At 45.5% G+C, this 141,257-nt stretch overlaps 5 protein-coding genes and 1 non-coding gene across 41 annotated transcripts; 5 read left to right on the top strand and 1 right to left on the bottom strand.

Moving 5' to 3' along the window:
• The first annotated feature begins 37,007 nt into the window (after positions 1–37,007).
• FAM136A (family with sequence similarity 136 member A) lies at positions 37,008–41,213 on the top strand. The gene is made up of 3 exons (XM_026017851.2): positions 37,008–37,178; positions 37,712–37,852; positions 39,719–41,213. The coding sequence occupies exons 1-3, from the start codon at positions 37,092–37,094 to the stop codon at positions 39,905–39,907; spliced, it is 417 nt and encodes a 138-aa protein (XP_025873636.1). The 5' UTR covers positions 37,008–37,091; the 3' UTR covers positions 39,908–41,213.
• Positions 41,214–42,020: 807 nt separating this feature from the next.
• Positions 42,021–49,962, top strand: SNRPG (small nuclear ribonucleoprotein polypeptide G). Its single transcript, XM_026017853.2, has 4 exons — positions 42,021–42,150; positions 46,268–46,290; positions 47,148–47,272; positions 49,727–49,962. Exons 1-4 carry the CDS (start codon positions 42,119–42,121, stop codon positions 49,775–49,777), a joined length of 231 nt encoding a protein of 76 aa, XP_025873638.1. The 5' UTR covers positions 42,021–42,118; the 3' UTR covers positions 49,778–49,962.
• A 289-nt stretch (positions 49,963–50,251) lies between these two features.
• PCYOX1 (prenylcysteine oxidase 1) lies at positions 50,252–68,896 on the bottom strand. The gene is made up of 6 exons (XM_072746133.1): positions 68,712–68,896; positions 67,646–67,852; positions 65,967–66,141; positions 54,613–54,824; positions 54,203–54,355; positions 50,252–53,603 (listed from the first exon to the last, which is right to left on the bottom strand). Exons 1-6 carry the CDS (start codon positions 68,821–68,823, stop codon positions 52,945–52,947), a joined length of 1,518 nt encoding a protein of 505 aa, XP_072602234.1. The 5' UTR covers positions 68,824–68,896; the 3' UTR covers positions 50,252–52,944.
• Positions 68,897–75,362: 6,466 nt separating this feature from the next.
• TRNAG-CCC (transfer RNA glycine (anticodon CCC)) lies at positions 75,363–75,433 on the top strand. Its single transcript has one exon. It is a non-coding gene; the product is annotated as a tRNA-Gly (tRNA).
• Positions 75,434–75,703: 270 nt separating this feature from the next.
• On the top strand, positions 75,704–107,206 carry TIA1 (TIA1 cytotoxic granule associated RNA binding protein). Of its 18 annotated transcripts, none has more exons than XM_072746121.1 (14): positions 75,736–76,020; positions 77,470–77,574; positions 85,916–86,012; positions 90,257–90,355; positions 91,057–91,111; positions 91,284–91,316; positions 92,545–92,632; positions 95,983–96,058; positions 101,020–101,128; positions 101,511–101,606; positions 101,720–101,804; positions 102,476–102,599; positions 103,414–103,559; positions 104,522–107,206. In XM_072746121.1, exons 2-14 carry the CDS (start codon positions 77,522–77,524, stop codon positions 104,646–104,648), a joined length of 1,188 nt encoding a protein of 395 aa, XP_072602222.1. In that variant the 5' UTR covers positions 75,736–76,020; positions 77,470–77,521; the 3' UTR covers positions 104,649–107,206. The 18 variants fall into 18 exon arrangements, 15 of the variants coding, with proteins under 15 accessions (XP_072602229.1, XP_072602224.1, XP_072602222.1 ...); XR_011999335.1 differs by lacking the exon at positions 77,470–77,574 and adding an exon at positions 95,218–95,283 and having other exon boundaries at positions 75,738–76,020; positions 104,522–106,654; XM_072746120.1 differs by having other exon boundaries at positions 75,845–76,020; positions 85,916–86,018; positions 103,417–103,559.
• A 6,595-nt stretch (positions 107,207–113,801) lies between these two features.
• Positions 113,802–141,057, top strand: CUNH2orf42 (chromosome unknown C2orf42 homolog). 19 transcript variants are annotated; one of them, XM_072746109.1, is made up of 11 exons: positions 114,226–114,294; positions 115,729–115,822; positions 124,061–124,339; positions 124,737–125,571; positions 126,291–126,401; positions 128,831–128,935; positions 131,131–131,235; positions 133,711–133,818; positions 135,253–135,353; positions 136,733–136,895; positions 140,376–141,057. In XM_072746109.1, exons 4-11 carry the CDS (start codon positions 124,749–124,751, stop codon positions 140,582–140,584), a joined length of 1,725 nt encoding a protein of 574 aa, XP_072602210.1. In that variant the 5' UTR covers positions 114,226–114,294; positions 115,729–115,822; positions 124,061–124,339; positions 124,737–124,748; the 3' UTR covers positions 140,585–141,057. The 19 variants fall into 19 exon arrangements, with proteins under 19 accessions (XP_025873574.1, XP_072602215.1, XP_072602210.1 ...); XM_072746112.1 differs by having other exon boundaries at positions 114,245–114,294; positions 115,729–115,826; XM_072746110.1 differs by lacking the exon at positions 114,226–114,294 and adding an exon at positions 114,388–114,521.
• Positions 141,058–141,257: the final 200 nt, after the last annotated feature.

The following is a 141,257-nucleotide window of genomic DNA, read 5'->3' as shown; positions in this document are numbered from 1 at the left end:
AAGAAAAAGAAATAAAAAGTATCCAGACTGAAAGGAAAAAGTAGAACTATCTCTATTCACAGATGATATGATCTTGTATATAAAAAAATCCTCGGGATTTTATCCTCGGGATAAAATCTTTTTTAAAAAATCCTAAGAGGGAACCCTGGGTGGCGCAGCGGTTTAGCGCCTGCCTTTGGCCCAGGGCACGATCCTGGAGACCGGGGATCGAATCCCATGTCAGGCTCCCGGTGCATGGAGCCTGCTTCTCCCTCTTCCCTCTGCCTGTGTCTCTGCCTCTCTCTCTCTCTCTCTCTCTCTCTCTCTCTCTCTCTGTGACTATCATAAATAAATTTTAAAAAATTAAAAAAATAAAAAATAAATAAATAAATAAATAAAAGAAAATAAATAAATAAAAAATAAAAAGGGGGATCCCCGGGGGGCTCAGCGGTTTGGCGCCGCCTTCGGCTCAAAGCATGATCCTGGAGTCTGGAGTCCCGGGATCGAGTCCCACATCGGGCTCCCGGCATGGAGCCTGCTTCTCCCTCTGCCTCTGTCTCTCTGTCTCTCTGTCTCTCTCTCTGTCTATAATAAATAAATAAATCTTTTTTATAAATAAATAAATATTAAGAAAAATAAGAAGTCTTTGGTGAGGATGTGGAGAAGTCGGAACTCTGTTGCGTTGCCAGTGGAGGTGTGAAGTGAGCGAACCGCTGCGGGAACCGGCGCGGTCGTCCCTCAAAGACGTCCACATGGGGTCACCGAGAGGCCCACAGCTCCAGGCCGGGGTACACACTCGAGACACCCGAAGGCACTTGTCCACGCAGAAACCTTCACACGGCTGTGTCGAGCGGCCTGCTCACAATCACCACAAGGCAGCAACAGCCCAAGCGTCCAGAGGCTGATGAACGTGTGAACCATGCAGCGGAGCATTATTCGACTGCAGAAAGGGATGGAGCATTGACACACGCCACCGCACGGGGGGACCTTGAAGACGGCCACGGGAAGGGCGCCAGTCGGGGAAGACCACGGGCTACGCGCTCCCACGACCCCATTCCTATGGAGTCCAGGATGAGGAAATCTGTGGGAGTGGAGAGCACGCGGTCGCTGCGGCCTGAGGTGGGACGGGAGGTCGGGACGGCCGGTGCGGCAGGCACAGGGTTTCCTTTCGAGGTGACCAACGTTCTAAAGTGGACCTTGGTGACTTGGTGACGGCCGCACACCTCGCGTGGAGCGCTGAAGGCCAGTGAACTGCACGCTTTAAACGGGGGAACTGTGAGTCCGTGAGTCACATCTCCATCAAGCCGTTTTGAAGAAAATGAAAGTCTGTTCCCGCCCCACGCTTCCAGACGCCCGCACAAAGCCGCGCTGTCTCCAGGTCAGTGCCTGCCACGCTTACCAGGGCGCCAGCCCACTCCCCGACTTTAGGAAACTGATCCTTCCTGGAGACTTCTGGGCCCTTCTGACAGTTTGAGATAATTGGCCGTTTACGCACAGGGCAAACCAGCGCCTGGATAATGACTAAAGCCACAGTCCTGGATCACAGGGCCTGGAGTTTGGAAAAACACATGGACCAACCCAGCAGCCAGGTTGCCGTGAAAGGAGGCCTCAGCTCCTGATAACTCTCAAGTGCGCTCCTGGCTGCCTCCACCCTTCTCCAGCTCCTCCTTTCCCATTTTGGCAAGTTTCCCTCCCGCCTCCCACCCCAACAAACTCTTGACTGAGGAAAAGCAAGAACATTCCTGCCATCCCCTTTCCAACCGAACTCAACCCTCAACCGCCTCCAGGCCCCAGCTCACAGGCTCGCCCGTAAAGGCCACCGAACTCTCTGATCTGAGTTAAAAGCTTTGTGCTGTGTGTGCTAACAGGCTGGGGTTTTGCCTTTTCCTCTAGCTTGGGTCACCTAGGTTCCAAGCGGGCCAGCCCCGGGAGAAAGCCTCCCAATCAATGCCCTCGGCTGAGGCCTCAGTGTCCTGCCTCTGGAGTGATCCGGAGGACTAGGAAGCCGACCAGAGGAAAAACATGTTGCAACACAATTATTGCATTATTTCCCTATAACCGAGGTCTCCGGGGCGGGGGGGGGGGGAGGATGAAAGGTTCTCATACTTAATGAATAAATGCCTTGTAGCCCTCTTGGCTTTTCTTTAAAGAACTCTGAACCCATCGCAAATGCTCTCTCAGTCCTCCGTCTCGCCATCCCCTCAGCAAGGAGGGAGCTGGAGAAAGGAAACCCATTTCACAGATCCGGAAATGAAGGCAGCAAGAAGCCTGCTAACTCTGCCGATCCCCAAACAGTTCTCAGGCTACAACCTGCACCCTCAAGTTCATTTCTCACGTCTCTTCAAATGTTCCTCCTAGATGCCCACCACTTGCTTTTCCAGGTTGTGCCCACTTCCCCCGTGATGTCACTACCAAAGCCCACGCCACGCGGATCCTCGCTTTTCTGGAACACACCGAATCCCGAGGCTAGTCATAGTATGTCCTATTCTCTAGTCTTTTTCCTGAGGACGGAGCGCCCCCAGCAGAGGGGTGCCCTGCCACAGATGGCATTTGGGGGTGTTTTTGTTTGTTTCTTCATCTGCTTTTTCATAATGAGTGAATTCCCTGCTTCTTCAAAGCATTGGCCATGACAGGAGGTAAAATAGCCTAGAATATTTTTTTTTAGAATATTTTTATATAAAAGAAACAAACACATAAGATTTTTAAGACGTAACAAAGGAAGAACATCTGTTGAGCTAAAACAAACTGGACTAAAACCCAATTCAATGGAAATGGAAAAGAAGGACACTTGGGTGGCTCAGTAGTTGAGTCTGCCTTCGGCCCAGGGCATGATCCCAGGGATCGAGTCCCACATCGGGCTCCCTGCACGGAGCCTGCTCCTCCCTCTGCCTGTGTCTCTGTCTCTCTCTCTCTCTCTGTCTATCATGAATAAATAAATAAATAAAAATCTTTAAATAAATAAATAAATAAAAATAAAAATGATTGCGGGAGGAACCGATGGCAGAAATCCTCAAACCTCACCTCAGTCTGTGCCTCAGAATTGCTGGGCGCCCCGGGCCACTCCCAGGTGCTGGAATTTGTCGAGACAAGGCTGTGGCTCCGGTGTGTTGCAGGCCCCCCGGGGGTTCTGACGCCCACCAGGCTGACCCCCGCCCTAAGGAGGAAGCCTAACGCATCTGACCACGCGAGGCCGCGCCCGGCCGGCTTCCAGGTCCAGAGTGTGTCACAGGTCCTGCTCTCAGAATCTGCCTTAACACAGTAGGAGTGGAAACCAGACACACAAACTCCACTTGGGGCGACACGAAGCGCCAACTGCAGCCCACGTGCTAACAGAGCACCTGGGAGAAGAGACCCGTTGGGGCGTCTGGGGGCCCAGGGCCTGACCCCGGGTCCCGGGATCGAGTCCTCGTCGGGTCCCCACAGGGAGCCTGCTCCTGCCTCTGCCTGGGTCTCTGCCTCTCTCTCTGGGTCTCTCCTAAATAAATAAATAAAATCTTAAAAAAAAAAAAAAAAAAAAAGAAGAGAATTGGCAAGAGAGGAGAACGTAATTACCTGAAGAGAGACCACCAAAGAGAAGCAGGACATTTCTAAGCAGAACTCCAAAAACGCTCAGAAGCCGGAGGCACCCCGAGTCACCCCGAGTCACAGAGGGGAGGATACGCAAGGGGGCTCCAACAGGAAGATTGACTGAGGGCCACAGACGGACCCCTGGAACCTGCCCTGACCCCTTCCTGGGGGGGACCAGGCCGCAGCCTTCTCCCCTCCGGGAAGTGCAGTCCCCGGGTGGACTCCGAGCCCGCACCCCGGGAAGGAGCAGACGAAACGCCGACCCCACCTGGGCCTAACCCGAGGTCTCATCTGTCCTTGGGCCTGCCCAGGGACAGCGGCTGAGCCCCAACGTCTCCCTTGGGGTGCAGGTTGTGGGGATCCCGTGCCCTTCGATAGAAGCGTCGTCCGGGGGAGGGACAGGGGTCCGCACAACCCGGCCCTCAAGCGCCAGGGGCAGCAGGACGAGCCTGTCCTGGCCCGACGGGAGGCAGGAGGCGGCGGGCAGGTCCCACAACCCACAGGTCCCGACCTGAGCAGATCCCAGGTGGGAGCGGAGCCTGCGAAGACACCCAGCGCCCATATGGTGGCTCCTTAACTGCTCCTGCACCCCGCGGGGTCGGTGGGGCTCCCCTGGGCCACGGCCCAAAGCCCAGAGGCCCCACCGCCACCCACAGGCCTCCGGGATTCCTTGGCCGGCCCGCTGCGGCCTCCCGTGTCGGGGCCCCGTGGCTCCCACCTGCTCAGGCCGGCGGGTGTGCTGCCCCGAGGGGAGGGGGCGTGAGGGGAGCTGGAGCAAGGTTCTGGGGGGCCCCTGTGCGGGCCGCGGGCCTCCTCCCTCGGTGCTCCCAGCACCCGCTGCTCCCGGGCCCAGCACGGCCTCCCGGCGGCCTGGCCAAGGCTCCGGGCCCCTGGGTGGAGCCCCTGGTGCTCCCCGGCAGCCCTGGGCCCAGGCTCGCGGCCCCGGAGGAGGAGGAGGAGCACCTGCAGCCCCACGCCTGCTCGCTCAGGCTCAGGAGACAGGAGGCAGCAGGGGCCAGGAGGGGGCAGGGGGCAGGAGGGAGCAGCAGGGGCCAGGAGGGGGCAGGGGGCAGGAGGGGCCAGGAGGGGGCAGCAGGGGGCAGCAGGGGGCAGGAGGGGGCAGGGGGCAGGAGGGGCCAGGAGGGGGCAGCAGGGGGCAGCAGGGGGCAGGAGGGGGCAGGGGGCAGGAGGCAAGCTTGGGCACCAAGGGAACTCGAGGCTCCCTCGACAAAGCGGCCTTCCCATTCCCTCCCTCTCCCTCTCTCTCTCCTTACAGTTCAGACTTTTCTAAGTTTTTCAACAAATATAACTTGCGGGAGGCTGTTCATCTATTTTGTATTACGGTGAAATCCGCATGGCGCTAATCTAGCATTTTAACCTTTCGCGTCACGCGTCTCGGGGCACGAATGTCGCGGCCGGCGGTGCGCAGCCTCACGGCTAAGCAGCTCCAACACAGCTGCGACCCGAAGGGAGACCTCACTGTTACGGGGCGCTCGCTGCCCAGGCACCCCCCCACCAGCCCCTGATGTGTGGGGCATTTGTCCATTGTCTACGTCTGTGATTTGGCCTATCCTGCATTTAGATTTTGTGTAAATGGAATCCTACGGCATTTGTCCCCCGGTGTCCAGCCGCTGTCACCGCATGTTTCCTAGGCTCACGGAGCAGCCTGCACCGGCGCGTCGCGGCTTTTCAGGGTTCCAAAGTATTCCGCTTGGTGAGCGTACCTCATTGCATTTATCCACTCATCCGTCGGCTTTCTTCTGACAAGCAGGGCTTTTGCAATCCGAAAAAGAAATAATAATACCGTTTGGGATGCTGTTTGCTTTGTTTTATTTGGGTCGCCAAATCCCTTCTGTCGAGGAAGTGGGAGGAAGCTCATGTTCCAGCTCTTTCTCCAGCCACTGACCAAAGGCAAACACCGTATTTCCTCAACTCTAAGGCTCATGGTTTTTGTTTGCTTCTCGGTTTCAATTTTTTTTTTTTTTTAATGTTTCTAAAACGCGAATGCATCCTGCAACCTACTGACTCCTACAGCGGCTTCTCCTTCCCGTAAAGCGATTACCGGGGATTACCGGGCGTCCTCAGCTTGAAGCCACCATCAACAGCAAGAAGCGGCCTCATGCCGCGAACTGCGAGGAAAGCGTAAGAACAGCAGCTGATCTGCGACACGACGCTCTGCTCCCCTGAAAAACAAAGATTTAAATTTAAATTATATGTATAGCCTGGAGGGACCCCCGGGTGGCTCAGCGGTTTGGCACCTGCCTTCGGCCCAGGGCGTGATCCTGGAGTCCCGGGATCGAGTCCCGCGTCAGGCCCCCCCCCATGGAGCCTGCTTCTCCCCCTGCCTGTGTCTCTGCCTCTCTCTGTGTGTCTCATGAATAAATAAATAAAATCCTAAAAAATATATAATATATGTATAGCCCGGAAAAGCACCCACCCAGCTCTTGATCTCCGCCACTTACAGAAAGAGCAGTTCTTGTGAAGACTAACGGAACGTGGATGTTTATCCAGGTCACCCTTGCGCTTACGTTCAAAAGGAAAATTAAGTGAAAACAGTCAATGAAGATTCTCCCAAACTCTCCTCACGTTCAGCCTAACCCTTGAGCGTCACTTGCCGGCTCTGAGTCCTCGGTGTCCGCGTTGTCCCGTCCGTGTTCTCCTCTGTGGGCCCTACGCCGTCGGCGACACAGCGGCCCTCACAAGAGACTTTCGCCATCTTCCAGGCCGCTGCCACCCATTCTGCAAGGTTCAAGGCTGCCCTTTCCAGAAGTTCACGGGTTTTCAGACAACAAGCAAAGCTTCCCATTCCTCCCTTTAAATGATTTGCTGCCTGAAAAGTCAAAGAGTAGAAGCCGTCTAGTCGCCCCCGGAAATAGCAACGGGGCGAAGGTGTGCGTGCCCGAGCCGCTGCGTCACGATTGCCACCTGCTCAAAAGCCATCGAAAGGCATCATCTTGCAAGAAAACCCACAATTTCAGAGTTCACTTAAAAAATTGTTTTAATTTCAGGACGCATGGACTGTGACGATCAATCCCTGAGGACGTAGCACGGAACACCGTGCGTGTGCGCCCCTGCAGAAAGGGACGGTGTGAGGGGACACAGAGGGACGGCGGTTCGTCCTGTGGGCACATTGGCCGCGAAGTAATCGGGGAAATGGGGACCCCAGAGCTTCGGGAAGGCCTTTCAGAGACCAGCCAAGCCGTCCTCACTCTACACCTGAGCACCCGGGGGCCCTAGAGGTGCACGACTCGGCGAACGGAAGCCAGGCCTCCCGGCCCACGCGTGTCCATGGAGGCGCAGCACGCACAGCCCCGCAGCCGAGCGAAATCACATCACATCTTGCCAGGAGAACCGTGAGAGCCTCCGTGCCGTTCGCTGTCTGGGACTAAGGTCCAGACGCAGATGAAAATGCAAATTCCTGGGTCCTTAGAAACGCAAGGAGGTTGTGTCCACTGACAGGCGGTGGAGCTTTGCCCCCGGGAGAGTCCGCTTGACTGTCCGCCTGTAAATCCTTCCAGAACTCCCTGAGCTGTGCCCGCTGCAGTCCTTTCCGTTCCCCCCTGAGCCAGTGGCAGCACCTTTCGGAGTCCCTCATTCATGAATGATTTCAGTGAGATCTCCGACGTGCTCACTTTTTTTAAAAATATTTTATTTATTTACTCATGAGAGAGAGAGAGAGAGGCAGAGACGCAGGCAGAGGGAGAAGCAGGCTCCATGCAGGGAGCCCGATGTGGGACTCGATCCAGGGTCCCCAGGATCACACCCTGGGCCAAAGGTGACGCTAAACCACTGAGCCACCCGGGCTGCCCCGACGTGCTCACTTTACGCGTGTATGAGAGGCATGATTTTACCTTTGAAAAATCACCCAGTAACTATCTCCGAGACAGTGTCAGTCAGTGACTCAGCCAGTGAAAACGAGGTGCACCGGGGGGGGGGGGGGGGGGGGCGCAGCTCGCTGGTCGGACATCAGCCTTGGCCCAGGCCATCACCTCGGGGTCCTGGGATGCAGCCCCGTCGGGGGGTGGGGGCAGGGGGGTCGGCCTCCACGCCGGGGGAGCTGCTTCTCCCCTCTGCCTCTCCTCTCTGCTCTTATTCTCTCTCACTCTCAAATAAAATCTTTTTGCAAAAAAAATTTTTAATAAATAAAAATTATGTTGACAGAGTTCTTTGCTTGAATGATAATAAAACTGCTTAAGAAATAACATCAGGGTGCTTCTCCCTATGCCTGTGTCTCTGCCTCTCCCTCTCTCTCTCTCTATGTCTATCATGAATAAATAAATAAAATCTTTTAAAAAAAATGGGGACCCCTGGGTGCTCAGCAGTTCAGCGCCTGCCTTTGGCCCGGGGTGTGATCCTGGAGACCCGGGATCGAGTCCCACGTCGGGCTCCCTGCATGGAGCCTGCTTCTCCCTCTGCCTGTGTCTCTGCCTCTCTCTCTATGTCTCTCATGAATAAATAAATAAAATCTTTAAAAAAAAAAAAAAAGAATGTCATGGAAAGAAAACAGGAGACAACAGTGAAAAATACAATCTGATTCAATTATATCAAAAATATAAAGAAAACTGGGATGCCTGGAGGGCTCAGCGGTTGACCATCTGCCTCCGGCTCAGGTCGTGACCCCGGGTCCCGGGATCGAGTCCCACATTGGGCTCCCCGCAGGGAGCCTGCTTCTCCCTCGGCCTGGGTCTCAGCCTCTCTCTCTGTCTCTCATGAATAAATAAATACAATCTTAAATATATATATATAAAGCAAATCAAATGGAAAAAAACAAGACAAAATATGAATAGGAACTGCCAATACTCATTACTCAAGTCCTGGGAGCGTGCGGGGTGGGGGTCCTTCCTGCTTCTCTCATCAGTCTGCACCTGGCACATTTTTGCAGCGACCATAAACTGCTCTCACAGTCACGCACACAATCTTTGAAGAGGAAAAACGAAAACATGCTCCGTACTCCGAGCAAGACCGACGACACTGAGAAACAGGTAGGGCAGGGATTAGGAAACAAACAGCACCTGCGAGGCAATAAATGACCCAATGTCTCCACAGGGGAGACGGGACTGGCACTTCGCCAAAAACCTAAAGGACCTCTTGGCATTTCATGGATATTTTATTTTTTCCTTTTTACAATGGAAATACGCAGTGGCGCAGTGTTTGCTCCTAAGAAAACAACTTCGAGACTAACCGGTGAAAAATAAATAAAGATTTAAATTTAAATTATATGTATAGCCTGGAAAAACGCGTACCCAGCTCTTAATCTCCGCCAAGATGCTCATTAGGCGGTGCGGCGGATGCTTATTACCCGTCCCTCTCAGAGATAGCACCGGGCCTGTTCTCTTTCATTGGGAGACCTACCGGAACCGCATTCTGGACCCTTCCAGAATTACCTAAACCGGAAAACCTTCCAAAACTTTGGGCTTCACACACGTCAGTCACTGGCATGAAAGGACACATGCCACGTAGAGACGAAGCATAAAGGCCCAAATAAGGTAATGAATTTGCTTACGCCCGTTTTTATATCTTCCTTTATAACAACAGTTTATTTGTAGGTTTGTCAGATGCTTTTCTTAGGCCAAAGCTTAGCCCCCCCCGCCCCCGTGCTTCCCCATTCCTGGGCCTGGTTCCCTCCCGGCTGCCACCACATCAAGAGGGAAGCAGAGAAGGTAACGGTGAAGGGGCCCCGTGAGATCACAGGTGGCTCCGTCCTCCGTGGCCCCAAGGCCCCTGCCCCGGGGAGCAGAGAAGCATCTGCAGGGGCATCGCCGGGGCCCGTTGCTGGACCATGGGAGTGACTCCCCGCACTCTTGCCTGAGTAAAACTTGATCCACAGAGAGTGGGTTTATGTCTTTTTTTTTTTTTTTTTTTTTTTATGATAGTCACACAGAGAGAGAGAGAGAGGCAGAGACACAGGCAGAGGGAGAAGCAGGCTCCATGCAGGGAGCCCAACGTGGGACTCGATCCAGGGTCTCCAGGATCGCGCCCTGGGCCAAAGGCAGGCGCTAAACCACTGCACCACCCAGGGATCCCTATGTCATTTTCTTAAAAAAAAAAAAATCTGTCTTGGGCACCTGGGTGGCTCAGTGGCTGAGCACCTGCCTTGGGGTCAGGGCGTGACCCGGGGTCCCGGGATCGAGTCCCCACTGGGAGTCTCTTCTCCCTCTGCCTGTGTCTCTGCCTCTCTGTGTGTCTCTTGTGGATAAATAAAGTCTTTTAAAAAAATAAATGATAAAGTTATGGTGACGTCATTCTGGATGGCCTCCTTCCCGAGCTGTGACTTTTTCAGGGGTAGCAGCCAGGCCTGGCTCATCTCCGCGGGCGGCCGGGTGCCCTGGAGAAGGAGGGCGTGAGGGAGGAAGGCGGGGAGGAAGGTTCAGTAGGGCCGCGGCCTCCCATCATCTTCACTTCTGTCCACTTCTCTAAGTAATTTTAAGTCATGATAGACCAGGGGTGGACTCAGACCTTCTCTCTGCTCCGGTTACCCGACCCCAGGACACTCGAGCAAAGGAACTTGACGAAAGCACAGAACATTTGGGGGCGCCTGGCTGGCTCAGTCAGTTGAACACAGGTCACGGCTCGGGGTCCTCAGGGGGAGCCCCCGCGTCGGGCTCCGCGCTCAGCAGGGCCTCCGCTCGTCCCGCTCCCTCTGTTCCTCCCGGCCCTGCTCGCTCTCTCGCTCTCTCGCTCTCTCCCCTCAAATGAACAAATAAACAAAACCTTTAGAGTACAGGATATTTGTGGGATTCCTCCAGCGGCGCCCAAGGCAGGGCTGCAGAACTGAGGTGGGCCACTGAGGGGCCTCACAGCGTCAGCTCCCACCGCTGTCACTGCGCTCCTGGGAATCGCTGGCAGGTTGGCTTTGTTTCATTAAACAGGTTGCTCAGAAAATGGCTAAATAAATAAATAAACAAACAAACAGGTTGCTCTGTCCAAAGAGACTATTTCACAGAAAATAGTCTAATGACGTTTTCAGTGAACCTTCTACGACTTGCTCGAGCAGCCCCACTTGCCTTCCCTCTTGGGAGGATGCTGTAGTGGGAACAGTCCGGTCAGGTTGTAATCCTCTATAGAAATGTCAGCTGATCAGTTTTTCTTTTTTTACTTATTTGTGTACTTTTTTTCTTTTATACTGTAGACAAAGCTGGAGCCCACGTGCGATATAGAATAGTAGCTTTAAGTCATTATCTTCAAGGTCCCACAGACCTTGGGTTCAAATCCAGACTTTACCTTAATTGTCATGTGACCCCAAGCTATTTAATTTCTATGAGCTTTAATTTCTCCTTCTGTAAAACGGCCTGGCGAGCGGTAGTGAGCATCCGATATAACGCGCGTCAAGTTCCCCGCAGGGCACCTGCTCAAAAATATCAGCTGCCATTAATAAAACCGCAAATATCAGCCATTGCTGATCAGGTTATTACATGCAGGGAAGCCAAACCCTCTTGAGGAAGATAAAATGTCTAATCCCTCCACCCGGACGAGCCGGGGTCTGGGGTGTTGTGCAAAACTGAAGCTCTGGGGGTCCCCCGGAGAATCCACTGCCAGGGAGTCCCTCTGGGAGACTCAGTAGCAACCCAAAGACGTGGACAGAGAGGAAGAGACTCTGAGTCTGGGACAGCTGAGGAGATACCGCGGTAACCAGATGAACTCAAGGGGTTTCAAGTGGAAAGTAGAAGCCGGAGGTTAGGGAACCCGGAGACCCCAGCTCTGTTTTCCTGGGCGCTAAAGTCCTCGGGTTACCTGCGGCCAGGAATCCATAAAGGCACCACCAGGGCCTCGCTCACGCCCCCATCCTTCTCCAACCCAGTGTCGTGGTGATAAACGTTTCACAACCACCTTGGGTGGGACGGCCGAGGGCATATAATTTTACTGATACAAGGGATGTCCAGGACATGATTTACCAATAATAGTAAAATATACAATGCTCTTTAGTGTAAAACAAAACAGAAACAAAACAAATATTTTATTGTAAATACCAAAGCCTTTTACTGATTTTTTTTTGCCAACCTCTCGTATGGATGGACAACCTAAGGTTGCAACTGGCCAAGGCGTATAGTTGGGACGTGACGGTGGACGGGTATTTCGTTCATAGTAACAAGTGACCTGCTCGTGATAATACCGGAGGAACACGTCCTCGCGCTTCTGCGACGGCCGATGCGACAGCCACAAATGTGATACGCTCGTCAATTCAATCTCCACTATTCGTGCTTTCTCCATCACTTCGAGTTCCAGAGTCATCGTACTTGTATCTTCCCGGAGAATGTTCTTTCCTCAGCATCCACATGGCCAGCTCCCTCACTTCCTTTGTGTCTTTACCCAGAAGTGGCTTTTTTAATATGGCCTTCACCCCCCCCGGAGATGGCGACACCCCACACCCGCGCCCACACAATCCTCCCCCTCCGCCTTGTTGTTCTTCGCAGCAGGTACTTGGCTTTCTTACCCTCTGTGCACTTCTCTCGCATTATTCGTTATTCTGACTCCCTCACTATAATATAAGCTCCCCAAGGATAAGGGTTTTGTCTGCTTTGTTCACTGTTGAAACCCCAGTGCCTTGAATGGTGCCTGGTACATAATAATAATGGGCCTCGGTAAATATTTGCTGAGCGAGTGAAGCAGTGCACGAGCGCCCGCATCTAATCGATCTCATGAGTCACTGGCCCCACTGGTTCTGCCTCCCTTAGCATCCTGCTCCCCCCCGGCCCATCTCCCAGCGCCCGCCGCCCCCGCAGGCCCCTCTCCAGGGCACGACCCGTGCGGCCATCAGCCCCCACGCTAGCCTCGGGGGGCCACTGTCCTACCGCAGCCCCACCCCAAAAGCTGATCGAGACGGGGGTACAACGCCTGGCCTCTCCGCGAGTGGAGGACACCTGTCGGCCCAAATGCTCTCTGGGGCTTCGGGTGGGGTTGGCCATGGCTTTGTCATGCCTGCGGCGGGGAGGAAAACTTTTCCCTTCTTCCCTCCTAAGGTCTTTGGCTGGTTGAATAATTAAATGACATAAGGCAGATTAGCAGGAGAAAAAAAAAGTTAATTTCCAACGCACAGGAACCGCGACGATATGAGGCTCAGGCAGGCGGCGGGCGAGGAGAGGGCACTGGGCCCTGGAACTTCAAAGGGGCGGAAGGCGATTCACAGGGAGATGGGAAGAGCAAATGTTTGGTAAATAAATGTTTGCCATACCAGTCAGATAAGTCCTGATACGGAAAGTTATCTCTGGTATTAGCTCCCTTCCTGGTACGGGCCCTCCATCTGAATTCCTTTAGGCAGTTAAGGGAGAAGTAAAGAAAATAAAATTAAAATTAAAAAAAACAACTCTCCCTGAGTCTGCTGGGCCTCGATGACCCTCAGCTCGAAACATCCACGTCCCGCCACGGCGTCTTTGGGGTTCCACGTCTGCGCCCCCTCACCTGCATTGCAGTCTGGCTCCTCTCTGCCTGCCCCGGCTTCTCTCCCCGCTTCCTCAGGAAAGAACAAATGTCCTGCCCACCGAACTCCACCCCAGAGCTCGCAACGACGAGCTTTCGCCATTAACTGCCTCTCTGGTCTCCCCGGCGTTAGTCCTCCCCTCCAGCTGCCCTCCAGTGCGGCCAAAGAGATCCTTTTGAAACCAAGCTTAAAAAAAAAAAAAAAAAGAAAGAAAAAGAAACCAACCTTAACGCCCTGTTTAAAACCTTCCCCGGCTTCCCGGTGCTCTTAACACACAGAAACCAGACCTTTGACCAGAGGCCTAGCGTGGCCCAGCCCCTGCCTCCCTCGCCTGCCTCAGGCCCGGAGCAGCCGCTTTCCGACGGAGCCCGGCACTTCTGGGTTTGCTCATGGGATCACCCCCGCCCAGACCAAGGGTTCTCAACTCCACTGCACATTACGTCCCCGGGGAACTTTTGCCCGTCTTTAGATCTCCACGCCCAGGCCAACCAGTCCCTGGAAGGGGCATCCAGGCATCAGGATTTTTCAAACCTCCCGGATGACTTCAAAAAGCAGCCAAGGGTGAGAACCGCTGGCATGGAACCTTGCTGCTCAGCATGAGATTCGTGGGCCAGCAGCTCTGGAGCCACGGGGAGCTGGTTAGAAATGCAGGGTCGTGGGGCCCATTGCACAGCCAAGGTGCCCAACAGGCCGGGCCGCCGGTCTGGAGCCCATCCCGCGGCGCTCACCGCCCTTCACCTGCCACCTCACGCCCCTCCCCGCCTCCTCAGTGCTCTTCCCTAGGTGCCCACCCTGACTCAGCCCAAGCCCCGGGTGCTTCCCTGGCACCTGCACCCCTCCGGGCCTTCTCTCACCACAGAGCTGCAATCATCATGCAGTGATTCTAGTGAGCGAGTTCCCGGGGGGGGACTAAGACAGGAGCCACTCGCCCCGTCCATTACTATGCCCCCCGCACCAAGAAAGACGCCCGACACATAGCAAGTAAGTAAATGTTTAAGTGTTGAAGTGACTTCCAAGGGCCCGGAGACCCCGCGTGAATTGCCACCGCGGGAGGAGCAGGTGAGCAGGTGGCAGGGAGGACAGCTTACCTGTCTACGAAGGGAGGGCTGCTGAGAGTGCGTGCAGCCCCCGAGACCGAGAATCTCGATGATAAACAGGTTGGTGCCAGAGTCTGAAGGACACAGGAACCGAAAAGGATCAACGTCACCTGGGAGGGGGAATAGAACCGGGCAAAAGAAGGGGCGCGTGGGTGCCCGTGAAGCACCCGCCTTCGGCTCAGGTCCAGGTCTCGGTCCTGGGATGGAGGCCCCCTGGCTCAGTGGGGAGCCTGCTTCTCCCGCTCCCTCTGCCCTGCCCTCCCCCTGTTCACACTTGCCCTCATGCTTGCTTGCTCGCTCTCAAATGAATAAATAAAAGCTAAAAAAAAAAAAAAAAAACTAGGTACAAGAGGCAAGAGATGGAATCTAGAACAATGGAGGGTCAAGGATGTTCAGTGACCAAAAGAAGCTGCAGCCCAGACAGGCACTAGTAGATGTTAGACACACGGGACACTCGGGAGATTTCTGGATCTCAGACTTTGGTTCTCAGACACACACACGCACACGCACACGCACACGCACATGCACACGCACACGCACACGCACCCCCCCCCCCTGCACTGACGGTGCAGCATCCTCCTCTCTCTCAGGACAGAGAGCTTGGGCTTTAGCGCAACCTCAGCGCGACTGCAGAAATGTACTCTGCTGGGACAGGGCGGACCCTGTGTCCTCGTGGGGACCGTCACAGGACGTGCCACTGGTCTCAGGCGTGGACGGGGGACCGAGCCCCCATCTTCGGTGCCAACCAAGTGGAGAGTACAGGGAGTGCGCCGACAGGGTCCGCTGGGCTGCCAGAGGCGGCCTTGGGACGGTGACAAGGGGGCTCCTACGGACTTCCCGCCTCCGTGGGGGTTAGTTTGGGAAAGCTGAGGGCGTGGAAGCACGGAAGCTGCACCATGAGGGCCTCCCGAGGCCGTGCACTGGTCCCATCACCTCACTCGAACGTCCGGGCAAGAGGCTGCAATCCCGCAGCACACTGGCCACGGACTTCATCCCCCTCCGATCACTCGTAGCCTAAAGATCCACTCGTGGTTCATCCACTCACTCCGCCAGTACTGGCTCGGGGTCGTTTACGCGTCCTCTCCTAGACCCTGGTGGTGCAGCGGTGAGATAGAGGCTGTTATTGCCCAGTGTCCCAGCTCAGCGTCCACGGGACGTAGTGTTCAGACATCACCGAGAAGGGTCACCAACCACCAGCCACCAGCCACGTGTATGTAATATGGTTGTTTTTATTTATGCAGCTATGATCATACGTACGAATTACCAGCTGCACAAATAGGCGTTTACGCCCCCTATTATTGTACGTTACAATATGCATGTCCTTGGTTATTTTAAGTTTTTAGGAATGTCACTTACAACACACAATTTACCAAACAATGGACATTTTATGTAGCCGTCCTCTGAGTACGACACACTGTGTCCATCCCAATGTATCAATATCTGCATAACACTCCCAGAGCATTGTGGTGCACGCGACTTCACTTGCATTTCCAGATTTGGGCTTGGGGTCACAGGAGGAGGAAGAAGAAAGGAACATTTTTAGGGTGCCCGGGTTATTCTTACTTCTGCCTACAGACTTTACAACACAGCACGGTTCCTGCGATCTTCGAAGACCACACCTCTGTAGGCGACACATTCCAACCCCTGACCTGCGTCTGGAGTTTCTGGAAGGACTGCCACACCCACGACGCTGGAAGAGGCAGGTGTGGCCTCCACCTCAGGTGGACGAGCTTGATCGGATCAGGTTTGAGCCCAGGATCGGATCAGGTTTGAGCCAGGATCGGGCGGCCCCGCTGCTGGCTAGAAAGCTACCATACTTTTGTCCCCACAAACACTGACCTGGGGGCCCCGACATCCTAGGAAACGGCTGGCGGGTACTTGGGGAGGAGAGACGCTAGATCAGAGTGCGGGCGGCCCGCGGCCACGCGAGCTCGAGGAGCAGAAGCGCTGTCGGGATGGACGGGAGGACGGAGGGAGGGGCGGGCGGGGTGACGGGGTGACGGGGAGCGGCCTTTGCTCGTGCGGCTCCTACCTGCCCAGCTGTGTCCCGCCTTGGGTTCTGGGAGACCCCCGTGTCCCCGCCGCCCCCAAATAAATGCCACTTCTCACTTGACCTAGCGCGGCTCCTGCAGGCCCGCGCACGGCAGGTGCCACTGTCTCCCGAAGCTGAAAATCCAAGAGCCCGGTTCTTCTGTGCCTGCCCTGAGGAGGCCTCGTCCCTCTGCCCGGGGAGGGGGGGGGGGCTGAAGGATGGCGACTGTTTGCAAGAATGAAAAATTAGAAACAGCCTATGAGTCCATGAAAGAGGAAATAGCGGAGTCACCAACCAAGCCGTGCGTTGCCTAGGCCGCGGGGATCAGCAGGGAAGCACCATGGTAATACCCAAGGTGCGCTGTTGGGTCAAAAATACAAGTTGGGGAAAGAAATGTGCAGTCCGACGTCACTTACATTTACATGTTTTTAAAGATTTTACTTGTTTATTTGAGAGAAAGAGAGCACAAGTGCGGGGAAGGGGCCAGAGGGCAAGGGAGAAGCAGACCCCACTGAGCAGGGAGCCAGACCTGGGGCTCAACCAGGACCCCGGGATCATGACCTGACCCAAAGGCAGCCGCTCAGCCCACTGAGTCACCCAGGCGCCCCTGCCACTTACATTTTTAAATAAGCCACGGACCCAAAACAATCTGATTCTCATCGGTCTGTTTCTGCGTGTGCACATCCATGCATAGAAAAGGCCCGAAAGGAGCAATGGCCGAAGGGGACGTAGCTTCCTCTCGCCATGAAGTATAATCGGGTTCGAGAACACAATAACATGTTAACTGTGTGATTTTACATTAATAAAATTAAGGTTTTGGGATCCCTGGGTGGCGCAGCGGTTTGGCGCCTGCCTTTGGCCCAGGGCGCGATCCTGGAGTCCGGGATCGAGTCCCACGTCGGGCTCCCGGTGCATGGAGCCTGCTTCTCCCTCTCCCTGTGTCTCTGCCTCTCTCTCTCTCTCTCTCTGTGTGTGACTATCATAAATTAATAAAAAATTTTTAAAAATAAATTAAAAAAATAAAATTAAGGTTTTAAAAATACACACGCATGTACATACACATAAAAGAAAATCTGGAAAACACACAACGAACAAAGAAGCAAATAAAATGCTCTCTAACCCCCTACCAGCCCACTGGAGCTCTTGTGGAAAGCGTCGGGGGGTCTGCTCCGGGCCCCTCCGCCCACAGGGGAGTCCGGCACCATTGACTCCAGACCTCCTAATTCAAATGGGACCCCAGACTCTGCCAAAGGCCACGGTGCCCACCCACCGTTCGTGATTCGAATGCATGACACGAAACAAAATTCTCAATTTTCTCATGACTGCTTTAATGCTTTTTTTTTTAAGCGGTGAAGATCAAGATCGCCCGAATCGGTGCTCTCCCCTCCCTTTCTTTGTCTGGGTGCATGTTTTGTTTTGCTTTGTAGTGTCGGGGGTTTTCGAGTCCCTGCCTCTTGGTATCCTAAACCCACACACAGTGGGCCTGTTGACTGATCTGCTGGTCCCTCCCCACCCCCGGGACGGCCGCGTTTGGGAGACACACCCAGCCCGCCTGCCCCCACCCTGCCCCACGTCCAGCCCTCCTGCTCCAGCCTCGCCATTGTGTCCCAGGCAAGTTGCAGAACAATGAATTCTTAGCAGATGATGATGTCGCCCTGTGTCCCCGTTCCGAGCCAACCCCAGCTATGCCTGGCATCCGGGAGTCAGCGTTTTGTAGGCTTCTGTGACATTTGAGAGCTCACATCCCACTTCCTCCAGCATTTGGAGAAGAGAAGGGAAGACTGAGGGTGGCTCTTGTCACCACCAATGAGCTCATCCTTCTCGGAGATGCAATAAGAAAGCTGAATTTCACCCTGTGAATCAGGAAGCTTGAGCTCAGGAAAAAGCACACATTCCCCAGCTGCCTGGCCCCCCGCTGACCTTTTACTAAGAGGAGCTCCTGACTGGGCCTCATCCTACAGGCCTCATCCTAGAGGCCTCATCCTACAGGCCTCATCCTAGAGGCCTCATCCTACAGGCCTCATCCTACAGGCCTCATCCTAGAGGCCTCATCCTACAGGCCTCATCCTACAGGCCTCATCCTAGAGGCCTCATCCTAGAGGCCTCATCCAACAGGCCTCATCCTACAGGCCTCATCCTAGAGGCCTCATCCAACAAGCCTCATCCTACAGGCCTCATCCTACAAGCCTCATCCTAGAGGCCTCATCCTACAGGCCTCATCCTACAGGCCTCATCCTAGAGGCCTCATCCAACAGGCCTCATCTTACAGGTCTCATCCTAGAGGCCTCATCCTACAGGCCTCATCCTATAGGCCTCATCCTACAGGCCTCATCCTAGAGGCCTCATCCAACAGGCCTCATCCTACAGGCCTCATCCTACAGGCCTCATCCTAGAGGCCTCATCCAACAGGCCTCATCCTAGAGGCCTCATCCAACAGGCCTCATCCTACAGGCCTCATCCTACAGGCCTCATCCTAAAAGCCTCATCCTACAGGCCTCATCTTACAGGCTTCATCCTAGAGCCAGGTAAATGATTGAACAAAGAAAGTTTTTTTTTTTTTTAACAAAGAAAGTTTTAGTGAAACACACCCTCACGCCATCCACCTGAGCCCTTTGGTTTCTGTGCCCACCCCACCCCCGCCCCACGGCTTCCTTGGCCCGGGCCCTACAGTCCCCGGACGCCTTCCAAGCCTCAGTGCGAGGCAGCCTAGCCACGGCCAGTCAACCCCGGTTCTGGCTCCGGCTCCACAACTCTGTTCCGAGGGCAGATGGGCCGGTGTGACCAGCGCAAAGCCGCGGCTCCCCAGCCACCTGCTGGGTAAATGGGGCGCGGCTCCGGCTCTCCTGGCACTTGCTCCCCTGAAGCCCCTGCGCCGCCTCCAGTGCACGCCGTGACCTGGCTCTCGGGCCTCCCGCGGGCTGCTCAGAGCCCAGGCCTGGGGGCCCTTGGCCTGTCGGATGGGCTCACGGGCGCACGCCCCCGTCGCTGCCTCCAGGTGCTCCCACCACGGGCCAGTCCGCCGCTGCTCCCCCTGAATCATTGCCCTCCCTCTGTTCAAGCATCTCTCTGACTTCCCATTTGTTTTGCTCCGTGGGAATCTTGAAGGCTTCCGCACCAGTGTCGGCAGGTTCCTGTCCCCCGGCCCGCAGCCACGGCCCCCCAACCCCGCAGGGGGCTGATTCACCCTGCAAGCCTCCAGCCTTTCCTGAGGCCGTCGAAGCACTACGCACGACTGGGGCGCGGGCCGGGCCGGGGGCTTGCACCCCGCGTGCAGCAGCCTGGCTGCAGCTCTCTAATAAGCGGTCCGGGCCGTCGTAAAGCGCGGCCTTGGTACACGTGGGCTCTAAGGTGTCCTTCGGTTCCCCTGTGGACTGGCGGTCATTGCCCTGATCTCCTCTTTAACGGTACTGAAATCCCTAATGTTTTAATAACTTTAGAAAATTCCAATATCTCAGGCAATGAAAAGAAGGTTCTTGGGTTCTTTCTCTGCAATGGATTCCACGGGTTGAAAGCTCCTGGAGGGAAAAGCAAAACTACGGAGACAATGAAAAGATCAGGGGTTGCCCAGAGCGCGAGAGGGGGCAGAGACGAGTGAGCAGAACCCAGAGAACTTCCGGGGCAGCGCAGACGCTCTGCATGGTCACATAATGGAGCATCTGCATTATCGTACACCTGCCCAACCCATGGAATGTCCAACACGGAGACTGAACTTAATGTAAACGCAGGACGTTGGGTGATGAAGATGAGTCCGGGGAGGAGCATCTTGGTAACGAATGTACTACTCTGGCGAGTGGTGTTGATAATGGGGGAGCCACACTTGAGAAAGGGCAGGGATATATGGGAAATCTCTACATTCCTCTCGATTTTATTATAAACCTAAAACTGCACTAAAAAAAAAAATTAAGTCTAAAAAAAAAAAGAAAGAAAGAAAAGAAAAGCTCTGTTGTCCTTCTTGCTTAGCTAAAGAGCTTCCAGGAGGCTCTTCAGAAGTACTCAGACTTCTAGGATTCTAGGAGCCTGACCTCAGAGGCATTCCGCTTCGTTCTCCATAAGGTCTTCATTTTGCTTCTTTTATTTATTTTATTTATTTTTTATTGGAGTTCAATTTGCCAACATGTAGCATAACACCCAGTGCTCATCCCATCAAGTGCCCCCTCAGTGCCCGTCACCCAGTCACCCCCACCCCCCGCCCACCTCCCCATTTTGCTTCTTTTAATACTCTTCTTTGATGCCCTCCACCCTTTTTCTTCATCTAGACCTGCTTTCCTCCTTTCTTTCTCTTTTCCTTTTCCTGTCCTTGTTTGTCATGAACACTTTTTTGTCCTCAAAGAGGCTGAGATGACGTCCCAGCCTGTATACTAGATTAGGATGGACCCTAAATCCAGTAACACGTATCCACGTGAGAAGAGGAGAGAACACGCAGAGACACGCCGAAGAGAAGGCCACGTGAAGGTGGAGGCAGGCATCGGAGTGATGCAGCCGTGAGCCGAGGATACCCAGGACTGCCAGCAGCTGCCAGAAGGTGGGAGACAGATATCAGATTCCTGCTCGGGGCTTCCAGATGGAAGCAACTCTGTCATCACCTTGATTTCTCACTTCTAGCCTCCCTATTAAAGAACACATTTCTGTTGTTTTAAGCCAAAAAAAAAAAAAAAAATCAAAGTCAGCAGTGATTGCTTATACTAATGGTTGCACAACTCTGTGAACACACTAAAAGAAACTGAAGTGTATACTTCAAATGGGTGAATTATATGGTATGTGAATTATATCTCAATAAACCTGGGTTGTTGGTTTTGTTTTTTTTTTTTTTTTTTTTTAGTTTCTGGGGTAGAATTAATCTGGATGTGGACTGACGCTTGAATTTATTTAAAGTGATTGGGTTGTGTCTTTATCACCTTGCATATAGTGGGCGTTAAATTCTTCAGAACGTGTTGTCCTCTGTGGTTCCCGATTTTTTTTTAATGCATCCTCAACCTGCCAGTGGCCTTGTTTCCTCCCACTTTCAGGACCAGCTTCAGAGGCTTCTATACACATTCCTCATACATAGACTCATGCTTCTTGGGCTTCTGCCTACATTGATCCCAGTTCTGGGGCTTTCCCACCACACCCACCACCCGCCAGGGCCAGACAGAGAGACAGAGACAATAGAAAGAGGAGGAGGAAACTGTTCAAACAAAGAGAAAGTATAGGAAATAACATAGCACATACCCAGTGAGGAACATTTAGGTTGTTCTCACTTTTCCCCTCTACGGAGAAATGCAATGGCCGTTCCTGAGCACTGGTGTGCGGGTTTCTCTAGGGGATAGACTAGAGTGGAAATGCTGGGTTGTAAGACATATATATATATATATATATTCAACTCCCCTAGACATTAATAAATTATTCTTCAAAACAGTTAAAATAACTTAGATTCCTACCAGCAGTCTGTAAGAGTTCCCATCTACCCATACACTCACCAGCCCTCAGTAGATGAGATTTCTTTTTTTTTTTCAATATAATGATTATAAAATGTTACTTTATTTTAGGGGTGCCTGGATGACTCAGTCAGGCACAGTTGATCTCAGGGTCATGAGTTCAAGCCCCACATTGGGGATAAAGCCTACTTTAAAAAATTTTTTTTTAATTTTTTTTAATTTTATTTATTTATTCATGATAGACACAGAGAGAGAGAGGCAGAGACACAGGCAGAGGGAGAAGCAGGCTCCATGCAGGGAGCCCGACGTGGGATTCGATCCCGGGTCTCCAGGATCGCGCCCTGGGCCAAAGGCAGGCGCCAAACCGCTGAGCCACCGGGGCTGCCCTAAAAAAAATTTTTTTAATGAAATAAAATATTAGGTTGTTCTAGTGGGTATTTCTCTGATTACCAGTGGAGTCGAGCATCTGTCCATACGTTTGTGGATATTCAGATTCTTTCTCTATGAATCATCCATTCATATCCATTGCCAATTTTCCGCTAGATTATTTGTCTTTTACTTCTTGATTTGCAAATCTATATATTTCCGGGGTGCTAATAATTTGTCAGTTGTATGCATTGCTAACATCTTCACTCAGTCTATAGCTTGTCTTTTAACTTTGGTTATGAAATGTTTTAGTATTTGCCAGGTTTTAATCTTAATATTGTCAAATTGGTTCATGGGAGTTTTTGGATTTATTTGAGAAATCTATCTCTACTTTACAAAAATATTCTTCTGTGTTTTTTAAGTTTTACGCTTTTCTACCTTTGGTCTTTAATCTATATGGGATTTATCTTGTATGTGCTATGAGAGAGGGATTTTAATTTTATTTTTTTTCTCTGTAGAAAGCCATTATGGAGAGTCTCAGCCTATTTATTGAATAGTCCGTTATTCTCCATAATTCATAACGCCTCACCATTAAATTCAACTTCTCATGTACAAATGGGGACCTCACAAATGTATCCCTCTACATAACTTGCAATTTTAATATTTTTAAGAGAGAGAAAGAGTGAGTGGTGAGGGGGAGGTGGCAGAGGGAGAAGGAGAGAGAGAATCTTAAGCAGGCTCCATGCTCAGTGCAGAGCCCGACGCAGGGTTCAGTCTCATGACCCTGAGGTCATGACCTGACCTGAAATCAAGAGTCAGAGGATTAAAAAAAATAAAATAAAAAATAAATAAAAAAAGAGTCAGAAGCTTAACCAACTGAGCCACCCAGGCACTCCTGCAATTTTAATTTCTACAGTTTTATGCTAAATTTTAGCAACCTAGGACTAATATCCCCACCATATTCTTCTTCAAAATTCTTAGTTTTTCTTGATCCTTTAACTCTTTAGCATTAATTTTGTTAAATTTCTTGAAAATCCTACTCAAAGATTGACTTAAATCCCATTAAATTTATAATTTATGATTTGGTAGAAAATTGTTCTCATTCATAAATAGAGTATATCCCTCTGTATTGGTCTAGTTTCTCCCAAGAAACAGAGCCAATGGAGTGTGTGTGTGTGCACTCGAGTGGACACGCGTGTACACACATGTATATACAGAGAGCAATTCATTTTAAGGAATGAGCTCACACAGTTATGGGAGACTGGCAAGTTCAAAATCTGCAGGGCAGGCCAGCTGGAAATGCCTGCAGGAGTAAATGTTGCAGTCTTGAGTCCTGAGGAAGCCTAAAGACAGAGTTCCTTCCTCCACTGGGGACTTTAGTCTCTTCTCTTTTTATTCTTTTCTTTTTTTTTTTTTTTTTAAGTAAGTTCTACACCCGACCCTGAGATTAGGAGTTGCATGCTCTGCCAACTGAGCCACCCAGGTGCCCCCTCAGTCTCTCTTTTAAGATCTTCAACTGATTGGATGAGGCCCACCCGTATTATGGAATTATTCTGCTTTACTCAAAGTCTACCGATTTAATGTTAATCTCATCTAAAAAACACCTCCACAGCAACATCTAGACCAAACAACTAGGTACCATAATCTAGCCCAGTTGACACATAAAATTAACCATTACACTTTCTGTGTTTTAGGTCTTCTCTTATGTTCCCCATAAAGGTTTTGCGTATCTGCTTAGGCCTATTCCTGGACTTACAGTTTTTGTTCTGTTGGAAATAGCATAATTTCTTGAAACTTGAACTGGGGGCAGCCCTGGTGGTGCAGCGGTTTAGCGCTGCCTGCAGACCAGGGCGTGATCCTGGAGACCCGGGATAGAGTCCTGCATCGGGCTCCCTGCGTGGAGCCTGCTTCTCCCTCTGCCTGCGTCTCTGCCTCTCTCTCTCTCTGCGTCTCTATGAGTAAATAAATAAAATCTTTTAAAAAAAAAAAGAAAAGAAAAGAAAAGAAAAAGAAACTTGAACTGATGGACATCCCTGGGTGGCTCAGTAGTTTAGTGCCAGCCTTTGGCCCGGGATGTGATCCTGGGGTCCCGGGATCGGGTCCCCGATGGGGCTCCCTGCATGGAGCCTGCTTCTCCCTCTGCCTGTGTCTCTGCCTCTCTCTCACTCTGTGTCTCTCATGAATAAATAAATAAAATCTTAAAAAAAAATAGAAACTTGAATTGAAGCACAGCATTCCTATGACAAACTGAGCAAACCATAAATGTACAACTTGATGAATTTTCACAAACATAATACATATGTAAATCTAGCAAACAGAAAACACAGAACTTTATCAGCTCCTAGAAGCCCCCTTGTGCCCTCTCGCTGGAGCTATCCACCCTCTCCCAAGAGTAACCACTATTCATACTTCTTTTTTTTTAATTCAGGTACAAATAACATAGTGTTAGCTTCAGGTAAACGATATGATTCAACAATTCTACATGTTACTCGGTGCTTATCACAACAAATGTATTCTTAACCCCCTTCACCCCCTTCACCCATCCCCCTACTCTCCTCCCCTCTGGCAACCTTCCGCGTGTTCTCTCTATTTAAGGGATGAATGGGTAAAGAAGAGGCCGTCCTTATCCATTCATCTATCAATGGTCCAGTGTCCTGACTTCTAACACCACAATTAGTTTTACCTGGTTTGGGACTTTATCTAAATCATATAAAGTATGCTTTTTTGGTAACTGATATCTATATCTTAACATTATATCCTACTGTGATTCTTGTCCTAAAGCGGCTTGGGCCCTCAGAACAGACTGGAACACCTATTCATCACCTTCTCCTTCCAGAACACATCCCTGGGCTTCTTGAGGAAACCCTATAAAGACAAGGTTTTAGGGCTTCGGGGGAAGGGTGAGGTGGGGAATAAAGGGCCAAAAGGGTAAGAAAGAAGCTACATAATTGCTTACAAAACCTTATTTTTCCACTTCCATGTTCCTAGGGTCCCCAAGGTAGGACCTTGGAAAGTCCTTCTTGGAAAACTCAGTAACATTTGAGGGGCCCTCCAGGACTCCTAAGGCTGAGCAAGATGTTTATAAAACTAACACTGGGGGGCAGCCCTGGTGGCTCAGCGGTTTAGCACCGCCTTCAGTCCAGGGTGTGATCCTGGAGACCCGGGATCGAGTCCCACGTCTGGCTCCCTGCATGGAGCCTGCTTCTCCCTCTGCCTGTGTTTCTGCCTCTCTCTCTCTCTCTCTCTCTCTGTGTCTGTCTCAAATAAATAAATAAATAAATAAATAAATAAAATCTTAAAAAAAAAACTAACACTGGGGCACAAAGGACTCAAAGGAAGAGTCTGAACTTATAAGCAGGGGCACATCCAGGGGCATAAATGAGGGGAATCTAATAAAGAGATGAGCTACAACAATGTGAACAGGTGTAGGGGTGCTGACAACAATGACTCCGTCTTTGGGCCTCCGTCTTGTTCATGTTCCCACAATGACCTTGCTCAGGGCTCCATGTTCCAGGCCCCATAGAGGTTACTATATGCCCTGAGCAGAACGCGGGAAGGCTTGTTCTGGTCTTCCCTAAAGTGGCATACACAAGGCCCCACCTTAGCTAACCAGTAGGGACGACTGGTGCACAGAAGGCCCCACTTTAGATAACTACCCCATGACCTCAACACCGGGCCCTTTGCTCTAAAAACCTGAGCATGAAGGCCTGGACTTGGTGGAGAGGAGCCGCACCCCCTCTAGTTGCCCACCCGGTTCCCTGAATGAACTGTAAATGGTATGGAGGGGCCTGCTTCGCTTTTCAGTCTTAAAGTGTCTTCACAGCCTGGAGCATACTGTGCTGACCCTCCTCCACCTTCTACGGGAATAAAGGAAAGCAAGGATCCTGTGCTGAACCTTGCAACTAGCATCATGGGAGCTGTTTCTGTCTCTAGACCTGGGGGAGAACAGGGGGGAGTGGCTGCTGGAACCCAGAGCAACCCACAGCTCTGGGAGAGAACTTTCCGATGGGAGCCAGGGCCTTCAGTAGAGAGAGGCAGCCAGAGCCAGCCCGTGGCCCAGCCACTAACCATTCAGCACCCTGCTTCTTAAAGCAGAGGTCCACTGATTGGGATAAACAAAGTAAAAATCACTGAGTGGGGCTCTTGGGGGGCTCAGTGGTTGAGCATCTGCCTTGGCTCAGGTCGCGATCCCAGTGTCCTAGGATGGAGCCCTGCATCCAGCTCCCTGTTGAGCGGGGAATCTGCTTTTCCCTCTCCCTCTGCCCTGCACCCATTTCATGTGCTCTCTCTCTCCAATAAATAAAATCTTCAAAATGAATTAATTAAATAAATAAAAACTAAGAGGAGAACAGACAGAAAGGAAAATGTGATAATAAACGTTTCAGAGGGGCAGCCCGGGTGGCTCAGCGGCTGAGCATCTGCCTTCGGCTCAGGTCGTGACCCCGGGGTCCCGGGATCAAGTCCCACATCAGGCTCCCTGCATGGGAGCCTCTGCCTGTGTCTCTGCCTCTCTGTGTGTCTCTCATGAACAAATACATAAAATCTTTAAACACACACACACACATACACACACACACACAATAAAGCATTTTTTTAAATCACCCTCCATGGACGGAACATGAGCAAGATCACTTGGCTTTAACTAGGCAGCCAAAATGGTCTCAGGAGGAGGTTAAATGCTACGCAAACTACTTCAATGTATTTATATGTCATTTAATCTCATAAGAGAGTGAAAATATTCATTTTTCTTGCACAAAGAACAAAAAGCACAAACTCTAACAAAATTGTGTGATAATCACAGGAGGCCTGACGGGGTAGTGGTCATCCCGTGGATGGCAGGCCCCCACCCCTGCCTGTCCGCAGCGTACCCTCCGCCTCCTCTCCCCAGGCCTGAGTCACCAGCCCTCTAAGGTAGCTTATTACAAAATAATAACCACAGTCTGTGCGTGTCTCTATTTTATTGCATGTTTTTAAATACATTTAAGAAAAAATACCTGCATTGTTTTGAGAGCTTGTTTTTTGTTGACTTTAGGATTGGCATCACCTCATGTAGAGACATTTATCAACACTGATTTAACCTCATTTTTGGTTGGGATAACTGAGAGGCCAAGGAGAGGAAATGATCTGCCCAAGGTGGTGGGTCACTCTTTGTTTCAGACTCTTAGGAGGAAACGAGACTTAGAGAAGGCTCAGGGGCGTGTGAGGACCCCTCCTGGTCTCTATCCTGGCTCCCGGGGCCCCTGAGGGACTGGTGGGCCGCTGGCATCCGTGGGGAGAACCAGAAGACCTGAAGCCATTGCTGGAACTCTCAAGACGTCCAGTAGCTAAAACAGAGATCTGGTCCTTGGGCTTTGTGGGGTATTTTATTACGTTCTTGGTATGTACGAGCACCTGGAGAGTCCCTAAAGAACAGTCGGAAGTAGATGAACCTGATTCGCCCTTCGCAGCAGCAAGCCCCGGGAGCGGGGAGCGGCTGACCTTGCAGAGGCCGCAGTGACGTGTGAGCCCTGCAGCCCCAGACCCAGCCCGGCCCGGCCGGGGAGCTCACACCCGAAGCCGCCAGAACCTGCCGCCCGATCATCACTTTTCATGTAGTGACCCCTGCTGCCGGGACCTGGAGGTGCAACGTGCAAACCACCGCGCCTTCTGGGGGGGCTCGCACCCTCTGTTCTCCTCCACCCGAGGCCTCGGGAGACCCTCGCTCACCTACAGCAAAGCCCAGGGACTGGAAGCCAGTGTTGGTGCAGATTCCACTGTAGATTCGGAGGAGACCCTGCAGGAAAAACCCACGAAGCAAGGGGCGGCCCTTAGAGGAGCCTCTGCCAGAGGGGTGCTCCCGGAGTGACCCCGAACCGTGACGTTGACACTGGCAGAACGTGTGGGCTTCTTTCGGGCAGGAACTTACAGGCTTAAGACTGTTTTCACAGATTGGTTCACTGACCTATCCAAGATTGCAGTTAGAGAAAATACTTCGATTTATAAGTTCCAGGGGAAAAAGACTTTTGGGGCCAGGGCTCAGCGCCGAGGTGATGGTAGATGCAAACGTGCGTCCGGTAATCACCTGGGAGAATCGACAGAGTGAGGCCGTCAGATCGTCTAAGACGTGACTGTACTTTTTTAAAGAAAATCAACAAAATAGAAACACGGTACTAAGCACGTGTAGGGGATGCACAAACTCTGAGAATATTCGGATAGTTGCACCGGCTGCCCAACCTGCCGCACCGGCCGGGAGGGCCCAGCTACAGGCAAGAGCAGCTGCACACCCCTGCGTGGACTCGGGGGCTGTGGCCAAGGCTGAGCTTGCCCTCAAGGAGGCAGGAGCGGGATGGGTCCCCGGGTCAGGGACGTAAGCTGAAGCAAGACCCCAAACAGTTACCATCCAAGCCGCGGCAGAGACAGAGACGGGGGACCCACTGATAATTAGACTTGCTGCCCAGGGGCCGGCCCGAGACTAGTCAGCGCGACACAAGCAGAGACTTCCTCCCCCAAGCTCCCTTACCCGCAGGTACTGGGGTGCTGGGTGGCCCAGTCAGCGAAGACCTCAATTCTTGGGTCCAGCTCCGGCCTGATCTCAGGGCTGGGAGACCGAGCCCCGTGGAGGCATCGAGCGCCTCAGAGTCTGCTTGTGCTTCTGTCGCCCGCTCCCTCCCCTCCACCCCTCCCCGCTGCGTGCTCTCTCCCTAACATATAGAATCTTTAAAACATAAATATATACAAATAAATGTAGGTTATAGAAAATGGAAGGATTCTATAATCTTACATAACGTGGAATCCAAAGCCGAGAAAAGTACAAGGCAGGGGCGCCCGGGGGCTCAGTGGTTGAGCGTCTGCCTTCGGCCCAGGGCATGACCCCGGGGTCCCAGGATCGAGTCCCGCGTCGGGCTCCTGCAGGGAGCCTGCTTCTCCCTCGGCCTGTGTGTCTGCCTCTCTCTGTGTCTCTCATGAATGAATAAATAACATCTTTAAAAAAAAATAAAAGCACAAGCCAGAAAACTATAGGTCATTCTCATTTCCCTTTTTCTTTTTTTTTCTGTAGACATAATGGACACAGGACATTATATTAGTTTCAGTTGTACAATAGAATGATCCAAACCCCGCATTTTTCCAGTGCTGGTATACTTCACGAAACGATCACCACAGCGAGTCTATGAACATCCATCATCACACATTGTCACAAAACCGATTTCCTAGTGATGAACGCTTTTAAGATCTGCTCGGCAACTTTCAAATACACAACACAGTATGATATGGTCACCGTGCTGTACCCACATCTCCGTGAGGCCTTTCTCATTCATGAACAGTATCTTTAAAAAAAAAAAAAAAAGGTTTTTTTAAATTTATTTCACCAAGAGATAGAGCTAGAGAGCACCAGCGGGGGAATGGCAGAGGGAGAGGGCGAAGTAGGCTTCCTGCTGAGTACGGAGCCCGACACAGGGCTCGATCCCAGGACCCTGGGTCCTGACCTGAGCGCAAGGCAGACGCTTCACCGGCGGAGCCACCCAGGCGCCCAAGAACAGTGTCTTTTAATCCTAAATAAAACACCAGCAGGTTGGCCCCAGCAGTGCTGAAATGAACTACGTATCACGACCAAGTATGATTTTTTTAGATTTTTTTTTAATTTATTTATGATAGTCACAGAGAGAGAGAGAGGCAGAGACATAGGCAGAGGGAGAAGCAGGCTCCATGCACCGGGAGCCGGATGTGGGATTTGATCCCGGGTCTCCAAGACTGCGCCCTGGGCCAAAGGCAGGCGCCAAACCGCTGCACCACCCAGGGATCCCCCAAGTATGATTTAGCTGAGGAATGTAAAGATGCTTCTACGTTACACCTGTCATTAATGAAAAAATAAATATTAACACACTCCATTATATTCACAGGAAGAAAAGCCCGTGATCATCTTCGTAAATGTAGAAAAACAATTTTGCAAAACTCAGTGCCCATTCTTAGGAATGGATCTTGCTAATCTTGTCAATCTGGGCAGGAAGCAGAGAGGAACTGGCCCAGGCAGGGGCGGGCGGGGCGGGCTGGCCACCTGCCACCTCTCAGGCGGCCCTGCTCACTGCAGGTGGAGGGCGACGCCCCGGGCCTCGGGCCTCCGTCAGGAGCTTCCCTCCTCAGGGCGGTCGTTTCTCTTGACCTCGCTATGAGAAGCAGGACGAGGTCCTTAAGGGAAATTTGGCGGCGGACTGAAAAGTGGAAAAGCAGACGATCCCACCTATTTCCACCTTCAAAACAACCTGGCACATGTGTCGATGTATCTTAATCTGTCGGAAAATTTGCCACTTTGCAAGTTTTTTTATGAAGGCGGGTACAGGGATCTGACCAGGTCGGCGTGGCCCCGTCACCGGTCAGGACACCCCACGGGGCTGGCGGGGTGCGGCCTCCTGCTGCCCCTCTCGGCCCAGCCACACCCCGCTGGCCAGACGCCGCCGTCCTGCTTCTCTGCCTCCGCTCTGGGCCCAGCCCTCCTCGCCCCTGCCCTGTGGCCTGACCTGGGGTAGCTGCCTCCCCCTCTCACCCCTGCAGCCTGACCCTCATAGCAGCCTCCCCCCCGCACCCCTGTGGCCTGACCCTGATAGCACCCTCTCCCTCTCCCCCGCTGCGCCCCTGTGGTCTGACCCTGATACCACCCTCTCCCTCTCCCCCCCGCACCCCTGTAGCACCGTCAGGCCTCCACCACCAGGTTCCCGCACCTCTGAGTGCTCAGGGCAGGGCCAGCACCTCCCGGGTCCCCACCGCCAGTGTGGAGGGCACAGTGTCACTCGGAGCCGGGCCTGCCGGGCCCCACCACAGCCTCCAGCGACAGGTCGTCCAGTGCCCAGCAGGGCGCTCAGCCCTTCCCAGGCGCTCAGGTGCCTCGGGGGCAGCCCCCACCCCCACCCCCAGGCGAGGGCAGGATAACCTGGGCCTCCTGCTGTCCCGGTCTTCGGCCCCCGGGCACCGAGTTAGGACCAGACCTGCTCCAGGGAGGGCAGCGATCCTGCGAGCCCACCCTCCCTGCTTGTCACCAGGTGAGCCCAGAGCCGCTGGTGGATGAATCAGCCACAGGCTGCCGGCAACGCCAGTCCCGGTGCCACGCTTGCTTCACTGACTCCTCAGAACCACCCAGAAAGGCACCATTTTCAGAGAAAACAAGGAGCCCAAGGTCTTTGAAGCTGCTCTTTGGGAGCCAAAGCGGCTATCAGGGTCCCTGACATGCGCCAGGTGTGCGGTAAACGTCACTTCTCCCTCCAGAAAGTCAATGGTCCCTAATGAACGAAAAATACCAGGCAGGGCCTGCGCTCCGTGAGGGTTGGGCTGCGGTCACAGGGTTGGGCCGCTGTCACAGGGTTGGGCCGCCGTCACAGGGTTGGGCCGCCGTCACAGGCCCTCCGCCAGAGGAAACGCGGCCCCACGGTCCTCGCACTTCTGTTTCCACCTCGCTGATGTGCTCAAGACAATCAAAGTGAACAGAGGACCAAAAGCATCCCTGATAATAAGACAACAACTCTAGGGCGCGTTACAGTTCTCGCTATTAGGGCGTGTTTATGCACTCGTGTGCACGTGTACGTGGACAGGGTGACAGGATCCTGGTGATGACCTACCGTAAACCTGCTACCAGGACACCTCTACGAGGAGTATTTTGTGTCCTCCGGCGATCCCAGTAAACCTGCCGCACACCAGTTCACCTGCTTTTCCCAAGTTACAGGGGAGAGAGAATTCTGTCCAGCCTTACAGGGATTTACACAGGCAGGACAGCAGGGAAAATGAGCAGGAGGGGGTTTTCTTCAAGTTGAAGGAAAGGAGGGGAAGAAAAAAAAATCCCATGGTAGGGAGCCGACTGTTGGTACCAAGGATAGTGACGCAGGGCAGGCCCTTAGCAAGCAGGTACTAAGCGAGGCTGAGCCACGCCCTCAGGAATCAGAAGAGCAGTGTGGACCCAAGGAGGAAGGACCGTGTCCGCTCGGGAAGTGGGGTGAGCCCAGGCCGTCATCAAGGCAATCCGGGTGCAGCTAGGACCACAGACAGGCCAGCCTGTCGCGTCGAAAACAGATCCACACACCGGCCCCTGCCACGTGGAGAGCTTTCCCAGGCTAACCTCGTGTCCAAGTAGTATATCTGGGCAGCGACCTGGCCTTGGGTCTTTGTGGAGGAAGCACCTAATAGTAAAAATAATAATAATTTTAGGGGATCCCTTGGTGGCTCAGCTGTTTAGCCCCTGCCTTCAGCCCAGGGCCTGATCCTGGGGTCCCGGGATCGAGCCCCACGTCAGACTCCCTGCATGGAGCCTGCTTCTCCCTCTGCCTGTGCCTCTGCCTCTCTCTCTCTTTCTATGTCTCTCATGAATAAATAAAATCTTTTAAAAAAAAAAGCAAAATTTTAAAAAAATAATAATAACTTTAAAGTGTTGCTGAGTGAGCCGCAGTATTACACGAGCTAACCAACTGTCACTCTCTTGCTTATCAATTACGATGAAATGTTTTAACAAGAGAATTTTTATATAACAAAGAGAGATATTAATTGCAGAGAAGTTAGAAAACTCCATGTAAACACTCAGAAGAAAATTATAATCATTTATGATCCCATCACCCATATATAACAAACCTTAGCATTTTATTATATAACTCTTCAAGCTTTCATATGTAGAGATATAGATATTGATATCAATATAAATAGATACAGATATAGATAGATACAGATATAGATATATGATCATGATGTAGGCTCTTTGGTCTCTTGATATCTTCACCCAATCCAAGGGAAGGGACATCTCTTCATGTCGGTAAAAACACTCCTACAGCAGCAGGCTTTACACCTGCAGGGCTCTCCATTGCGCGGTACTTTTATTAGTTAATCAGTTTCCTATTGTTACACATTACTTGCTTCCAAATAGGAGTATCGTGGGGCACCTGGGCGGCTCAGGGGTTGAGCACCTGCCTTCAGCTCAGGGCGTGATCCCTGGGTCCCGGGATCGAGTCCCACATCGGGCTCCCCGCAGGGATCCTGCCTCTCCCTCTGCCTGTGTCTCTCATGAATAAACAAAAAAAAATCTTTAAAAAAAAAATGACTATTGTAAATGCCGTAGTAAACATACTTATTCATGTCTTTCCCAACAAGTCTGATTATTTCACTAGGTTCCTCCCTTAAACCGAATTTTGAGTATTTATGGCTTGTGATAGACATTGCCAACAGCCTTGCCCTGCGGCTCAGTCCCCCCAACCATTCACATCCTTACATCATTACCCTATTTACATCACCATCCTTGTATGGATATTCTTCTCTCCTCTCATTCTTTTTTTTTTTTTTTCTTTTTTAAGATTTATGCGGGGCTCCGTCTCATGATCCTGAGATCATGATCTGAGTGGAAACCAAGAGTCCGACGCTCAACCTACTGCTCCACCCAGGTGCCCCTTCTCTCATTCTTTTTTTTTTTTTTTTTAATTTTTTTTTTTTTTTTTTTTTATGATAGTCACAGAAAGAGAGAGACAGAGACAGAGACATAGGCAGAGGGAGCAGGCTCCATGCACCGGGAGCCCGATGTGGGATTCGATCCTGGGTCTCCAGGATCGTGCCCTGGGCCAAAGGCAGGCGCTAAACCGCTGCACCACCCAGGGATCCCCCCTTCTCTCATTCTTACCTGTGATTGGCTTTATCCTGATATCTAACAAATTTAACGGTACTATTAAAAAAACATTGATTTGTTCTATTTTTGATTTCTTAAATGTTTAGCAACGCTGAATGTTGTATCACATGTGCGTCCATCTCCTAGGGCTACTGTAACAAAACACAACAAGTCGGGTAGCTTAAAACAACAGAAATGTCTCACAGCTCTGGAGGCCAGAAGTTCAAGGTCCAGGTGACAAGCTCTGTCCACGTCCAGCTCTGCCTCTCTACTCTCGGGCCCTGTGTCCCTCCCACTGCTAAGAGATCATTAGGTGGCTTCTATCCTGCACTTCGGGAAAGGGATACTCTCAGGCTGCCCAAGGCCCCCTCTGTCTGGACCTAAACCACTCAGCCGTCATCTCTCTGGATTCCGGTCACCATCCTAGGGTTCTGCAAAGTTAGATGCGTCCCCTCAGCTCTGGGATTGCTTAACCGTCTGGGGGTTTATCAGGCCCCATCCCAGGGCTTACTCAAGTGTTTTCATTCATATTAAACTTTCAGTCTTCTACCTAACATTGATCATCAGCTGCATGCTATTTTTCCCTTTATTTGTACATAATGACATGAAAGTACTTATCATCTAAAAGCAAGATGTCAAAGTATATATATTCTATTACTTCAGTGTTTATTTTTTTAAAAAATCCACATAGGAGAAAGGACTGGAAAGAAATAAATAAAGACCATGTGGGGGAGGGTGAGGCATCTGGAGAGAGCAGAGCAACTAGGGCTAGAATGGAGTCCCTGCGCCGCCATATCAGCCTACCTTCAGCTGCTTTATGAGAAATAAATGTTCATTATGTTTAATCCAAAAACTTAAGAAAAAATGCCAACAATCGTATTTAAAATAGTAGGGTATTGGGCAGCCCCAGTGGCTCAGCAGTTTAGCGCTGCCTTCAGCCCAGGGCCTGGCCCACGTGGGGCTTCCTGCATGGAGCCTGCTTCTCCCTCTGCCTGTGTCCCTGCCTCTCTCTCTGTGTGTCTCTCGTGAATAAATAAATAAAATCTTTAAAAAATAAAGTAGTAGGGTACTATTTATGGATTTAAAGTTTTTAATTTCTCTATTTTTTATTGCGTTTGTCCGGTTTCCAAATATTTTTGATTAATGACTTCTGTAATGAAATGCATGTATTCATTCATTAGACAGACCTTTACTAATGGGTTAGTATACACCAGACACTAAGCAAAGAATTAAGGAAGAACAAGGAAAAAGATAAACATGGTCTTTGTCCTCAAAGAGGTTTTAATCTACGGGAAAAAGAAAAGGGTACACAGGACAAGTAATGAGCAGTGGCGATGGGCACTGTCATGGGTAAGTACAGGATGCTAAGAGAATATATGACGGAGCAGCAGAGACAGTGAGAAGTAGGCAGTCAGAAAAGTGTCTGAGGTCCTAAAGCAAGTTTCGACGAATTTCAAAAGACAGAGTATGTTTGCTGATCGTAATGCAGCCACTTTTCCAATTAATAGGAACAATTATTTTAAAAATATCCATATTCTGGGACGCCTGGGTGGCTCAGTGGTTTAGCAATTCCTTCGGCCCAGGGCCTGATCCTGGAGTCCTGGGACTGAGTCCCACATCGGGCCCCGCAGGGAGCCTGCTTCTCCCTCTGCCCGTGTCTCTGCCTCTTTCTCTGTGTCTCTCAGGAATAAATAAATCAAATCTTTAAAAAAAATATATCCATATACTTGGAAAGTAAGAAAAGCATTTCTAACTAATCCATGAATCAAAGAATCCATAATGGAAATTAGAAAATGTTTGAACAAAAAGCTATATTCAAAACTTGTGAGAGTAGCTAAAGCAGTATACGAGGGACACAACCTTAGAAACACATGTACCGTTGACCCCTGAACAACAGGGGTTTGAATGATATATAGGATTTTTTTCAATAAATACAGTACTAGGGCAGCCCAGGTGGCTCAGTGGCTTGGCACTGCCTTCATCCCAGGGCCTGATCCTGAAGACCCGGATCGAGTCCCATGTCGGGCTCCCTGCATGGAGCCTGTGTCTCTGCCTCTGTGTGTGTGTGGGTCTCTCATGAATAAATCAATAAAATATTGTAAAAATAAATAAAAAGTAAAGTACTATAACTGTATTTTCTCTTTTGACTTTAATATTTTCTTTTCTCTACCTTACCTTATTATAAGAATATAGTATATAATACATATACACATTCACAATATGCCAATCACCTGTTTATGTTGTCAGTAAGGCTTCGGGTCAACAGTAAGCTATTAGTTTAAGTTTAGGGGGGAGTCAAAAGTTAGACGCTCAGTGGTTGAGCGTCTGCCTTCGGCTCAGGTCCTGATGGGGTCCTGGGATCGAGGCCCACACCGGGCTCCCTACCGGGACCCTGCTTCTCCCTCTGCCTGTGTCTCTGCTTCCCTCTGTGTCTCTCCTGAATCAATAAAGACAACCTTAAACACAGACACACACAACAGTTAGATGAGGATTTTCCCCTGGGGGTGGGGGTCAGGGCCCCTAATCCTGCATTAACCCCGCATTGCCCCAGGTTCAACTGTGCCTACATCCATGAACTGCCAGAAAGCGAAAACTTAATCTGTAGTAACCGAAAGCAGATCAGCGGTTGCCTGGGTCCGGGGGTGGGGAGTGGGGAGAGAAAAGGTGGAGAGGAAGCAACGGGCAAGGTTTGCTACGGCCCCTCCAGCTGCGGACCTGAGACTTGCGCTTCCATCTGGATAATCATATTAAGTGTTTTTTTAAGAGTCTGAAGGAAGACAGGGGAGGAGAGAGGGGAGGATGGGGACGGAGCCGATGTGCCCCCTCCAGCTCAGGGGGCTCAGGTTCTGCGGGGGGGGGGGGGGGCCTGGATATGAGGGGCGGGGCCTGGACGGGAGAGGGCGGGGCCAGGTGGGGGAGGGGGTCGGGTGATGGGGGAGGGGCGGGGCCAGATAGGAGGGCGTGGCCAAGCGGGGAGGGGCGGGGCCGGGACGGAAGGGCGGGGCTGGGAGAGGGAGGGATTGGGGCCCGGCGGGGATGCGGGGGCGGGGCCTGGGCGGGAGGGCGGGGCCGGGAGAGGGAGGGCGGGGCCTGGGCGGGAGGGAGCCGGGCCGGGCAGGGAGGAGGGAGCGGGGCCGGGCGGGGGCGAGGGGGCGGGGCCTGGGCGGGAGGGCGGGGCCGGAAGCGGGAGGGAATGGGCCCCGGCAGGGGGGGCGGGGCCAGGCCGGGAGAGGGCGGGGTCAGGTGGGAGAGGTCGGGTGAGGGGCGGGGCCTTGACGGGAGAGGGCGGGGCCAGATCGGAGGGGCGGGGCCGAGCGGGAGGAGGGGCGGGGCCGGGACGGACGGGCGGGACCGGGAGAGGGAGGGAGCGAGGCCCGGCGGGGAGGAGGGGGCGGGGCCTGGGCGGGGGCGGGGCCTGGGCGGGGCCTGGGCGGGGGCGGGCCCGGCGGGGAGGAGGGGCGGGGCCGGGAGCGCGGAGGCGGGCGTGCAGTTCCTCCTCTCCGGCGGCAGGCGGCGGCGCGCAGCGGGAGGGCGGCGGGGCGGCGGCGGCGGCGGCGAGGGGCGGGCCGAGCGGGGCCCATGTGGGCGCCGGCGCCGAGGGCTGCAGCGCGGGGTCGCCATGGCGGAGCTGCAGCAGCTGCGGGTGCAGGAGGCGGTGGACTCCATGGTGAAGAGTCTGGAGAGGGAGAACATCAGGAAGATGCAGGTAGCGGGCGGGCGCAGGGCGGGGGCAGGGCGGGCGCCCCTGGAAGCCCCTGGAAGCCCCTGGAAGCCCCCGGAAGCCCCTGGGAGCCCCGCGCGCGGCCGCGCCCCAGGGCAGCCCGGGGTCAGAGCCGCAGGTGAGCAGCCCGAGGCCCGGGAGGGCGCGGCCGCGGGTGTCCTGCGGGCCCTCCCCGGGGTGCGCTTCCGTGGCACTGCTGGACTCCGGTTCGTGGGTCGGTGCCCCCTGCTGGAGGACACAGGACGAGCCTGCTGCCCCCTGACCCCGGGCCAGAGTCCCTGGCTCTGAGTGTGGCTCCACCTGCGGCGCCCCCAGCCTTCCGTGCAGCAGGCGCCGAGGGGCCCCGCAAGGCCGCGAGGCATCCCGCTGGGGCTTCCAGGGTGACTTCCCGTGGGAGGGCTTAGGCTCCTGCTGCCTGTTAGGAGAGCGCTGAGCGTGGACGCTCCCGCGATGCACTCCCCGCTCCCCCCGCCGCGGAGGCTTCCCCCCTGACCTCTGCCTCTGCCCTCCCTCCCCAGGGCCTCATGTTCCGGTGCAGCGCCAGCTGCTGCGAGGACAGCCAGGCGTCCATGCAGCAGGTGCACCAGTGCATTGAACGCTGCCATGCGCCTCTGGCTCAAGCCCAGGCCCTGGTGACCAGTGAGCTGGAGAAGTTCCAGGTGAGGAATATCCCAGGCAGAGGACCCCAGTCCTTGATGTTCTTTTGCAGGAGATGACAAGCATTTATTCAAAACCCTTGGCTTTAATGTCTTGGTGACAGTCCTGTGGACCACCAGTCTTCCCCAGGGTTTGACATTTGGGGAAAACTCCTGGAGGTGGAATGCCAAAAGTATTTCCCATAGAAAAAACGGTGTGAAAAGGAGTTGATGATCAAGAGCCTTTTTCACCCACAGACATGAAATACAGTATGTACACTATTTATAAAGCTTTCTAAAACATGGATTAATTCATTCTTAAACTAGTAAAATCCCCAGGGAAGTGGAGTAGGCTAGTCACGAGGTGCAGATTAGAGCAATATCCTGCCATCATGTTGTAGACTTACCCACACGGGGCTGCCCCTACTTGCTGTACCCAGAGGGCAGCCCCTGGGTCACTAAAGAGCAGTCATTTATAGGAAGCATTAGGATCACTGACTCATTGATGCCTTCTTCACAAGCCCCTCTGGGGCCACTAAGGCCAGAAAGTATCCACTGTATCTCTCTCTTAAGAAAAGTGTAGCCACAACTTCACGTTATTCCCTTCCTATGACTGTACCTGCCTGGAGCCTGGAGGAAGCACAGCCCACGTCTGAGCCAGTTTTTCATGGCCTGAGAGTCAGAACTCTTCAAAATTACTGATGCTATGAAGGAGTAACTCCTCCAAGATCCTGAGCCCGCAGAGGTTTGTGTTCACTTTGACAGCTAATAGGTAGGGTCTTTGACATTTGGATTCTTGAACGGCTGTATGACTTTCTCCTTCTGTTCACTTAGTCTTCCAGTTAGACTTACCCTTCCACTCTGTCAGAATTGCTCTGGCCACTCTCCCCCGTGGAGCTAAATCCAGTGGTCATTTCTCATCCTTCACCTTATTCAACCCATTTGCAACACTGAGGCAGTGCTCACTCTCCTCCTTGAAACAATTTGTTCAGTTGTGCACTGAGACTCCTCACTCCCTGGTTTCCCACCTCTCTCCTTGGCCACCCTTTCTTGGCCTCCTTTCCTGGTTTCCCCCTCTAATCAGTGAGCATTGGAGTGTCTAGGGCTGTCCTTAGACCTTTTCTCTTTTCCATCTAATTCTCCAGTCTCATAGCTATAAACATCTATAAATATCCTCTGTATGCCGACAACAACTACATTCGTTCATATCTCTAGACCAGATTCACTCGTGATCTCCAGATTCATATATCCAACTGCTTCTTCAGCATCTGCACTTAGTCTGTCTTCCTTCACTGGGAATGTAAGTTCTATGAGGGCAAGAACTTTATCTGTTTTACTCATTGATATATTCCCCAGCATTAGAAGAGTACCTGACACATAGTAGATAATAAATATCTGCTGAGTGTTTTTCTGTAGCAAAGACAGATATTAAAGAATCAAAATGTTTTTAGCTCTTAACTATAGCTGACCAGCAGTAGCCTCTTCGTTACTTCCCACTTCCTGGGAGGGGCTTCTAGATAGTTTATTCTGTCATTTAGGGCACCTGGTGGCTCAGTCGGTTAAGCATCTGCCTTCAGCTCAGGTCATGATCCCAGTATCCTGGAATCGAGCCCCGTGTCGGGCTCCCTGCTGGTGGAGAGCCTGCTTCTCTCTCTTCTCCCCCCTTGTACTCTCTCTCTCAAATAAATAAAATCTTTTAAGAAAGAAACTTAATCATTCATTTGCTTTCTTGTAATGCTTTGTCTGGACCCTCCTGGTACCACTCTCAATTTCAATCAAGATTCTATATGTCAAGCTGAAATAGGTAGCCTGGGGCCTAACACATGGTAAGCAGTTGGTAAATGGAGACCAACCTTTCAGCCTTCTCTACCCTCTTCCTTCTTGCCGCAGGACCGCCTGGCCCGGTGCACCATGCATTGCAATGACAAAGCCAAAGATTCAATAGATGCAGGAAGTAAAGAGCTTCAGGTGAAGAGGCAGCTGGAGAGTTGTGTGACCAAGTGTGTGGATGACCACATGCACCTCATCCCAACCATGACCAAGAAGATGAAGGAGTCTCTCTTGTCCATTGGGAAATAGAAGTCTTTGCAATTGGCCATCGGAACTGACAGCGGGAATCTATTTAAAAAGAAACAAGACTTTTGGTCTTTTAAGTGACGTTTATGAAGAAATTAAGGTTGGCAGCAAATTTGAGGCTTGTGTCACTTGCCTCTGGACACTGGTTCCTTTACGTTTCAATCCTAGAAAGTGAAGTGGAAAAAACTGGTGCTAAAATTTGGGTCAGAGATGGCACAGGAGAGTTTTTATTAGCCTAAATTTCATGTGCTTGTCCTGGCAGTAGGGATCTCCCTTGTACTAAGCCAGAGCCCTGCAAAGTACCAGATTCTTCTTACTACACAGGTACCAACAGGCTGGCAGGTTCCTGTAACCTGCCTGCAATCTGGTGGTGTGCGCAGAGGTGTTTCTGTTTGTTGCCAATCTCCTGTTTACCAGAAGGATCACCAAATCGTTTCCATAAGCTGTCAAACAAAATCCACAAGGTCACTAATCTAGAAGGGAAAAAAAAGGTTTCTGGGTCTTGGTTTTGCTTGTTTTTTTTTTTTTATATAGAAGGGCATGAAATGGATTTAAGATATGGAGTTGGGAGAGGTAAGAACTTTGAACAGTTCTTGTGGTTATCTGTTTCTGGCCATCAAGATGTGGGTGTGCATTTCTTGAAATACACATCCCATCTTTCAGCTAGGAGAGACCCTGCAAAAACATGACAGGTGATGTTCCATTGGATATGGGAAGCAGATCTTCCCTCTGGCCAGCTGCCATGACGGGCCCTGAGGCTATCTGCAGCAGAGCGACAGGACAATCTCACAGTGACACTCTCCTTTTTGAAGGGAAAGGGGCTTTTGATTGCACCATTTACCAGCATCCAGGAATGAACACTGAAGGAGGAGCTCTTGTCTTCTTAATTAAGAGAGTTATTAAGTACCGGCTTTGGAAAAACCTGGTTTTTATGGGATGAAAACCTAAACTCAGTATTGCTTATTTTGCCCCCAAAATAACAGAGTCCTATTCAGACAATCACTTGGTGACAGGAAGGTCAAAGGAGAAAAAGTAGGCAACTCAAGGGTGGGCTGTGATCCCTTTAAAGCAGAAGAGGGGCAACCCCCCACCCCATTACCAAATGCCACCCTTGCCCCAGGACCTTTGCAGCAAGCCGTGTTCCTGCCCCAGCTCTAGCACCTTTTCATTTTGATAAAGACCTTACTGTCTTTTTACCAACTTACTACTTGAAATGATGATATAGCCTGCGTTTGGTGTCTCGAGGCTGTGATCTATTTTCCTAGTGGTTCAGTTTTAAAAAATAAATAAGGTTTAGTTTTTTCCTCCACTACGGCGTCTCTCGTATGCGAGCGGTGAATCTATAACTTTCTTAGGATGCTTCTCTTTGTAATGTGTAAAATAAGTGTCTGAAGACGTCGTGAAGAGTAAAAACTCGCTGTGATTCAGACGCGGGACTGGTTCATTGTAAATGGGGGAAAACAGGACCAGCTAAGGCCCTGGGACTCGGAGTCCATTAATGTAAAAACAAACCGTAGGAAGGCTAAACCATCCATTTCGGGACCGTAGCTGCTTGTAAGCAGCCCGAGGCGGGAAGTTGGGCAAGTGCCACCTGTAGGATTTTGAGTGCTAGGAGAATGAGGCTCAGCCTTTCATTCGTATTTGAATAGAGCCATTCCTGGACATTAGGGAGAAACTGAATTTTGGAGAGTCATCCTCTACTCAGAATTACCGAGGCCTAAGACTTTTTATTTTTTATTTTTTTAAGATTTTATTTAACGAGAGACACAGGCAGAGGGAGGAGCAGAGCGCCCGATGCGGGTGCACCGCAGACTGATCGACGTTGGCAGGACCAAAGCCCAGCCCTCCCGAGCGCGTGCGCACTGGGCGCTTGCGAGGACGCTAACCCGCGCAGGTCGCAAAGCGAGGGATCCTCCAGCTGCGCCGACGACTTAGAGACCCAGCCTTTACGTCAGTTTCACCAATCAGGAAACGGAATTGAGGAGACGCCCGGAAGTCCCACCCCACGTAGCCCCATGCAGGCCAATCGCTGGCAACGCAACCGGAAACTCGCGGACGTTCGGCAAGTCCGGGGGCACCCTCAAAGTATCGCGGGAGGGAATGTGACCTCTGCCGGCGTTTGATTGGCGGCTGGGGCCGGTGACGTCAGGCGCCAAGCGGCGGGAGCGTGAGGAAGGCGTGTGGAGGCCTCTGCGAGCTCGCCGAGTCGGCGCCATGAGCAAGGCTCACCCTCCCGAGTTGAAAAAGTGAGTACGCGGGAGGGCCGCGTGCGGGTGGCGGCGTCCGTGCGCCGGGGCCCCGGCCGGCGAGCCCTCCCCGCTCGGGGGGCGGCAGAGCGGCTCCGCGGGGCGCGAGGACGGGGCGGGGCGGGGCGGCGGTTTCCTTGAGGTTGTTGTCGGAATCTCCCTCCGGGGCGCCCGCGGCCCAGGGCGTGACCCCGGGGTCACGGGTTCGAGGCCCGCGTCGGGCTCCCTGCGTGGAGCCTGCTCCTCCCTCCGCCCGGGTCTCTGCCTCTCTCTCCCTCTCTCTCTCTCTCTCTGTGACTATCATAAATAAATAAAAATTAAAAAAAAAAAAACTTCTTAAGAAAATAAAAATTTTAAAAATAAATTTTTTTTAATCTTGCGCAGAAGACTTGGACGTCACGTGATCTGTTACCAGCGCTGTGGGGGAACGTTCTTTTTTTTTTTTTTTTTTTTTTTTTTTTTAATCAAAGAAAAGTGTTTTTTTTTTTCCTGCATCCAGTAAAAATCCCCTCAAAACCGGAGGTTCCTACTTCCGTGGGCCCGGGTTCGGGGGCGCTGGGCCTCCCGAGTGCCTCCGTCTCGTGTCCGCCGCGCAATGCCAGGATTTCTGCACGTGGTAGCGCAGGAGAACGGGACCCGGGGTCGCTTTGTGAAACGGCCGCCCGCCCTGTGCGTGGGTCACGTCCTACCAGCCTCGTGGAGGAGTCAGACTGCAAGAAAAAGCCGTATTTAGAAATTGTGCTTTTTTTTTTTTTTTTTTTAAGTTTTTTTTTATTATTTATTTATCAGAGACACCGAGAGAGAGAGAGAGGCAGAGACCCAGGCAGAGGGAGAAGCGGGCTCCATGCAGGGAGATGCGGGACTCGATCCCAGAACCTTGGGGTCACGACCTGAGCCAAAGGCAGCTGCTCAACCGCTGAGCCCCCCCCCCCCCCCCCCACTGGCTTTAGGGGTGCCTTGGTGGTCAGTCGGTTAAGGGTCCGACTCTTGGTTTCATCCCAGATCCTGATCTGGTGAGATCAGCCCCGGTGGGCTCTGGTCTCAGCGTGGAGTCGGCTTGGTGTGTCTCCTCCTCTGCCCCTCCCCACTGCTCGCCTGCTCCCGCTATCTCTGGTTCTCGCTCTCAAGTAAATCTTTTATTTTATTTATTTTTTTTTAGAAATTTTTTTTTTTAATTTTTATTTATTTATGATAGTCATCACAGAGAGGGAGAGAGAGGGGCAGAGACACAGGCAGAGGGAGAAGCAAGCTCCATGCACCGGGAGCCCGACGTGGGATTCGATCCCGGGTCTCCAGGATTGTGCCCTGGGCCAAAGGCAGGCGCCAAACCGCTGCGCCACCCAGGGATCCCTCAAGTAAATCTTTTAAAGAAAAAAAAAAAAGTTTAGTTTTACATTGAAATGCATATTTGTATCAAAGCCATTTTTTTGTGCAAAAACTCCATGTATTTTAGCTGGGTCTGTTGAAGTGTTCATCGTGAGCCCAACGTTTAGAAAAATACAACTTATTTTGGAGTTCTGTCTAAAACTCTCTTTCATTGACGACTTGGCAAAACCTAAGAAGTATTCTCTGGGTTCTTCAGGAACTGGTGAGATGCTAACTATTTTTAGAAAAAGAACCATCCTCTACTTGTAATCTTAGATTACCCTTTTCATTTCTTAACAGGTGCTTTTGTTTCTTAACAGATATTTGAGAATTTCACAGGATGAAACTGGTTTTAATAATTTCTCTCATCTCTCGATTTCATGTATCGTGAACTCCTTTGAGACCGTCCTCCAAAATGACCTTCATTTTTTTTTCTCTTTTATTTTTTCACAGATATCTTCTACTCTTTTATACTCTTCTCCTGGTTTAGCTTAATTCATTGGTTCTTAACTGTGGGGTAGGGAGCCTGGTTCTACCAGCAGGCCGCTAGTGTGTAGAAGCTAGAGACGCTGCTGAACATTGTACAACGCACTGGACATCACTCAACAGAGTTACCTGGCCCCAGATGTTAATAGGCCAAGGTGGAGATACTGAGACCTAACCAAATTCTCCATCCTACTTCCTAAAAATCACTGCCACGGTGGTCTTGCCAATGACTGGATTCTGCTTTAATAATTTATGACTATCTGAACAGTAAAGTGTAGACTTGTTGGCACGGCGTTCAGGCTCTTCCTTCTGAAATGCAAGTGCCAAATATGACACACGCTAGTGTGGAGTATCCCATTCTAAAGCCAAAATGAACCATTTGCATTTGTTCAAACTTTCTTACTTCCTCTGTGACTTTAGATAATCTTTCTGACCCTTGGTTCCTCATCTGTAAAATAGTGATAATAACAAAATCTTACTTAGGGCTAAATAAGTTCACATGTGTTCTATTTGCTGTCTTTTATATGTATCCTACTAAAATTTATTTTATATATTCTACAACGTATTTTTGGGTTGTTTTTTTTTAAGGTTTCGTTTATTAGAGAGCATGTGAGGGGAGGAACAGAGGGAGAGGGACAAGCAGACTCTGCACTGAGTATGGAGCCCTACTTGAGGCTCCATCTCACAACCCAAGATCATGACCTAAGCCAAAACTCAGGTGCTCAAAGGAGGTGCCACCCAGGTGCCCCAGGCCTGTGTCTTAACTTACCTTTGAATTCTCTCATACATTAAAATTGCATGAAATTTCAGGGGTGCTTGAATGGCTCGGTTGGTTAGGTGTCCAACTCTTGGTGTCAGCTCAGATCATGATCTCATGGGTGGTGAGATGGAGCCCCCGGGGGTCTCCACGCTCATCAAAGAGTCTTCTTGATAGTCTCTTTCTTTGCCCCTACCCCACTTTTGCAAGTGCTCTCAAAAAAATTTTTTTTTTTTTCTCAAAAATTTTTTAAAGATTTTATTTATTTATTTGAGAGAACATGAGCAGGGAGAGGGGTAGAGGGAGAAGCAGGCTCCCTGCTAAGCAGGGAGCCCTTTGTGAGACTCAGTCCCAGGATCCTGGGATCATGACCTGAGCCAAAGGCAGACACTTGAGTCACTGAGTCACCCAGGTGCCATTGAACAAATCTTTAAAAATTGCATGAAATGTCATATTTTCTAGCCTGTAACTGGAAGGGGTAAAAACTTGTTTGCATGATTTCATGCTCCCATAACACTGCTGAGATGGGATTTCCCCATTCAGATTTTTTAAGGCTTCAAAATATGTATTTATTTTGCTATAAAATATTTATGTGTTGAGGGATATCTTGAACACCTAAGTATGATGCTTATATTAAAACAACACTCCTGGGATCCCTGGGTGGCGCAGCGGTTTAGCGCCTGCCTTTGGCCCAGGGCGCGATCCTGGAGACCCGGGATTGAATCCCACGTCGGGCTCCCGGTGCGTGGAGCCTGCTTCTCCCTCTGCCTATGTCTCTGCCTCTGTCTGTCTGTCTCTCTCTCTCTCTCTATCTCTCTGTGACTATCATAAATAAATAAAAATTAAATAAAAAATAAAACACTTCTTCTTGTCTCAAATATAAAATAAAATAGCTATTGAATTGGATATGGTTTGATTATCTTCTAATTTCCTCACAACTTTGGTTTTGATACTAACCAAAATATATAAACAAATCTTTGTTTTTAAGAAAATAATAAAACCAGAAATTAGATCAGTCTTGAACAAGAATGTTTTTGTAATTCACATCATAAAGACTTAGTTTGGGGCGGCCCCCATGGCACAGCGGTTTAGCGCCTCCTGCAGCACGGGGTGTGATCCTGGAGACTCCGGGATCGAGTCCCACGTCAGGCTTCCTGCACGGAGCCTGCTTCTCCCTCTGCCTGTTTTTCTGCCTCTCTCTCTCTCTGAATAAATAAAGCTTTAAAAAAAATTACTAAAAAAAAAAAAAAAGACTTAGTTTGATGTACATTATTAATGTACTCTAAATCTATTTCATTTTTAATCTTGCCCTTTTCTAAATTACATTGTACAAGTGCTAAATGAGGTACCGTATTCTCTCCTCTACCACCGTACAAGTTTTTTATTAAGTTTCATTATTTTTATTGTGCAATTTTAGCAAATCATATTGATTGTACCTACTTTTATGCTTACTTAGACTTAATTTTTTTAAATCAGTCATGTAATATGTACCCCCTTTTGCTTTTTCAGATTTATGGACAAGAAATTATCATGTAAGTTTCTTGGGTTTTTTGTTTTTAATTAGTTGCTTTCTACATGTGTCTTGGCAGTATATAACGTTTGGAGCAACTCCATAAGAATTTAAATCATACAGAACCTCTCATTCACATCCATTAATCAGGTTTATCAAAAACTATATGCAGACAATTTTGTTTGCCTAAATTCTGATATGTAACAGATTCCACACATACTGTAGACTTTTCATTATTTTCTATAAGCCTTCCCTCATGTAGACAAAATTAATGGGATTTTCCTATTTTGTGATATTCGAAAGTATATCACCCTTTTTTATCTTTTAAAAGCACAGGACTTTGACCAAAGCTGAAAATCTGACCTATACAGTACCTGGAATATATAGGGGTTAAGACCCAGGCTTCAGAGCAAGCATCCTTCCCTTTGAATCCAGCCCTAGCCCGCAGTACCTGTATAACCTTGAACCAGTTTCTTAAGAAGCTCTATACTTCAGTTCCCTTGTGAAAAGTTAGAATAATTCTATTTGACAGGATTTTTATAAGTTTATTTTAGTTTTTACCCTTTTTTTATTCTAATATTAATTCCAAAGTAGTTAACATACAGTGTTGTATTAGTTTCAGGTTTACAATATAGCGATTCAGCACGTCCATACAACAGCTGGTGCTCATCACAACATTGCACTCTTTACTCCCCATCCTCCCCACTTGGGTTTTTATGTTTAAATATGGAAGTAAATGTGAAATGTTTAGCTCACTGCTTGGCATATAGTAAGGATAGAGGCTTACATATCTCAAGTACCTGGGTTTTATTCCACCTGATTCTTAATAGCTGATACTTAATGCTCGGTTTTATTAAACTACTTTTTTCCTTTTTATAGTGAAATTAAATGGTGGCAGACATGTCCAAGGAATATTGCGAGGGTTCGATCCGTTCATGAATCTTGTGATAGATGAATGTGTGGAGATGGCAACTAGCGGGCAACAGAACAATATTGGAATGGTGGTAAGTAAGGATGGAAGGTTTCTCTTAGAGATTTCATATTTTGAAATAAGGATTAATTTCCCTTCTATTAAATTCTTTTCTTAAATTGAAATTAGACAGATTGGGCAGCCTGGGTGGCTCAGCGGTTTAGCGCCGCCTTCGGCCTGGGGGCATGATCCTGGAGACCCGGGATTGAGTCCCACGTCAGGCTCCCTGCATGGAGCCTGCTTCTCCCTCTGCCTGTGTCTCTGTCTCCCTCTCTGTATCTCTCATAAGTAAATTAATAAAATCTTTTTAAAAATAAAATAAAAAGACTAAAAACCCAAGCAGTACTAGCACTGAAGCACAAAAGGGACAGTATAGAATTCTGGACCTGATAGTTCCAGTTTGATTTGGAGAATTAGGCCTAAACATGGTGAGAAAAGAGGAAGATTCCTGTACAACAGAGGTATCCACCCACTAGCCTTACTTCATGTATGATGATAGAAGGCAAAGAAGTATGTGATACCTAGTATTTTAGAAAATGATAAATGTGACACCATTATATTTTGTTTTTTAATAATTCCCCAAAAGGCCTCAGATCTGAAAATCTTCGCTTTCTGAAATAACTTCCCTGCCACACTCTCCTTCTAGGGAAAGAGTGAGAAATGGACACGTAGGGAGAGATAGGAAAGAAGGCTAGTAGTTTTTCATGCTTTGGTCAGTGGGACGTGTTGTTAACCATCTGTTGCAAATAAGCCAGGAATTAAAACCCTGAGAACTAGGTAAGCCTGTTATTTAGCTTTTTTCTTTTTTCTTTTTTTTTTTCTTTTTTAAGATTTTATTTATTCACGATAGAGAGCGAGAGGCAGAGACACAAGGAGAGGGAGAGAAGTCGGGCTCCCAGGAGCCCGATGTAGGACTTGATCCCGGGTCTCCAGGATCACGCCCTGGGCCGAAGGCAGCACCAAACTGCTGAGCCACCCGGGCTGCCCTTTAGCTTTTTTCATTTCCATCCCTAATGCAGAGAAAGAGGAGAAGTCTGTAGGCTCCTTCAGTCCCCATCCTTGTTTTCAGGGCATTATTTATTCTCTTCGTGCTGCCCTTGGCCGCCTCGTCATCATACTCCTTGCTGTTCGTCTCTGCCAGGCCCCACGACACTGCCCCCCCTTTCCCTCTGTCAGCTGCAGTAAACATTGGGGTCATTTGTTTATTTAACAGGTGCTTCCTGAGCCCTCTGTGTGCCTGCCCCACTGTGCGGCACTGGGAGTATTGCCCCGCCCTCCTAGAAATGACAGTTGTGTGAGGAAGACAACAGTATACATGATAAATAAATGAATGGAGGGGAGAAAGAGAGTGGGGTTTTGTCGGTTTTTTTACTCCAGCTGCCTGCAAGCATAGCTCACTCTGCTTCGAATCGTAAGCAGATGCCTCCATTTTGAATATTTCACCTTTCCAGCTCTCCTTGACCTGCTGATTGCAGCATGACCTGCAGTCCGCAGGGGCTCCTTAGGTTCAGTCCCTTGCCTTCTAGTCTGACTTATTTTTCTGCCATCTTGAGCTCGGTTACCAGCCTTTCCACCTACGCTCGTGAGTACCCTTCCTCACTGCTCTGGGAGGCACTGTGGTCCTAGAGCTTTTTCTTTATCATTTCTTTCCCCGCCCCTAAGCTCTCCCATTCTTTTAATGCCAGAACAGTGGTTATACCCTCAACTGTGAAACTTCGGTTTATTGTTGGTTTCATGATTTCTCCCAGTACATTAATATGGTGCTTGGAGCCTTCTAAGAGTGGGTACAGACTGTTTCCTCCTTCCCATCACTATTTTCTACTACATTCAAATTAGATTCTTTCCTTATCCCCTTTTACTTTATCATCTCAATCTTGAGTTTGGTCTTCCTGTCAAAATTCTACCCCATTTTTAAGAACCAACTAAAATGCCATCTTCACAAAGCATACTTTACAGAACTTCCATCCTAGTTTGTTCCCTAAGTGATCTTACACCACTAACCTGATGTTCCAAGTATTTTTTCCATTGACTTATGGATCCCTTGGGGCAGAGATGGGTATGTTACTTGACTTTAGAAGGTGAAATGAGGGCACCCGGGTGGCTCAGCGGCTTAGCACCGCCTTCAGCCCAGAGCCTGATCCTGGGGTCCCCAGGTCGAGTCCCACATCAGGCTCCCTGCATGGAGCCTCCTTCTCCCTCTGCCTGTGTCTCTCACGAATAAATAAATAAAATCTTTTTTTAAAAAAAAAAAAAGGTGAAATGAGTCATGGGAGACTTTACATCTCAAAGGGGTACTTGTTAGTCTTAAGTCTAAAAAGTATACATTTTATTAAAAGGGGGCTACTGGCTTCTTGTCATGGTTAAGATTTAATGTCCCTGTGGATTGGAAAACTGACAAACTGATCTTTAATACTAAAAAACCATAAATTTTGTGGAAATTCTTTCATCGATGTCTGTCAAATAAATTGTGTTCTAATTTCTTTTTTAGGTAATACGAGGAAATAGCATCATCATGTTAGAAGCCTTGGAACGAGTATAAACAATGGATGTGTTCATCAGAAGAAGAAAACTGCTTCCACATGTCCCCTGTCCATAGTACCTGTTTTACTACAATATAAAAATCAAAAAAAAAAAAAAAAAAAAAAAATCAGGTCACCTGCATTTTCATATTGAACTTTTTTGTTAAATAAACTTTTATAATAGTCAAAATTGCTTTCTCAGACATTCTGAATGTAGAAAATTGAGTATTCTTATTCTAATTTTTTCTAACATAAACTGTTCCTGGTTGAGACTGATTTGGTCCAAGGCTTTTATGCACTAGTATAGGAAAATCTGATTAAATATGAAGCATGACAAAAGATACCTTTTTTCCATCTTTTAACCTGCAGACCTACAAGGTTTTTTTCTGAAACGTTAACTAATTTTCAAAGCCCGTTATAGTAGCTTTGAGGTACAGACTTTCTCCAAGTACATCTACATTCCAAGTACAGGGCAATTGAAAAAACACAGGAAGTAATAACACGGTGGTTTATTTTGAACATAAATGGGGAATTTAGAATACAAGAATAGAACTCTAGAAAAAACGTTCCAGTGTACTCTGGTTCTTTGGAGTATACAGGGTGGTAACGCTGTCCACAATACTTTACCTAGGTCACACATTTTATGGCACACAAACTCAGATGAAAGATAAATTACAAATGGTTGAATCATCAGCCTAACCTCAAGAAATCTACAAAGCAAATGCTTATGCCTGTACTTTTTGTGATCTGGTGAGAAAGCCAGAAATCTTGAACCACTTTAAAACTGCAGAGAATGAGGTATACACAGATGAACGTGCAAGGTACTTGGAAAACAACGCAATGGATGGCTTACGCGTGTCTCTAAAACATTACAGCCAGAGAATAGGGAGAGGGACCAAACCAGCGTCATCACAGTGAGGAGAGTGGATGTCAGGTCCAGTACATTTTTATTCCATTCTTCTCCGGCGGCTCTTTAAATCTTCACTGGTGTCGACTGGCGTTATTTTTTGCAACCACACGGAGTAAGTTACAGAACCGGTTTTCCTAAGTGCAGCTCCTAGACCATCACCTAGGAAATTCAGATACTGAGATATTCCATGGCATATTTCCATCTACCACTGCAAACGCACTGAAAGCACACTCTGGGGTGGGGCCCAGCAGTATTTTAAGAGCACTCCAGGGGATTCCGATGCATATCCAAGTTGGAGAACCACTGGAGTAGAACTGGTTTTCAGTCAGCTCCTGCATAATTTTTACCAGTCTCTTCTGTACAAAGATGAATAGCGTGGTCTACTGAAGTAACAGGCTCTGATAGTAATTTTCTTCCAATAAAAAAAAAAAAAATCTTTAATCCTATATCCATTAAATCTATTCTGCCCGATCATCTGTTTTGCCCTGAAGCTGTTGCAGGTGCCCTGATGGAAAACTTAAAAAAACTTAGAATAGGTAGGTCTGATATAATGGCAACATCTTAAATTGGTGTTATTGTAAGTAAATAATATATCCCATTGCAAAAGTCTGTGAGTGATAGAAATTTTCATTACCAATTTTTATTTACCAATCTTTAGCATACAGAGAACACAGTATTACATTCTCTACAACACTGTCCTCATTAAAACCACAAAAGGAAAAATGTGACTGCTTCTTAACATACTTGTGAAGAATAAAATTTTTAAAAAGCTGATCCTTTGACAAAGTGTAATTTTAATCCCTGCCTTTACATCAAACGTATTTTTGGCAGTTTTATCAGCATATTAATATTCACAACTGTAGTAATCATTTTAAGAATCTGTTTTCTTACACCATTTTGCTAAAGTAGCTACTGCAATAATCTTACGGACTTTTTCTTTTCCAACAATAGGTGTTAACTTTGTTACAGTTACTTTTAGAATTCACAAGCTTTTACTCAGTTCCGTCCTCCTAATGACTGACTGTAAGGACAGCCATTCAGGATCTCTTTATCTGATACAGAACTGGTTCTGTATTAGAATCACTTGAGCTTTAAGATATTAGAGGTTATTCCGTGTGCAGCCAAAGTTGAGAACTGCCTTAGAAACAAGATTTCAGCAATCATTTTCTCACCCCAAATGCTAGTTTTAGAAGCATTTAACAGTTTGGACATTTGCTGGATTTGATCAAGTGTGGGATTCGGAGTCTCGTACTCCAGTGTCCACTGCTCTGGAATAATCCAAGTTGCCTGTTGTCAGACGGACCGTGCTTACTGTCAAGATCACTACTAGAGTTCTTGTCGAGAGGAGTCCTCCACAAAATGAATCTGCTTTGATAATGGATTAGGTTTCCTGGGACTTTTAAGGCACTGAAACCCCTTTGGAGATGTCTTAAACCCCCACATCAGTGATTCCCAACCCAGGTTGCACCTTAGGGACTTTTTAGCTACAATGCTGAGGTCCTATCCTCAGTCCGTTAAATCAGAATCTCCGGTTGCAGGGTGGGGGAGGGGGTAGTCTATCGATCATTGTTAAAGCTCCCTAGGTGAGGATTCGATGATTGAATGCCAATCTCTTAAATCAATCGCCTATGTATTTGCTTTCATTTTACTTGGGATTTTTGTGGGACAAAGTTAATCTACTAAGGCTTCTGAATCTCACCCCTAATAAAATCAAATTAAAATCAAAATCAACAATTAAAAGAACATTCAGAAAGTCAAGGCTTCTGGCATGGGCACATCTACTTTGACAAAAAGGTATAAATTAACTAAAGCCAGGCATATGACCAGTTCCCAGAGTAGTCTTAAGCACGTGACGAAGGTCACTGACCGCTGTGAAGCACAAGTGAACTAGTCCCCCACTAAATTCTTCAAGTGCTCAGCTTTAAATGCTCTAAGGTTTTACTCAAATTCCAGCGCCCCCCCCCCCCCTCCCCGGACCTAGTAAATCAGAATCTCCAGAGGAGCTGGAGAACCCACGTGTTTAACAATCTCCAGGCGACTCCATACTGTGATGGGTACTAAGAGAGTCAGGAAATTTTGGAGAGGGCATGAATGGAGTAGTTAACACCTTCCCACTTCATCAGAAACTTGTATTTCCTCTTAACTCACTGGGTTTACTTTTGTTAAACAGACTAATTTATGGCAAAACATGATTCAAAAATCCTTCCTGCTCAGATTGTTTTCTTTTTTGCCAGAGACTCCATTTGGAACCAGGACGGGGGAAAGGTGACTGTTCTCTCATAGCTCAGTTTTGAGCTTCTCATATAAGTCCTCCTGGTCGATCATGTCCGTGCGGCCATTCCAGCGGTGATAGGCGAGCAGCGCGGCATTGTGGGCCGCAATGGCACTCATCTCCATGGCGCTCGCTGCGCACTCGATGCCGTTGAGGTAGTAAAGTCTGTCATGGAGAATGATGGAGGGGCATTTCTCTGGAGGCCTATAGTGAGGGTACGCAAGCCAGGGCTGCTTCACGGCATAATCATAGGACAAAAAGAGCTTTAGTATTTGTTCTTTAGTGAGAATTTCTTGGGAAAAGATCTTCCAAACGTATCCCCTATCTCCTAATGGTTGAGGACGGTCATTTTCTGTTACAGAGGACACAATCCCAATGCTGTTAATGAACAAATCTGAATTATCGGTGGTTAAGATTGTACTGAGATCGAATTTGTCTAAGGCTCTAGAGCTAAAAAGAGTTGAATTCAACTGCCCCTTAATTAAAGTTGTCACTATATGTTGGTAATACTGATGGAATTCCTCAATTGGAGGATCAAAGTTGAGGAAAGTTATATTGGACATTTTTCGATTCAATGGAGTGGCCACCAAGACAATGTCGTAGAAGTCTGAACGGGTCTCAGATCCACTTTGGTAGGTGACTTCATACATCTTTGCAGGATTTCCTAGAGGAAAGCACACATTTTAGTATTTCTAGCATACTATACACCTTTATATAATAAAATAAATAATTTTATTACCTTAATAAGTTGATAAGGTATAAGATAGTTAGAGAATTCTAAAGAATCAAAAGTTTTACCCTTTTAATATAACTGCCAAATTGAGGCCAGTTTTCTACTGGAAGAGAAATAATACCTTGTCAAGAAGTACAAAATATGGAATCATACTTTTAAGAATCAGACTATTTTTATTTTTATTTTTTTAAAGATTTTATTTATTCGTGAGAGACACAGAGAGAAAGAGAGAGGCAGAGACACAGGCAGAGGGAGAAGCAGGCTCCATGCGGGGAGCCCGATGGGGGACTTGATCCCGGGTCTCCAGGATCAGACCCGAGGCTGAAGGCGGTGCTAAACCGCTGAGCCCCGGGCTGCCCAAAAATGAGACTATTTTTAAATCGAGGGAGACATGCTTCTGTACTTGGCACATCTGGGAATATCTGTGTAACCCCATCATTTGGAACTGGGAGACGACAGGAGAGTGGCTTTTCTCTCTGAACAATGATTTTCCAGAGGGCAAATCAGGAACACCAAAATTTCAGGCTCACCTGTGTGCTTGGTCCTTGTTTTCTCCTCTATGTACAGAACTGAGCCAGCTATGAGGTTGCTTCGGGAGGCCCGGAGGAGCCCTGAACAAACCAGCTTATTGCCACCTTGCACTGCCCACAGGCCGGAATCCGCACAGGACATGGACACTGCGCCTGTCCGGGGCGGGAAAAGTGCATTTTAGTTGTCACTCGAGGAAAGGTCCCTGCCCGTTCTCTTCCCAACTTAGGGGAGCTCTGCTCCAAAGCTCGCCAGACATTGCCAAGCACCCCTGGGGGCAAAATCTCTGGAGGCTAAGGCCTCTCCCCACTGCAACGGCACAGACCCACCCAGGCATGACGTGAGACCCGACTGGGGTTTCAGAGCAGGTACGCGTCCCCACGTCCTGGCCCCAAGTCAGGCCTCGACTTACCCACAAAGCCGTTGATGTTCATGCTTTGCCCGTAATTGACCCGCATGACGGGCGCGACAATCTCATCGAGGAACTTCTCAGAGAAGCCTGCTTTCTGCAGCGTTTCCAGGAGTGTCCGGTTAAGCATTCCCAGGAACTCGTCCCCGCCTAGGGAGTGCAGCAGCCTCTCGACGCTGCTGAAGGCGTAGTCGTGGGACTGGTAGCGGTAGATCCTGTGGGAGAGAGTGGCCACTAGGCCCCAGCAAGACTCGGCGTGCAATCGGCAGCGCGCTCCTCGGGCTGCCCCGGCCCGGAACCCCCACCCCCAGGCCCCCCACCGCCTCTTCTGCATCAACAGGTCACCGCCTCACCTTGAAGGAGTCGCCGTGTCCTACGTCCTGTTCTCATTCCGCGTGTCCCCCCCAGCAGCGGTCAGACACGTCTAAGGTCTAACGTACCCTGCCACCAGACGAGGCCCTCCCCACCCACCCCCATCCAACCGAAGTGTAGGCTGGGGGGTCGGGTCCCTCCTAGCATCCGACACGCCACCCTCAGCTCATTTAATTTCAGACTTCAATATTTTCACTTCTGCTTCTCCCACCAAAGAAGAAAACACTGGCAGTCTTTCCAGTCTTCCCAACATCTCTTGCTACTTCATCATTTCCCAGATCTTAACTCGGGATTTATATTCAAACAACTCAGATGAATAACTGATCTACCTCTCTCCGGTTTCTTTTTTTTTTGAAACATTTATGAGTCTCCCAGAAACCCTAAAATACATCTCTAGTCCTTACTGAGTTATGCAAAAACAACTTATTGCTGCTTACTACATAAACTCCTGACCTTCGGGGAATTTCAGAGTCTAACTCAAGTCTAACTCCTCCTTTCAGAGTCTAACTCAAGTTTAACTACAAATAGAGAAACAAGTAAGAGGGCCTAAAGGCCCCGTGACAAGTACAAGTCTCCAGCACCAGCTGCCCCCCGGCCTCAACCACACACCCACCCTCCACGTGAACATGCCTGACCCGCTCACTGACCCCTGAACATGCTGCGCATGGCTCCCCCACGCTGCACCACCTCCTCTCCAGCTACAATACACTTGGAGCTTGAGCCCCACCTCCCCTGCAAAGTTGCCCAACTATTGCTTAATTTTTAGAAAATACCACCTGACATTTTCCTGAACTTCATGGACTTAAAGAAATATCCATGCAGTAATTCAATATGTAATTTTTCAAGTTGCAAGTGATAAAAAAAATTGAGAACGATATGACTCCTTTCCCTCCACGTGCTTGCCGTTGGTGACAAGTAATAAGGCACATACGCAGGTCAGTATATGAAGCAAAGAAAAAAATAATGCCAGAGACGGATCTCTATCAGTGATCCGGGGGGGGGGGGGGGGGTGTACACCAACTTTCTTCTCTCCCGGTTGTAATTTTGAGCAGGGACAGTGCCACAGCCGCTTCAGTATTACCTACTAACAGAGCAGTATCCAAAGCACTGAATACATTTTTGTGGGGAAAACATATCAGTGCCCAAACTGAGAAACTAAAATAACTCCTTCAACCATATCAAATGGTTTTTAGTCCCTCAGGAGTTTTAAAAAGCAGAGAACGAAAACACTGAGTTCTTTAGGAAATAGACTGAATATCTCATAAAATATAGACTGACCTTTGGCTAAGGGTCAGCAAGACAAAACAGTAGCCAATTAAGTGACATACAGCGTATCAGAGAAATGAGTCCGCGCCACCTCCTGCCTGCGACCCTGCCCCACTCAAGCCTCCAGCAAAGGCCTCCTAAACCTGAGACAACGGAGGCCGTATGAACAGTGAGCCCTGCAGCTGTTTTACAATACTAGTTGCGTTGGTACATATTTGCTAAAAAGCTAGATGTGTATTTCTATGAATCAAGCTGCTTTCCAGCCCTTTTTTTTTCTAATTTTTTAAAAGATTTTATTTATTTATTTGACAGAGACAAGGAGAGTGAATGAGACCACAAGCAACGAGGTGGACGGGTGGAGGAGGAGGGAAAGCAGTCTCCCCACCGGGCAGGGAGGGCTGCTGCAGAGGGGGCTCCAGCTCAGGACTGCGGATCAGACCGGATCAGGACTGGAGCCAAAGGCAAACACAACTGACTGAGCCACCCAGGTGCCTCTTTTTTTTTTTTCCTTTTTAAACTACATTTGGATAACCATTAACATTTATTCCTTAAACAAATATTTATGGAGCATGAACTGTGAGCCAGGTATTCCAGGTGCCAACAATACAGAGGTCAACACAACAGAGAAAAAAATCCCTGATGGAGCTAGTGTTCTAGTTGGGGAAACAGGTAGTAAAAAAATTAATGTGAGTAAATTATTTAGAAGTTTAGAGGATAATAAATGTTAAGGAGAAAATAAAAAAGCCTGAGAAAGCTTAGAGTTGCCAGAGTCTCAACTCTATAAATAAGATGGTCCCCAAAAACAGAATGGTCAAAGAAGGCCGCACTAAGAAGAGAACATCTGAGCAGAGACCTGAAGGAGGTGAGCGCTGCAGTATCCAGAGGAGACAATATTTCAGATAGAGGTAAGAGCAGTGCAAGAACCTGACGACAAAGCAGGCCTGGTGTGCTCAGAGAACCATGAGGCCAGTGCAGCTCACGCAGATCCAGGACAGCAGGAGGAGGCACAGTCAGATGGGGGGGCGGGCAGTGAGACATGAAACACTTCTGGAAGAGTGGAGCAAGGAACACTGGCAAAAGTCAACATCAACTTTCGCAACACTGAAAATAAGCCAAAGACTTGTCAAAATCCCAGGAGTATTTTCTCCAGAGAAATGGCTGAATCTCAGTAGGAACAATGAGCCCTGTGGCATCTTAACCTACACCTTATCCCCGTCCCCACTTGCCAGCAAGGTAGCCTTCCAAACCAGCACTTGCAACCGTAACACCTGTGAAGCCCGCAACCTGGCAGCCACCGAAGAGGGTAGGACAGGTCTGCAGATCCTCCAGTGCCCACCCCAGGGAAGTGTCATTGGACCTAGCTGGCAGCTCACTGAAAAGCTCTACCCTCGGGGCTTGTCTCTACAGACCTGATTCAGAGCTTGCTCCCTACAAACAGCCCATCCCCAGGGCATCTGTCCCAAAGTAATCACTGGCAATTTAAAATCACAGCTACTGGGGCGCCTGCGTGGCTCAGTGGTGGAGCGTCTGCCTCCAGCGCAGGGCGTGACCCCGACCCCGGGGTCCCGGGATCGAGTCCCACGTCGGGCTCCCTGCATGGAGCCTGCCTCTCCCTCTGCCTGTGTCTCTGCCTCTCTCTTTGTGTCTCTCATGAGTAAATAAATAAAATCTTTAAAAATAATAATAATAAAGTACTAGAGCAACTATGTGAACAATGTCTCCCCAAATATCAAGACTCGAACTATTTTTTTTAATTCTAGAGTTGAAAAGTATCATATCTGAAATTGAAAATTTCCTAGAGAGGCTCCATAGCAGATTTGAAATAGCAGAAAAATCAATGAACTTAAAGATACATGTAAACTGAAATTATACACTCTGAGAAACAAAGAAAATAGATAAAAATGAGCAGAGTATCAGAGAACTGTGGGACGATATAAAGCATATCCACATACACATAATGGGAATGTAGAAGGAGAGGCAGGAAAAAAGGGTGGGGTGGACAAAAAAATACTTGAAGAAATAATGGCCAAACTTCTAGAAACTTCAAATCTGGCCAAACTTACTACATTTGAAAGAAAACATTAACCTGCATGTCCAGGAAGCTAAATCTAAGCAGGATAAATTTAAAAGATTCACACCCAAATATATAATAGACTGGAAAGATAAAGAATACTGAAAGCAACAAGACAAAAGTAACTAATCCAGAAAAAGGGAACTTTAATAAGATTAACAGCAGACGACTACTCAGAAACCATAAAGGCAGAATGTAGTGGATGACATATTCAAAATGCTGAAAGAAAAGTCTATCAACCAAGTGTTCTATATCCAGCAAAACTATCCTTCAAAAATGAAGAGAGATTAAAATAATCCTACGTAAACAAAAACACAGAATCCAATACTGCTAGGCCTTCTCTACAAGAAATTAGTTTAGAGAAAGACCTTCAGGCTGAAATACACTAGACAGAAACTCAAATCATCAGGAAATGAAGAACACTGGTAAAGGTAACTGTATCAGTAAATATAAAGGTATGTATGTTTACCATTCTTTTCTCCTATCTTACTTAAAAAACAAGTGCATAACACAGTAATTAGAAAACTAATGACCGGGATGCCTGGGTGGCTCTGCGTTTTGGTGCCTGCCTTTGGCCCAGGGCGTGATCCTGCAGTCCTGGGATCAAGTCCCATGTCAGGCTCCCTGCATGGAGCCTGCTTCTCCCTCTGCCTGTGTTTCTGCCTCTCTCTGTGTGTCTCTCATGAATTTAAAAAATAAAATAAAATAAAATAAATGAATAAAAATAAAAATAAAAATAAAATAATAAAATAAAATAAAATAAAATAAAATAAAATAAAATAAAATAAAATAAAATAAAATAAAATAAGAAAACTAAGGAGAAAACATGTTACAAAGAAAACTCTCTGTAACATATAAGGATAACTTGTATGACAACAGTACAAAGGATAGTGTGGTTGGTATTAATACAACATTAACATTATTTTAAAGATTCTCTCCTCTCCCCAGCCCTCCCCTGCTCACGTGTACACACACTGTCTCTCTCAAGAAAAAAGAAAAAAAAAGAAAAAGAAAAAAGATAACCGGGCAGCCCCGGTGGCTCAGCGGTTTGGCGCCACCTTCAGCCCAGGGCGTGATCCTGGAGACCCGGGATCGAGTCCCACATCGGGCTCCCTGCATGGAGCCTGCCTCTCCCTCTGCCTGTGTCTCTGCTTCTCTCTCCTCTCTGTGTATTCTCATGAATAAATAAATAAAATCTTTAAAAAAAAAAAAAAGAAAAGAAAAAAGATAACCAAAAATATATACTAGAAGAAATAAGAGAATTAAAACTGCACACTAGAAAAACAAATAAAAAAATAAACTGCACACGAGAAAAAAATTTTTTTTAAGATTTAATTAATTTATTTATTTACTTATTTATTCATGAGAGACACAGAGAGAGAGAGGGGCAGAGACCCAGGCTGAGGGAGAAGCAGGCTCCATGCAAGGAGCCCGATGTGGGACTTGATCCTGGCTCTCCAGGATCATGCCCTGGGCTGAAGATAGATGCCCAACCACTAAGCCACTCAGGTGCACCTGAAAATACATCTTTAAAACAAAAGAAGGCAGGGGCACCTGGTTGGCTCAGTCAGTTGAGCGTCTGACTCAGATTTCAGCTCAGGTCATGATCTCATGGGTCATGGGATGGAGCCCTGAGTCAGGCTCCCTGCTCAGTAGAGAGTCTGCTTGAAGATTCTCTCTCTCTCTGCCCCCCACCCCTGCCAACTTATGCTCAAACTCTCCCACACGCACGTGTGTGCACACATGCACTCTCCCTCTCTCTGAAATAAATGAATTTTTAAAAATCAAAAGAAGGCAGCAATTAGAAGATGTGTTCTGGAGATCTAATTCACAGCACAGTGATTACAGCCAACAATAATATATTTTCAAAGTTGCTAAAAGACTAGATCCTTTTGGGCAGCCCAGGTGGCTCAGCGGTTCAGCGCCCGCCTTCAGCCCAGGGTGTGATCCTGGAGACCCGGGATTGAATCCCACGTCAGGCTCCCTGCATGGAGCCTGCTTCTCCCTCTGCCTGTGTCTCTTCCTCTCTCTGTCTCTCATGAATAAATAAAATCTTAAAAAAAAAAAAAAAAAGAAATACATTTCAGATTCAGATAGAAATCAGTTGGAAGCAAAAAGATGGAAAAAGATACGCGACACAAACGGTAACCGAACGACAGCTGGCCCCAGGAGTAGCAGAGAACGGAGCCTTGAAGACCAAAGCTGTTACCAGAGGCACAGAAGGACACGACACGACGATAAGAGGGTTGGGGTGTGGGGAAGTCCTATCAGCTCTAACCACGCGCACCTGCCCACAGGGGCCGGCAGCCCCGGGGGAGCGGGCCCTAACTCGGGGTGAAGACGGCGCCCACGCCCCACACCAACACGGGGGGCCAGTGGCCGGCTGGGGAACACGGCCCGCAGCAACGGGAAGGCACTCCCCGCCGCGAGGCTGAAACCCCAGCACCGACCCCGTCTCCTTGGCATACCGTGGCCACCTGGCCGTCGTGTCCCCCCGGGATCCTGCTCACATCCCCCACGTCCCTGGTGTCTCCTCTGTGCTCTTCTCTCTTATTCTTATAAGGCCGCCGGCCACATCCAACAGGGCCCACCCTAAAGGCCTCGCTATAACTTAATCGCCTCATTAAAAACCCCATCTCCAAATGCAGTCACTCTGAGGTACAGGGGCTCAGGGCTTCAACACGTGAAGGGGGTGGGCATCATTCGGCCCCTAATAAAGAGGAAATAAACAATCAGGAGATAGGATTACCTATGTCCTGTCAGGTCTTCCACGCCACTGTGCAGATTTTGGCCGTTACTCGCATGAAATCGAGGGCCACTGAAAGTTTACTTTTCTAATTTAAATTCTAGTTAACATATAGTGTAGTATTGGTTTCAGGACAATTTAGTGACTCATCACTTACATATGACTACCTTGGTGCTCGTCCCAGTAATTGCCCTTTTTAATACGCATCACCCACTTAGGTCATCCCCCCATTCACCTCCCACCAGCACCCCTCAGTTTGTTTTGTTAACTATAAAGCCTCTTATGGTTTGCCTCCCGCTCTCTTTTTATCTCATTCTATTTTTCCTTTCTCTCCCCTATATTCATCTGTTTTGTTTCTTAAATTCTATGAGTGGAATCATGATATTTGTCTTTTTTTATTTCTGTTAGTATAATACCTTCTAGTTCCATCCACATTGCTGCAAGTGGCTATATTTCATTTTTTTGATGTCTGAGTAACATTCCACTACATAGAGAGGTAGAGGATATATACATACACACACCCCCACATCTTTATCCATTCACCTGCCGATGGACATTGGGGCTCTCCCCATGATGTGCCTATTGCTGACAGTGCTGCTATTAGTAGGTGCAGGTGCCCCTCGGAACCAGCACTTTTGTATCCTTTGGATAAATACCTCGTAGTGCAATGGCTGGCTCGTAGGGTGCTTCTATTTTGCCACTGAAAGTTTCTGAGTGGAGAAGTAATGATGACTCATAGATTTTAAAAACACCTCTTTGGCTGCCAGGCTGAAAACAGACAGTGGTGGCACACGGGCCAAAGCAGGGAGGTGAATCAGGAGGTACATTAGCTTCCAGTTGCTACTGTAACAAATTACCACAAACTAAGGGGCTTAAACAACACAAATGTATTATCTCATGGGCCTGCAGGTTGGAAAACCAAAGTCAATCTCACTGGGTCATAGAGTCAAGGTGTCAGCAAGGCTGGTCCTTCTGGAAGCTCAAGGAAGAATTCACTTTCTTGCCTTTTTCAGTTTTTATAAATCACCTGCATTCCTTGACCTGTGGCACCTTCCTAGCATCCCCCCAACCTCTTGCTTCCATCCTCACATTTCCTACTACTCATTCTATCCTTCCACCCCCCTCCTGTAAGGACTCTTCTGATGACACTGGGCCCACCTAAATAACCAGAAGTCATCCCACTGCACCTGGGTGGCTCACTCAGGAGAGTGTCAAGGTCTTGGTTTTAGCTCAGGTCGTGATCCTGGGGTTGTGAGACTGAGACCCGAAACGGGCTGTGCACTCCGCGGAGCATCTGCTTGAGATTATCTCCCTCTGCCTACCCCACGTGCATGCAGGCGTGCACGGGCTCTCTCGCTCTCTCTCTCTCTCTCTAAAATAAATAAAATCTTAAAAAAAAAAAAAAAAAAAGATTCCCACGTGATTCCAATGTGCAGCCAGGGTTGAGAACTACTGCTTTACTGAAATGCAGGGGAATCTGTAGGTCCAGACTGCTCTTTGGCAGCCTCTGTAGTTCCCACTTCTGATTTCTGCAACACCCCAGAGTATCTCCAACACGGGGTGATATTACCAACAGAGCTGACCCTTGAATAACCCAGGTTTGAGCTGCACAGGTCCAAGTAGGTTCTGGTTTTGTTTTTGTTTTCAGATAAATACAGTGGAGTACCACAATTGTATTTTCTCTTCCTTATAATTTTCTTAATAACATTTTCTCCTCTCCCGCTTACTTTACTGTAAGAATGAGACGTAACATACAAAACATGTGGGACGCCCGGGGGCTCAGTGGTTGAGCGTCTGCCTTCAGCTCAGGGAGTGATCCTGGGGTCCTGGGATCAAGTCCTGCATTGGGCTCCCCTGCAGGGAGCCTGCTTCTCCCTCTGCCTGTCTCTCTCTCTCTCTGTCTCTCTCATGAATAAATAAATAAAATCTTTAACAAAAAAATTTTTTTAATTTAAAAATAAAAATAAACATACAAAACATGTGTTCCTTCACTGTGTATGTTCATAGTAAGTCTTCCTGTCAACAGCAGGCTATGAGCAGTTAAGTCTTGAAGGAGTCAATGTTATACTCAGATTTTCAACTATGCAGGGATTGGCACCCTAACCCCCCTTATTACTCAAGAGTCATTTATTTATTTATTTAACAGTTGGTACAGCATTAAACAGAAAGTAGACGGATGACAGCACTGGAACTGAGCCAAGATTCCCTACTGGGGGCAGGGGAGGGGGTTTGGAGAGGAGGCAGAAAGGGAGGATGGCGTCACACAGGGCAACAGCTATGTCCCTCGTCCAGCAGTGTTTAACTACTTTAACCACTGGCACAAGCTGGCTCAATACCAGCATTCTCTCCAACTTTCTCATAGGATCTGATAAAATTATCAAAATAAGAGTTTTATGTTCTTGATTTATTGAAACAGAAATGTAGGGTGTGTGGCCCTTTGAACAACATAAGGATCCGTGCTGTATAATCAAATATCAAAGACAGACCAACGGGAGGCAATAATCCCATAAAGTAGGGGAACTGTTTTCTAAAATCAAAAATGGGGGCACTTGGCTGATTCAGTCAGAAGAATATGTGACACTTGATCTCAGGGTTGTTGAGTTCAAGCCCCACACTGGGTGTAGAGATTACTAAAAATATAAACTTTAAAATAAAAAATAGTGGGATCCCTGGGTGGCGCAGCGGTTTGGCGCCTGCCTTTGGCCCAGGGCGCGATCCTGGAGACCCGGGATCGAGTCCCACGTCGGGCTCCCAGTGCATGGAGCCTGCTTCTCCCTCTGCCTGTGTCTCTGCCTCTCTCTCTCTCTCTCTGTGACTATCATAAATAAAAATTTTAAAAAAAAAAATTTAAAATAAAAAATAGTATAATCCTGGGGCACCTGACTGGCTCAGTCCATAGAGCATGTGACTCTTAATCTCTGGGGTCGAGAGTCCAAGCCCCACATTGGGCGTAGAGTTTACTGGGGAAAAAAAAAAAAAAAGAAAAAGAAAAAGAAAAAAAAAGAAGAATCTGTATCCCATCCCTACATATTTTTCACAGTTCTACAGTATCCAAAAATCACTTGAAAAGTAATTTTTTAATCTCTCACAGGGCAATTCTCTACATGTCAGGCAAGCTACTGGTAATAAAACTTACACACACGCAGGGCTGTATCTGATGCCATCTGAACCTGATTTTCCTGCTGAGCATGCAGCTACATGCCACCTACCTTCTTGACAAAGTGACTGGCTATATCTACGCAAATTCTACATATTTCTTAGTTATTGGTTTATTGCTTGTCTATTAGAATGTATATTCTTTGAGTACAGGGACATATTCTAGATTCTACATCCTCAGGATCCAGAATAGTGCCTGGCCCCTAAAAGTCAGTCAATATTTGATAAATGAAAAAATGAATGAATGACTAAAACAATCTGTACTGTAGCTGACTTTAATGTGCCCACTGGGAAAGTGTTTGAGGAACTGACCTAACAAGGATGTTTAAAAAGAGAAATCCCAAATTACCATAAGTCACAAAAACTAGACTATATTTATCCTCCTCAATCCTTACACCTGTCCTTGTCAATACGTGGTCACATATCACATAGAATTTTAACTTTTTAACAATTATTTTACTACATAGAAACTCACAGTAAATGAAATATCATTAGCACTTACAAATTCAATTTCTCCAGCATCTAAAATTGTAAACCAGCATAAAAATTAGCACATGCCAATAGCCTTTAAAAAAAAAAAAAGCCTGGGGATCCCTGGGTGGCGCAGCGGTTTGGTGCCTGCCTTTGGCCCAGGGCGCGATCCTGGAGACCCGGGATCGAATCCCACATCGGGCTCCCGGTGCATGGGGCCTGCTTTTCCCTCTGCCTATGTCTCTGCCTCTCTCTCTCTCTCTGTGACTATCATAAATAAATAAATAAAAAATTTAAAAAAAAAAAAAAAAAAAAAAAAAAAAAGCCTGCATCTTCCAAAGCTAGACTTGTTATTTTATGTTATTTTTCCCAATTACCATAGCAACACACACAGAAAAATTTGAAAATACAGAAAAACAAAGAAAAAGTGGCACCTGTATTCTAACTGGAACGGTGCTGGAATTTAGTACCTCGATTTCAATTCCTGGGGCACAGAACTGATACTCTGCCTCAGACTACTGGCTCGCTGAAACATCAGGTCACAATTCACTAAATCAAATCAAATATCTTATCTCATTTAAGTCTTATGATCCTTTCTACGAGCTCCTATACATATGACGTCATTCGCCTAAACAGCACCAGCTCGGTGCAGAGATTAAGAGTGAGAACTCGGGGGCGCCTGGGTGGTTCAGTCAGTTAAGTGTCTACCTTCAGCTCAGGTCATGATCCCGGGGTCCTGGGTTCGAGCCCCTTGTGAGACTCCCTGCTCAGCGGGGAGTCTGCTTCTCTCCCTCTCCCTCTGCTGCGCCCACTCGTGCTATCTCAAATAAATAAATAAAACCTTTAAAAAGAGAGAGAAAGAGAGAACTGTAGAGCCAGCATGCTCTAGAGTGGGAAGTCCAGCTCCACCACTTACAAGGTGAGTGTTCTTGCGCAGTTGAAACCTCTACGCCTCCACCTTCTACATCTGTAAGAAGCTACTAACAGTACCTGAGAGAGCTGTCTTAAGAAGTGAAGGAGTTAACACCTGTAGAGCATTTAAGTGTGTGTGGCAAAAACTAAATAAACCGCAAAACACATTTTCAAGAGCAAAAATTAAGTACTCTTTCAATTTTCAAGTGGATATAAATGGTCTGCGTATTTTATACAAACCATTTACCGAACAATCTGACAAACAGACCTTACAATTAGGTGGAGAACTGTTTCAAGAAACTAAAATTCCTAAAGATCATCTAACCGAAAGATCGTAGGGTAAACGGAAGGGGGAGAAATTACCTCATAAACTTGTCCAATATATCTTCTACCCACATGTGCATCCGGAGGGACTGAAATCCATAGTGCCAAATTAGTTTAATCATGTTCATTATAAACCAGCTGCTCTCCTCAAACACCAGAGTCTCTCCATTATACACCCCCATTAGGCCGCCAGAGCTCTGGACAGTAGACAGACCTGCAGAGACAGAGAAAGGGTTAGCTAAACTCAGTGGTTTCTCTGTCGAGCAAATGAAAGAAAGTGTCATCTAAGCCATGACGAGCCCTCTATAGAGTGTGTGAATTCCGGGCTTCCCCCAGTTCTGTTAAAGCTCTATCTTTAGAACAGTGTGTGACACCGTATTCATTCACTATACCGTCCTAAAGCAGATCTCTAAAAGACTGGTCAGATGGTCATGCAGATATTTCATTTTTTTTTTTTTAATTTTTATTTATTTATTTATGATAGTCACACAGAGAGAGAGAGAGGCAGAGACACAGGCAGAGGGAGAAGCAGGCTCCATGCACCGGGAGCCCGATGTGGGATTCGATCCCGGGTCTCCAGGATCGCGCCCTGGGCCAAAGACAGGCGCTAAACCACTGCGCCACCCAGGGATCCCCATGCAGATATTTCAAAATCAGACTGGCTATTTTTATTTGAAAAAGACTAAAAAAAAAAAAAAAAAAGACTAAAAAGTCCAAGGAAAACGAAAAGGTCAGAATACCAACTGAATTCAACTTAAAAGAACAAAACAGGAAAAAAATTAAAAATTAAAAATTAAAAAATTAAAAAATAAAAAAAAAGAACAAAACAGGGCAGGGCAGCCCGGGTGGCTCAGCGGTTTAGCGCTGCCTTCAGCCCAGGCCCCGATCCTGGAGACCTGGGATCGAGTCCCACATCGGGCTCCCTGCGTGGAGCCTGCTTCTTCCTCTGCCTCTGCTCTGCCTCTCTGTCTCTCTGTGTCTCCCACGAATAAATAAATAAAAAATCTTGAAAAAGAACAAAACAAAAAAACAGAAACGTCAGATGTGAATATCTGCCGCACAAACTGTTCCTGGCATCCAGTGGCCCTCATGGAGGAAAGAGGCCCAGGAAGCATCCATGAGATGTGCAGGCAGCAAAAGGAAAGGAGGCATCCCCATTCCTGTGCGAATCCTATTTTGCTCATTTCAGATAACTGGAAGGAGGCAAAAATTACACCATATTCCCTGAGCAAAGGGCCTGCAGAGGCCTGCCCGACTGCCCTGCAGCCTGCCCAGCTCCTCTGCTGGCAGGGGAGCAGTCAGGTGGCCCAGGTTCCAGGCACAAGTGCGGGTGCAGACGTGTGCACGCAGGAGCACATGTCTGCACCCATACCTGGGCCTCAGTTTCCCAGCTGTAAAACGAGCACGCAAGGTCTCTGCGAAGTCACAGCATTCTTTGCTTCTTCAACATGAACCCAGGGCTCTGAGAACTAAGAGCAGCAGCCCCAGCCTGTAATTCCAGATAACTGAAGCTACAGATAGCCGGTGTCCCGTTACCGCCAAGTGGCTCTGAGACAGCGGCTCCCAACGGAGCTGCACTAATCGCTAGCAGCAGTGGGGAAAACAGTTTTGCCACCTTCCCTGCAAAACAGACAACTAGCAGGACTTCCGGTTCCCTATCTGATGAACCTTCCACGGAGGGCCACGCAGAGAGCTGCCTGGCTCTAGACGTTACATACCCAGGTCCTTGACGAATCGCTTCATGTGCAGGTTTAAGGGGTGGATGACGGAGCCTCCGGCCTCGTACTCCTGCCCTCGCACGGTCACCGTGGCCAGGCGGCCTCCCACCTCTCCTCTTTCCAACACATCGATCTTCACGTCTTGCCCAAACTTCTGCCGCAGGTAATAGGCTGCTGAAGTGCCCCCGATCCCAGCTCCAATAATCGCTATGGGTGGGGGGAAAGGAAGTTTCTTTCCATCCTGCGCAGCTCCGTGGGGTCTTGGTTCTGAGGAACAGGTGGGGCTCGGGGCTCGGGGCTCGGGGCTCGGGGCTCGGGGCTCGGCGCTCGGGTCACCCTGCAGGGGAGCCCGCAGAGGGGGCAGCTGCGAGGAAGGGCTGGGAGGCGGCGGGCTGGGCGCTGGGCGCTGGGCGCTGCCGCGGGGCGCTGGGCACAGGCTGACCTCAGGCGGGGCAGGTCCCCAGGGCTCCCGCAGGGCTCGGCGCAGGCGCCCCCGGCCCGTCCCCCCCCCCGCGGGCCTGGGCCCTCCGCGGCATCTCACACGCAGAAGCCGCCATTTTTGCCGAGACTGGTCCCGGCTCGGCCCCACGGATGCGCTCGCGGCCCCACAGCACAGGGCTCCGGGGAGTAGGAAGAGCAAGCCCGACGCGCCCAGGCCGGACCACACTCCGGAGCGTCTGGTTTCCGCGGTGCAGGGGCCGCAGGGCAAGCGCGGGGCGAGCAGGCGGAGCTCGGCGGCGCGGGCCGGGTGATGGGGGGCGACGGGGGGCGATGGGGGGTGACGGGGGGTGACGGGGCGTGACGGGGCGTGACCGGGGTGATCGGGGGTGACGGAGGGTGACCGGGAGCGGGGCTCCGCGCAGCCCCCGCCGGGACCGCGCGCCCGTCACCCGCACAGCGAGGCGCGCCCCCCCCAAGGAGCCCCGCAGCCGCCCCGAGGCCGTGACCTAGGCGGAGGACACCGCGCGCCGCCCGGCCGGGCCTGGTGCCAGCGCGCCCCCGCGCCCCCCCCGCGCCCCTCCCGCCCCCCCCCCGCGCCCCCTCCGCGCCGCCCCCGGCCCCCTACCGATCTTCTCCGGCGGCGCCCGCAGCTCGGCGCTCCCGGGGCACCCCCAGCTGCACAGCAGCAGCCCCAGCCCCACGGGCGCCCAGACGAGCTCCCCAGCTGCGAGCCCCATGGCTCCCGGAGCGCGGCGGTCGGCCGGCGGCGCCCCACGCTCCGCCCGCGGCCGCGAGTCTGCGCGCTCCGCACGCCCCGCCCCGGCAGGCCCCGCCCCCAGGCCCGCCCCGTCCCCGGCAGGCCCCGCCCCCAGGTCCGCCCGACAGGCCCCGCCCCCGATAGGCCCCGCCCCGGGACCTCCAGGCCCCGCCCCAACAGGCCCCGCCTCGGTCCTCGCGTCAGGCCCCGCCCCCAGGCCCGCCCCGTCCCCGGCAGGCCCCGCCCCCAGGTCTGCCCGACAGGCCCCGCCCCCGATAGGCCCCGCCCCAACAGGCCCCGCCTCGGTCCTCGCGTCAGGCCCCGCCCCCAGGCCCGCCCCGTCCCCGGCAGGCCCCGCCCCCAGGCCCGCCCAGGTCCGCCCGACAGGCCCCGCCCCGGGACCTCCAGGCCCCGCCCCAACAGGCCCCGCCTCGGTCCTCGCGTCAGCCCCGCCCCCAGGCCCGCCCAGGTCCAACCCCGGGTCCAGCACCCGGCCCCTTTGCAGTCCTCCCTCAGCAGGCGCGGCCCCCGGCACCCGCACCCCACCCAACAGCCTCACACGCCCGCACCCCGCACCCCCATACCCGACCCAGCACCCCCGCACCCCACCCAACACCCACACACACCCGCACCCGGCACCCCGCCATCCCCGCACCCCCAACACCCCGCACCCAGCACCCCCTCACTCCCAACACCCCTGCACACCCGCACCCCAACAGCCCCTCACCCCACCACCGGGTACCCGCACCCCCGCACCCCAGCGCCGAGCCTGGCCCACTGGGCCCCCAAGCCGGTCCCGCCCCGAAGCGCGCTACTTAGGGACCCACCAGAGGCGGAGGCTCCCTGCCCCCCGCCCCGTGTATTCAGGTGAAGCCCCGCCCCTCTCCGGCGCCCCCCTGACCCTCCCATCTGGGGGCGGACGCACACAGCTCAGGCCCTTGCCGGGTGACCAGGGGACTGTCGGGCGGAAGATGAGTGGGTGAAGGGCGGTCGGTAAAAGCGAAAATGAGGGCGACCACTGACGGGTGACCCCAGGTGAAAAGTAGTGGCAGATACGGACAAACGCAAGGTGCCCGCATCACACCCAGAACCTTAGGCAGACATGAAAAAGAATGTGGGATCTACCTGTGGGACCCAGGAAATTTAACAAAACTCCCCTACCCCTGGACAAGCAGAGCAGGACTGATCCCATTGTGTGCTGCCCCCGCCACCTCCCCTATGACCCCCACATGACCTGCTTATGGCTTAAGGCGCTGCCCCACCCTAGTCCGGCCTCTGGGCACACCCTAATCGGACATCGGCTCATAACAATGTAACCCTGCTTTGTGCCCGCCAAACTGCAGCCGATTCTGACCAAGGTAATAGGGCAGCTCAAATGCATGCTGTAGGGTAAGATGTAATTCAATCGGCCACCTGCGTGTGGACCGACACGACTGTGCAACTATCTGCGTATCCCATGGGCCACTAAGCTGCTAGGCCTCTTAGTCTCGGGGTCCAAGTCCCTGCTCCGCTGTGTCGGGTGCACTTGGACCCAAGCTTGAGCTTGTAAATAAAACCTCGTGTGTTTGCATCGGTGTCGGCTCCTTGGTGGTTTCTCGGATTCACAATCTTGGGCACAACACTATCCTGGTATCCTTAGGTGAGAAAACCTGGCCGCTGAGTGATGAGCATCGTAAGATCCCATTCTGCAAGTACAATACCCCACTTCCACCCTCCTCCCCCCCCCCAAAGAAAGAAAACAAAACAAAACAAAAAACCCGTATGTGGACATGAAGAACAGCGTGGATGGAAAGAAAATAAGTCAGATAAAAAGAAAGAGTGAATGTGGAAAGAGGGAGTGTAAAACCCAGGGCAAAGAGCATTCACTCATTGGACAATAGTTAATGACTTCCTCCTAAGTGGCAGGCGGTGTTGTAGGTGCTTGAGAAAAACCAGTGCGAAATGTTGTGCCCAAGATTGCGAATCTGAAACCACCAAGGAGCCGACACCGATGCAAGCGCACGAGGGTTTATTAGCAAGCTCGAGCTTGGGCCCAAGTGTACCCGACACAGCGGAGCAGGGACTTGGACCCCCAGGTGGGTTACAGCTGGGTTTTTTATAGGCTGGTCTAGGGGATTTCCAGGAGGGATGGAAGAATTCTAAGATGGGACTTTCTACCACGGGAGTGGGCTCTGTTGTCTTTCTGATATGGGATTCTCTGCCGAGGGCAATTCTGAGCTCTGTTATCTTTCTGACATGGGATTACCTGCCGAGGATGTTGAGGACATTCTGCAGTTTTTCCCCTTAAAGTTCAGCTCTTATTCGCAGGGACCTAAGATGGCTGTACTTGTGCTAATGCTAAACTTCAGGTGGGATGGCCTTAATTTTTATCGGCCTCCACACAAAACAGATTTTTTTTTTAAGATGTTAATCATGAGACATAGAGAGGGGGAAAGATACAGCAGAGGGAGAAGCAGGCACCATGCAGGGAGCCGGATGCGGGACTCGATCCCAGGACCCCAGGGTCACACGCTGAGCCAAAGGCAGACACTCAACCACTGGGGCACCCAGGTGCCCTACAAAATGGATTTTTAAAAATATTTATTTTAATGAGGCAGACAGTCTAGTGGAGGGACACATGTTAATCAGAATAAACAAATGATGTGTTACGGAGAGCAGGGTAAGAGGAATGGGGAATGGCTTGCAGTTTTAAACAGGGTGGGCGGTAGGCCTCGCCGCGCGGGACAGCATCTGAGCAAAGGCTTGCAGGAAGTGAGGGAGGGGGTCAGCACCTGGGGAAAGAGCTTTCGGTGTAAAGAGAATACCTGTATGTTTGAGGAACAGCAAGGAGGCCAACAGAGCAGAGAAAGAAAGACGGAGTGAAGGTGGTATTAATGGAACAAGATGCAAACTCTACAGGAAATGAAGACTCCTAGTCAGGAACATAAAAACGTGAAGAGTGAGCCGCAGTTTTCACTACATCTAGAAATTACAAAGAAAGAACTAAACTCTGTCTTCTGTCCAAACTACATTATCCCCACAATGTAATTATCAGTGCCTTAAGCTACTCGGCCCTCAATAAAGGTTTGTTGGTTGATGAGGACTGACCGTGTGAGTGACCCTGACACGGGTGTCAGCTTTGGAAGCTTCCACTGCTGCGGCTGAAACCTGGGGAAGGAGTTCCCTGAAAGGACACTCAGGGGAGGGACAGCGAAGTGGAAGGGGGGCAGAGGCTCTCTCATTCCGCGCTCTTGCCCTTTCAAAATAACACTGCCCCTGACACCCCAGGAGGTTTCTAAAAGGATCACGGAGGAAAAATGTCATCGAACATGTGAAGAGCAATAATAAGGCGATACAGCAAACATCCGTACGGCGCAGTTCAAAAAAGCAGACTCCCCCGTAGGAGACTAAACACTAAGGTTGTCTCCTTGACCAAAGTCCAGCCAGGCTCCTCTGGGCAAACTTCTCCGCTGGGCAGGCCTTAGCCTATTAGGACGCGCACAGAACACTAACATTTTCTAGCAGCTCAAAGCGGTGTCCTCGGGAGGGCCCCAGCTACCTTTACAGGGCCTGTCTAGAAAACTCAAGGCTGCCAAGGCTGCACTGTGTGTTCCAGCAACCCCTGACCCGAGAGCCCGACTCCCAGCCTCTGCGGGGACAGGAGCCAAACTGAGAATCACCGGTTACCACCCTTTCTCTCAAATTTTGTCGTCGTTCACTTTCTGGACTCTGCAGGGCCCCTGCTCATCCCCATCCCCATCCCTACATTCCCCCTCAAGATGCCAGGTCACATCGGTACAAACTGCAGGCAACCTCGGTTTACAATGCACTCTTCCGTACTGCCATAGTGTATTATCGACTTTTTTCCCCCAGATTTTATTTATTAGTGTATTACCGATTAAAAGTAAAACTTTAGTGCAGTCTTTGCTTATCTTTGATAACACTTAAATCTATAGTTCTGGGCAGTCTCAATAGCGCAGCGGTTTGGCGCCGGCCTTTGGCCCAGGGCGCGATCCTGGAGACCCCGGATCGAATCCCACGTCGGGCTCCTGGTGCATGGAGCCTGCTTCTCCCTCTGCCTCTCTCTCTCTCTTTCTCTCTCTCTGTGACTGTCATAAATAAAAAAAAAAAAATACTGACTAAACTGGCACATTCGTTCTGTGTACTATTTTGGACCTACCAAAAAACCAATAAATTAGATCAGTATTGACTGAACCTGGAATACCTATGATGTAAGTTTGAGAAATGAAAATTGCGAAGTAATATCCAGGGACTAACCGCATTTCCCTCACATTTTATTTTTTTTATTTATGATAGTCACAGAGAGAGAGAGAGAGAGAGAGAGGGGCAGAGACAGAAGGCAGGCTCCATGCACCAGGAGCCCGATGTGGGATTCGATCCGGGGTCTCCAGGATCGCACCCTGGGCCAAAGGCCGGCGCCAAACTGCTGCGCCACCCAGGGATCCCTCCCTCGCATTTTAAAAATAAGAATCCCAAGTACTTATATACATGTGCATTTGTTTGATTATAAAATGAGATGTGAAAGCTTACTGATTGATTTGTTAACATTAATTACCTCAAGAGGGAGAGAAGGAGGGAATTATTACTCTTTTCCTTATTTATCTATATTGGCTCACTTGTGATAGTGAGCCTGTATTAGTTTTATAACTTTAAAACTTCAATATACAATGTACATGTTAACACATATATTAAAATTGCATATTTGTGTATTTATATATTTATATTTAATATAATATATAAATTAATGTAAATAATTATATGGTGTTGTGCAAATATATACTTAAAATATATAACAATTTAAAAAAAGTTTTTTTTTTTAATTTATTTATGATAGTCACACAAAGAGAGAGAGAGAGAGGGAGAAGCAGACTCCATGCACCGGGAGCCTGATGTGGGATTCAATCCTGGGTCTCCAGGATCGCACCCTGGGCCAAAGGCAGGTGCCAAACCGCTGTGCCACCCAGGGATCCCTATATAACAATTTAAAACTTATATAACAAAATAATAAAGTTTTCATATTTTATTTTTTTTCCTTTTTATTTATTTTTTTCTTTCTTTTTTTTTTTTCATAAAGATTTTAAAGCTTAAGGGATGCCTGGGTGGCTCAGCGGTTGAGCATCTGTCTTTGACCCAGGCCATCATCCTGGAGTTCTGGGATCAAGTCCCAAGTAAGGCTCCCTGCATGGAGCCTGCTTCTCCCTCTGCCTGTGTCTCTCTGCCTCTCTTTCTGTGTCTCTCATGAATAAATAAATAAAATCTTAAAAAAAAAAAAAAAGATTTTAAAGCTTAAAAGATACTTGTGTTACAATCTGTACAATGGAATTTTATTTGGCAAAAGAATGATCTATTGATACATGCTACAACTTGTATGAACCATAAAAGCATAATGCTAAGTGAAAAAAGCCAGTCACAAAGAATCACATATTGCATGATTCCATTTATATGAAATCCCCAGAATAGGCAAATCTATAGAGACAGATTAGTGTGTAGGAAGTCGGGTGGGGTGGAGAATGGAGAGTGACTGCTAATTGGTAAGAATTTCTTTTTTGGAGTGATGAGAGAGTTCTAAAATTGATCATAGTAATGGTTGCAAATCTGTGAATAAACTAAAAACCACTAAACTGTACACTTCAAAAAGCTACTTAAAAAATATATTACCCACCATTAACACTTGTCTTATTCATCCTTAAAAGACTAATATTTGATCTCTTTTGAGTAAAATCAAAGAACATGCCCCAGATTCTAAAGACAAGTCCAAACATAGAAATCTTAAGGTGAAGAAAAAAAAAAAAAAAAGAAATCTTAAGGTGGAGTCTAAAGAAACTGTCCTAAAGAGGACATCACGTTTTTGGATGTGTACATTCTCCTTTATTTAAAGATATTTCACATCGTTTATAAAATACAACACGAAATGCGTCATAATTACACCGCACCACATTTCAGAGTCCTAAATGTCCCCCCTCTTCGAGGAGGACTGAAATTTATATTTCTTCTTCTTCTTCTTCTTTTTTTTTTTTTTGAAATTTATGTATCTTTTGACTCATTTAGTTTTAGGATCCTTTGACCGGTTTGCATTAAATAACTTTCTTAAATATTTTCCAAACTAAAAAAAAAAAAAAAAAAAAAAAATCCAAACTGCATTGAGTGCACCAAGGGGGGGAAAAAATCTGAAAATATTTTCCTGGCTCTCCAAAATTTGGTTACTAACAAGACAAATTCTTCTCACTTAACGTTAATGAACAATAACTTAGTGGAATAGGAATAGCCGTTCAACTGTTTTGGGATGAGGGAAGGTAAGATCCTTTCTTACATCAATGAGAAAACAGCAGATTTTGGACTCAATAAACCATCTTTATTTTTATTTTATTTTATTATTTTTTTCCCAATAAACCATTTTTTTATTTTTTATTTTTTTTTCCAATAAACCATTTTTTAAATGAACAAACGTCATCCTCTTGCAGGCACAATCGTTTGCGTGTATTTAGTCCTAAAAGATTTGAGCGAGGTCAGTGCCCAACAGCGCCGCTGGTGTAGTGGTATCATGCAAGATTCCCATTCTTGCGACCCGGGTTCGATTCCCGGGCGGCGCACGTGCGTTTTTGCTGGTTCCCAACCATCCTTAACACGCGGTGGGTTTAGCCGTTTAGCTAAGTCTTCCCTCCTCGGGTAACATTGAGAATTTTTCAGTTCCACGAGGGTTTTTATTTCGTTATCAATCACTGTGCAAACCCCCGAATCCAGAGCGGGAAGACAAAAAAAAAAAAAAAAAAAAACCTTGAGGCAGGTCCCTAAGCAGCCAGCCCTCACGCCTGCGCAGTCTGACCCACCCGCGGGGCCGGCAGCACAGCGGCTGCGCAACCAGTGAACCCGCGGCCCGAGCGGGGTTGAAAGTGCAGGACGGTTCTGCGCCTGCGCGGCCCGGTCGCTCCGCGGGCTGCTCCTGAGCGCCGGGCTCGCCGCCATCTTGTCCTGGGGCTTCATTGTTCGCGCTGCTCGCGGCCGTTGGGCGAACTGCCGCGGAAGGAGGCGGCGGAGGAAGCCCCGGGCGGCCGAGCAGCCCCGCTCCCCGCGGCCGCAGCCGCTCCGAGGACCCGGGAGGTGGCAGAGGGTAGGGAGCTGGACCGCGAGGCGCCGGCGCGACCGCAGCAGCCATGGAGGACGAGATGCCCAAGACTCTGTGAGTCCGGGGCCGCGACCGGGGCGGGAGGGCGGGGGGCCCGGGGCGGCCTGGGGCCCGCGCGCGCCGCGCCCTTTGTTCTGCGGCCGCCGGGGGGAGGGGCGCTCCGGGGGGCGGCGGGGCCTCAGGGGCGCAGCCCGGCCTCCCGCGAGGTCCCTCCCGGCCCCCCGCGCCCTCGACCGGTCCCTCCCCCTCGGCACAGCCGCCTCCCGGCTCTCCCCGCTTCTACTTCGGCCTGCCCCGGACACTCTCCCGCCGCGGGGTGCTCCCCGGAGAAGGCTTGTCCTCGGTCCTCGGCGGCCTGAACTTGGCGCTCGCGGCCGCCGCCCGGAGAGGGAGCGGGTGCCCGTCAGGGTGCCGGTCCGGGTGCCCGTCCGCGTGCCCGTCCCGGTGCCGGTCCGGGTGTCCGTCCCGGTGCCCGTCCGCGTGCCCGTCCCACGGTGCCCGTCCGGGTGTCTGTCCCGGTGCCCGCCCGGGTGCCCGTCCCACGGTACCCGTCCGGGTGTCTGTCCCAGTGCCCGTCCCACGGTGCCCGCCCGGGTGCCCGTCCGCATGCCCGTCCCACGGTGCCCGTCCAGCTCCCTCCGCGGCCGAAGGGCCCACACGCCCGACGCCCTGAGGACAGTGAGGCTGCTTTAAACACACACACACACACAAAAACACAAAAACACAAAAACACAAAATTGGAGGTCTGTCCCGGAGGCGCATCTCTGTCCCGCCGGGGGAAGCGGACCGAGTGCGTCTATGTCTCCGCTTGCTCCCTCGGGGGTCGACCTGGCGCCCCACGGGCGGGCGGGGTTCACGGAGCAACAGGTGGTAAACACCCCCCCCCCACCGCCCCGGGCAGGGGGCTCGCGGGGAACGACCGCCGCTGCGGTGTCTCCGGGCCGCGCGCCCTTTGTCCCCCGGAGTGTTCTCGTGGCTTTTCTCTAAAGAAGAGGCCTCGAGGAGGGGTTGTGGACCCGGCCCCGCGTCCGCGCCCTGGGCGGGCGGGCGATGGGACACGCTCCACGCGTTAGAGACGCGTCTCCGCCACTTCCGAGGCGTTAGCGCCGTCGGGAGGACAACGCGACGGTTGTTGTTTTGTTTTTTGCTCCACTCTGATAAGTGTTTCCCGTTTTTAATCGGCTGTGAGAGATCGAGTCGCACTTGTTTCTCAGTAGACGAGTAAACTTGTGGCCAGTTTGTCCCACTGTCACCTTCAGTGTCTTTTCAACAGGGCGCAAGAATTAGTGGGCGTCCCTTGTTCTCTGAGAGACGGTCGTACCTACAGATCAGTGTCCCCGGAGCCCGGTTCCCCGGGCGCGGCCGACGGGAACCATTTTCTCCCCCTGCCTCTTTTTGCCAGAAGTAGCGACAGCCAGCAGCATATTGGATTAAGCGCTGATCATCTTTTATTAATGTCGTTGAATCTAAGATTCTCGTATGATTGTGAAATTTTGATTTCAGAAACTGCCAGAAATATCTGGGAACTTAACCTTTTTATTACGTTGATTTGGGAATGTCAAATAATGAAGACAACCTCAGCTCTCTCAGGCCAGTCTACAAAAGCAGGTAGTTAAATTGTACTAGCTTGGGGACAGGGGACCAACCATTGCAGGAGAAATCATGAAAGAAAGAAACTTTATTCACTTATTAAATGCTTACGATTGTCAGGTTCTGTGTTAAATGCTTTACATGCTTGTTTAATCTTCATCAGAACTGCAGTAAAGAGTCCACTTTGCAGCTGAGGAAAAGCAAAGCTTAAAAGTCTTAAGTAACTCACCCAGAGTCATAGACCTTTCTGTTCATCATCCGCAACCCTCCTGTCCCCAAGTCCTGACACTTAGAGCTGGACGTGCTTCCTGTTCTTCCCTAGGACACCCCCATCCAGCAATTCCTCCCCACTGTAGTCCCCGTTCTGACTGCCTGTGGTCTCCCTTTTGCCTCCCTCAACCAAAACCCCTCATTCTTCGGGTGAAACCAGACTTGATAAGACTCGAGTAGGTGTTAATCCCTAAGGTTTCCCAGCAGTGTTTTTACTTTTAATATAAAACGTTTGTTTTAATGACCCTGCAAGTCAGGGTCTTTCATTATGTTTCTTTTTGTAGCACAGTGTTCAGTCTGTAGTAAGTGATCAGTACATTTGTCTTAAAAGCTGGTACAGTTAATTCTAAGCAGTGAATCAGGATTTCATTCATTCTTGAGGAAAAGGTAGTCACATCTCTGTATTACCTGTCTATGGAAATGCCTTAGAGGAAATAACTTCATTTGCCACAGATGAGAGAGCAGCATGTTAAGCTAGAGATGGCCAGTGTCAGCAGTACTTTGGAGACATACTGTGAGAAGTGGTTGGATTTGGGTATATTTTGAAAATAGAGCAACATGACTTACCTATAGACTTTATGTGGGGTGTGAGAATGAAGTCAGTAATAAGTAGGTTTCCTTAAAAATGTGTAATACCAATCATCTAAAAAGTTTCAGCTATCAGAAAAGTGACAAGTGTTTGAATAATAGTAAGGTTATGCTGCTGGTGTACCATTTGCACATAATTTCCTAATTAGTAAAAAACATACACATTTCCCTGTAAATTAGAGTCAGGCAAAATGGGATAATTTTAAAACAGTTTGAAATTGTTCAAAAGTAATTCTGAGAGAGCCTCTTTGACAGTTATTTATAGATTACTTAAAATATTCCAGGCAGTGCTCTTGATACTAGATATATAGTATGAGTAAAAATGAAAATCTCTCTCTCTCTTTTTTTTTTTTTTTAAATTTATTTATTTATTTATTTATTTATGATAGGCACACAGTGAGAGAGAGAGAGAGGCAGAGACACAGGCAGAGGGAGAAGCAGGCTCCATGCACCGGGAGCCCGACGTGGGATTCGATCCCGGGTCTCCAGGATCGCGCCCTGGGCTAAAGGCAGGCGCCAAACCGCTGCGCCACCCAGGGATCCCTCTTTTTTTTTTTTTTTAAGAGTTTACTTAAGTAATCTCTGTATCCCACCTGGGGCTCAAACTCATGACCCCAAGATCAAGAGTTTGCATGCTCTTCCAACTAAGCCATCCAGGTGCCCCACTGAAAATCTCTACTCTTAAGGAATATATCATTAAATAAAAACCTATTCATGCTTTTCACAGAAACTTCATAATCAAAATTTGCATTTTTATACAGTGATTACAGCTCAAAACAAACCCAGTACAACATTCTGCTTTGTAAATTTTTACTGTCAGTTGAATTTTCTAGAGCTATACTAATAAAAATGAATATTGTAAATGTTTTAGATTCCAATTTTATAACTATTTGAATTGAGTTGTCAGCTTCAAAAATATGTATTAAACTGATATGAGATCCTATCCCTGGCAGGACTGTCGTGTTAACTTCCCAGGTAGCTTTTTATTTTGAAAAATTAACCAGGGGATCCCTGGGTGGCTCAGGGGTTTGGTACCTGCCTTTGGCCCAGGGAGTGATCCTGGAGTCCCGGGATCGAGTCCCACGTCGGGCTCCTGGCAAGGAGCCTACTTTCCCTCCTCCTGTGTCTCTGCCTCTCTTTCTCTCTATCTCTATCATAAATGAATAAATAAATCTTTAAAAAAAAATTAAAAACCAGAAAAATAACAAAAAAATACTAGAACTCAGGTACCTTTTATCTGATTTACCCAGTTGCTAATAGCCAAATTTGCCTTATTTAGGTATATTCTTTTTTGATGAACCATTTAAAAAGACATGACATTTCAGGCCTAAGTACTTTACTATATATTTCCTAAGAACAAGGCCATTCTCTTACATAACTATAATACAATTGTCATTAAGTAGCCTACATTGATACAATATTGCTAGCTAATGTACAATCTGTATTCATTTTTATCCAGTTACTCAAGGAAGACCTTTTTAGTCCGTGGAAGTCCAGTTGTTTCAACACTTACTCTTGCTGTCCTCTCTACTTTCCAGTTCTGCACAAGATTGGGGTACATAATCTCAGTGGTGATACAATACATAACATGGGATACTTTAATCCATGCTGTTAACAACAAGTCCTTGGAACAGCTTAAAAAAAAACAGCTAAAAGGAGGGGGGTATATCTTAATGTTTTTTTAAAAAAACATTTTGAAAGGGCAGCCCCGGTGGCCCAGCGGTTTAGCACTGCCTTCAGCCCCAGGGCGTGATCCTGGAGACCTGGGATCAAGTCCCACATTAGGCTCCCTGCATGGCGCCTGCTTCTCCCTCTCTGCCTGTGTCTCTGCCTCTCTCTGTCTCTCTCTCTGTCTCTGTCTCTCTCTCTCATGAATAAATAAATAAAATCTTAAAAAAAAAACAAACCGCATTTTGAAAAATAAAAACTTAAATAAATGTAAAAAAATCATATTTTTGTTTAGTGGTCCAATAGACATGATAGGGAACCTTGGCTTGCCACTGCTCCAATATCAGTTTTGTTTTTTTTTAAGATTTTATGTATTTATTCATGAGAGACACAGAGAGGCAGAGACATAGACAGAGGGAGAAGCAGGCTCCCTGCAGGGAGCCCAATGTGGGACTCGATCCTGGGATGGGGATCACCCCCTGAGCCAAAGGCAGTTGCTCAACCGTTGAGCCACCCAGGCATCCCCCAATATCAGTTTTTTAATTGGTTGGGATTTTTTTTTTTAATGTAAGGAGCAAAAAAGTTTAAGCATAAAAGGTATTTATAAAAACAAGATTTTGGACGTTCCCACATATACAGGAAATTTATGGAACCTGGCTTAGAAAATGTTCAGGAGGGGCACTTCGGTGGCTTAGTGGTTGAGCATCTGCCTTTGGCTCCTGTTGTGATCTGGGGTCCTGGGATGGAGTCCTGTATTAAGCTCCCCATAGGGAGCCTGCTTCTCCCTCTGCTTACATCTCTCCCTCTCTCTATGCCTGTCATGAATAAATAAAATCTTAAGAAAGAAAGAGAAAGAGGAAAGAGAAAGTTTAGGAAAGCGAGGCAACTGTCAGGCCCACAGTCCTTATCAAGCCACAGAAGATCCCAGAAAGGGTGCTACTACCACATCCGCTGAGGACCACAGCTTCCACTTTCACTGGACATGGGACTCCACTGCTGTTTGCCACCAAAGTGGGTTTTCTTCATTCAGTCTCTGCTTCTTTAAGCCCTATCTTTGTTGTCTTCGTTCAGGATGGGTTTCTCTAATCAGATCTAACCTAGATCATATGCCAGGGAGTCTACAAAACCATATCAAGCCTTTTCAGCTTCTGTAGAGAAGTGAGCCTCTGTCATAGAGTGAGGATTTCTCTAAAAATAGGAAGGAAGATATTTGTTTGGCAGCACCTCCCAAAAAATAATCTACTGCACCTATAACTTAAATCTGTGGTGTTAATAGGAAATACTTTGGCTTCAGAAACAACAGAATGTAACAAAGCATGGAACAGCTAAAGACACATGTATAAAGATGAGAATGAACTTTTGTATAGGGCACTTGTTTATTTTTCCACTGAAAGTATTATGAGTATAAAAGCAATCTGCATTTTTCAAATTTGGGTTCTCTGTTTTATTTATTTATTTTTTATTTTTATTTTTTTAAAAAATTTTATTTATTTATTCATGAGTGACATACACACACACACACACACACAGAGGCAGAGACATAGGCAGAGAGAGAAGCAGGCTCCATGCAAGGAGCCTGACATGGGACTCGATCCTGGCTCTCCAGGATCACACCCTGGGCTGCAGGCGGCACCAAACCGCTGCGCCACCGGGGCTGCCCGGGTTCTCTGTTTTAGATTAATATTTATTTAGCAAATAGATTTGGAAGGCAGTCACATTAAGTTGCTTCTAAAATTTTTGAGATAGCTATTAATGATTAATTTACTGGTAAAAATGCTCTAGTGGATTATTTTTATTTGTATGAGGAAGGAAAAGAGATTTTGTCATTTGATTTCTTTGATAAGAAAATGTTACATACGTTACTTGTAGTGTATTGTAATGGTGTTGAAGGTTGAGAGCAACTTTTTTGTATAACTTCCCCTGAAGAGCTGTTCTCTAAGCAAGTGTATGTAGAGTTAATTGATGGAGGCTCCTGGAGCTTACAGTATACAACAAATCACATTAAATAGACAATTGTAGAGTAATACAAACCTTAGTGCTTTTTAAAGTAGCATTAAAAAAAATACATATCTTCAAGTAGGTAATACCACTCGAAATATTTCTCAGAAAATTAGACAGTTTTGCAAAGAGTAGATAATAGAATTTCAGCTCCCTGAATACTGCCCACTTGTCACTAGATTATCTAGCTTTACCGAAGTAGATGTTAAAATTAAATTTTCAGAAGAGCCGTTTTTTTCATTTAGGCATATGCAGTCCTGAGATTATCTTTTTTAAGATTGATTGATTGATTGATGGGAGGGGCAGAGGGAGAAGCAGGCTCCCTGTGGAGGAAGGAGCCTGATGCAGGACTCCATTTTAGGACCCCAGGATCATTACCTGAGCTGAAGCCAGATACTTCACCAACTGAGCCACCCGGCGCCCCTGAGATTTTCTTATAAGCATAAGAGTTGGATGAAAATAGACCTAGAAGACTTGTAGAGTTAGTACAGAGTTCCCATGTAACCTTCACGCAGGTTCCCTTAATGTTGACATCTTACATAACCGTGGTATAGTTACCAAACTAGAAATTGATATTGTTCAATACTATTAACTACAAGGTTTATTCCAGTATCCCCAGTTTCGTTTTGTTTTGTTTTGTTTTTTGCTAATGTCCTTTTTCTATCCCAGGATCCAGTCTAAGATACTATATTGCATTTAGTCGTTATATCTCTACTCTCCTTTAACATGTGAGGAGATGCCTTTCATGACTGTGACACTCTTGAGAAGGTAGTGTTTCCTCACTGTACAGTGACTACTCCCCACCTCAACCCCGCCCCAACACTATTAATTAGAATTGAGTGACTAAGACTAATCTACACTCAAGAAGAGGGGAATTAAGCTTCACTTCATAGAGAGAGGTTTGGACATATGTTAAAATAATTCATGGGTTAAAATATTTAATTTAAAATATTTAATATTTTAGAGGAGATATTCTGAGGCTCTACACATACCCTATATCTCCTTAAAATTTTGCATCAACTAAAAGATCCATGGTGGATCTCATCAGTAGCAGTTATTATTGTGCTGTTTTTTTTTTTTTTAATTAATTTTTATTGGTGTTCAATTTACCAACATACAGAAAAACACCCAGTGCTCAGTGCTCATCCCGTCAAGTGTCCACCTCAGTGCCCGTCACCCATTCCCCTCCAACACCCGCCCTCCTCCCCCCTTCCACCACCCCTAGTTCGTTTCCCCGAGTTTGGAGTCTTTATGTTCTGTCTCCCTTCCTGGTATTTCCCAACATTTCTTCTCCCTTCCTTTATATTCCCTTTCACTATTATTTATTTTCCCCAAATGAATGAGAACATACACTGTTTGTCCTTCTCCGATTGACTTATTTCACTCAGCTATTGTGCTGGTTTAATGGTGATTTCCCTCACTCCTTTTAAATTAATTAGAATTCTCCAAGAAAAAGTTAACCCTTCTCCCCAACTCTAGGTTATAGTCAAGGATTAGTCATTGCATTTGGTTGTCATTGTCCTTCAGATTTCTCTTAAGCAAGAACAGTCTTCTCTTTAAAAAAAAAAAAAAAGGACAATTTTTTAAAGAGATCAAGTGGTCTTACATAATATTCCACATCTGAATTTATACAATTGTTTTATATGCCCAATATCCCATAAACTTAAGTTTAAATATAAGCTTGACTAGATTCAAGTTAGAGCTTTTTTTTTTCTTTTTTTTAAGATTTTATTTATTTATTCACAAGAGACACAGAGAGATAGAGGCAGAAACACAGGCAGAGGGAGAAGCAGGCTCCATGCAGGGGTCTCCAGGATCAGGCTCTGGGCTGAAGGCGGTGCTAAACCGCTGAGCCCTCCAGGCTGCCCAAGTTAGAGCTTTTCTATTTGAATATTTCATAGGTACTACTGTATAATATATATTGTACATGTAAATGTTATCCATAAAATGATTTAAAGTTTGAATCGGCCAAGGCTTGCTTGCTTTCTTTTTTTTTTTTAAGATTTATTTATTTATTTATTTATGGGGGGAGGGGCGGAGACACAGGCAGAGGGAAAAGCGGGCTCCATGCCGGGAGCCCGACATGGGACGCAATCCCAGGATTCCAGGATTGCGCCCTGGGCCAAAGGCAGGCACTAAACCGCTGAGCCACCCAGGGATCCCCCGGCTTTCTTTCTTTTCTTTTCTTTTTCTTTTTATTTTTTTAAAGATTTTAATTTATTTATTCATGAGAGACACACACAGAGAGAGGGAGAAGCGGGAGAAGCAAGCTCTACTCAGGGAGCCGGATGCGGGACTTTATCCCGGGTCCCCAGGATCACACCCTGGGCCAAAGGCGGCGCTAAACTGCTGAGCCATGGGGGCTGCCCAAAGCTTTCTTTTTTAAGGTAGAGTTTTCCATTTGCAATTTTAGTAATTTGTTCAATAACTCTGCCAACTTGCAAGTATCCATTTTCACACCATCCTTTCACCTAATGGTTTTGCATCCATTACTGATTCTTGCTTGAGTTAATCATTTCAGTAGGACTTACATATTGTTTACTAATTTAATCCTCTCTATACTTAATTGGCTAGCATTTTTCTGTAAAGAAGAGTTTTTCTCTCATCAACTAGAGCTATTCGATTATGCTACATTGGAGTTTCTCCTCAAAGCAAGATAAATGCTTAATTCTTTCCCTTTAATTACAGACATCCAGAATAAGGACATGATGTAATAGTAGCTCCAACACTAGAAAAATTGTTGGCTGTAGATGTTTCAGTTGATTTTTGAGTATCATTACCTGATCTTTAGATGTTGTTCCCTTAAGACTCAGCTCTTCTCCTTTTGCAATTTTACCCTGTTCCAGTGCCTTCAAAGTAAGCACTCACTGTGTATCTATTAAGTGGGTAAGTAGAAAGAAAGAATTGGATCCATACTTCCTGGAATTTGTGGATGTTTATTTTTCTGGGGAGAAAGTCTATACCTTTCATTACATTCTCTGAAGGATTCTTTGCAGAACAATGAGAAACTACAGTTGTTGGGAGACTACATTCTGATATCAGAAGTGATAAACCTCAGGGGCACCTCTGGGTGGCCCAGTTGGTAGAGCATCTGACTCAATCTGAGGGTCTGAGCTAAAGCCCCCACATTGGGTCTGGAGCTGCTTTTAAAAAAAAGTGATAAACCTCCAACTCTTAACAGGTCTAGAAGTAATCTCATTTCAAAGTCCCATTTTGAAAATATATTTATAAAGTCTTTTTAAAAGATTATCCCAATCACGTGGTTTTGTAATACACTATTTATGCTAATTAAGTTTGTTAGTCACCAACGCATATTATCTGTTAAAAGCCTCTCCTGGAATCCTTCTATTCTTCATGGAAAGGTTTCCCATCTCTGACCATGTGCTACACTTGATAAGTGGTATGATTTTTCAAAAGTATATTTATTGTGTAAACCAATAATACCTAAACTGGATAGTGTAAAGGGAATTGTGTGAATTAAAAATTGAGAGCATCTTAATGTTCTCAGTAATACTGTGGAAGTAGAAATAATTGCAGAACTTTCCATGATTGATTGTATAAAATATTCTATACATCTAATGATTCATTTGAGATTTTTTTTAAGCATGTCTTCCTAAGACCTGTAAGCCTACAGACTTAGAAACAACAGGTGTAATTTGCAAAATCTTGACTAAACACACACGAATCCCCTTTATTAGTGGTGTCACTGTATTTACAAGTAGTGTGTCATACATCTGCTTTGAATCCCAGAATTTCCTTTTCAGTAAGCAACTTTTAGAAACTGATGCAAAAAAAGCAAATTTAAAATGGTAAGTTGTTTTTCTTTGTGTTTCAGATATGTCGGCAACCTTTCCAGAGACGTGACGGAAGCTCTAATTCTCCAGCTCTTTAGCCAGATCGGACCTTGTAAAAACTGCAAAATGATTATGGATGTAAGGGTATTTTACTTAGTTAACTTTCTTCTTTTTTTTTTTTTTTTTTTTTTAAAGATTTTATTATTTATTTATTCATGATAGAGAGAGGGAGAGAGAGAGAGAGAGAGAGGCAGAGACACAGGCAGAGGGAGAAGCAGGCTCCACGCAGGGAGCCCGACGTGGGACTCGATCCCGGGACTCCAGGATTGCGCCCTGGGCCAAAGGCAGGCACGAAACCACTGAGCCACCCAGGGATCCCCCACTTTCTTCTTTTTTAATAGATCAGTTAAATGCATTACTTCCAGGCACTCTTTTTTTTCTTTTTTTATAAGAATAGTTTTGTTTTTTTTAAGATTCTATTTATTTATTCATGAGATACACAGAGAGAGGGAGAGAGAGGCAGAGACACAGGCAGAGGGAGAAGCAGGCTCCATGCAGGGAGCCTGATGGGGTACGTGATCCTGGGTCTCCAGGATCTCACCCTGGGCCAAAGGCAGGCGCTAAACTGCTGAGCCACCCAGGGATCCCCAGGAATACTTTTTTTGTTGTTTGTTTTTAAAGTATGCTCTAGTCCAATGTGGGGCTTAAACTCATGACCTTGAGGTCAAGAGTCACATGCTCTACCAACTGAGCCAGCTAGATGCCCCTCTTTCAGGAACTCTTAATTTATACTGGGGTGCCAGACTTAGTCAGAAGAGCATACAACTTTGGATCTTGGGATTTGAGTTTAAGCCTCACGTTGGGTATAGAGATTACTAAAAAAAAATAATCTTAAACATTGTAGCATCATTCATTAAAAAAAATAGTTTATACAGTCTGAATTACTAGTAATTTTAGTGAATTTAAATCAGTCTTAGGGCAGCCTGGGTGGCCCAGTGGTTTAGTGCAGCGTTCAGCCCAGGGCATGATCCTGGAGACCTGGAATCGGGTCCCACGTTGGGCTCGCTGCATGGAGCCTGCTTCTCTTTCTGCCTGTGTCTCTGCCTCTCTCTCTGTGTCTCAAATAAATAGATAAAATCTTTTCAAAAAATAAATAAATGTCTTAGCCACTGAATTAAACTTATTTTAGTAATAAATAAAGGAGGAAGAGAATAGAATTAATCATTTTTAGAGCAAATAAGAATTGTGTGTAGGGGGCACCTGGGTGGCTCAGTCAGTGGGTTAAGTGTCTGCCTTCTGCTCAAATAATGATCCCAGAATCCCCAGAATAGAGTTCCAAGTCACGCTCCCTGCTCAGTGAGGAATCTGCTTCTCCTTTCCCTCTGCTCCCACCGCCCCCCCCCCAATAAATAAATACAGTCTTTTTTTTTTTTTTTTTAAGAGCTATATGTAAGCTCTTCTTTTAAGGTGCATTGAAGCATCAGACTTGTTTTGTATGTGATGTCAGTTGATTGGCTCATCTGGAAATAGTTATTACAATTACATTGGGGAATGTTTTTTTTAATTTTTATTTATTTATGATAGTCACACACAGAGAGAGAGGCAGAGACACAGGCAGAGGGAGAAGCAGGCTCCGTGCACTGGGAGCCCGATGTGGGATTCGATCCCGGGTCTCCAGGATTGTGCCCTGGGCCAAAGGCAGGCGCCAAACCGTTGCGCCACCCAGGGATCCCACATTGGGGAATTGAGTCAAAAATAATATACTGTGGGGATCCCTGGGTGGCGCAGCGGTTTGGCGCCTGCCTTTGGCCCAGGGCACAATCCTGGAGACCCGGGATCGAATCCCACATCGGGCTCCCAGTGCACGGAGCCTGCTTCTCCCTCTGCCTGTGTCTCTGCCTCTCTCTCTCTCTCTCTCTATGACTATCATAAATAAATAATAAAATTAAAAAAAAAAAAAAAAAAGAAGGTGGATGGGAGGTCATGCTCACTTCTAAAAAAAATAAAATAAAAAAATAATATACTGTGGGGCACCCGGGTGGCTCAGTGGTTGAGCATCTGTCTTCAGCTCAGGTCGTGATCCCGGGGTCCTGGAATCGAATCACACATCGGGCTCCCTACAGGGAGCCTGCTTCTCCCTCTGCCTGTGTCTCAGCACTCTCTCTCTCTGGGTTTCTCATGGATGGATGGATGGATGGATGGATGGATAAAATCTTTAATAAAAATAATATACTATGAAAATGTGTGTGTGTGAGAAAGTGTTTTTAAGTGTCATGATTCGTTTTTCTTGTATTGTGGCACTTCCCATCCACCAGACCTTAACATATAGAAAAACATTGCAACATTCATCTGTAATTGCTGTTAACCTTGAATCATAGTATGTATAAAAAGACAAGTCTAAATTCCAGTCCATTCATACTGTTGGACTTATGTTCATAGTTATGAATCTTATACTCTCTGGAGTCTAAAGTTTGATAGTATGAATCCTTGGATCTTTTAATCTAAAAAGTACAGTTTTTTTCTGGGTACAAATTAAGTAAAAATAAGATTCTTTATAATTTGATTATACTGATGTGTAAGCTACTTTGTGTAACCACATTCTAATATCTGACAAAACTGACCTTTATAGTAGAATTACCGTTAAGTGTAGCATTAGTTTGAGTTTATGCAATTTTTTTTTAAAGATTTTATTTATTCATGAGAGACACAGAATGAGAAGCAGAGTCAGGCAGAAGGAGAAGCAAACTTCTCTCAGGGAGCCCAATGCAGGGCTGAATCCCTGGACTCAGGATTATGCTCTGAGCTGAAGGCAGACGCAGACGCTCAACCACTAAGCCACCCAGGTGTTCTGAATTATGCAATTTTAAAAGCATTTTTATATTCTTTAACTTTTTTAAAGATTTTTATTTATTTAGAGAGAGATTGTAAGGGGGAAGGAGAGAGCGTGGAGCCCACTGTAGGGCTTGATACCAGGACCCCAAGGTTATGGTCTTAAGTCATGCTTAATTGCCTGAGCCACCCAGGCACCCCTCTTTAATGTTTTCTTAAATAAAATAATGATTGTCTCACTATTAAATTTTGTGGTTGCCTGCTTACTCAACATTCTTAAAAATCATTGCTAGTGACTTTTTTAAATGGCTAATTATCCTTGAAATAAAACAGTAGTCTCTTTATTCTGGTATCACTCTAGTCTTTTGAATTAGTTTCCTGTTTTAATAATTCTGCTTAGGAGATTATGGAAAGAACTTGAAAATGGACTTGAAAGTCATTTTGTATTTTGCAGATAGGTGGAAAATATGGGGTGTTTTTTCTGCCTTTTTTTTTTTTTTTTTTTTTTTTTTTAATTTTATTTACTCATGACAGAGAAGCAGAGACATAGGCAGAGGGAGAAGCAGGCTCCATGCAGGGAGCCCAATGTGGGACTTGATCCAGGGACTGGAATCACGCCATGACCCAAAGGCAGATGCTCAGCCACTGAGCCCTTGGGGCGTCCCTCTTTTCTGCTTCTTTAATTTACAATAAAGCAGCCAAGCTATACTTAATCAGACCTCAACTACTTAGAACACCAGAAAAGAGGATAATTTTTATTTTTATTTGATTGATTTAAAATTTTTATATTTATTTATTTATAGATTTTATTTATTTATTCATGAGAGAGAGAGAGGGAGAGACACAGGCAGAGGGAGAAGCAGGCCCAGGCCCTATGCAGGGAGCCTGATGTGGGACTTGATCCCGGGACTCCAGGACCAGGCCCCAAGCTGAAGGCAAAAGTTGATGTCAGAAAGTCTGCACTCTACAATCTATTCTAAAAACTTTATTTACCAGAAAACCTCTTCAGTTTTCAGAGCCTGAAATAGGTTTAGGAAGGTTGGCTGATATTTTCTGCTACTTAGCAACTTAGAGGCAGCAAGAATATATGTACATGGATAGCAGTAAATGGTAACATATGATAGGGAAGGGAGAGTAAAGATTATTAAAAGCCAATACTGAGACTTGAAAGCATAAGAGTCTAGTCAAACTTAACTAACATCTGTATGACATCTGTTGCATAAAGAAATGACTATATGATGGGGAATGTGTGTAGCTTAGATATCCACCCATCCATAGTTAGGATACTTAACTCATTAATACATGATTGAATTATATATAGTAGTATAGGATAACTTGAAGAAGATAATGTTCTTTTAAAAAATAAATAAAAAATAAATAAAAAATAAAAAATAAATAAAAATAAAAACAATTCATTTTTAAGTGTTTACTTAGCTAAAGATTTGCTTATGGAATGGATCCCTTCATTCTCCTTGGCCTGATATTTGAGATATATAAAACTTCACATAATAGGAATATCCAACTTAAATTTGGCTTTTGTGTTTCTTCAACAGACAGCTGGAAATGATCCATATTGTTTTGTGGAGTTTTATGAGCATCGTCATGCAGCTGCAGCGCTAGCTGCTATGAATGGGCGGAAGATAATGGGTAAGGTAAGCTGTCATATTTAAAGAAGGTGACTTGGAAAATTTTAAGTTGTATATGGTTTTGTTTACCATTGATTGATTAATTGTGCACACAAGCAGGGGTGGTGAGGTGGTCAGAGGGAGAAAGAATCCCAAGCAGGCTCCACACTCAGTGCAGAGCCCAACATGATCTCACAACCCTGAGATTGTGACCTGAGCTGAAATTAAGAGCCAGACACTTAACCAGCTGAGCCACCCAGGCGCCCCCAATTTTGTTTACCTTTTAGAAGCATGCATTATATTCACTTTATAGAAAAAGGTCACATTTAATATTTAAAAGATGGGATAAAGCTTTTAGAGGGCATGTTTATGTTGATATTCTTCATGATGCCACACACAGTAAATACTAAAATAGTTATTGAATTACTCAAGCTTGGATGAAACATCTAGAACTTTGGATGCTAATGGGGAAGAATAAAAAGAAATGACTGTTACTTTAGATAAGAAAGGATAGTTGAATGTTAACAGAAGTATGTAAGATGTGGATTTGCCAACATTTGAGTAAGTGTAGGTTAAAAGAGAAGTATTGAAACTTTGGCCAGAACTAGTATGCTCTTGAGTGTTCGTCTCCAACATATACCTTCCTATGTGTTTATAGATGAAAATCTTGTAATACCTGATTTTGAGCTTTATTTTTGTGGAGTATAAATGTAGAAACCTTTTTTTAGGAAGTCAAAGTGAATTGGGCAACAACCCCCAGCAGTCAAAAGAAAGATACAAGCAGTAAGTATATTTTATGCTCTTTGAACATTTGTTTTTATTGTACACAGTAGTTTTATTGTAAAGCATATAAACATCATACATGTTTGCAGTAATGTTTTGATCGTTATCCTAAGATATGATTGAATGTGTTTGTGTTAATAAATTTAAGAACAAATCTAATCTTTGTCATCAGGTAGTACCGTTGTCAGCACACAGCGTTCACAAGGTAATTGTATCTTCTTAAACATAAAATGAAATCTCTTGAAAGGGTATTCACTAACCACTTGAAGTTTTTTTGTTTGATATTGGGGGGAGGTGGGAGGGAGGAGGTCATATTTCTGTTTGTCTCTCTGGCAGTATATTTCCCCCTTCTTCCCAGTGTTGACCAAATGTGGCTTGTCCACTATAGTGCTGTTTCAAGCTCTCTGACCCCCTTGGTAGCAGCTGATGCCTTAGAAATAATTTCACCAACTAAAGGTGAAATTTCACCAACCCCTGCTTCCTTGAGGTCACGATCTGTGCTTCATACCAGATCTTCCGATTGGATTGCTTGAGTTGCTCCTGAAATTGTGTTTCTCAAATGGCAACCCAGTATGTTGCTTAAGGCCTGCCAAATGGGGGTAACTTTTCCAAATATACTTTGTCAAAGTTGATATATGTGTTCCTTTTAAAGTGTTGATCCAACTATTTTGTATTTTTTTAAATGTTTCTTTTTTTGAACGTTGTCCTTTAAAAAAAAAAAAACTTCACATATGGGATCGTTATTTCTCTCCAATGCTTTTTTAATGGTCTGATATAAAGTGAAGGGATTACTGTTTTCATTCTGTTGCCTTCAGTCTTAGTTCACTTGCACATGGATTCACATAAACTGAATGGTGTAATGTCTGGGCAACCAAAACTGTTGGCTTTTGAGAAAACTGTCAAATACTTTAACATCAAACTGTTGCAATGCAAGGTATTTCTTTGATTGTTCTTCACAAAATATGGTTAAACCACGTATATCATGTAGCTAGCTTCAGCAAATTGTCTTAACTGAGGCAAATCTAGTCTACATAACTCACAATACCACTATTTTATTTTAATTTTAAAACTCTAGTGGTAAAGTGGATAAATGTAAATAATCACTATTAAAATGGTAATTAAGTATAATTTTTAACAATACTTTTTATGTATTATTAGTTTATTTTCTTAGACCAGTATAATAATTGGCTGTAAGTAGAACTATAACTGTCAGTTTCCAGTTAGATGTATCAGTCTTAAAGAGAATCTTTCCTATATTATCACCTTCATTCATTATGTGTAAAATTGATAGAATTTGTATAGATATAGGATAGTATTTTACTTATACTTTATTTAATCCATAAATTAAGATTATTTTATTGAATAGATTTTAGTGTATTTTAAATTCTAAAATATTATTTTTCTTTTCACTTCCCCCTCCTTCCCCTTATAAGATCATTTCCATGTCTTTGTTGGTGATCTCAGTCCAGAAATAACAACTGAAGATATAAAAGCTGCTTTTGCACCATTTGGAAGAATATCGTAAGTAACAGAAGACAAATTTAAACTGATTTTAATTAGAAACAGTCTTATGTAGAAGTAATATGAAAATCTATTATGAATTTTAAACCCTTAAATATAATTCGTTATGTTGTTTAGAGACTATTTAAGCCGTTACCAGCCAAAGATTGTTTTCCCATTGATAAATCTTTGGTCTTCGGTTATTTTAAAATCCTTTCTCAGGTTAGTGTTAGCTCTTAGGAGACAAATCTGCTATTGTACATATTGTTTCTTATGTAAGTGTCTTGCTTAGCTTGGTCATAATCTTTAGTAACCTTGTGGTGTGACTAAGGAATTTAGACCCTTGTGGGGCATTTCTATGATACCATGCATTTTGTTTTAATATATTTTAACAAAAAGAAACCTTAACAATTCAACATAAAAAAGCAGTTGTTAAATGTTAGTCCTCAGATATCTACCCTTTTGTTATTGTTGTTACTGTTAATAGTAATGCTTTTCAGTATTTTGTGGAGCAGTGTCTTGCTTGCATTTGTTATTATTATTTTTAAAAGATTTTATTTATTTATTCGTGAGAGACACAAAGAGAGAGGCAGAGACACAGGCAGAGGGAAAAGCAGGCTCCATGTAGGGAGCCTGATGTGGGACTCCATCCCGGGTCTCCAGGATCACGCCCTGGGCCAAAGGCAGGTGCCAAACCGCTGAGCCACCCAGGGATCCCCCTGCATTTGTTATTAATCGTACAGTTTAGGCCCATTGTAAATATCTCGCGCTAGATAGTGTTCATCATAAAAGAACTTTAATTGAAAAGCATGCCATAGTAGAGTAAGAATAAGTCGATTATAATATTTTCTTAGAAGTACTTGTTGAATTTAGAAAACAGGATATTTGGGTTTCTCGTTGCTTTTTTATTGTTGTTCCAGCTAGAAGAGTAGTAAAAAGGAAACTTTAGCTTTGGTTTGGTTTCAGGAACAGACCAACAGCAGAAAAAGAAGGTGAGGAAAGGCTGGAAAGTAAATCCCAATAATATTGGTGGTAAATTTGAGGAGTTTTCATTTGAAGAGTTGTAATTCATTGGTAGGAGGATGAAAATAAATAGTGACCAGGGAATGGTCATAAGTAAGGGGCCAACTTTAAAGTCAGTCAAAAGATTAGGGTTATAAATGGACTCTTCTTTTAGGTGACATTTTTCTTTGTGAGAACTGATTAGGAAAATAAGTAAAGTTCTAGTTTCTTGATTGTTCCTTTTGATTGGTCTTAGGGTTTTGATGATGGTTAGCTTGCTTTGAGATACCTAGACTGGAAAGTCTTAACCTTTGGCCTCTCGGAAGCTGTGTAAATCTCTGTATACAAAATTTTGTTTGTTTACATTTTGGTATGGAGTATCTTTGTAAGTTTTATCCTATTTTCAGAGTAGTCACAGGACCATAAAAGGATTAAAGAAGGATTAAAGAACCCTGATCTAGATCTTTGCTGCTTCTTCCTTAGAGAATCCTTTCAGAAATAAGTAAGACTTAAATATATTTCAAGGCTAACATATCCTGAAACTTAACTTTAAAAAGAAAAAGATTTTCTAACATTTTAACAGACTCAGTAGCTATTTTATTTAAATGCTTTGATTTTGATTACAGTAGCTTTTCTGAAAACATGGAGATTTTAGTTTGGGATTAGATAAAGAATAGTTTAATAATCAGTGAGCTTAAGTTAAATGACATTCCAATTTTAATAATGACTTTTTAATCATGGATCAGTAATTTCTTTTTGTTAAATATGTTGGTATCATAATTATAGCCTAGATTTTCTTATGATTGACCATGATTACTGTTGTATATATATTTTTGGTAAGGCTTTTTTTATAACTTACAATTTATAGATTATAATTTTCAGTTGAGGTAATGTATAATGTATAAGTTTTAGGCTACCCAAGGAGTTAGTGTTTCTAAATTTAAAAGAATCATTTTCAGTTGGTAGCATCATTTCCTGATTTTTTTTGTTAAAGGAGATAAATTAATAATTATATATTGAAAAATTCCCAGGATAGTCATATTCTCTGTAGAGATCCTACAACAGTACTTAATTTATAGATGGTATACAGTAAGTGGTGGCCTATTAAAATATTTAGTATAAAAAATGTACTTTCTTACCCTAATTTATATAGTTTTATAAGCTATTCTTTGAGCTTTAGGATAGTCTAATAAATTTTGGTATAGAAGTGAATCAGTTACCACATTAAATGCATGTGTACCATACCAATAATTAAGTATTTTTTTGTATTGAGAAGTGACTTGCATTAGTTTTCCCTTTCACCACCACCTCTTTGTCATTTTGACCCTAAACACTTAATAAATCACTCCTAAATTGATCGAAATATGCTTATGTATACTATAAAATTATATTGCATGGCTTTCTGACTTGGGTTTTTGTTGTGAAAGTGCCTGTTTTGTTCATGTGTCCTGAGAGAACAAGCATTGTGACATACCTGGCTAACTTAAAAGCAGATTGCCTGTGAAGCACAATTTGAGTCCAATTTTTTGAGGTATGGAGTTTTAGCTATCATGGCTGGGTTTTTTTACTCAATCTCAAATAATAGGGCTCTGGTTATTTTGCAGAGTATCTCTGAAGAATGGACAGAATTGCCCTGGCTAACTACAAGCTACGGTTCACAGTGGATAAATGTTGGCGTGCTTTTTTACTTTCTGACTTTTTAAAATTTGCTTTTATATCTTATAGTTTCCAATCAATCTTATATGATTGCTATTTTAAAATTCAGTATAAAATCTTTTCTTATATAGTTAAAACTAAAGTGTGTGTCTAGTGTGATTTAGCATTTCTGAAAACATCAAGTTCTCAAAATTTACCCATAGTCCAAAAGGGGGGTGTATCAATTGATCTGAGAAAACAAAATAATTTAATTAATTTAGGAAATATACAGCTTTTTATTCTCTTAGTTTCCAGTTTTCTATTTTAATTTTTTAATGATTAGGTGGTATATAGTGTCAAATAGAAACTTATAAATTGCATGGTTAAAGAAAGCCATTCATCTAATGTGCCTGTGAACCCTATAAATGGTTAAGTAATTTCATATGAATAGCTGCTTTTACCATGCTTAATATTTAAAAGTTTAAAAACTTTTTGAAGTGGGCAGCAGTTTTTGTACAATATATACATCATATATATCTAAGAAGTTATTGATTTGCATGTTTATTAAGCCTCATTTGCTAATACATGATAAATTTTATAGAATAAAAGGTGAATGTGCACTAAAGGTTCATTTTAATGAAGATGAAACATAAAAATGAGTTGTGTATGACATTCTCATTTGATATCCAGAAGAGAGTTTGCAAACCTAAACTTGTGATTATTTCTGATTTCAGAGATGCCAGAGTGGTAAAAGACATGGCAACAGGAAAATCTAAAGGATATGGCTTTGTCTCCTTTTTCAACAAATGGGTGAGCTTAATTAAAAAATACATGAATTGTGCTTTAAGAGTAAAGAATAAAGATAATCATTTTGTTTTAGTAATTATCTTTCATCTGCCATTTGGTCACTGATAATTAACACTTTGACAAGAGGATATCTTTTTTCTCCTGTTCGGTCATTTATTCAGCATTTATTTAGCACCTGATGCATGAAAAGTACTGATAAAATGTATTCAGAATATAGAAAGTAGAGATGACAAGAGGATATCTTTTTTCTCCTGTTCGGTCATTTATTCAGCATTTATTTAGCACCTGATGCATGAAAAGTACTGATAAAATGTATTCAGAATATAGAAAGTAGAGATGTTTAAATTATCAAAGGTAGATTTTGAAAATCTCATTTATGTATTTAATTCATTATCTCCCTATTTATATTCTCAAAGTTTATTTTTTTTAAAGATTTTATTTATTAGAGAGAGAGGCAGAGACACTGGCAGAGAAGCAGGCTTCATGCAAGGAGCCCGATGTGGGACTCGATCCTGGGACTCCAGGATCACGCCTGGGCTGAAGTCGGCGCTAAACCGCTGAGCCACCCAGGGATCCCCTATCAATTGGTTCCGATATAACATGTTTTACTAAATTATTTTATTTGTAGTAATTTTCCATTGGTTCTTGGGAGTTTTTAAAATATAAAAATCATATTAACTGCAAATCCATATCTTTGTGTTTGTTTTTAAAGATCTTATTTATTCATGAGAGACACAGAGAGGCAGAGACACAAGCAGAGCGAGAATCAGGCTCCATGCAGGGAATCCCTGGACCCCAGAATTACAACCCGTGCCTAAGGCAGATGCTTAACTGATTAAGCCACCCAGGCACCCCTTGAACATTTTCTGTACATATAATTGAATATAATATGTTCTTTGCTATTCCCTTATCCTGTGTCATCAGTCTTTCCCTCTCCAACGGGTCATTCCCATCAACCAAAAAACATGTTCTAGTATGTATTAATGAAAACCATGCTTGGGGTACCTGACTGGCTGAGTTGGCTCAGTTGTGAGATCAAGCCCCAGGTTGGGTATGGAGCCTACTTTAAAAAAAAACAACAACACACACACACACAGGGCAGCCGGGGGTAGGGGGTTGGGGGTGGCTTAGCGCCACCTTCAGCCCAGGGCGTGATCCTGGAGACCCAGGATTGAGTCCCACACCTGCTTCTGCCTCTGCTTGTGTCTCTGACTCTCTCTCTATCTCTGTCTCTCTCTCATGAATAAATAAATAAAATCTTTAAAAACACACACACACACTTGACCCCATATGCCTTTCCTATCTATCTCCCCATTTTACTGCTGTAATTCACAGACTTCTCAAAAGCTGTGTTTCTGTGGCCCGCACTTTTTCATCTCCAATTGACAGTCATACATACACACACCCCATAAAAGATATTTTCCCTCTTTTGTGAGTAGTCTTTTTTTTTTTTTTTTTTTAAGATTTTATTTATTTATTCATGAGAGACCCACAGAGAGGGGCAGAGATATAGATAGAGGGAGAAGCAGGCTCCCTGTGGAGAGCCTGATACTGGACTCAGTCCCAGGACACTGGGACCGCAACCTGAGCCAAAGGCAGATCCTCAACCACTGAGCCACCCAGGTGTCCATGAAGTACCCTTTTTGGTTTGTTTTATTTTATTAAAGATTTTATTTATTCATGAGAGACACACGGAGGCAGAGACACAGGCAGAGAGAGAAGCAGGCTCCATGCAGGGAGCCTGATATGGGACTCAATCCCAGACTCCAGGATCACACCCTGGGCTGAAGGCAGACGCTAAACTTCTGAGCCGCCCAGGGATCCCCTTTTGTGAGTAGTTGTATTTGTTTCCTAGGGCTGCTATATCAGTACCATAAGCTGAATGACTTAAAACAATAGAAATTTGTTCTCTTAAAGTTCTGGAGGTAGAAGTCCAAAATCAAGTTGTCATCATGGCCACGTTCTCTCCCAAGGTTCTGTGGAAGAACTCTCCCTTCACAGTTTCTGACAGTAGTCAGCAATCCTTTGTATCCTTGGCTTGTAGCTACATCATTCCAGTCTCTCCTTTTGTCTTCACATGGCCTTCACCCTATTTGTGTCCACATTGTCTTCTTAAAAGGTCGTCATACTGGATTTAGGGCTCCTTAATCCAGGATGATCTCATCTTTCTTTTGTTGTTGTTTTTAAGTTTTACTTATTTTTGATAAAGTGTGTGCACGAGTCGGGGTAGGGGCAGAGAGAATCCTCAAGGAGACTCCCTGCTAAGCATGGAGCCTGACGTTGCAGGGCTTGATCCTACAACCCACGAAATCACCACCTGAGCTGAAACCAAGAGTTGGATGCTGAACCCACTGTGCCAGCCAGGTGCCCTTGGGATGATCTCATCTTAACTAATACATCTGTTTCTAGTTTGGATCACATTCACAGTTGGGGGCAGATGGTAGTTAGGACTTTATGTCAGGGATGCCTGGGTGGCTCAGCAGTTGAGTATCTGTCTTCAGCTCAGGCTGTGACCCCGGGGTACCGGGATTGAGTTCTGTATCGGGGCCCCCCACAGGGAGCCTGCTTCTCCCTCTGCCTGTATTTTTGCGTCTCTCTCATGAATAAATAAATAAAATCTTTTTTTTTTAAATTTTTATTTATTTATGGTAGTCACACAACAGAGAGAGAGAGAGAGAGAGAGAGGCAGAGACATAGGCAGAGGGAGAAGCAGGCTCCATGCACCGGGAGCCTGACGTGGGATTCGATCCCGGGTCTCCAGGATTGCGCCCTGGGCCAAAGGCAGGCGCCAAACCACTGCGCCATCCAGGGATCCCCAATAAATAAAATTTAAAAAAAACAAAAAAAAGGACTTTAATGTCAATTTAAGGGACATAATTCATCCCACAACAGTAAATATGTCATGGAATTCAAACTGATAAGTATGGTAAACAGTGTTTGTTTCTTTTTAAGAATATGCATTTCCCGGCAGCCCCGGTGGCCCAGCGGTTTAGTGCCGCCTTCAGCCCAGGGTGTGATCCTGGAGACCTGGGATCGAGTCCCACATCGGGCTCTCTTCATGGAACCTGCTTCTCCCTCTGCCTGTGTCTCTGCCTCTCTCTCTCTGTGTGTCTGTCATGAATGGATAAATAAAATCTTAAAAAAAAAAAAAAAAAGAAGAAGAAGAGACCTCTTAAAAAATAAAAAAGGATATGCATTTCCTTTTTATGTGTCTCAAGAATGGCCTTAACCTTGAATTTGCCTGTTTTCTCATGGTAGGTTCTAAGCCCACATTTGACATACATAAATCAGAATTGCAGCCCATTTACTTTTCAGTCCACCATAAGCTGACTTTTGTTCTCATTCTGAACAAACAGGAGACTACCACCTACTCATTTCAAGTTTATCACTAGATTTCTGCTTCTTTGGCTCTGTAACAGTACACTTCTGGGATTTCTTCCTTTATCATTGGAAACAATTTTTTAGTCACCTTCTCTAGTAGTTTTTCCTTTACTCAGTTTTCAGATTTTGCTTTTTCCAGGATTCTTTTTCTCTCTAGTCTTTCCTCATAACTCTGAAATTCCTATCTCCAATTCACTTTATTTCTTTGTGCTCCATATTTAACAAGTGATTTTCATTTAGATGTCTTAGAGACATCTCAAACTTAATGTATCCTTAATGGGGTTCTTTGTTTCTTCCTCAGACCTGTTTTCCTCCTCCCTCCTGGGTTTCCAATTTCAGTAAATGCTAACTAACACTATCCTCCCTGCTGCTCAAGAAGGAACATAGGAGTTATCTTTGATTTCCTCCCCTTTTACTTACTGTGCATCACCACAATTCTTGAGTCTTCCTATAGGTGATATCCACTGCTGTGGGTATTGCTTTAGTCTCAAAGTGTCTTTTTCCTCTTATTACCCTTTTCCCTAAACCATTCCCTTTCTAGTGCTAATTATGGCCTTGTTAAAACATAAATCAAATCATGACAATCTCTAACTTAAAATCTTTTAGTTTTTTCCTCTGGCACCCATTTTAGCTCACTAGATTCCACTGAAACTGATTGTCTTGACCACGCTTTTTTCATAGGACGCCTGGGTGGCTCAGTGGTGGGGAGTCTGCCTTTGACTCAGGCCGTGATCCTGGAGACCCAGGATCGGGTCCCACATCAGGCTTCCTGCGTGGAACCTGCCTCTCCCTCTGCCTGTGTCTCTGCCTCTCTCTCTCTCTCTCTCTCTCTCTCTCTCTGTGTGTGTGTGTCTCTCTCATGAATGAATAAATAAATAAAATCTTAAAAAAAAAAAAAAAACATGCTTTTTTCAGATACATACCAAATCTTTCCTGCCGTAACGCACTTTGCAAAGCTTTTCTCTACAAGGGCTTCCTTCCCTAATGTTTTCACTCAGTTAGCTCCTATTCCTCTGTTTCAACATAAATAATATATTTCAGAGAGACCTTCTCTAATTATGCTAAATTAGATCCCAAAGCCCATGTTCTCTGTCATCCTTTTGTGTCTGTCATGGCATTTACCACAATTTGTGATGTTTATTGTGGCCCCAAAAGAATGTCAGCTCTGGCACCAGAGACCATGTCTGTCTAATCAATTGGTGAATTCTTAGTGCTTAATCTGCTGCCTAGAACATGATAGCTATTTAGGGTTTACTTGTAGAGTGAATGAAAAACCAAATACTGTCATTAGTTTGTTGGATTGTGTAAAGTAAGATTTTGCATCCATAATAGTTATTGCATGAACTTTATAGTAGTTATAATAAGGGCTTTGAGGTAATTAACATTCCCAAAGTCTGATACCCAAATGAAAGATAATTTAAAAGCACCGTTGCATTTTAGGAAACATATCATATATGGTATATTTTATACAGCATTTTCATTCAGTGGACATTTGTGAAAAGCAACTGAATTTTCTCTACTGCTAATAGTCTGTCAACATCAATTAATGGTGGCTTCTTTGTCATTTCTAATGTGCGGAACAGGATGCCGAAAACGCCATTCAACAGATGGGTGGCCAGTGGCTTGGTGGAAGACAAATCAGAACTAACTGGGCAACCCGAAAACCTCCAGCTCCAAAGAGTACATATGAGTGTAGGTGTATTGGAGAAGAAAAGGAAATGTGGAATTTTGGAGAAAAATACACTAGATTTTAAATGTTAGAGCTGTTCCCGGAGACTTATTGCAGAAATAGATGAGAAGCAAATCAAGACTACTGTTCAAAATGTACTTAGTTTTCATTTTTGTAATCTTAAATAAATGATTATCTCTAATGTCAAGTCTCCTATTAAATAGAGAATATTAAGTAATTTTTTTAGATATTGTTGGGGATGTTTAATCCTCAAATGTATTATGTGTTACGTAAGCATTTTAGTCAAGGTAAAAATTACCATTACAGTAGTGTAATTAATGCTGCTTTTCTGTTTCTGAACATTTTATTTAATGAATTTAAAATATTAAACTTTTCCCTCCTCAGCAAACACCAAACAGCTATCCTATGATGAGGTTGTAAATCAGTCTAGTCCAAGCAACTGTACTGTATACTGTGGAGGTGTCACTTCTGGGCTGACAGGTATGGAAACCTTAACTGTATGGCACATTGAGGATAATTTTTTAACTGAATGCTTGATGTTTATAGGATTTTATATAACTTAGTGTGGTTTGTTTTTGTATTTTGTCTAACAGAACAACTAATGCGTCAGACTTTCTCGCCATTTGGACAAATAATGGAAATTCGAGTCTTTCCAGATAAAGGATATTCATTTGTTCGGTATGGGTAGTTTAAAAAACAAAACAAAACTTTTTCCCCCAAAATCATTTTGAATATTTAACTTAGTAGTTTTCTTAAAAATTTACCTTGGCTTAAAAAAAAAAAAAGAAAGAAAGAAATTTATCTTGGATAAAAAAATAGAAATTTCTCTAGCATTTAGCAGTATTTGCCGCTGTTTTTTTAATGGCTCCCTCCTTATAACCACAAGATCAATAAGACATTCTCTATTAAAAAACAAACAAACATGGGGATCCCTGGGTGGCGCAGCGGTTTGGCGCCTGCCTTTGGCCCGGGGCGTGATCCTGGAGACCCGGGATCAAATCCCACGTCAGGCTCCCTGCGTGGAGCCTGCTTCTCCCTCTGCCTGTGTCTCTGCCTCTCTGTCTCTCTCTGTGTGACTATCATGAATAAATAAACAAAATCTTTATTTATTTTTTTTTAAATAAACAAAGTCTTTAAAAAACAAACAAACAAAAAAGACATTCTCTATTAAAATAAATTTCTCCAGAACTACAAGATTTTTGAAAAAATATACCAAAGAAAATAGACTTCTTAACATGCTTATTTGTGTGAACTGCCTGTTTACCTCAGGCTCAGCTTGATTTTTAAAAATAAGTTTTATTCATAAGTAAACAGTTTATATTGGTGATTCTTAATATTGTTTTCAATAGGTTCAATTCCCATGAAAGTGCAGCACATGCAATTGTTTCTGTTAATGGAACTACCATTGAAGGTCATGTTGTGAAATGCTATTGGGGTAAAGAAACTCTTGACATGATAAATCCTGTGCAGCAGGTGAGAGGGTTCTTGACTTTGGACAGTAATTGCTGGCGTGATAGTAGGTTATTTTAAAATGAAATTATTGATAATCCTTGTTAATAGTTTCTAGCTAAAATGATAATATATAAGGGCTCTTAACATTTGGTAGATTTATTCACATACTATTTGGAAACTCACAAATGTGTTTGATTCAGTTGAAACAAAAGCTATAAATATATTTAGAACCTTGGCATTTTCTTCTAGATTTTGCTACTTTTGTTTTTCCAGGAAGCTTTAGTGGTTTAAATGTGAACCCATAAAAATTTCTGTGAGGGGATGCCTGGGGTGGCTCAGTCAGTTAAGTGTCTGACTCTTGATTTTGGTTCAGGTCATGATCTCAGGGTGATGAAATCAAGCCCCAGCTCTGTACTGGGTGTGGAGCCTGTTTAAGATCCCCTTTCTTGCACTTTCTTGTGCTTTCTCTCTTTAAAAAAAAAAAAAAAAAAATTCTGTGAAGAAACTGTGTAAATGAAGCGCAGACAGCATAAGAAAAGCTAAACTATATAAGCTATATGGAATAAGTAATCTTTTATATCTTCCCTTTCTATTTTAGTTACAAAACACTGAAACATTGTACAGTTTAATATTTATTATGGAGACATTACCTACTGCCATATATATATATATTTTTTTTTAAAGCATCCATCTTACAGACTCTTGTTTATCCTTTCATTTTAATTGCATTCATGGCCTTATATGTTATGGCTATACGTTTGTGGTATATTAGGACAGTATGTGTACATATAACTTCAAATAATACTAAATTACCTGTTATGATTTTATTTAATAGCAGAATCAAATTGGATATCCACAAGCTTATGGCCAGTGGGGCCAGTGGTATGGAAATGCACAACAAATTGGCCAGTATATGCCTAATGGTTGGCAAGTACCTGCATATGGAATGTACGGCCAGGCATGGAATCAACAGGGATTTAAGTAAGCATATTTGCTCTTTTCTTTTATTATTAGCATTTGAAAAGTTAAGAACTTAGGAAGAGATTTTAAGTACTTAGTAGGTAATGTGGTCCTCTGTCTAAGGCAAGTTTCAGCCTTTGAAGGACTTAGTTTAGAGCTGTTTCTAATTTATAGTTTTAAGTATATTTCTTTAAAAATTGTCTGGAAATGAACTGCCCTGAGGCATAACCAATGTTAAAAGAATTTTGGTAATGCTGGATAATGAATCAACTAATATTTAAGGAAGAAAATGAGAGCTTAATAATTGCTAAGTTTTTTATGTGACCTCTGATCATTTAGCCATTCTTGGATACAGTTATTTTGATGATAATTGTTTTATTCGTTCTGCTTTTTTTTTTTTTTTCTGTGCTAAAGGGTAGGTTTATACATTAATATGGGTACTTCTTGTAACAAGTTTGTGCCCCATGTTGGTGTAGCATTTACTTAAAAATAAAATATCTAAAAAATATATAAGTGAAAGAACCTTATTTGTAATGTTGAAAAATACTATGAGCTTACATACACTAATAATTGTTTTAATTTCTTCTTTGAGTAATATAAGTGGCAGTCTCTATTGTGCCAAATGATGAGTTTCTTTCAGGTAGTGGTTTGTTCAGTGTATGTCTAACCCAGATGCCCAGTTTTCCTTTCTGAGGTTAGAAATGAGTATTTTCTGAATTCAAAGGGAATAAATGTTTACAGATAAAGGGGTTTTGTTTTTTCTTTTTTTAGCTATATTAAACTAACAAAAGTAAACTGTACAAATTAAACCTATGAGGATGCTTGTTTTTAAGAGAAAAAACTTTTGCCTTTGTTTTCCTTGGCATAACCATTATTATTATATTTAGGCTTAAGTGTTTTTTTCCATGTATAATGTTATTTTTTCTTGGCATTTTAACCGGTGGATTTCCCCTCCTCTCTGCTTCTTTCACATTTTCTACCAGTCAAACACAGTCTTCTGCACCGTGGATGGGACCAAATTATGGAGTGCAGCCACCTCCAGGACAGAATGGCAGCATGTTGCCTAATCAGCCTGCAGGGTATCGAGTGGCAGGGTATGAAACCCAGTGAAAAAGGACTCCATAATCTAAAGCCAGTGGCTTGAGGCTACAGGGAGTGTAGTAAAGCCGTTGTTTACTTAAAGATTTATCAAATCAGTCAGTGCAAATGTCAGATACAATGTATTTATTTAAAAGATTCATTTTTTAATCATGAAATTACTTATCATCCACATTGTTTTAAAAAGAAACAAGATGCTGGATGTCTGCCAATTTTTGCCTTCATTACCTTTTTTGATAAAGTTTCTCAGATCCTTGTTTCAAATACAAATGCAGGGATTGCTGCCACTTTTTTAAAAGTAAGAGGCAGAAAATTGCACAATGTTGAACTTTTTTCCACTAAAGTAGCGTGCAGTTCTAGTTTGCATTCCTGATATGATTTAAAACATGTAATATAAAGATGTTAAAAAAAATGAAGAACCAAAACTGTGCAGAGTCTAGAAGTTCTTTGTAATCTTCAGCTTGTGCACAATTCTGTTTTAGGGTTTTGTTTTTTTTTTTTTTAAAGCATTGTTTGAACTGTCCCATCCTCCACTGTTTTCCCTTTGGGGTTTTAAAATATAAATTATTAGTTTACATCATTTTTGTAACTACATTTTTCACAAATTTGTCTTGCCTTATTAAATTTCTGTAAAATATACTTAAATGGAAAAAAATGACGTTCACTTAGATTGAAAACTTTTCTCAGATGGATTGATAATTGCATTCATTTTGTGTTTTATATGAGAAGGTGCCTCAAGAATTCCCTCTTGGATTTGTTTAAAGGATTTTTATCTTCTGTGATAAACTTTGCTGTGTACCAGGAAATATAAAAACAAAAACTTGCTACTAAAGAAAATCTCTGAAATGTGAGAAGTTCTTATGAGCCCGTGTTAATTTCATGTGTCAACTTCTACATTTACGTGTATTGTTTCATTCTGTAAAATGTTTTAGCAGTTTAATATTTTGCACAGTTAGCAAGCTTTGTATGTCATTTCCTTCTTAAAGGCATCATGCAGAGTTGACAGGAGATTTATAAGGTTTTAAGTTGTTTGCATGTGAATATCAAATACACACTTTGGTAGTCTTTGAATACAAAGTCATCTGCTCTTGTTTTTCAAGAATTTTGAGACACAAAGTTGTATGTAAAGGAATATGTTAATTTGCCATTTTCTAGTTATATTTACTCAAAAAGAGTAAATCAACTGAATTTTAATATGTACAAATGATAGCTGTGAAACTGTAGACTATCCTATATCAGGCTTGGGGTTCGTTGTGAACTTCAAAGTTAGCCTGAAGGACCAGCCGGGCAAAGCATTTTTTAAATGTTCAGAGGCCAAAAGATAAACAAACAAAAAAAAACCTTAAAATCCTACCTCCTTAAACAGCCTTCAAAGAGGAGAATCCTCAGTGCAATCATTATTTTTATTCTTTTGGTACCTGTTTTCCCGGAGTTCCCAATTTTATTATTTTGGGGTGGCTCCGAGCATTAAGAGGTTTAATCTTTGATGGCATTGTTCTAGTTTTAAAATTTCTAGTACATTTCAGAGTCTCTTAGAAGAGTCGTGGGAGATTTTGTTTTGTTTTCAGTGAAAGTCACAGACTTCCTTCTTCCTTTACTCACAAAGGGGAAGAGTCCCCCATATACATATTTGGATGGTTTGTTGTTTTTAAGACCTTCAGAGAGCTCCTAGCATTTAGTAACAGAAAAGGCCTGTGAAATCTTAACGTTCCTGGCCTTGTCTCTTCCAGATAGGAGCAAATTAAGCTGGTCTCTAAAGCCAATATTCATGTAAACCAGAGCCCAGGAAAGACAGCTCATAAGTGTATAATTCTCTGGAGCTCAATTCTATGCAGTTGTACTGATGTTTAAGTCACTGTGTATTTTTAAGTGTTGATACATTAAAAGTTGCTTTATGGAAGATGAGTAAATTTTTTAAATACTCGGGAATTTTATTTCCTTGTTAACTTCTACAGATCAGGGCATGCAACCAGAAGCAGCTTAAATGAAATACTCAAAAATAAAATATCAGGAAGCTATTTTTCGATTCTTCTGGTTTATGTTTCTATTTTAGGACCCTCATTTTTCTTAGTCAAAAATATTTTGTTTCCTGTACATCTGTGGACTGCAGGGTAAATTATTTGGACATAAGTAATTTAAGCAAAAGTATAGTTTTCTTTGATTATCTCAAGTAACACTTATTAGCCAATATATTTTCTTATTGCACAAATCTTAAGTGTGTACATTGACTACTTTTTGAGAAGAAAGTAGTATTTCTCAAAAAGTGACTACTGAACAAATTGACATTTCAGGAACATTGATAACTTTGGTTTAAATCTTACTCCTAGTGTTAAATCATTTAAAGATTTTTTTTTTTTTTTTTTAGTCTAAAAATCATACTGGTTAGTATCAGGTAAGAAAATTAAAAGTTTTAAAAATGGTTTCGTTCTCTGCAATATGCATTCAGATTTTACTATAAAATACATCTGGTACTGTAAAGAACCTGAAGTGATTAACACTTAATGGGTCGTTAATCCAGTATTCTTTGCCCTGACTGTTTGGATATTAAAGTTCCTTTATGTTTTCTATAACCTGTGGGATTTTCTTGCAGTGATTATTGTGTGTGAAAGATTTTTCTTTTTGGTCTAGCCATACTGTTATATTCACTCAGGTATTTGTTAGCTTTTTTTTTTTTTTTTTAGTCTTATTCCAGAAATCATGGTTTGCATTTGGTTACTGTTTAATACCACAAAGAATTGGCATTCTGTAGATTTATCTCATTATGAAACCAGGATCTCATTTTTCCTTGTTGATGTTATCTTCCTGTTGAAAATGAGTTACACATTCTAGTTTTATTCTCCTGTTTTGTCCCTGTGTTTGCTCGTCTGCTTTTGTATGTGCATTAGATTTCAGTGGACATTTGAGAAGGCAGTTGGTAGGGACTAGATTATATTTACAAAGAGAATTAGGTTTACTAAGTACTGTGGGGTGCTCTTGAGGTTATGGTTAAATTGGAAAAGTAAAATGTGTTTGTAGGACTGAAAAAGCAGACCTGGGCTTTTAAAGCAGTCCCTGTCTTTAGGGACACCTGGCTGGCTCAGTTGTAGAACATGTAACACTTGATCTTGGGGTTGTGAGTTCAAGCCCCACATTGAGTAGAGATAAAGTGATGATTTCTAAAGTCAAAATCATTTTTTTGTAGAGAGTTATTCCATCTTTTCCAGTCACTGCATTTTGACTGTTGTATTTAGAACTGTAAGAACCTGGGCAGCCCGGGTGGCTCAGCAGTTTAGCGCCGCCTTCAGCCCAGGGCGTGACCCTGGGGACCCGAGATCGAGTCCCACATCGGGCTCCCTGCATGGAACCTGCTTCTCCCCCTGCCTGTGTTTCTGCCTCTCTCTCTCTGTCTCTCATGAATAAATAAATAATAAACAAAACCTTTAAAAACTGTAAGAACCTACCCTCCATAACAACACATTTTAATTTAAAAGCCTTAATAAAATGTTTATGAATGTGTCTCAGTTGAATAAGATTTTATATTAGGCCTCTGAAGTTGGAGGCAGCTGAAGTTGTTCTGATAGTAATTCAACTATAAAAGGAAAAACCAGACCTCCAACTCAGGATTGCTAGGGTTGGAATAGTGATTAAGCACAGTTTTACTAGGTTAATGAGATTCCTAGCCCATTATCCTTGTTCAGCTCTAAAATACCAATAGCCGCAATTGTGTAGATCATGCGGGCTTTGGAGGATCTTTATATGGAAAAAATAAACAACTTTTGTTTTTTTGTTTTTGTTTTAAGATTTTATTTATTCATGAGAGAGACACACAGAGAGAGGCAGAGACACAGGCAGAGGGAGAAGCAGGCTCTGTGCAGAGAACCCGATGCGGGCCTCGATCCGGGGACCCCAGGATCACGCCCTGGGCTGAAGGCAGACAGTCCACCACTGAGCCACCCAGGGATCCCCAAAATAAACAATTTTTGAAAGAAAAGACAGATGCTGACATTTGATGGTCCCCACCAAAAAACTAGCTGGTCACCAATCCCCTCACAGTGGAGAATTCAGTCACTAAGCCCTGCTCACGTACACACGTTCTCCAAAGAGGTGTTCGGTGTTTCACTTTTAAATAAAGACAGCTAGTTGTAGTAGTAGTGTTTTCAGAACTTTGAATTATATATCCGATGACACTTTATACACACATGCACTATCATGGATGACCATAGAATAAACATTTTTAGACCTGCAACTTAGAGGATTTTCTTCCTTGAATTCCCTAGTTCTCAGTTACTGCGTAAGCTCCATAAGAACGAGAGATCAAAATGTCTAGCAATGGGACCTGGCGTGGGAGTCCTGGAGAACAGCTGTGAAGCGATGTGGCAGCCAGTCCAGAATGATGGTCAGAGGGCTCAGACTCAGCTTGGTCATCTGAGGTGTGGGCTACGTAGGTAATTAGAGAATGAGCCATTTTACACGGTGTAGGGTGTAGGAAGACTTGTGTTGGAAGAAAATCAGGCAAGTGACAAAAGGCAATTGTCAGGAGAAACATCCTTCCAGAAAGGAAACCACCTTCCCTTCCTGGGCCAGATACACATACTAAGGTATTTCAGAAGCTTTCCTGAATTACGTTAGAAAATATTTGTATTATTCCACTGCTTAGAATATTGTATGTTGGATTTCCTCTACCTATCTTCTGTTTCTGTCATTTGTTCTTAGTTCTTTTGATCTGTTTGCTTTTCTCATTTCTAATAACTGTTCCTTAACATGCTTCCTGTGGTCTCCAGATTCACTTGTGCCCCCTTTAACGTAGTCTTCATTTCCGAAATGGTTTCTTTTAATCCCTTTCACCCGTTTCACACATCAACCCACTTGCCTCCCCTCTGGCAACCATCAGTTCTCTATAGTTAAAGAGTTCAGTTTTTTTGGTTTGTCTTTTTTTGTTTCTTAAATTCCCCATACAAGTGAAATCACATATAAGACAAATCATTTGTGTTTCTGATTCCTTTCACGTAGCATTATCCTCTAGATCCACTCATGTTGGCAAGTGGCAATATTCTTTTTCATAGCTGAGTAGCATTCATCATGTGTGGTGTGTGTGTTTACACGTGTGTACCACACATCAGTATCCATTGATGTATCAGTGGGCACCTAGGCTGCTGCCATAGTTTGGCTGTTATAAAAAATGCTGCAGTAAACCCAGGAGGCATATATATTTTTTGAATTAATGTTTCCATATTCCTTGGGAAGATACTTAGCAGTGGAATTACTGGATCATATGGTAATTCTGTTTTTAGTTTTTTGAGGAACCTCTATACTGTTTGCCACAGTGGCTTCACAATTTGCACTCCCACTAGCAGCACGTGAGGATTCCTTTTTCTCCACATTCCTTTTTCTCCACATTCTCGCCAGCACGTTTCCTGTGTTTTTTATTTCCACCATCTGGACACATGCAAGGAATTCTTATATTTCTTAGCTGCATTTGCTTCATTAGTGTTTTTTAATTCATGTTAGAATGTTGATATATTTGCAGCTGCTTTGTGGGAACATTTTTCATGTCTTTTCCCTAGGGAAATTAGGTAAGTTTTGCTATTTCATATTTTTTTTAATTTCATATTTTTAATTAGAGCATCTGCACAAGTGCTGTGTTTATTTCTGCTTATTTGTATTTGAAACTGTTTGGAGAATGAAGGAGAGGAACCCCGTCCAGTTTTCTCACCTCCCTCTGGCTACAATGAATTCCCTCCCTTGGGATATGACCTTGTTCAGAAGTTAGTGCATCTCCCTCCCTTCTCCACTGCTCCCAGCACTCACACAGTTGTTCAGTCCTTACTGCAGTCTCCACGCAGGGTGAATATTTGCAGAGTGAGACCTGCCATCAGTATCCCACTCATCCCATTCCTGGTGCACTGCACTCTGGTGGCCTCCCATGCAGTACCACTCGGTGTGGAACTTCTGAGTTTTCTCTGCCCTCTTAGTGTCATCTAAGGTAGTGTTTGGGGGGATTCATGGTCCTATGTTTTCCTTGTTGGTCTCCATGGTTTCTAGGAGGGATAGAGAGACCCAGAACCAGGCTGCTAACTTTATACAGAATCAGAAGCCCAAAAGAATCTTATAAACAAGTAAATTCGATTGTGATACACATACACACCCCTACTTGAAAGTTTTTGCTTCAAATTGCATTTAAGATGTAATCTAAAGTCTTTAATAAGGAGGGCTCCTGGCTGGCTCAGTGGGCAGAGCATGAGATTTAATTTTGAGGTTGTGAGCCCAAGCCCCAGGTTGATTGTGAAGATTAAAAATAAAATCTTTTTTTAAAAAATTAGTATGGTCTGCAGTGCTTTCTGTGCCTTTTGTATTTTCCAACTTCACAGCAAGTCATTCTCCACTCTCCCCTAAGCCTTTCTGCTCCCCACTCCTCTCTTGAAGTTTCTTTTTTTTTTTTTTTTTTTAGACTTTATTTTATTCTTGAGAGACAGAGAGAGAGAGGCAGAGGGAGAAGCAGGCTCCATGCAGGGAGCCCAACGCAGGACTCGATCCTGGGTCTCCAAGATCACATCCTGGGCTGAAGGCGGTGCTAAACCACTGAGCCATCCGGGCTGCCCTATCTTGAAGTTTCTTGAATAAGTAAACACTTCATGTCAGGAGACAGAGACCAACACTAAAACTTTGAAAAGGAAATTTTAATATAAATAGTTGCTAAATAGTAAGAGGTGGTTAACTACTAAAAGGGATAAAACAAGGACTGTTAAAGGGATCCAGAAGTTGCAGGTGAAAAAACCAACCAGCTACAGTGAAGGAACTGGGGGGTTTAGGAGAGCCTTGAGACCTCTCCAAACGGGACCTGGTTACCACAGAACCTGGAGCCTGGTTGAAGAAACATGCTGGAGGGCGTGGGCCGGACCTGGTCCAGAGAGGTCCTTCGCTGTTGGCCAGAAAGCATGAGCAGGTTGGAACTGGTCAATGGCAATGATCCACCTGTGAGGGAAGTGTCTTCCCACCACCATCTCCTCCCTTTGTTCCCCAGTGCCCTCTGACCAAGCCCAGCAGGGAGCCAACAGGCAAGAGATGTTTGGCAAAACCAAGCAAAGAAGGGTGGATTGGGAACGGGACTCCTATCCTGGGGCCTTGCCACCTGAATCCCTTTTGCCTGCTTTGTCTTCAAGTCTCTACTTAAATGTCACTTCCTCTCAAAGGCATTCCTTTACCCCCAATCTAAATCATAAATCCTAGCTTCTCAAACCATCTTATAGCATCTGTGATAATCTTTTATTTTTTTGTGATAATCTTTAATTAAATACAGTTGACCCTTGAACAATAACAGAGGTTAGGAACACCAACCCTGCTGCACAGTTGAAAATCTATGTATAATCTGACTTTCCCAAAGCAACTATTAATAAGCCTACTGTTGATTGGAAGACTTGCCAATAATATAGTTGATCAACCCATAATTTTTAAGTAATAAATATATATTGTATTTTTAAAGTAGGCCCCACACCCACCATGGAGCCCAATATGGGGCTTGAACTCCTAACCCTGAGATTAAAGATCTGAGCTGAAAGGAGTCAGGCACTTAACCTACTGAGCCATCCAGGTGCCACTACATTCTATTACAACAAAGAAAGCTAGAGACCATGAGAGGCTCCTGACCCTGGGAAACGAAGGATGCGGATGGGGTGACAGGGCCGGGCACTAAGGAGGGCATGTGATGGGGTGAGCACTGGGTGTTCTACTATATGTTGGCAAATTGAATTAAAAAAAATCGTAAGAGAAAATACAGTACCACACTGTATTGAAAAAAACGTGCAGGGATCCCTGGGTGGCGCAGCGGTTTGGCGCCTGCCTTTGGCCCAGGGCGCGATCCTGGAGATCCGGGATCGAATCCCACGTCGGGCTTCCGGTGCGTGGAGCCTGCTTCTCCCTCTGCCTGTGTCTCTGCCTCTCTCTCTCTCTCTCTCTGTGACTATCATAAATAAATAAAAATTAAAAAAAACGTGCATATAAGTGACTATTTAACCACGTTCAAGGGCCAATTGGTGTTTTCATTTTTTCGATTATATTTTTAAACTTGTGTCCTTCAAAATAAACTTGTGTTCTTCAGTAAACGGAAAGCTGGCGTCCATTTCCTCCAATACCGTATATGTCCGGGAACCCGCTAAATAATAGGTGCTTGCTCAGCACATGTTTGTTGAGTTTAATCGATTGCTATCTCGCACAATCTGATTGTGACCAAATGGCTTTCCTACCGTGTGCTGATGCTACCACGGGCTAGAACACTGGGTGGGAGGTGAGAAGAGCTAAAACTGAAAGACCAAGTCAGGGCCGATTCTTTGTGCTATGCCAAGTAACTTGGACTTTTTTTAATCCTGAAGATCCTAGGGATCCATTGATCTAATTTGTGTTTAGGTCAAGATGTGTCCCAGGCTCCTGGCTTGAGCAATCAGATGGATGGCGGGGTAGGGAAAGGAAAAGGCGCCGACCGTGAGGGCCAGTAAGACTAGAAGCTAGTTAGAGGGCAGAAGAGAGCCGGGGAGTTCCCGCCTTCAGCATGTGCAGCTCAGATCTGTGTAAGGTTAGGGAATTCAGGAGGGAGATCCAGGCTGAATATGGGCCTCTGAGTCTTCAGCATTTAGGTGACAGTTGGAAATCCGTGGAATGGAAATCGCCCAGAGATGCTAGAGGGAGAAAAACTCTTAGGCCCGCCAGTGTTTTGGGTGCAGAGGCAGAGAAGCTTGCAAAGGAGAATGAGAAGGAGCTACCTGAGGGGTGGGGGAAAGAGGGTCCTGGCTGTGGCAGAAATCACGGAGGAAGCACTTCGAGGAAATAGTAGCAGTCAAGTGTGTCAAATACTGCAGGAAGGAAAAATACAAGAGGTGTGTGTGTGGGGGGGGGGGAAACTCCACTGGATTTAGCAATGAGGAAGTACCTTTAAAATGAGGATTTTCGGGCAGCCGGGGGTGGCCCAGCGGTGGAGCGTCTGCCTGGGGCCCAGGGCGTGACCCCGGGGTCACGGGATCGAGTCCCGTCGGGCTCCCTGCGAGGAGCCTGCTTCTCCCTCTGCCTGGGTCTCTGCCTCTCTCTCTCTCTCTGTGTCTCTCATGAATAAATGAACAAATAAAATATTAAAAATATACATATACAATCAAAGCAGAAACGCTGAGCTGGAAACACCTCGTGGCAGCGTGCCCTTGTCCCGTTTCCTCCAGTCTGGCCCCCGGCTCCCATCAGCAGGCCGCAGGGACTCGCCGGCCTTGCCCTCCCCCCGGGGTACCGGGGCAGCTAGGCCGGGGGGCCCGGCTGGGCGGACACGCAGGTTTTACAGCCAACGCCCCGGGGGGCGAGTCTTCCCCGAGACGCCGCGTCGCAGCCAACGCCTGCTGATACTGCACAGACTTTATGACGGCTTGTGCTGCGGTTGCCGGCGAATCCTACAACAAGCAGAGCGCTCCCGGGGCTGAAGCCTCACGCCCCGCCGGCAACCGCACGGGAGGCCGCGCAGCATCCCCGCCGCCCGCTCGCGCAGACTCCGCCGCCTACGGGAGCGAACTACAACTCCCATCGGACAACGCGAGCCGAGGGGGCGGGCATCCGCCGCGCGTGGGCGGCGCCGACCAATAACGACCGTCGTTACAGCCAACAGTTTCGCCGCGTTTGTAAAAGGCCGCGGCAGGCGAAGAGAGAGGAGGTGAGGGCGGCCATGGGCCTGGGGCCCCGCGGCCGCGGGCGGCGGAGGGAGAGGGGCGCCGCGGGGCAGCTAAGGGGGCCGCGCTGACAGAAGGCGCGCGCGGCGTCGAGCCGGGAATGCAGGCGGAGAGCGTGTCCGAGGAGCGGGGTGCCGGCCCGGCGGGGCCGAGGCCGGGCCTGCTTGGCACCGGAAAGGAGCCGCCGCGCGCGGAGGATGCCGGGAAGCAGGTCTCCGGGAGCTGCGGGGCGGGGCCGGAAGCCGGGGGGCGGGGCCGGAAGCCGGGCGTGCGGGCGCGGGCCGCGGAGGGGCAGTCGCGGGGATGCCCGCTTGTGGGCGTGCCCCCGCCTGGCGCCCGTGCTCGGCGCGGGGACCCGGTAGAGGACCGGCGCCTGGTAGGTGGAGCGGCTGCGTCCGGCCGCGTCAGGCCCCGCGGGGCCGAGCGGGCGGACGGTGCCCACGTGACCGCGGCGACGCGAGGCCGCCCCTGGCCCCCGCGCCCCCCGCGCCCCCCGCGCCCGCCGCGGCCGGCCGGGGCCTGCGGGAACCTGCGCCGCCTCCAGGAAGCCGCCCTGGGTGAGCTGTGCCGCCGCCGCCGCCCGGGCTCAGCTGCAGACCCGCCCAGGACCGACCGCCGCGGGCGGGGTTCAGGCGCAGGCCATTGTCCTAACCTTAGGCCGTGGAGGTAAAGCGGACGGGCGACCCAGCAGCCCCACGGGCCCCCGCGCCGCGCCCCAAGTCCGCGGCTCCGGAGACGCCCTGCGCCTACCGTCTCCTGCCCCTGCGCCCCGGCAGCCCCGGCAGCCCCGGCAGCCCCGGCAGCCCCGCCTGCCTTCCGGGTCGGACCTTGGGGCTTTCTTGCCTGTCGGGTTCTTAGATTCCACGTCTAAGTGAAATCATACGGTTTTGTCTTTCTCCGTCTTACTTAGTTAGCATCGTACCCCTGCGGCCCACCTGCCGATCGCAGTGGCAGGCCCGCCTTCCCCAGGTCTCGGGGATTCCGTGGTTTTCCAGCAGAGAATTCCATGTATAGCCACACACGCTTCTTAAGAACATTCTGTTTATTCCTGAGAGGCCTCTAGAGACCCAGGCAGAGGGAGGCGCAGGCGCCCTGCGGGGAGCTCCATGCAGGACTCGATCCCGGGACCCCGGGGTCACGCCCTGGGCCCAAGGCAGGTGCTCCCACCGCCGAGCCTCCGGGTGCCCCTGCCTCTTGCTTATTTTAAGATAGGATTTGGGATGTTGAAAATTATTTTTGTGTTTTATTTTTCACAAGCTGGCTTTCCATGCTCTGCTCATCTTTTTTTTTTTTTTTTTTTTTTTTTTAGTGGGTTTGTTACTGATTTAAAAAAAAAAAAACCCACACAACTCTTATTTTAGAAAATGAGCTCTTTAGCATTCACGTTTCAAATATTTTCCCTCTATTTTTAATGACAGGTTTTTATCGTATTTAAGGGATCTCTATACCCAATGTGGTGCTCAAACTCAGAATCCCAAGATCAAGAGTCACATGCTCAACTGACTGAGCCAGGCAGGTAGCCCTTTTATTTTGTTTTATTTATTTTTTAAAGATTTTATTTATTTATTCATGACGGAATGAGAGGCAGAGACACAGGCAGAGGGAGAGGGAGGGAAGCAGGCTCCATGCAGGGAGCCCGACGCAGGACTCAATCTCAGGTCTCCTGGATCACACCCTGGGCTGAAGGCAGGCACTAAACCACTGGGCCACCTGGCTACCCTTATTTCATTTTTTTTTTTTTAAGATTTTATTTATTCATGAGAGACACACAGACGCAGGGACACAGGCAGAGGGAGAAGCTCCCACATACAGGGAGCCCAATGTGGGACTCGATCCGGGTCTCCAGATTCATGCTCTGGGCTGAAGGCAGCGCTAAACTGCTGAGCCACCCAGGCTGCCCCGGGAACCCCTTTTAGTAACAGCTTTATTAGGAGCCCCTGGGTGACTCATTCAGTTAAGTGTCCAGCTCTTGGTTTCCACTCAGGTCATGATCTCAGGGTCATGAGATGGAGCCCTGAATTGGGCTCCATGCTTAGCATGGAGAGTCTGCTTGTCCCTCTTCCTCTGTCCCCCCACCCATTCTCTCTCTCTCTCTCAAATAGATAATAAAATCTAAAAAAAAAAAAAAAGCTTTGTTAAATAGAATTCACATAACATAGAATTCACTCCTTTAAACTGTTATTATTCAGTAATTTTTCGTATATTCACAATTTCACAGCCTTTCATCACTTGGAAAGGAAGCTAGCAGTACTAGTACTAGTGCTCACTAGCAGGCACGCATTTCTCCCTTTCTTCCCAGCTCTTGGCAACCACCACTTTCCGTCTCTGCATTTGCCTCTCCTGCGTATTTCATTTAAATGTGATCATACAGTGTGTAGCTTTTTTGTGTCTGGCTTCTTTCACTTAGTGTAATACTTCAGGATTCATATAGCATGTAGCAGAATCTCATCTTGGAGCCAAACTATATTCCACTGTGTGGGTATGCCACGTTGTGTTTGTTCATTCGTCAGTTGATGGACATTGGATTGAGTCCACCTCCTGGCTATTAGGAATACTACTACTATGACATACAAGTACACATTTTTGTATGTTTTCAGTTGCCTTGGTATATGCTCTTGTGAGTCATGTGCTAACTTTAACATTTTGAGGAACCATCAACCATTAGTTTTCCAAAGTGACTCTGCCATTTTACGATACTATCAACTGTGTGAAGGTTCCGGTATTTCAATATCCATGACAACACTTGTTATTGTCTGCCTTTTATAGTCATCTTAGTGGCTATGAAATGGCATCACATTGTGGTTTTGATCTGAAATTTCCTAATTATGTGATGTTGAACAATTTTTCATGTTTATTGGCTGTTTCTTTGGAGAAATACCATTCAGACCCTTTGCCCATTTTTAAATTGGGTTATTTATCTTTTTTTTTTTTTTTTAAGATTTTATTTAAGAGAGAGAAAGAGAGCATAAGCAAGGGGAGGGGCAGAGGGAGAAGGAAAAGCAGACTCCCCCTGAGCAGGGAGCCCTACTTGGGATTTGATCCTTGGAAGCCTGGGATCATGACCTGAGCTGAAGGCAGATTTAACCAACTGAGCCACCCAGGAGCCCCAGGTGTTCAGTGCATTTTGATGCGCGTATATATAGCAAAAGGATTACCACCAAAGTATTAGCTAACACCTTCATCATGTCATATAATTACCGTGTTTTGGTGTGGTGAGAACATTTAATGTCTACTCTCTCAGCAACTTACAGCTATTAGGGAAAGTATGTTAGTAATATAATATACTATAGCGATAATCACCATGTTGCCTAATAGATCCCCAGAGCTTATTCATCTTATAACTGGAAGTTTGCACCTTTAACTGATATCTCCCATTTCTCCCACCCCTCACTCCTTGACAGTCCATTCCATTCTCTGTCTTTATCAGTTTGGCTTTTTAAAATTATATGTATAAGTAAAATCCTACAGTGTTTGTCTTCTCTGTCCACAGTGTCTTTCCCCCCCTTCCCCCCCACATTGTCTTAATTTGCTTTGTAGTAAGTTTTGAAATCAAAAAGTAGGAGTTCTTACATTCTGTTATTCTTTCTCAAGATTGTTTTGGCTCTGCCTTCATTTCTATGTTAATTTTAGGATCACCTTGTCAATTTGCAAAGAAAGGCACCTGGGTGGCTCAGTCAGTTAAGCTTCTGCTTCAGCTCAGGTCATGATCCCAGGGTCCTGAGACTGAGCCCCAAGTCGGGCTCCCTGCTCATCAGGGAATCGACTTCTCCCCGAGCCCCTCCCTCCACTTTGTCTTTCTCTCCCTCTCTCTCAAATAAATAAAATCTTAAAAAAAAAAAAAAGACATCTGGAATTTTGATAGAGATTACATTGTATCTGTAGATCATTTTGGAGAGTAGTACCTTCTTAATAATAGTCTTCTGATCTCCAGACATGAGAGGTCTTTCCATTTTTTATTAGGTCTTTAATTATTATTTAAGATTTTATTCATTTTTTATTTTTAAAATATTTATTTATTTATTTATTTATTTATTTATTTATTTATTTATTTTTTATTTACACAGAGAGGCAGAGACACAGGCTGAGGGAGAAGCACTCTCCATGCAGGGAGCCCGATGTAGGACTCAATCCTGGGTCTCCAGGATCATGCCCTGGGCCGAAGGCAGGGGCTCAACCGCTGAGCCACCCAGGGATCCCAGACTTTATTTATTTTAGAGAGGGAGAGAGAGCATACGCTAGCAAAAGTGGGGGTAAGGGCAGAAGGATGGGGAGAGGGAGACAGAATCTCAAGCAGACTCCTCAGCATGGAACCAGACTTGAGGCTGGGGGCTCAGTCCCAGATCCCCAATGACCTGAGCAGAAACTAAGAGTTGGATGCTTAACCACCTGAGCCACCCAGAAATCATTAGGTCTTTAATTTCTTCCAGTGATGTTTGCAGTTTTCAGTGTACAAGTCCTGCACCACTTTTATTCCTCACTTTGTTTTCATCTTTGGACTTAGTTTATGGTACATTTTTCTATGCAGAAAATTTTCATTTTTATATATCAAATATAACCAGTTTTAATTTTATTTAATTGTTTTTTTGTTTTTAGGTGAGCTCTATGGTCCAGTGTGGGGCTCGAACTCATGATGCTGAGGTTAAGAGTCATGTGCTCTACCAACTGAGCCAGCCAGGCACCCCTCAGTCTTAATTTTAAAATGGTGAAACATGGGCAGCCCCCATGGCGCAGCAGTTTAGCGCCGCCTGCAGCCTGAGGTGTGATCCTGGAGACCCAGGATCGAGTCCCACGTCGGGCTCCCTGCATGGAGCCTGCTTCTCCCTCTGCTTGTGTCTCTGCCCCTCTCTGTCTCTCTCTCTCTCTCTCTCTCTCTCTCTGTGTGTGTCTCTATGAATAAATAAATAAAATCTTTTTAAAAAATGTTTAAATAAATAAAATAAAATGGTGAAATGGGGCAGCCCGGGTGGCTCAGTGGTTTAGCGCTGACTTTGGCCCAGGGCGTGATCCTGGAGACGCAGGATTGAGTCCCTTGTCAGGCTCCCTGCATGGAGCGTGCTTCTCCCTCTGCCTCTGCTCTCTCTCATTAATAAATAAATAAAATCTTAAAAAAAAAATAAAATGGGTGAAACATTTCAATAGTATGTCTCTAAAGAGAAAGATATGGCTAAATAAGCATGTAATATGTTGCTCAGCATCACTATTCATTAGAGAAATGCAAATTAAAAGCACAGCAAGGGACACCTGGGGAGCCCAGTGGTTGAGCATCTGCCTCTGGCTCAGGTTGTAATCCGGGGTCCTGGGATAGAGTCCTGCATTGGGCTCCCTGCATGGAGCCTGCTTCTCCCTCTTCCTATGTCTCTGCCCCTCTCTCTGTGTCTCTCAGGAATAAATGAATAAAATCTTAAAAACAAACAAACAGGGATCCCTGGGTGGCGCAGCGGTTTGGCGCCTGCCTTTGGCCCAGGGCGCGATCCTGGAGACCCGGGATCGAATCCCACATCGGGCTCCCGGTGCGTGGAGCCTGCTTCTCCCTCTGCCTGTGTCTCTGCCTCTCTCTCTCTCTCTGTGACTATCATAAATAAATAAAGATTTAAAAAAATGTAAAACAAACAAACAAACAAACAAACAGCATGTCATGTGAAAGAAGCCAGACACAAAATACCACATATTATATGATTCCATCTATATGAAATGTCCAGAAAAGTTAAATCTATTGAGACAAGAAAACAGAATAGTGATTGGGGATGAGAATGGTAGTTGATTGCAAACGTCTAGTGGATCTTTTCATAAAGGGTGATAGAAGGGTTCTCAAACTGGGTTATAGTGGTGGATGCCTGACTCTATAAATGTAATGACTGTCATTGAATCATATACATAAAGTGGGTGGATTTTATGGTCTGTATTCAATAAAGTTTCTTTCTCTTTTTTTTAAAGATGTTAGTTTTTTATTCACGAGGACACAGAGGCAGAGACAGAGAGGCAGGTTCCCCACGGGCAGCTAGATGTGGGGACTTGATCCCAGGACCTGGGTTAGTCATGCCCTGGGTTGAAGGCAGACGCTTAAAAGCTGAGCCACCCAAGTGCCCCAGTAAAGAGACTTCTTAAGAAAAAAAAAAAAAAAAAACAGCACTGATGTAGTCAAGGGGAAAAATCAGTATTTTGTGGATTTGTCATAATTTAGGCAATGCTCATTCTGATATCCTTAAAAAACATTGTTAAATCCCTTGCCTTTATTCTCTGTTAACAGTACCATTTTTCATACTTGAATGTTTTATCTGCCTGGAATTTATTGGAGTATGTTAAGTGAGAAAGGATGAATTAAAAAAAAAAAAATTAAAAAAAAAAAAAAACCTCCCTGAGCCGAAGACAGACACTCAACCACTGAACCACCCAGGCATCCCAAAATAAATAAAATCTTTAAAAAAAAAAAAATGTACATTTGTAATTTAGAAAGACACTAACAAATTGCCCTCTGCAGAGAATAATCAAAAAAGTAAAAGAGGGGATACCTGGTGGCTCAGTGGTTGAGCATCTGCCTTTTGGCTCAGGGTGTGACCTTGGGGGTCCCCGCAGGGAGCCTGCTTCTCCCTCTGCCTGTGTCTCTGCCTCTCTCTGTGTTTCATGAATAAATAAATAAATCTTTGAAAAAAAAGTCAAAGAAAAAATAAGAGGAAAGAATGGAATTCCTTTGATGATGCTAAAACTATAGCACGTTATGGCTTCGCCACAGTAATTGGCAAACCAGTGCCTCATTAATGAGCAAATTTGTTATTTTCTACTTTAATGCTATGTTAAGTCATCATCATCAATGTAATTTTTAAAATTGATTAATTTTTTAAGCTTTTTCATATATAGGTATTTTATATACATATATATATATATTTTTCTAGTTTGCAAATGAAAAACAACCTAAAGTTCAGAAGTTAAATTTGGTCACAGAGATAATTGGTGGTAAAGGGCAAACTAAACATTTCATCTTTTGACTTTGGAACAACATTCTCTTCTAAGATCCCATGTCTGGCTGAATGAAAATACCTACTAAAGAAGTTTATTGACCTGGAAAGGAAATGCTGCGTAAACAGGCTACTGCCCTAGATCAGGGGGTTTTAATGGATGATTTACCCCACCCCACCCCACCCCCACCCCAGGATATCCAGCAATATATGGAGACATGTTTATTTTTTTTAACACTTTGGGGAGGAAGAGTTGATTGCTACTGGCATCTAGTGGGTAGAGACCGGGGGTGCTACCTAACATTTTACAGTGTATAGGACGGTTCTGCACAACAAAGAATTATCTGTGTCTAAATGTCATTAGTGCCAAAGGTGAAAAAATCCTGCAATAGATCATATTTCACAAAGCTTTATTCACTTAGTGGATACTCAAAAAATATTACAGTTGGGAGATTAATTCATAGGACCAGTGAAAGGGTGAGCATTCTTAGACTTTGCTTGTTTGTACCTTATAATTTGTTGATTAACAAATAGACTATAGAAATTGTGGGTGGAAAAGTTCATCCAGGTAATCCTCTGGGGTCAGGGGACAAGAACAGCAGTAACCGCCTATTTCAACATCACAAGCAGATTACCTTAAAAAATATATTGAACTTTGGGGCACCTGGCTGACTCAGTCTGTAGAGCATGTGACTCTTGATCTTTTGTTTGTTTGTTTGTTTGTTTTACTTGTGATCTTGAGGTTGTGAGACTGAGCCCCATGTTGGGTATAGAGATTACTTAAAAATATAAAATCTTAAAATAAAATCTTTTTTTTTTAAAGCTGAACTTTAGTTAATGAGAGCTGAATTGATGCCTGCAAATTACTTTGAAATCCAATAAAATGTAAGAGGGTTTGATGAATGGAGAAAGGGATAAATAGATATGTAATAAAGTAAATACAGTAAAACGTTAATTGTAGAATGTGGTGAGTGGGTATGTGAAAGTTCACTGTATAATTTTTTTTTTTTAAGATTTTATTTATTCATGAGAGACACAGGCAGAGGGAGAAGCAGGCTCCATGCACGGAGCCCAATGTGGGACTTGATCCCGGGACCCACTGGGCCGAAGGCAGGTGCTCAACCACTGAGCCACCCAGCTGCCCCTGTATAAATATTTTTTTTAATATGTTTGAAAATTGTCATAATATTAGAGGGGAAATCAAAAGAGATTCACCCTCTTATTAAACAGACACGTGAAACCACATTTCTGATTTTGCTGGGTGGCCTCAGGGAAGTTACTTTGTTTTTATGTTGATTTTTTTTTTTTTTAAGATTATTTATTTTAGGGAAAGAGTGAGCATGAGCAGGGGAAGGGGCTGAGGGAGTTGGGAGAGAGCATCTCAAGCAGACTCCTGGCTAAGTGCTGAGATCCCGACTTGAGGCTCCATCCCAGACCCTGAGATCATGTCTTGGGCTGAGTACAAGAGTCAGACACTTAACTGATTGAGCCACCTGTGTACCCCTCAAATTTTTTTTTTCGCATTTTAGGTTTTTTTTTTGTTTTGTTTTGTTTTTTTTTATTTATGATAGTCACAGAGAGAGAGAGAGGCAGAGACACAGGCAGAGGGAGAAGCAGGCTCCATGCACCGGGAGCCTGATGTGGGATTCGATCCCGGGTCTCCAGGATCGCGCCCTGGGCCAAAGGCAGGCGCCAAACCGCTGTGCCACCCAGGGATCCCTTTTTTTTTTTTTTTTTAATATTCTTTATGCCCACTGTGGGGCTCATACTCATGAACCCAAGATCAAGAGTCACACGCTCCACTGACTGAACCACCTACGCGCCACAGGTTACTTAACTTTTTAATTTCTGTAAAGTGTGATGGTTGTTTGGCTCAAATGAAATGCTAGTATTGTGAAGTTCAAATGAAACAACATGAAAGCATTTTGAAAAGCAGAAAGTAGGAGATCCCTGGGTGGCTCAGCGGTTTGGCGCCTGCCTTCGGCCCAGGGTGTGATCCTGGAGTCCCGGGATCAAGTCCCGCGTTGGGCTCCCGATATGGAGCCTGCTTCTCCCTCTGCCTGTGTCTTTGCCCCTCTCTCTCTCTATAACGAATAATAAATAAATCTTTTTTTTTTTTTTTTTTTAAATTTATGATAGTCACACAGAGAGAGAGAGAGAGGCAGAGACACAGGCAGAGGGAGAAGCAGGCTCCATGCACCGGGAGCCCGACGTGGGACTCGATCCCTGGTCTCCAGGATTGCGCCCTGGGCCAAAGGCAGGCGCCAAACCGCTGCGCCACCCAGGGATCCCTAATAAATAAATCTTTAAAAAAAAAAAAAGAAAAGCAGAAAGCACCCTAAGATACAATGCATTACTATTAAGAAGGATGAGCATTTGGCCAATCATATGTCATGGCTCTGGATGTTCGTGACACTCCCCGTGTAATGACATTAGCACTGTTTTGTTTTTTGTTTTTTTCTTAAGATTTTATTTATTCATGAGAGACACAGAGAGGCAGAGACACAGGCAGAGGGAGAAGCAGGGTCCCTGCAGGGACCCCAAAGTGGGACTCAATCCCAGGACTCCAGGATCACGCCCTGGGCCAAAGGCAGGTGCTAAACTGCTGAGGCCCCAGGGATCCTCTGACATCAGCACTGTTTGACCAGCTTTAGGTGGAAGTACAAGACAACTGTTTCCATGACAGTTTCTGTCAAATATTTTTCCAATATCTGTGGAAGACTTAAGATTCCTCTTCTAAGAGGACAGAGTCATGCTATTTTTGTAAATTTAGTGTCTTTTCTTGTCTTCCTTGTAGATTGCCAAGGTCTCCACTGAGGACAGTGGGAATCTCCTTTGACTCTGGAACACTGGGCAGGAGCTTTGCGATTGGCTGCCCAAGAAGGAGGCGGAATGTCTGCATTGTTACACCAGAGAGTTCAAACTTCACAAGACTTTGGGTTAAACAGTATCATTTACTCTGCAAATGATTATGTCTTTGCCCATCCTCTATGATCATCACAAACTAATGAACAACCTCTCGGGTCTTATGAATTCAGGTTATACTGTTTTCCAGATGTGCTGGCGGCTGATTCAGGTAGGATCAGGCTGGGTTTTGTCGGGAATGGTGGAAAGGAAAGAATTCCTCCTTCCCACTCTCCAGTTCTTGTCTGGATGAAACATCTGTGCATGTAAAAATTAGGCTAACTCACTAGGTTGTTGTATTGAGCCAGTGTTGAGCCAAAAAAATGGTTTAGTTATATTATGGTTCTAAAAAGGTGTAATGATTAGAAAAGCAAGATTTCCTTCGCTTTTGTTTGATGGCTTACATGACTGTTCCGTTTGCAGGTGCAATTTGGAAATGGTAGCTAACCTTTTACTTTCTGTACAAAATACCGCAGGTGATTTTACACCGCGCGCGCGTGTGTGTGTGTGTCTGTGTGTCTGTGTGTCGGGATGTATATCCATGCTGATGGGCTGATTGCTTCTTCTAGGGCCTTTGAACAATGGAAGCCAGCTCTCTGAGGACTAAAGTCCCAGCCTTCTTGTCTGATTTGGGGAAGGCCACATTAAGGGGAATCAGAAAGTGTCCCCGATGCGGCACATACAACGGAACCCGGGGCCTGAGCTGCAAGAACAAGACCTGTGGAACCATATTCCGCTGCGGAGCACGGAAGCAGCCTAGTGCGGAAGCTGTCAGAATCATAACGGGCTCCGACCTGCAGGTGTACTCGGTGCGGCAGAGAGACCGGGGCCCGGATCACCGCTGCTTTGTGGAGCTGGGTGTGTCAGAGACGACAATACAGACCGTGGACGGAACAATCATCACTCAGTTGAGCTCTGGACGCTGTTATGTGCCCTCGTGCCTGAAAGCTGCCACCCAGGGGGTAGTGGAAAATCAGTGCCAGCACATCAAGCTGGCGGTGAACTGCCAAGCAGAAGCCACCCCTCTGACCCTGAAGAGCTCGGTCCTGAACGCAATGCAGGCCTCCCCAGAAACCAAGCAGACCATCTGGCAGCTGGCTACGGAACCCACAGGTCCCCTTGTCCAGAGGATTACTAAAAACATTTTGGTGGTGAAATGCAAGGCAAGCCAGAAGCATAGTTTGGGGTATTTGCATACATCCTTTGTGCAGAAAATCAGTGCCAAAAGCTTGCCTGAGCGCCGGTTCTTCTGCTCCTGCCAGGCCGTGAAAGCGCACAAGTCGACCACCTCCAAGGATGAGGTGGCCCAGAGATGTATCCATTTCTTTGCTTGCATCTGTGCCTTTGCCAGTGATGAGACATTGGCTCAGGAATTCTCAGACTTCCTAAATTTTGATTCCAGCGGTAGGTGGTGTGTTGACACAGTTACTCTGTTTTTCTAAAATGGCAATGAAAGAGTTCCACTGATGGCATCTGGAGATTGTCCTAGCAACCTTCAGAAGCAGTTGCTAGATAACTCAAATGAAAAGCATTCCTTCTTTTACTCCCACTCAGCACAGTTGCCTCAAGGTTGGTTGGTTGGTCAGTTGGTCAGTGGGTTGGTTGAAATAGATGCTCAAGAGTCTTGGGCATTTTCTCTGAGACAACGAATCTGGCAAAAGTTAGCAGTTGCTTTGCCTTTTTTTTTTTTTTAACTCTTTCACAGATGCCCTATGTTAATAAAAACAAAGAATAAACAAAAAAACCTTTTATTTTGGGTCGCTTGCTTGTGTCTTAGTTTTAAAGATGAGGAAAGCAAGTACCTGCTAAAACATCTTTCAGGACTGCACAGCAAGTCTTTTCTTGTGGTTATTAACAGTTTTATCTTTTAGATGCTTTTTGTTTTCATTTCTTAATGATTTTTAGTTGGCAGTTCCTAACTTTCTAGTTTTATTTCTCTGTAGTCTTTTATCATGTTAATTATCCTTAAACAAAAACCTATGTCTTGGGGAGTCTTTAAATTAATTAATTTTAAAGCAGGCAATCACTCCATAATTTGTTTTTTATAAATTAATTTTCTCTAGGCAGGGGCCCATACTTACTCTTGGGTGGTATTAATAATTAAGAAATCTATTGTATTTCAGGTCTTAAAGAGGTGATTGTGCCCCAGTTAGGTTGCCATTCAGAATCAACAGTATCAGCTTGTGAGTCTCCTGCCTCTAAGCCAAAGAAGAGGAAAAAGGACGAACTACCTGGTAAGAAGCAGTTCGGTTTGTTTGTGTGATGATGTTGCCTTTAGAGATTGTCTTACTATGTATTATGTGTTTCACTGAATCTTAGAAAATACAGAAATAATTTTTTTTTTTTGAAATAATGTTTCTTAATGTTTGTTTCCTGAAAAAAGTTTTATCCTCTATTGATGATTCTTTGTCGAGCTAAGGTTTGGTTCTTTTGGCCAAGTATAAGGTCCAGCCAGACTCTACCTTTATTATATCGTATGTGTTGTTTATCCCTTAAACATTTGGACTAACCCAACCCCTCAGTCTGGTTTAGGACAGTGTCAGGAAGGTTTCATCCATAGAGTGTTTTTTTAAAATGTGTGACAATAGTTAATTGTATTTTACAAACTAATTTAAGACTGTAGTTTCTTAGCTTCATTTTCAATATGTGGCACATATATATATATTTTCTTTTTTACTGCAAGTGTATTAGTGTCAGTTAAGTAGTCAGATAAGTCAGTATGAAAATACTGTAAATAAGTAAATGAGTAAATAAGTAAATTAGTAAGAAAATACTGCAAATAAGTAAATTAGTAAATTTACTAATTATAATAAATAAGTGTTAAAAGGCCTAGACTCTAAACAAAAGAGAAAAATATTCCAGTTCACAGATGTAGAGTAGGAACCTTTTTGTGGGTAGAGTATTTGTAGAGGTGGGTCAGATGGTCACACACAGGAGTTTTGGTGCGAGGATGTTAGAGAAAGATGAAGAAACAAAGTGACATGGGGATTTGTTTTTAAGGAGTAGGGGATCCCTGGGTGGCGCAGCGGTTTGGTGCCTGCCTTTGGCCCAGGGCGCGATCCTGGAGACCCGGGATCGAATCCCACGTCGGGCTCCCGGTGCATGGAGCCTGCTTCTTCCTCTGCCTGTGTCTCTGCCTCTCTCTCTCTCTCTCTCTCTCTGTGACTATTATAAATAAATAAAAATTAAAAAAAAAAAAAGGAGTAATTCTGACAACAATATAGAGCAGGGATTGTTGTTAAATGTTTACTTATTTATGTTTTCCCAAGTAAAGAAAGTTCTTATCCTTAGTCCTAATTCTAAATAATTTTTTTTTTTTTTTAAAGATTTGTTTTAGAGAGAGAGAGCACACACTCACCCACAGAGGGGCAGAAGGAGAAGGAAAAAAGCAGACTCCCCACTGAGCGTGGAGCCAGCAGCAGGGCTTGTCACAACCGAGACCATGACCGGAGCTGAAACCAAGAGTGGGATGCTTAACCGACTGAGCCACCCAGGCACCCCTCTAAATATTTTATAAGAAAATAATCCTTTCTTTTTAAAGAGTTTATTTATTTATTCATCAGAGACACAGAGAGAGGCAGAGACATAGGCTCCATAGAGGGAGAAGCAGGCTCCATGCAGGGAGCCTGATACGGGACTCGATCCCAGGACCCCAAGGTCATGACTTGAGCCAAAAGCAGACGCTTAACCACTGAGCCAGCAGGCTCCCCAAGAAAATAATCCTGGATACAGGAAAAGCATTTTGTTCACAGGTGTTCATTTTACAGTTATTTGTAACTGGCCATCCACTAGGGATATTCAATAAACCTTGATAAAGTGACTTGATCACTTTATCAGGCAACCATTAAAAACAATTATAAAGAATTATAAAAATTATTGTAAAGAATTATTATAGGGCACCTGGGTGGCTCAGTCAGTTTAGCATCCAGTTCTTGGTTTTGGCTCAGGCGGTGATCTCAGGGCCCTGGGATCGAGCTCCCTGTGAGGCTTTGCACTTGGCTCAGAGTCTTGAGATTCTCTCTCCTTCTCCCTCTACCCCTCCCCCTGCTCTTGCAGAAGTATGTGCGCGCACACACTCTAAAATAAATAAAAGAATTATTATAAAGAAATGTTTAGATAACTCAGGTAAAATACAGAATGCTCCATTAAATTTGATTTTTGTACAAACAATGAATTTTAGTATGTCCCATGCAACATTTGGAACATACTTAGGCTAAAAAAACTATTCATTTATTTGAAATTCAGATTTTTTTTTTTTTTTTTTGCTAAATTTGGCAATCCTGACACAATCACAGTTACTTAAAATCACAAAACCAGCAAAATCAACGGTTTTCGCATGCACACACACATCCACACAATAGTTTACCAGAAAATTGATAGTGATTTTGAGGTGGGGATAGTGATTGAGAGGTGAGGAGCAGTGGGTGAATATTTGTTTCTTCTTTTCACTTCTAGGCCCCCGACCCATACCCCAATTTCCTGTAAAGAGCATATAAAACTGAAAATGTTATGTATAAAGCCTAGTGCTAATTCCTTCTGGAAACTGATGCTAACTTAGAAATTAACAAAGACTTTTTATGTTTTAGACTGTTCAGAATTCGATATTGAATTGATTTCTATTCTGCAGAAATCCTATTAAACACTGTAACGATTTGTGGTTTAGGTGCACAGACGAACAGTTCACTACTGCCTCAGGATGCAGTGAGCAGTAATCTAAGGAAAAGTGGCCTGAAAAAACCTGTGGTTGCTTCTTCATTAAAAAGGCAGGGTGAGTTTGCCTTCCCCAGGGTAGGTTAAAGAGGTGGGAAATCATCCTAAAGAGGCCCAAAACAATATAATCAAAAGAAATGTTGCATGTTATCCCCCAAAGAGTGCCGGGATAAACACTAGCAGGCATTGAGGCTGAGGTCTGTGCTGTTCCACTGATTTGAAATCCTACTCGAAATCAAACTGTATCTTTTAAATAACAAATGCAGCAAAAATGACTTCATGTTTCCACAGCACACATATCTGTATGATATCTTCCTTTTGTTGCTTATAGCCTACATGCTATACCAACTCAGTATGAGCCTGAACGGTGAGGAAGAAACAGATTTTAGAACTATGCAGTGATAAATATTTGTTGAGAAAGACTAATATAATCTGTTCTCCAAAGTCATTTCAGTTTGAGGGCACCTGACTGGCTCCGTCGGTACAGTATGGGACTCTTGATCATGGGGTTGTAAGTTCGAGCCCCACGTTGGACACAGAGATTACTTTAAAAAATAATAAATGGATAATATCAAAGTCAACATGTGTTAAATTTATCACATTCTGAACTTATAAGACAAAATGACTTAATTTGAACATAATATATATTTACTTCTCAGAATAACTAAGCTTGTACATTTGGGGATCAACATTTTCTTAACTCTCAGATATTATAGCTGGGTGATTAAAAACCAGCTTTCATCAGGGTGCCTGGGTGGTTCAGTCGGTTGGGAATTTGCCTTCAGCTCGGGTCATGATCCCAAAGTCCTGGGATGGAGGAGTCCTGAGTCCCTGCTTCTCCCTCTCCCTCTGCTGTTCTCCTGCTTGTGCACATGCTCAGTCTCTCTCTCTCTCTCTCTCAAATAAATAAATAAGATCGTAAAACGAACAAACAACTAGATATTAAGATCAAATCTTAACTAACCAATTAACTAAGAACTTACACATTCCAGGAATAAACGTTTTTGGAATGGCAGGGAGTGTAATAAAAAATACCAGGTAGAAGACATTTTTAAAATATTTAATTTATTCACTTGAGAGAGATAGCGAGCATGAGTAGGGGGAGGGACAGAGTGAGAGGAAGAGGGATAAGCAGACTCCCCCCGCTCAGCAGAGACCCTGGCGTGGGCTCCATCCCAAGACGCTGAGACCATGACCTGAGCTGAAGTCAGAAGCTTAACCCATTGAGCCATCCAGGCACCCCAGTTAGAATATTTTTTTTTAAGGTTTTTATTTATTTATTCATGAGAGACAGAGAGGCAGAGACACAGGCAGAGGGAGAAGCAGGCTCCACGCAGGGAGCCCAACGTGGGACTCGATCCCGGGACCCCAGGAACACGCCCTGAGCCAAAGGCAGACGCTCAACTGCTGAGCCACCCAGGCGTCCCTAGAGTGTGTAACTCTTGATCTCAGGGTTGTGAATTCAAGCCCCATGTCAGATGCAGAGATAACTTAAAAATACAATCTTTAGGAGATGCCTGGGTAGTGTAGTCAGTTAACTGTCTGACTCTTGGTTTCAGCTCAGGCCCTGATCTTTAAGTTGTACGATCAAGCCCCACCTTGGGCTCTGCACTTAGTGTGGAGTCGGCTTGAGGCTTGCTCCCCCTACCCCCTCCCCTCTGCCCATGCTCTCTCTCTCATAAATAAGTAAATCTTAAAAAGAAAAAATTAAAATAAAACCTCTGAAATAAAGTATTTGAAAAAAGTCAACTGCAAATTGAAGAAAGGCCTTATTTAATGGCTACTTTAAAGATAATGATGCCATAGCTACTATTCATTTGAAACTAAAATTGTCATTAGGTAAATGTATATAGTGATAATTTGAATGAAGAGCTATTTTATTCTATTTTATTTTTTCTTTGCACCAAAGGAACTGATGAAAATTTGTTAAAAATATTCTAACTGCAGGATGCCCGGGTGGCTCAGTGGTTTAGCGCCGCCTAAACCTAAATAAAATCTTTTTAAAAATTACTATGGTTAATAATCTTAAACACATTAGCATTTTCACAGCTTTTCCCTTTTTTTCCAAATGTATTCTTAAAAAAAAAAAATCCTAGAATCTTCCATTTCACTTAATGTATCTAAATTCCTTTGAATTTCAACTTTTTGCTCTTTTCCATACAAAATGCTCAGCTTTTTCAAACTCCAGGTAATTGTTGTTTCTGTTAAAAAAAGATAAAAGTCACTGAAAAGTTTTTTGTTTGTTTTTCCTAGCCTGTGGTCAACTGTTAGATGAGGCACAAGTGACCTTATCCTTCCAAGACTGGCTGGCCAGTGTCACAGAACGCATCCATCAAACCATGCACTACCAGTTTGATGGTAAGTACTGGTCACCTGACTTGGCTATTGCTGAAAGGAGGAGAAATCAAAGTAATTGTGTTATAAATGTATTCGTTTTTGTTTTTTTTTTTAAGACTTTATTTATTTATTCATGATAGGGCAGGGGGCAGAGACACAGGCAGAGGGAGAAGCAGGCTCCATCCCGGGAGCCTGACATGGGACTCGATCCCAGGATCCCAGGATCACGTCCTGGGCCAAGGGCAGGTGCTAAACCGCTGAGCCACCCAGGGATCCCCCTGTTTGTTTGTTTGTTTGTTTATTGAGTTTTTAGTTTATTTCCAGCATAGTTAGCATATATGCTATATTAGTTTCAGGTGTACAGTGTAGCAATTCAGTGATTCCACACATGCCCAGAGCTCATCACAGGTGTTCTTCTTAATCCCATCCCCTATTTCCCCCATCCCCTCGCCCCCTCCTCTCTGGTAACCATCTGTTTGTTCTCTAGAGTTGAGAGACTGGTTCTTGGTTTGTCTTTTTTTCCCCTGCTTTGCTCCACTGCTTTGTTTCTTAAATCCCATATGTGAGTGAAGTCATAGGGTATTTGTCTTCTCTGACTGACTTATTTTGCTTAGCATTATGCTCTCCAGCTCCATCCATGTCATTGCAAATGGTAGTTCTATTCTGGGTTTTTTTGTTTGTTTGTTTTAAGATTTATTTATTTAATTTAGGGAGAGAGTGAGAGAGAGAGCAGAGGAGAGGGGCAGAGAGGGACAGAATCTTAAACAGATACCCCACTACGTGTGGATCCCGACAGGAGGCTCAGTCTCAGGACCCCGAGATTGTGACCTGAGCTGAAAACACCTGTTGGACACTCAACTGACTGAGCAACCCAGATACCCCTAGGAGTCACTCTTGACGTTATATCTAGGCGGGTCGTGGTTCTGGATGTTTCCCCTATTGGGGCAAGCATCTTGGGCAGTGTTTTTGTTTGTTTTTGTTTTGTTTTGTTTTTTGTTTTTTTTAAGATTTATCCATTTATTGTAGTGGGGGTTGGGAGCAGAGGGGCAGAAGCAAAGAGAATCCCAAGTAGACTCCCTGCTAAGTGCGGAGCCCGATTTGGGGCTTGATCCCACGACCCTGAGATCACAACCTTGCCAAAACCAAGAGCCAGACACCCAACCAATGCAGCCACCTACATGCCCTGTTTTAAGTAAGCTCTATACCCAATGTGGAGCTTGAACTCATGACTTCAAGATCAGGAGTTACATGCCCTGCCACCTGGGCCAGCCAGGCCCCCTTCTCTTAGATAATTTTTTTTTTTAATTTTTTTATTTATTTGTGATAGTCACAGAGAGAGAGAGAGGCAGAGACACAGGCAGAGGGAGAAGCAGGCCCCATGCACCGGAAGCCCGATGTGGGACTCGATCCTGGGTCTCCAGGATCGCGCCCTGGGCCAAAGGCAGGCGCCAAACCGCTGCGCCACCCAGGGATCCCTCTTAGATAATTTTTAAGGAAAAATCTGAACTCTTCTGAACCCTCCCCTAAACACTCTTTCTCCTGACATTTTGCTGACCCTAGTGTTTTGCAAATTTCTTTAAGGTTTTTGTTAAGTATTTTCAGACATTTTGCCTGCTTTGAGATCATCTTCTGAGAGAAAGGCCAATGCTTATTGGATAAACAGTGTCCTGACTTTGGGGTCTGTGGCACTCATGGCCCAGACCATCTGAGTGGGAGCTTGTGGTTACTTTGCTTGGACATGAATGCATGTAGCAAATGCCTGGGGGCGCTGAACAGGATTGAATCAAGTTTACCTTCTCAACTCAGCATCATTGTTCTCATCTCATTTCATATACTCTTTAAAGGGAAAATTCTGGGCTGTGGTGGTGTTTATGAAACTGGGAATTTGAAAAGTTATCTTTGGGGGCACCTGGGTGGCTCAGTGGTTAAGTATCTACCTTCAGCTCTTCCGGGATCGAGTCCCACATCGGGCTCCCTGCATGGAGCCTGCTTCTCCCTCTGCCTGTGTCTCTGCCTGTCTCTCTCTCTCTCTGTGTCTCTCATGAATAAATAAATAAATTATTTTATTTTGTTTTTTAAGATTTTATTTCTTTATTCATGAGAGACATAGGAGGGGGGCCAGAGACACAGGCAGAGGGAGAAGCAGGCTCCGTGCAGGGAGCCTGACATGGGACTCAATCTCGGGTCTCCAGGATCACGGCCTGGGCTGAAGCCTGCGCTAAACTGCTGAACTGCCCAAGTAAATTCTTTTTTTTTTTTTTAAAAAGAAAAGTTATCTTTGGTGGACGACAAGGGTCTGTGAGGGATCAAGAGTAGGGCAGGTGACAGTGCTTGACTCATAAAGGCCAATCAAAACCACCTTTTTGTCTCGGTATAAAGCAGCCTAAGGGACATTTGTAGTTATTACTGCCACCCAATTCCATTTCTTCCACTTCTCCCTATGTGTCAGAAAGCCCACTGAGTTTCTCTAAGTGAGTTTCTTCTTATTTGCTGTAGGCAAACCAGAGCCACTGGTGTTTCACATTCCTCAGACCTTTTTTGAAGCCCTGCAACAAAGAATATCTATAGGAAGTGCAAAGAAACGGCTTCCCAACTCCACCACAGGTATGGGATTTTTCTCTTTGGAATTAGTGATAGATGTCTTGACCTTAAAGAATTATGTTTAGAAAAACTGTGGAATTTTCAGGATTAGGACTTCAAGTCACATGCTCAGAGCATGAAGATATAGCCAGCCGGCTCTTAGGGTAATGATCACCCTCCCCCAAGGCCCCATACTTACTCCAATAAGAGGTAATAGAAAGATTCAGAAAGCCCCAACTTTGTATAAGAACAGTAAAGTGCAGTAAGAGTGCCCACCAGGAAGTTTGATATTTTTTAGATATTTTTACCCATTTCAACAAAAGCGTCTTTTGGGCTGGCCTCTTGGGAGCATATTATAGTATGTATCAAAAACAGAAACTTGTTTTTCATGATTCCCTATTTTTGATGGACGATTTTATTTTTAGAGTAATTCTTAGGCTTGAAACCCTTTATAATTATATTATTAGGGTGCACAGTTCTTGGTTTTCTATTACATCTTCTACTAGAAATTTCAAGATACTTCTTAGGTAGTGTAAAGAAATAAGGGAGAGAAAAAGAGGAAGAAAGGACGGCTCAGTGGTAAGTAGCCTAAGAGGAGCTACAGCTGGGAATCAATGCTGTTTCTTTAGTTAATAGTTATTTGATGATATAATAAGGACTGTTTGAGGTTTAAATGTATCTCTGAGTAGTACAAGCTGTGAATCACTGTTTAGGGCCTTAAACATATTTGTCGTCACAGCTTAACTGAGGCAGCGTTGATCCGTTTTTTTCTTTTAAGATTTTATTTATTTATTCATGAGAGACAGAGAAAGAGAGGCAGAGACCCAGGCAGAGGGAGAAGCAGGCTCCGTGCAGGGAGCCCGATGCAGGACTCGATCCCGGGTCTCCAGGATCACGCCCTGGGCCAAAGGTGGCGCTAAACCGCTGAGCCACCGGGGCTGCCCTATTCTTTCTTTTACATTAAACTTTAGGCCTCCTAATACATTAACTTTAACCCAGATCTCTGCTATTTTTGCCAGCCCTTTGGTGAAACCCCTTTATTATCCTGTAGGCAAGGTAGTAGATTGGCAACCACGCTAATGGGCTTAAAATCCGTGTAATCCTTTTAAGAATTATAATTTGACCTCTGATATAACTAAAGTTGTAAGAGGTCGTAAGAAGCTATTTTATAATGGAGTCCTGTGTGTATGGTTGTACCAAGCAAAGAAGTAAGTTTCTAAGGTACAAAAATAAAGAGCATCTCAAGCATCAGAAACTTTAGTTAGTAGAAATCCATATCATTTATTACATTTCACCAAACCTATTATAGATTTGCCTCTAGAATTTCTTTTTAAAAGTGCTGAGATTCTGAAGGACAGGATAGCACTGCACTGAGCCCTCTAGAAACTGGATAACAAATACAATGAAAGAGAATGCTATGTTTTGGTAGTCTAATCTTGTTCCCTTTTTACATTGAAGCTTTTGTTCGGAAAGATGCCTTGCCACTGGGAACCTTTTCCAAGTATACCTGGCATATCACTAATATCCTGCAAGTTAAACAAATCTTAGATACCCCAGAGGTAAGAGGGTATTTCTACAATAGTAGGAGGGCAAAGAGGGGAAGAGAGAGAAGCAAGTGCAGGAAGTCTGTTCGTACCAGTTTTCTGAGTCCTTGAGTTATAGACACCAAAGGGAATTCCTTTCTTTCATACTAAGAGATTATTCAGAAATACTTATTGCTGTGTGGTTCTGTGATTTTAATGGGTTTTCCCTAGTGCTTGAAAAGGTATCTTAAATTGGAGTATCCTTTTCCTTTGCCTTTGGGATCAGAAAACAGATCACTTTTCTCATGAATTAAATAATGAACCCCTTCTAGCTATGGTGAGCCCTAGATTAGCTGACAGTAAGCTTAAAAGTATATAAATAATTTGAGATGATACACTATTTGTGAAGTCGGTGAACTCAGCACAATTAAATGCTTCTCCGCAAACTGCAACGTAGTTCTCATTAGAGAAATGACCCCTAATTAGTTTGCATTCTTTTTTGGAAGGGAAATACTAGACAGTTTTAAACCTTATATTTTTCAACCGGATCCTGAAAATTGGAGGTTTTTCCCTTCTTACAATAAAAGAATATTGTAGAAAACTCATCATAGTGTGATTTGATACATTAAGATGAGCTTAAATGCAAGGCATTTGTTACTTTCAGAAAAAGAAAAAGCTATTTGGTAGCTGTGGAACTTACATGTGAACCCTAGAAAAGGCCTGTGTTAGCACTAAAGACCCTTGAGGAGCTTCTTTAAATATCAGACGTCACAGAGACAGCTTCTGGCCTGGAGCAAGTGTTCAGGGCGGGACCGTTAAGTGAGGGAAGGGGCTGATACTAGGAACCCTAGAATGTTGGTCTGCGGGGCACTACGACTGCATCCCCTCATTCAGACTTACAGCCATGCGTTGGTAGGAACTGTATGTTGCAGATGAGAAACGGGCCGTGAGCAGCTCACCCTGCAGTTCAGTGGCAAAGACCAGCTCCAGTTGTGTCTGGCTCAGTCCCAAGGACGGCGTGAAGCATACAAGTGTGAGGTCAGCTGTAGGCGCGGTCAGTGGAGTCTTTAAGACAGTGATGCTAGCAGAGCGGCCGGGGAAGGAATGAAGCTGGTCTGAGAGCAGGTCTCTGCCCGCAGCCCTCACGTAGCCATGAAGACATTAGGGCTTCAGTTCATCTACACTTTGGCTGGGGTTCAAATTAAAGTTCCAGAGGAAAAATGGAAGCCATGAGCGATGTAAAGGAGAAAAGGCAGATGTGTTGACAGCATTGACTTGAAAATACAAGAGGAAGTTTTAGTTAATTAGAGTGTACTTAACAAAAAAGAATAAGTGAAAGATCTGTTGTCATCCAAATATTTGTCTACTTTGAGTTTTCCCTTTCTCACCTTTCTTGGTGTTGTCTCCATGTCCAGATGCCCTTGGAAATCACTCGAAGTTTTATCCAGAACCGGGATGGGACGTATGAGCTGTTTAAATGCCCTAAAGTAGAAGTAGAGAGCATAGCAGAAACCTATGGTCGTATAGAAAAACAACCCGTGCTGCGACCCTTAGAACTAAAAACTTTTCTCAAAGTTGGTAAGTGAATTGTGTTTTCGATAGCACATCTTCCTCGAAGAGTTAGCTGTGTGCACTGCACTGTCCTACACTTTGGATCTTTTTTTTTTTTTTTTTTTTTTAAATTTTATTTATTTATGATAGGCACACAGTGAGAGAGAGAGAAGCAGAGACATAGGCAGAGGGAGAAGCAGGCTCCATGCACCGGGAGCCCGACGTGGGATTCGATCCCGGGTCTCCAGGATCGCGCCCCGGGCCAAAGGCAGGCGCCAAACCGCTGCGCCACCCAGGGATCCCTACACTTTGGATCTTGACTGTAAACAAAGCAGACACATTCATTCATCTTGGACAGGCCACCATGGAATAAAGTGTTGTGTTCCTTTTGAAACAGTACTTTCAAAACGAAATTACCAGGGTGCCTGGGGGGCTCAGTTGCTTAGGCGTCTGACTCTTGATTTCAGCTCAGGTCATGATCTCAGGGTCATGAGATTGGGCCCCGGTGTCGGGCTCTCTGCTGGGTGTGGAGCCTGCTTGGGATTCTCTGTCTCCCTCCGCCCCTCCTCACACACCTTCTGCTTGCACACAGGCGCTCTCTTTCTCTCTCTCTCTCCAAAAAATTAATTAATTAATTAGAATCACAGAGGGCATCTAGCTGGCTCATTTGGTGGAGCACATGACTTGATCTCAGAGTTGTAACTTTGAGCCCATGTTGGGTGTAAAGCTTGTAACATATATTCATCATAGAGAAAGCATAGATTTCATTGTAAAGCATAAAGGAGAGAAATCAACCACCTATAATCCCATGCACCAGGGAAGACATCATTGCTAAGACTCTGGTATATACCCTTTCAGACTCTCTTCTGTGCCTGAAGAGTTTATAAAACATGAGATCATACTTTTTTTTTTTTTTTTTTAAGGATTTTATTTATCTGATAGCACAAGCGGGGGGGTGGGGGGTAGCATGCCTAGGGAGAAGCTAACTCCCCGCTGAGCAATGAGCCCAACACAGGGGTCGATCCCAGGACCCTGGGATCGTGACCTGAACCAAAGGCAGACGCTTAACCCACTGAGCCCCCAGGTGCTCCAGGATCATACTTTTTTTGACATAAAAATATATCATGGACAGCTTTCCATGTCTGTCTTCAACGTTATTTTTTAACTTTTTTTGTTATAAAACATATATAAACATTTTTTTAAAGTGTGTATCTGGTTTTCAGGCATTAAGTACATTTACATTGTACAACCATCAGTCACCTCCCTCCATCTCCAAAACTTTTTTTCTTCCTCCACTGAAACTGTACCCATTGAACAGTAACTCCCTAGTCTTACCCTGCCCCTGGCCCCAGGCCACCACCATTCTACTTCCTGTACCTCATGTAGGTGGAATCACACAGGACACACAGGATTTGTCTTTTCTCTGACTGGCTTATTTCACGCAGCATAACACTGCATGTGTCATTTCTTTCTTTCTTTCTTTTTTTTTTTTTTTTTTAAGGCAAGCACTATACTCAGCACGGGGCTTGAACTCAGGAACCCGAGATCGGGATTCGCACACCTTACTGACTGAGCCAGCCAGGTGCCCCATAGTTTTGAAGGCTCTACTGTTTTATTTTTAATTCTGCTAATGTTTTATATGTTTTCAAAAGCATTCTTTAACCTGAGTTTTTCATGTTTAAATCCTTGATTCTCTGGAATTTACTTTTTTTAAATAAAGATTTATTTATATAAGAGGGAGAGAGAGAGAAACAGAGCAGGGACAGAGGCAGAGGGAAACGGAGACAAGTAGACTCTGCACTGAGTGGGAAGCCTGATATGGGGCTCGATCCCAGAACCCTGAGATCAGAGTTTGAGCTGAAATTAAGAGTCAGATGCTTAACCAACTGAGTCACCCAGGCACTCTTGGAATTTATTTTGATATAAGGTATAAGATATGATTCTGATGTATACCATTTATTATAAGAAACTCTTGTATTTCTTTTACTAATTAAAAATGCCACCTTGGGGGCGCCTGGCTGGCTTAGTTGGTAGAACTTGCAATCCGTGATCTTGGGGTTGTGAGTTCAAGTCCGATGCTGGGTATAGAGATTACTTAAATAAACTTTTTTTTTTTTTTATGGTGAAAAAATTTATATTTAGATTTATAGCCGGCTGGACTCAGTTTAGATGATCCCAGTCTGATCAAGGTGTTGACCTTGGCCACATCAATGTCATAGAGCTTCTTCACAGCGTGTTTGATCTGGTGCTTATTGGCCTTGACGTCCACAGTGAACACAAGTGTGTTGTCTTCTATTTTCTTCATGGCTGACTCCGTAATTAAGGGGAACTTGATGGTATAGTGATCAAGCTTGTTTCTCCTGGGGGCGCTCTTTCGAGGATATCTGGGCTGCCTTCGGAGACGCAGGGTCTTGGGTCGTTCGAATGTAGGTGACGAATGTAGGTGATGTAGGTGACATGCGGATCTTCTTTTTTTTTTTTGTGACTGTGCACACCTTTCAGCACCGCTTTCTTAGCTTTCAAAGCCTTTGCTTTGGCTTCGGTTTTTGGAGGGGCAGGGGCTTCCTTCTTTGCCTTCGGCACCATCTTCGTGAATAGTTAAATAAACTTAATAAAATAAAAATGCCACCTTAGGGCAGCCCGGTGACTCAGCAGTTTAGCACCGCCTTCAGCCCAGGGTGTGATCCTGGAGTCCTGGGATTGAGTCCTACGTCGGGCTCCCTGCATGGAGCCTGCTTCTCCCCCTGCCTGTGTTTCTGCCTCCCTCTCTCTCTGTCTCTCATGAATAAATAAATCTTAAAAAAAAAAAAAAATGCCACCTTAACCTTATACTAAATTCCTGTCTCTAAGTGTGTGTTCACTTAGGATCTTTCTGTTTTGTTCTTTTCATCTGCCAAGACCTATGCCAGTACCACATGCCTTTGGTTATTATGGATTTATAATATGTTTTAGAACCATATAGATTTTTTCTTTAAAGATTTTATTTATTTATCCATGAGAGACCCAGAGAGAGGGAGGCAGAGACACTCCACAGGGAGCCCGATGTGGGACTTGATCCCAGGACCCCGAGGTCATGCCCTGAGCCAAAGGCAGATGCTTAACCACTGAACAACCCAGGCGTCCCAGAACCATGTAGAATTTAATTCTGTTTCTTTCAGGTTTCCTTGAAACTTGACCTTTTCTTGCTAGTCTCCCTTTTAATCTCATTCAGCTATCTCTTCTTCTCAATCTGGGCTCTCCTTAGCATTCTTTTGGCTGTTTTACCAGAAAGACTAGGTCTTATTTCATTTGGAGCTGCCAGACAGTTCCCTGAAATCTTCTTTTGGGTAGATAGATCAGTAATTGCTTTTCCCTTCCCTTGATTTTTCTTGTTTTTCCCTTTGTTTCTCTCTTATTTTAATTTTTAAAAATTTTTTTCTTCCTGAACACAGTAACACTGGCCAGCCTCAAGTTTTGGAATGGTACTAATCATTGTTTTTGTTTTGTTTTTTTGTTTTTGGTCTTCAGGCAACACTTCCCCAGATCAAAAGGAGCCAACACCTTTCATCATCGAGTGGATCCCAGATATCCTTCCTCAATCCAAGATTGGTGAGCTGCGCATTAAATTTGAGTATGGTCACCACCGGAATGGGCACGTGGCGGAGTACCAAGACCAGCGGCCGCCGCTGGACCAGCCCTTGGAACTGGCCCCTCTGACCACCATCACTTTCCCTTGAGGCAAAACAAAACAGTCTTTTGCTGCTGAATTTGCACATCCCCACCCCTTGACAATTTTAAATACTAGTTAGGCATTTAGATGGCCCTGCTCCTTAGTGAACTGCTCTTAGCTAAGATGCAATTTCTCGGAGCATTCAAGTGGTTTCTGTTGAAGAACTCTTCTTGTAAATGGCCTTTTTGGTGCTGCTGTGTATAGTTTTCATCATAAATTGGGTGATATTCCTGGCTAGAAGTTTTAAAGGAACTAAAAGGAAACCAGCTCACTTTCCTTCTGAAAGGACTCCCGTTTAGAGTTTGCTTCAACCTTTTTCTAACGCTCTAAGAAGTTAGCAGCACTCCGCCTTAACCCCAACAGTGTTGGAAGGTAATAATACCCTGGTTGGGGCAGAATGTTAAGGACCATCCTGACAGTTCCAGTCATGCCCTTTTATTCTGTTCTCAAATAAAGCACAGTGTCACTAGTTTTTCCAAAGTATTTCTCCTGTTGGCCTGATTATGAAATTATAAACCTTTGGGGAGATTTAAGTAATAGTGAAATAGGAGAAAGAGGTCCACATGTCAAGGGAATGTTGACATTTCAAACGAATGCTTCTGATTGCTTAGTTCATTGATAGTGATTTCCTTCTTTATTCTCCAAAAAGTTTTAATAGCTGGTAAGATTTCGTTCCTGTT

This window comes from Vulpes vulpes, unplaced genomic scaffold (genome assembly GCF_048418805.1).
Source record: "Vulpes vulpes isolate BD-2025 unplaced genomic scaffold, VulVul3 u000000657, whole genome shotgun sequence".
NCBI lineage: Eukaryota > Metazoa > Chordata > Mammalia > Carnivora > Canidae > Vulpes > Vulpes vulpes.
Note: the sequence above shows the minus strand (reverse complement) of the source record. Positions and strands in the feature narration are given on the sequence as shown.

Excerpts from the sequence above, each read along its gene's own strand:
- FAM136A (XM_026017851.2), top strand. The coding sequence starts at position 37,092 with ATGGCGGAGCTGCAGCAGCTGCGGGTGCAGGAGGCGGTGGACTCCATG. Across the intron at positions 37,179-37,711 it reads AGAACATCAGGAAGATGCAG|GGCCTCATGTTCCGGTGCAG; the intron begins GTAGCGGGCGGG and ends CTCCCTCCCCAG. Across the intron at positions 37,853-39,718 it reads GTGAGCTGGAGAAGTTCCAG|GACCGCCTGGCCCGGTGCAC; the intron begins GTGAGGAATATC and ends TTCTTGCCGCAG.
- PCYOX1 (XM_072746133.1), bottom strand. The coding sequence starts at position 68,823 with ATGGGGCTCGCAGCTGGGGAGCTCGTCTGGGCGCCCGTGGGGCTGGGG. Across the intron at positions 54,825-65,966 it reads ATATTGGACAAGTTTATGAG|GATCTACCGCTACCAGTCCC; the intron begins GTAATTTCTCCC and ends TCTCTCCCACAG. Across the intron at positions 53,604-54,202 it reads AACAAGGACCAAGCACACAG|GAAATCCTGCAAAGATGTAT; the intron begins GTGAGCCTGAAA and ends GCTTTCCTCTAG.
- TIA1 (XM_072746119.1), top strand. The coding sequence starts at position 77,522 with ATGTCAAATAATGAAGACAACCTCAGCTCTCTCAGGCCAGTCTACAAA. Across the intron at positions 86,019-90,256 it reads AAATGATTATGGATGTAAGG|ACAGCTGGAAATGATCCATA; the intron begins GTATTTTACTTA and ends TTTCTTCAACAG. Across the intron at positions 91,112-91,283 it reads TCAAAAGAAAGATACAAGCA|GTAGTACCGTTGTCAGCACA; the intron begins GTAAGTATATTT and ends CTTTGTCATCAG.
- SNRPG (XM_026017853.2), top strand. The coding sequence starts at position 42,119 with ATGAGCAAGGCTCACCCTCCCGAGTTGAAAAA. Across the intron at positions 46,291-47,147 it reads TATGGACAAGAAATTATCAT|TGAAATTAAATGGTGGCAGA; the intron begins GTAAGTTTCTTG and ends TCCTTTTTATAG. Across the intron at positions 47,273-49,726 it reads AGAACAATATTGGAATGGTG|GTAATACGAGGAAATAGCAT; the intron begins GTAAGTAAGGAT and ends TTTCTTTTTTAG.
- CUNH2orf42 (XM_026017789.2), top strand. The coding sequence starts at position 124,749 with ATGGAAGCCAGCTCTCTGAGGACTAAAGTCCCAGCCTTCTTGTCTGAT. Across the intron at positions 128,936-131,130 it reads TTCTTCATTAAAAAGGCAGG|CCTGTGGTCAACTGTTAGAT; the intron begins GTGAGTTTGCCT and ends TGTTTTTCCTAG. Across the intron at positions 131,236-133,710 it reads CATGCACTACCAGTTTGATG|GCAAACCAGAGCCACTGGTG; the intron begins GTAAGTACTGGT and ends TATTTGCTGTAG.